The sequence below is a fragment of the Balaenoptera ricei genome, chromosome 2, assembly GCF_028023285.1.
Source record: "Balaenoptera ricei isolate mBalRic1 chromosome 2, mBalRic1.hap2, whole genome shotgun sequence".
Classification (NCBI taxonomy): domain Eukaryota; kingdom Metazoa; phylum Chordata; class Mammalia; order Artiodactyla; family Balaenopteridae; genus Balaenoptera; species Balaenoptera ricei.
The window spans coordinates 76,644,140-76,770,127 of NC_082640.1; the positions used below are offsets into that span (position 1 = coordinate 76,644,140).

The 125,988-nt window shown below is 41.9% G+C and overlaps 2 protein-coding genes and 1 pseudogene across 5 annotated transcripts; 1 reads left to right on the forward strand and 2 right to left on the reverse strand.

Moving 5' to 3' along the window:
* Positions 1-22,008: 22,008 nt before the first annotated feature.
* Positions 22,009-23,391, forward strand: LOC132360090 (NADH-ubiquinone oxidoreductase chain 5-like; annotated as a pseudogene).
* Positions 23,392-26,220: 2,829 nt separating this feature from the next.
* FAM81A (family with sequence similarity 81 member A) lies at positions 26,221-104,785 on the reverse strand. Of its 4 annotated transcripts, XM_059913159.1 has the most exons (10): positions 104,682-104,742; positions 81,024-81,189; positions 79,747-79,814; positions 77,898-78,171; positions 57,986-58,104; positions 41,975-42,104; positions 39,907-40,013; positions 33,708-33,843; positions 31,943-32,138; positions 26,221-28,518 (listed from the first exon to the last, which is right to left on the reverse strand). In XM_059913159.1, exons 3-10 carry the CDS (start codon positions 79,791-79,793, stop codon positions 28,394-28,396), a joined length of 1,134 nt encoding a protein of 377 aa, XP_059769142.1. In that variant the 5' UTR covers positions 79,794-79,814; positions 81,024-81,189; positions 104,682-104,742; the 3' UTR covers positions 26,221-28,393. The 4 variants fall into 4 exon arrangements, with proteins under 4 accessions (XP_059769142.1, XP_059769141.1, XP_059769145.1 ...); XM_059913158.1 differs by lacking the exon at positions 81,024-81,189 and having other exon boundaries at positions 104,682-104,785; XM_059913162.1 differs by lacking the exon at positions 81,024-81,189 and having other exon boundaries at positions 79,718-79,814; positions 104,682-104,724.
* A 4,890-nt stretch (positions 104,786-109,675) lies between these two features.
* LOC132360445 (vasculin-like protein 1) lies at positions 109,676-111,322 on the reverse strand. The gene is given in 3 exon segments (XM_059915524.1): positions 109,676-110,276; positions 110,278-110,834; positions 110,837-111,322. Coding segments are annotated over 3 exon segments (1,425 nt in total). The 5' UTR covers positions 111,165-111,322; the 3' UTR covers positions 109,676-109,736.
* Positions 111,323-125,988: the final 14,666 nt, after the last annotated feature.

Genomic DNA, 125,988 nt, shown 5'->3' on the forward strand with positions numbered 1-125,988 from the left:
TAAATAAATAAATAATTTAAAAACAGTTAAATGAGCTAATATGTACAAAAGGGCTTTTCAAAACATAGAATTATGATTTAGATTGTGTGGGTGGAGAAGAAGAACAAGCTTTATGCCTTAATCTCCAATGATTCAATTTAACTATATATAAACTGCCAATCTAGGAGGGTCTGGAAGCCACAGCCAGAGCAGAGCTGGAATTGGAACCCTGAACTCCAGATGCCAAGCTCAGGGCTTTTTTCCAAGCTGTCATGTTACAAGCCTTTAGCAGGTTGACAGTGAGGCTGGAGCATCACTCAGTCCCACAGCCCAGGTTTGTGTCCACACCTGCACCCATCACTAACAGTGTACCCTGGAGCAAGACCCTCACACCCTCTGGGTCTTTGTTATCTTCTCACACCAAAGAGTTGGGCTACATGCCAATCTAGCAATTACATTCTAAGGTGTGATCCCAGGGCCAACACACACACACACACACACACACACACACACACACACACACACACACACACACCACTCCTTTTATTTGGCCACAGAATGGGCTTTGCAATTGTATGAATTCCCAACCCACCCTCATCTTCTAGGATTGCTCATTGCCTTAGATCAAGTCAAGTCCAAATACCTCTTCTTAACCTCCAAAGCCCTACCATCACCAAACTGCCTTTCTAGTTCATCACTAACCCACCTGAACTTCCCAGCTCACTGTGCTCCCCACTGTCCCCACACGTTCCTGCCACTTCCCCACCTCCGTGTTTTGGTTTATGCTATTCCTGAATTGCCACCCTTTCCCCATTGTTATCAAGACCCTGCCTTTCTTTAATGTAGGAGGATGGTGGGAAGGATCCTGATTCACCTGACCCACCACATGCATGTGCCATGTCACCAGGGTGTAATGCTGTGGGGGACTAGGTCCATATTCTGTTCTTCTCAATTTCCCCAGAGTGCTCAGTGATACACCTCCACACACATAGCAAGGGCTCCATTACAAACACTTTCTGCTTTTGAGTTTGAAATTTTTTCTTGTTGTTGGTGGCAACAAGAGAAGCCACCACAATGAGAAGCCCGTGCACCACAACGAAGAGTAGCCCCCGTTCACCGCAACTAGAGAAAGCCCACATGCAGCAACAAAGACCCAATGTAGCCAAAAAATAAAATAAATTTATTTAAAAAAAAATGAAATTAGAACATTCTCTAATACCATTAAACTCAAAATGGATTAAAGACCTAAATGCAAGACTGGATACTATAAAATTCTTAGAGGAAAACATAGGCAGAACACTTTTTGACATAAATCACAGCAATATCTTTCAATTCATCTCCTAGAGTAATGGAAATAAAAGCAAAATAAACAAATGGGACCCAGTTAAACTCAAAAACTTTTGCACAGCAAAGGAAACCATAAACAAAACAAAAAAAGAACCCACAGAATGGGAGAAAATATTTGCAAACAATGCAACCGACAGGGATTAATCTCCAAAATATACAAACAGCTCATGCAGCTCAATATCAAAAAAACAACCCCATCAAAAAATGGGCAGAAGACCTAAATAGACATTTCTCCAAAGAAGGCATACAGACGGCCAAGATGCACATGAAAACATGATCAACATTGCTAATTATTAGAGAAATGCAAATCAAAACTACAATGAGGTATCACCTCACACCAGTCAGAATGGCCATCAGCAAAAAGTCTGCAAACAATAAATGCTGGAGAGGGTGTGGAGAGAAGGGAACCCTCCTACACTGTTGGTGAGAATGTATCTTGGTACAACCACTATGGAGAACAGTATTGAGGTTCCTTAAGAGACTAAAAATAGAGCTATCATATGATCCAGCAATCCTGTGCATATATCTGGAGAAAACCATGGTTTGAAAGAAAACACACACCCCAATGTTCACTGCAGCACTGTTTACAACAGCCAAGACATGGAAGCAATGGAACATTACTCAGCCATTAAAAAGAATGAAATGTCATTTGCAGCAACATGGATGGGCCTAGAGATTACCATACTAAGTGAAGTAAGTTAGACAAAGAAAGACAAATATCATATAATATCACTTATATGCAGAATCTTTAAAAATGATACAAATGAACTTATTTACAAAAGAGAAACAGACTCACAGACTTAGAACAAACTTACAGTTACTGGGGGGGAAGGGCGGGGGCAGGGATAGATTGGGAGTTTGGGATTGACATGTACGCACTGCTACGTTTAAAACGGATAACAAGCAAGGACCAACTGTATAGCACAGGGAACTCCGCTCAATATTCTGTAATAAGCTAAATGGGAGAAGAATTTGAAGGATACTTGGATATGTATATCTGAATCACTTTGGGTATACACCTGAAACTAACACAACATTGTGAATCAATGATACTCCAATATAAAATAATTTAATATAAAATGTATAAAAACAGGAGAGAACTTCTTTCACAGGCATACGTCCCACCCAGCAGAGGAAATGACACAGAGAGAAATGCAAACAGGCAAGTGGCTTAGCACTGAGACTGTGGCAATCACTCTACTAGGTGATCTCACGCCTGACAGCTTAATTGCTCCCCTGGTTTAAGAGCTTCCTTATTAAGCCCTTAGCAGCTGCGTCAAAGGATCAAAGCCATTCTTTACTGACAGGAACCTGAGGACAGGAGGAGGAGAGGGCTGCAGGAGATTTTCCTTTGTGGCTCCTGGATAGTCCAAGAGCCCCTCCCACACCATTTCTAACAGGCCAATTTGCTTTCTGTTCCTCTCACTCCTGAGGACGCTTTCTTGGTTATTGTGGGAATCACAAGGAACTGACCCAACACCTGAGGCTTAGTTCTTTCACTCATTGCAAAACAAGGGGCCAGTCACCTTCTCTCCCTGAACCAGTTTCCTGTTTTACAAAACGACTAACTCTGCTCATCTCTCAAGATTTTCCTGTCATGTTATTTAAAATAGAACTCCAAGGTTTGAACCTAACCTACGCAGACATTAAGACCGGGGATAGATCCCCTGTGTGAATGTGCAAAGGGCATGAAGATGGATTATTAAGTGAAAAAACTCAAGGCACAGAAAACGGTGCTGGGTTGATCTGGTTTGGGTGGGAGATATAAATTGCCTGCTTTTATGTGCTAGATGATTTCTCTCTAGGCTCTTGAAAAACTGAGATGGTCTGAGGGAGACAGGGCTGACATGAGCAAGGAAGCCTTTATTTTTCATTTTCATACCATTTGGCTCTGTCTGAATTTAATTTTATCTTGTACTAATTTTCTTGTAATGATTTAAATTAAAATAGACAATAGTATCTAGTTAAAAAGACGCATGAGCTAGTTAAAAAGACTAAATGAAGCTGTGTGTATAAAACTCTCTTGTAAAGTTTAAACAACTCACCAATTTTTTTTTAATAAATTTATTTTATTTATTTTTATTTTTGGCTGCATTGGGTCTTCGTTGCGGTGCGCGGGCTTCTCATTGCAGTGGCTTCTCTTATTGCGGAGCACGGCACGCGGGCTTCAGTAGTTGTGGCGCACGGGCTTAGCTGCTCCGCGGCATGTGGGATCTGCCCGGGGCCAGGGCTTGAACCCGCGTCCCCTGCATTGGCAGGCGGATTCTTAACCACTGCGCCACCACGGAAGCCCTCCAATATCACTTTTATCATTCTTAATAGAACCAAGTGTCCATTTATTGAACTCTGTTCTATGATTAAATAGGAACCACCTGATTTAGAACTTTCATCTTTAATATTTTTGATGGTTTTAGACAGGAGACCAGTCACCACCTTAGGGTGCTATGTGGGCCGCTGAGGGTTCATCCACCCCCCCAGGTCACCACCCTGAGGCCACGCTGCCATCTAACCAGGCTCCCAGCTTCCTTGACCCTTGCTCTTCTCCGCATAGCAGTTACAAGGAACAGCTAAAACTCAAGCCAGATTATGTCACGGCTCTGCTCACGACCTTTTAATGGCTCTCACATCAGCCAAAGCCAGATTCCTTACTAGGCCCTTCTAGGCCCTTCTATGTCATCCGCCTCACCCCTTTCGCTTTTCAGACCACTCCTCTGGCCACGGCTCCAGCCGTGGGTCTCTTTGCTGCTCCTGGCCCGCCAATACCTCCCTTCCTCAGGGGCTCCGTTCTTACTTGTATTCTAGTACCTGTACACTTGTCCCTGGTTACCTGGATGGCTCACTCCTGCAAGTCATGACTCAAATGCCACCTTCCGAGGAGAAGCTTCGCTGAATCCTCACTTCCAAGATACGTCCCTCCACACGGGCACACACATGTCCTGACCCCCTTTCCTGGTTTATTTACCTCCCTAACGCTTACCGTCACGTCTTTTACCTATTTCGTTTATTGCCTCTCTCCCCTCACTGCAAAGTTCGCTCCAGGAAGGAAGGAGAGTTTGTTTTGTTCACTGCTACCTCCCCGCTCCCTAGAACAGTATGTGACACGTAGAAGGTGCTTGATAAATCATGTTTTACTTAATTCTGGCCATGGGGAGATCAAATAATGAGTTGAGCTCCCTGTCAGAAGAAAAGACAAGAGGAACTTGAATAGATAGGTGGGACACCCACCTTTTCGGGTTCTTTTTAAAATTGGAAGGGTGTGTGTGTGTGATGAAAGCAGGAAGAAAACCGGCTAGAGGAGATAATAGAACCATTCTCTTAAACTGACAAGAGCTTATGGGCAGCCATGAGTCATGCAGTTGCTAAGCATCATAAAGGGCTTCCAGATATCAAGCAATATTCAGAGTACAGTCCTCCTGGAGGGAAATGAGGAAACATTCTTGCAACATATGAATCAACACAATTATTAGAATAACGATACTAATGAAAAAACAGGCAAAGTTAAACACTTACTCTGCACTCACAGTAAATGCATTAGCGGATCACAGAGGTTGGGAGATACTCGGGCATTTCGTGGATAAAGTCAGATAAGAAGCAATAAGGGGGCTTCCCTGGTGGCGCAGTGGTTGAGAATCTGCCTGCCAATGCAGGGGACACGGGTTCGAGCCCTGGTCTGGGAAGATCCCACATGCCGTGGAGCAACTGGGCTCGTGAGCCACAACTACCGAGCCTGCGCGTCTGGAACCTGTGCTCCGCAACAGGAGAGGCCGCACCGCGATGAAGAGGGGCCCCCACTCGCCGCGACTAGAGAAAGCCCTCGCACAGAAACGAAGACCCAACACAGCCATAAATAAATAAATTAATTAATTAATTAAAAAAAAAAAAAAAAAAAAACAATAAGGACCTCTCCTATGACCACGTACGTCACCGGGGTAGTATCCCTAGTGTCAGGATTGCTGTCAGTTTCATAGCTGTGCTCAGCCAGCTAGAGGCTCAGGCATGTGATTTTTATTTGTCCTGATCACAAATATGAAGTTCCTGAGAAATGAACAAAGGGAGGACCTCTAAAAGTCAATGAGTGACAGTCTTCTTGGGATGGTATAGTCAGTCACAGCCGGGTGGGACCCCCACTCTTGTGAGTCATAAGGAAACCAGAGGGGTCCAGAACCTGAATGTGAGACAAGACCATTAGATATTCCCAAACCTCCCAACAGAAGAAGCTGCACTTCCTTCAATATACCTGTGCGAAGCACCTATGGCCGGCCAGGCCACTGTGGGAATGTTCTTTGTGTTTCACGAGGTCTGATCTTGTACAGTAAGAGGGGTGATCTAATTCTTGGAGAAGAGCCATTTCATTCTGCTCCTCTCACCACTTATTTCCAACCTTCTCTGCAGCCTCTTCCATCTCCTGTCCTTCCCTCCCTCTTAGATCCTCCCTCAGTTGTATTTCTCTCCCACTTTCCAGTGACTATCACAGCACATGACACCTTTGAGTTGGAGGGTATTAGTAAGAAGAAAAAGGGAAACTGTTCTATTTATTCTGGATGTTGTTTATTCCTAGAAGCCTGAGCAAGTTAAGTATTCAGTTCATTTCTTTTCTTATTGGATTAGGATTGAGTAAGAAAGATGAGGCAAAGGCACAAAAGGGACAGGACATAATACGGAATCAGGAACGTGGCTAATACAAAATGTATGTCAGGACGTCTCACACCTTTAAGAGGGTTACAATTTCAATTCTGAATTTTCTACCTGGAAAAACAACTATCGGTAACATGAGTCCTAGGGTCTATCTGATTCAAAAATAAAATGGTTTGAGAAACACATACCTGACCTGATACCAATAGGAGAAAAAAAATTTCTTCTACAGATACAGTGTAATGAACAATCATCATTATCTTTAGAATGTTCAAAATGACAGTTTCACAGAACTACTTCTTAGAAGATCCCTCAAGGAAAACCATGGGCACCTCTCCTCAGAGCTATTTACTGATGGCAATTCTAGGGAAGTCCAGGTCTGGAAGATCAGCCCATCTGACATACCCAGTCACAAACTAGCAGCACACACATGGGCTTGGTGTAGCTGGGACTGTTTTATGATTGTTATTGCTGTTGTTTAAGTTAATGCTCTTAGCAGGGATGTGCACGTCTCAACTCTCCACCCGCCTTTGTTTTTATTCCAGTCATTTCATACTTTTAAGTTACGTAACTGGCCTCTAAAGGCATTGTGTTGGAGACGGTCATTCATCTATTCACTCAGGTATTTGAGCACCTTACTGCCTGATACTGTTCTCTGCAAGCAAGCAAGCACAAATAACATCCTGCTTCAGAAAGCTTAAATCCTAGAGTAAAGGAATGGGCAATACACAATAAAGTAAAAGTATATGGGGGCTTCCCTGGTGGCGCAGTGGTTGAGAATCTGCCTGCCAATGCAGGGGACACGGGTTCGAGCCCTGGTCTGGGAAGATCCCACATGCCGCGGAGCGACTAGGCCCGTGAGCCACAACTACTGAGCCTGCGCGTCTGGAGCCTGTGCTCCGCAACAAGAGAGGCCGCGACAGTGAGAGGCCCGCGCACCGCGATGAAGAGAGGCCCCCACTTGCCACAACCAGAGAAAGCCCTCACACAGAAACGAAGACCCAACACAGACAAAAATTAAAAAAAAAAAAAAAGTATATGGTATATCAGATGGGTGTTATGGAAACTAACAAAGAAAAGGGGAGTGCTGGAGGGAGGAAGAGTCTAGGGAGTAGTCAGGCAAGGTTTCAGTGAGAAGGTCACATTTGAGTAATGACCTGCAAGAAGTGAGGAAGCTACGTGGATACCTGGGGGAACAGCAAGTGCAAAGGCCCCGAGGTAGGGAGGAAACAGTAGGATGAACAGCACACAAGGTAATGTGACCAGAGCAAAAAGTCAGGGTGAGTCAAGAAGCCCTCAAGGGAGGGAAGAAATGGTAGGCAGGCAGGGCGAGTAACATAGGGCCTGGTAGATCCCAGTAGGTACTTCAGAAAAAGCCATTGGAGGGTTTTGAGTGGAAAAATGACATTACCTAACTTAAGTATGAGAAGGACTGCTTTGTATGCTGGAGGCAGTAGAAGATCAGACCATTGCAATCATCCCCTGAATTAGAAAAATCGAATAACTGTCTATTCAAGAAGTTCCTCGTAAGTACAGTTTCTTGCAAACTTTATGGTGGTATCCCTGGCAAAGAGCCGACATGTTGCTAGCTGAGGACAAACCACGGGATTTAATAGTCAGCAGGGCTGAGAGCATGAACTTCAGAGCCCGACCAATATGGGTACCTGAGGAGACAGCCGCTCCTCCCCTCCCAGAGGTGAGCTGACTAAGCCCACAGAAAAATCTGATTCAGCTCAAGACACAGGGGTGACTAATACCCCCCTGGAGTGGGGCTCCAACTGTTGGGGGGAAACTATTCAAGCAGCAGATGCAACAAAACTTTCATCAACTTCCTCCTAAGACAGGGTGCCCAGGGAACACTTAGCTCTGAGCAAAGGTTACTTCCTGGTGGGCCCAAACTGTAAGGTAAATGAAATCTAACGCTGGCTTCCTGGTATCATAATAATCAGTTAAAACGTGATTAAAAGCGAGGGCCCTTGAAGGTAGGATAAGGGCCTGGAGAACAATAGCCCTTTCTTCTGGTCTGAAAGGGTTTGCACGTGTCCTAGCAGTTAAGGCACCTGAGCAGGAGGAGCTCCCCCCCCCCCCCCCCCGCCTTAAGGTGGCCCAAGCCTCTGTGAACACCTGTGTGCAATGCACAAGCACCCCAGGCGTCCCAAGGCTGCACCTCGTAGTGGAGAACCTTGGGCAAGGCACGTCTCTGAGATGCAGTGTGTCATCTCCAAATGGAGAGTTTTATGAGGATTCCATGAGATTATAACCGGGAGGAACGGCACAGCTCAGCATGGGGATTCACTCAGTTCATAGGTTCCCTTTGCCTCCCGCTGATCCAGGCTGACCAAGGCGGGGTCCCAAGCAGGGCCCCCAGCACCTCTGACTGCTTTTCCGTCTGACTTGCCTTTCCCAAGTGCTGGCTAAAGAAGTCTGAAGCTCCCCCACCTGAGAGTAAGGCCCGAGAAACCCACCAGAGACTTGATGGGTTTGCTCCTAAGGAAGACCAAGCAGGTCCTCGGCACATTCCCGCCGCGACCCTGGCCTTCACCACCCCCATCACCACACACGATGCCCCCCAACCCGCCGCCCCACGCACTGCCCTTGCCCAGCACACCCGCAACCAAGGAGAAAGCCCTGAGGAAGGGCAGGAAAGCGCCACACACAGAACGCCCCGGGGCCTGCACACGTAGCACCAGTACTTCTCTGAATTTCACTCTCTACCACATACAGACAAAATGCAAGCTTGCCTAAGAGGGCTCCAGGTTTCGAGAAAGATAAAGAGGAGTTCCTCTGTGGGAAAGGAGAGTTTTCCTGGGTGTTTCACACGCAAGCAGAGTGCCCTCAAGTCTCGTCTAGGAGAGCGAAGAGCGAGGGCTCAGGCCACAAGCGCCTGGACACAGGATCCCCACCCTCTGTAGCCTCTGCCCTTTGGGGCTCTTGGCCTCTCTCCCAGCCGCCTCCCAAGGTTGTGGAAGTCACAGAGAGGCTGGGGATCCCACCAGCAGACACGAGGCACACACTGGGGCAGAGAGGGGAACTGAACTGTTGGAAAGACAGAGCCCAAGAAATAAGATCCAGAAAGCCAAGTTGCCAACACCTGTGAAGCCGCCCGGGGGCCCAGACTTCTCCTTCCCAGGTCTCCCTGGGTGGCCCCGCTCGGCTTCTCCTCCTCAATTCACAGGCACAGTGAACCCACACTGCTTGAAACAACGGGGGTCCAGTCCTTCCACCCGAGGACGTCATGGTTCCCCCTCTCCTTTCTAGAGCTGTTTCTACCTAAAGCACCAGGCCACCCCAATCCGAGCTCCTCTTCTCTGGCTGGTGCAAGACAAACACCCCGCCGCAATGTGACCCCAACTCCTGGTCCCACCTCCCATTTCTTTTTCCTCACAGCCCATGTCTTCTGGTAACACGTCATGACCTCAGAGACCAGAGCACAGCAAAACGGGGCCTCAGGACTTTGGGGTCACCCCTGCCGGATTTGGAGGTGTCCAGAGTCTCCTCCCACATACTCTAGTGTAAAATATGTCTCCCCTGTAGGGGAGCAGAATTTGCCACCCTAAAATATGTCTCTTTGGCATATTAATTGTTTTAAGATGGTCATTTTCTGAGAAAACAGCAGACATGGGAAGGGCTCTGAAAAACAAATTGGAGTTGCCCTTTGGCGAGAAACAGAGTTGTAAGGGAAATCCCCATTTTTATGGGCGACTCCCTCTTTGTATCAGGAAAAAAAGGATGATCTAACCTCTAGAAGCTTATCAGTGGAGAGGCACTGACTTAAATCCACATAGTAACCTTACCCTTGTTTACTGTGCTTTTCCTGGTCACCGCCCATAACTGAGTCTCCCCAGCTTTAACATCCTCTTGTGTCTTTAGCTGAAGATGGTATTTAAGGTGAGGGTTTCAGCCATTTTGGCGAGTTACTCAATTTTCCTGAGTCTCTCCCACATACACACGTTACTAAACTTTTGTTTGATTTTTCTCCTGTTAATCTCTCCGATGTCAATTTAATTCTTAGACCAGCCCGAAGAACCCTGGGGGGTAAAGGAAAATGTCTTCCTCCCTGACACCGCTTTGTGGGCATCTCCTCACATTAGGTTGGTTTTTATCAGTTTCACCCCAAAATACTGCATTCACCCAGACCCCAAACTCAAGTTCTGACACGTCTCACCTCACCTCCACAGGCACTAGGTCCCCAGGTGACCGGACAAAGCCCACCACTTCAACTCCACAGACACAATTTCAGAGTAGCAAGACAGCTTAGAAATCATCAAATCTTTACAACGCTTGAATTCCTTCTGCCATCATTAATCGAGTGTGACCTCCTTGACAAGAAGCGTGGCCCCCACAGCCCCAGGGGAAGCCAACCAACCAACCAACCACCCCCGCTGGACAGAATGAGTCCCCCTGACCTCCTAGGTCTTCCTCTGGATGACACATCCCTCAGTCCCCTCCTCCATCCTGAAGCAGCCTCTTGAGGGTCAAAGCACTTACCTGCCTCCTTCTGTTCTTTCTTCTCTCCTCCTGGCTACACATCCTCAATCCCGCTCACGCCTGCTCAGATGCCTCAGCTCTGAATCTCATCATAAGCCCCATCGCTCTTCTTTAAATATACCCTTGGCCCAGCCTGCTTCTCACACCTTAATGTGCATGAAAATCACCTGGGCTCTCCCTGGCATTCCTGCTTGGGTTCCATAGGTCTGGGTGGGGCCCAGGAGTCTACTTGGAATCACCTGGAGCTTGTTAGAGACATGACTCCTGGGCCCCATCCAGATCATCCAGAATCAGAATCTGCATTTTAACAAGATCCACAGGTGTACAGTATGCCTTGTAAGTTTTGAAAAAATAGAAGCTGGCAACCATGGCTGCATATTAGAATCATCTGAGAAACTGAAAAACAATCCCATGGCCCAGCAGCCCCGCAGACCAATTACATCAGAGGGTGGGATCCAGGCATCAGTGGTTTTAAACCTCCCTGGGTGGTTGTAATGGGCAGTAAGGGTTGATCATTCTGCCATCGAGTGTCTTAAAGCACAGGCCCTACCTCTGAGACCACTGCCAGGGAAAGGCAGGATGTACTCTGCCACCTTGAACTTCTCAGGTCACAGCCGGAGGTTCCATTTGCTCAGGGCAACCCTCCACAGTGAAACAGAGCAGGACCCCTATGGTCCTCCCCGCCGCCATGTCCTCTGCCTGTCTTTTGTCTACAGAAAAACTTTAGTCAAAAAATAAGTTTCATCAGAGAAGTGAGAAAATGCAGAAGCAAAGGAAAACAGTCAAACAAGACCAAATAATAATAGTTTAATCATTAAGAAAAGTCAAGCGCCTTTAGTTCTGCTTCAAGCGCTATAGATAACATTCTGAGCCATATACTTTGAGCTGTTTTGTAGATACTGAAACCCACACCAGGTGGAAGAAGTTAACTACGTGATAGCCAAACCGTAGCCATGACTTAAGCTGCCACAATTCCGAGAACTGGCTTCAAGGAAATGGGAACAAACTGACCCTGGAACTAAAGAGTAGCTGTACTTAAAACAATCAAGATGACACTGATCAGACCACTGCATGACTAATTTCAAGATGACTGTCAGAGGTGACTGTGCTGTTTCTGCATGTACCCCCTCCCTCCACCTATACACCCCTGAGACTCCCCTTTAAAAGCCCTTGCCCAGTGATTGTCAGGGGGCAGTTGGCCTTTGGACATGAGTCTGCCTTCCTCCCCATTTGCTGGCCTCCGAAATAAAGCAAACTTTTCTTTCCATCAACCCTGCCTCTCGAGTATTGGCTTCTGAGCGGCGAGCAGCCGGACCCCACTTTCGGTAACAACAATGCCGATTCCTTTTGAGGCAGTACAGAGCAGTGGTTACGAGCACTATTCTGGAGTCAGGTAGAGCTGGATTCGAATCCAAAGTCCAACATTAATCAGCTGCGTGACCTCAGCAAATGTACCTAATTTCTCTGTGCCTCATCCCCTCCTGGGTAAAACGGAGCCAAGGCAGTACCTATCAAGTAAAGTCATTGCGAGGGTTGAATTAAATGAAACGCAGGCACAGTTCTTAGCACAGTGCCAGCTCCACCAAGTGATCGATAATGGTTAATTGCAGTTATTAACATTGAAGCTAAAACTCCTGATATTGTGCATGTGCAGCTGCTATGCCACATTGATTCAATGTATCTGTTGAGGTTTCCCTTCACAAGCAACTCCAGTTTAACCAATTCTGGCTAAGCTAGGCAGAAAAGAAGTGTATCAGAAGACGTGCCCAAAACTAAGCACAGGAATGGAACCAGCCCCAGGGATCTCAGTGGGAAACTTTCAGGTGGTGTCCTGGGAAGGATTCAGTCCCAATAGCTTCCATGAGCCACTCGGCTCAGGGTTCAGATTCCCAAGCCAGAGTCTGATCTGGTTCAGCCAGGGTCACTTGCCCCCTGCGTAGCAGGTAAGGGGCCCTGTAACTTATGCTCCCAACAGGACCATTAGAAGGAAGCTAATTCTCCAGAGAAATCAGAGACTGTCACCTAAAGAAGGTAGAGGCTGGCCAGACAAAAGAAGATGTCCACTTCAGCCCCTTTAATTCTTGGACCCAAAGGCATGACCATGCGTTTATTCTTATTACGTTTTCAGATGGAAGTTTTTATTTCTTCTTTGAGTGTTTTGTTAATGACAGCTTTTTGGATCTATACCTAGAAGTAGAACTGCTGGGTCACGTGGTAACTCTATGTTTAACCTTTTGAGGAACTGCCAGACTGCTTTCCACAGCGGCTGCACCATTTTACATTCCCGCCAGCAGTATAAAAGAGTTCCAAATTTCTTCACAGCCTCACCAACACTTGTTATTGTCTGTCATTTTTATTCTAGCCATATTAGTAGGATTGAAGTATTTCATTGTGGATTTTATAAACATTTCGATGACTAATGATGTTAACCATCTTTTCATGTGCTTCTTTTCTATTGCATATTATTCTGTTAAATTCAGCCCATCATCTCAACTGATCACATATTTGGACCCTACTCCTATACTGCAATTCTTTCAGTGCCTGGTCAATTGTAAATGTCATGGGATAGCTTGTTCTCAAAAAAAAAAAAAAAAAAAAATGATTGGCCATCTTGGGACAGATGGCAGGACCCTGCAGAATGACACAGGGAATCTCTTAGGTTGGCACTGAACCTCCTTTAGCCATCTCTGAGCGAGAGTGAATTCTCTCCATAGCTCTAACCCTAACCAGCTCTCTGCTCAGGCTGTAGGGCTCTCTCATCACCCTCTGCCCTGGGGCTGCTTCTCTGCCCCTCTGCACTTTCAGCAGACGCTCCTTCAGACACCTGGGCTCCTTTTCCCCCCACATTTGCCAGCTAAGCCCCCAAACTATAAAGTCTCCACACCACATCCATGGAGAGAAAACCATGTCTGGCTTCTGGAGAAATACCCAACTCCTCTCCTGTTTGGTTGGCTTATTCCTTCCTAGGTTCGTTCTCTCCCACCTAGATGCAATGCTCAGGAAGGTGAGAAGACCCTTCCCGATCTCCATCTGGCCTTTGTGCCTTAAGTGACGGGGCTCTTAAATACACAGACTCTCCAGCACCCAGGCAGTGCGGCCATGGTCAACTGAGCAGCCAGAAAGAGGCTCACTGACTGAGATGGACTTGTCTCCTGCTTTTAGTTCCTTCATCCAGAGCAGGGCTTTTCAAGTTGTGGTCTGTGGACTGAGTCAGACACACCTGAGGGATGGGGGATAAAACTCCACAGCTACTGCGAATGTAAATTGATACAGCCACTGTGGAGAACAATATGGAGGTTCCTTAAAAAACTAAAACTAGAATTACCATATGATCCAGCAATCCCACTACTGGGCATATACCCAGAGAAAACCGTAATTCAAAAAGACACATGCACCCCAATGTTCATTGCAGCACTATTTACAATAGCCAGGTCATGGAAGCAACCTAAATGCCCATCGACAGACGAATGGATAAAGAAGATGTGGTACATATATACAATGGAATACTACTCAGCCATAAAAAGGAACGAAATTGGGTCATTTGTTGAGACGTGGATGGATCTAGAGACTGTCATACAGAGTGAAGTAAGTCAGAAAGAGAAAAACAAATATCGTATATTAACGCATGTATGTAGAACCTAGAAAAATGGTACAGATGAACCGGTTTGCAGGGCAGAAGTTGAGACACAGATTTAGAGAACAAACGTATGGACACCAAGGGGGGAAAACCACGGTGGGGTGGGGATGGTGGTGTGCTGAATTGGGCGATTGGGATTGACATGTATACACTGATGTGTATAAAATTGATGACTGATTAAAAAAAAACAAAAAAAAAAAAACCAAAAAACTCCACAGCTACTAAAGCAGATTTTCTGTGGGGTGGATCCTGAAAAAGACACATTTAGAATAAGTGCCTTAAGGATTCTTACCTACACTAAATTATGAAACCCAGACATCTAGAGGTGTTATTATTAATGTATTGTTAATCGACATACATGTATTCATAGGGCTCTTTAAAAACGTACATTTTTGTCCAAGGTCACACATCCTGTAGTCAGTAGTGAGGATGCAAACACAGACCTTCCAACTCCTTGCCTTGTGCTCCTTCCCCAGTGTATCAGCTGCCTCGCTTTTGTCTGCGGAAGCCTCTGGGCCAAAGCCTGAAGCACAGTCACCTGCTTGACACCAGAGAGCCTTGTCACTTTCCTAGAAGACGAGGGGCCTCTGTATCTCACTCCATCTCTGTAAGTCTCTCTCCCTGTCCCTTCCAAGATATAGAATGTACACTAAGCAGCTGTAGGATAAATATCCACATAACCCAGATATTAGCTAATTTATGTCAACCTTCCTTCACCACCTCATCCCCTAGCAAGCAGAAGGGATTGCATGCAAGTTTAAATAACTATAGACCCAACTCAGCTTTTTGCACCAAATCATATTAGAAGTCACTAGCTCACCTCTGATTGGCTGTCTTTGATAGGGTGTCTACCTTAGTCCAATCAGCTGTGACCAGGGGCATAAGCCATCTGGGCAAAAGATTGTATGCAGAACCATTTCATTTAAAGAGTTGTGGGCAGTCACCAAAACCGACATTTCTAGGATAATTTAGAAGGTGGCCAAGTCACAGAAGGACTCCTGAATGTAAAGTTCATGATAATGAGTGTTCCATACATTTAGTGTTATTTGGTGATGCTTCAAACAGAAACAACACCATCCACTCTTAAATTTCAATACGTGCTCAGTAATAATCATTCATTCAACAATACTTATTAACTACCTATTAGCTACTGGTCTATTTTCTAGGCATTAGAATAAATTTATATTTTAAGAGGGATTCAGGGCTGTAGTGGGGAGGGGAATCACCATGTAAAGAAAGCACTTCTTACCACCAACAAGTATTTTCAATCTGAGAATAATGAACACCCACAAGGCTTTATTCAAAGGCCCAAGGCCAAGCTACCTACAACTACCTACAACTGGCAGTAGAAAACTACTAAAAGGACGCGTTATGAAAACACCTGAGTAAGGTAGAAGGCGGTGTGAGAAAAGGGAAGAGGGATTTGTTTTTTTCAGGCTGAAACTAATGAGTTTTACACACTGATGCTATAATGGTAACTCTTTCTCATGTTCCTTTCTCCCCCTCTGCAGCTTTACAGGTCTGTGAGATGCAGGCCTAAGTGGATCTGGGCAAAAGAAGGCTCTGACATAGGAATTCCTTTCCAGAAGCTTGAAGGATCTAATAGGTGGTAGTAGGAAATGCACTAGACTTGGTATCAAAGAATGTGGGTGCTCAGCCTTGCTTCGCTGGTTATATGACCTTGACCAAACTTCCCTGAGATTTAGTTTCCCTATTCGTAAGATTTAGAAGGTAATTTCTTACTCATTGTGTTGTTGTCTAAATTAAATGAGATATACAATTTTTAAGTGTCTGGCACATAGTAGGTGTTCAATTAAAATTAGTAAGTTTGGGTTCTTTATCTAAGAATGAGAATAATAATAGTAACGCAGGGGTGTTATGAGGGCTAAGTATTTTAGGCAAAAGTGTTTTGTAAATTACAAAGTCCTATACGTGTATCAGGTCACCATTATTTAAGAAATTTGAAAGTTGGGGTGGTGGTGGTGGGGTGTCGGGTTTTTTTTGTTGCTTCTTAAAAATCTACCTTATTGCTCCATCTAATGATAGACTTCATAGCTCTATAGTTTCTATAGTTTAGAAAAAGAGCCAAAATGAGGTTAAGCTGAAATGATTTCTTCTTCTTGAGTCTTATAAAGCCAGAGAAATTTACCATCTTGCTTTCAGAATGCCTATTTAAGACAGGTCTGCCATAAAACTTATTTTTCACAGTGTCCAGAAATAACAGGTAAATGAGACAATGTGCAAAATGTTACTTTCCATAGAGCATGTGCTCAATGAATGACTAATGCAGTGGTCCCCAATGTTTTTACTTTCCTTTTGGAATTTTACCCCAAACACAGACCCTTTAGAAAGATCAGTTTTTTAAACATGCATTAATTAAACAGTTAATTCATTTTACTTTTCATTCATCAAAGACCTTAGCCCATCTGGAACTATTCGTTGGAGTTTCTAACTAGTCTGCGGCAGGAAGCTGCCCTACAAGGAGCTGTGATAATGGGAGACAACATAAGGAAACCTGAAACGGTAGTTAATCCATACATCTTTTCATGGTTAGCATCTGACTTCTCTTAGACATTTTGAGATATTTGGGGAAACGTGACCATGCCTTTAAGTAGATCACAGTCTAGGAGGAGGATATTCAGGTACATGTAATGGGATAATATTTTGAAATAAACTAATTGACTAATTGCATCATTTGCATACCTTGCCTTCCACCTGTCCCCTATTCTATGGAAGTATCTGTTTGCTGAAGAGGGAACTGGGATGGTGACAGCAGGAATGCCACGAGAAAGTAGTCCACATTCAGTTTTGAAACCCAGAATAGCTGTCTTCAACACCTCATCTCAAAAAGCCAGGCTTTGACACAAGAGAAAGAACCTTCTAAATTTCTTTTCCTAGTAGGAGCAACAGCTATGGACGTGGTCATCAACCAAACCTGCCTCCATGGTGCAGAAAGAACCCCCTTCTACCATCAGGGGCTTGGAATGAGAAGGACAAGGCAGAGTGGGAGGCCGGTCCAGACAGGAAGCAGAAATAGGACACCCAGCCTTCTCTTTCATCCAGTGGGGTACGAGGAGGAGAGAGGACAGCTGACAAACATGCCCTCCCTTTTCTCCCTCTTGGGGTGAAAGCCAGAGGTGGAAAACTGGTCCAAACGTCCAGATGGGTTTGAGGATGCTGAGAATATTGCGCAGAGAGTGGACAAGCTGAGGTCTTACTTTAGAAACTCAGTGTGTGGCCCTGTCCATCCTGATTTCGGCAGCAGCACAGCAGCTGTTGGACATATGAGTTCCTGGCCAGATTCTAGAGTGCACGGCTGAGGGTCTGGGAGCTGCTGATAGACCAGCAGGGGCCTGGGGCAGGGATAAAGGGGCTGCTCTGTCCAGACTTCTTGGCAGATACAGAGATCAGTGCCTAGCACAATGTGGGGCACACTCAAAAAAGCTTAGCTAATAGAGGTGCTGTTGGCTTATCAGCAAGCACAAACCTGGAAGTTCCAAATGTCGATGCAAATAATCAATCAACAATCTATAACAGGAACAGAAGAGAGTTGTGTTCAGCCAAACGGAGGCTTATAGCCCGGGAGCGCAGCTTTCTTTCCAAGAAAGAAAGCCCTCTGGGGAAACGTGGTTTTCAGCACAGTTCTGTATCTTGTCAGAATCAAAGAATATCAAATATGACAGAGGTACATTCCATCAAGGTTTCAAATGAGGCAGATTAGCACATACATAGCGAGTCAGCATGACCTCGGTATCTGGGAAGGGAAGCTTATCTTCGAAAGAGTACTAGCTGGGGACTATCAGGGGGTGGGGAGAGGCATTTATCCCTATCTTCACAGTGGACATACTTTACTTTTGGATAATGCATTCTTCTCTTAATGGTTAAAGCAGATGTACAATGCATGATAAACAGGCCATAAGACAGGCCATTCTCATTAACATGAATTCAAGCCAGATCATGTATAAGCCAGGATGACTTCCCCATACCTCAATACGTGAACATTTCTTCCATCACAAAGATCTACATGGCACTGGAGGAAAAGCATGTGTGTGATGGGGCAGAGCAAGTGATAATCCCGGGTGCAATTTACTCATTATGTCAGCCGGGGTCCATTCAGAAAGACAGAAACCTCCCTAGGTATTTCACACAGGGAATTTACTACAGAGAACTGGTCATCCAGGGTATGGAAACTGAGAAGCCAAATAGGGGACCATGAGGCATCCAGAGATCATAAAAGCAGGGGGAAAAAAGCTGCTGTTTAGCCAGAAGGACAACATATTAGCAGCTAGATGGATATGGAATGTCTGAACTGTAAATAGGGTTATTTTATAAAAATAAGAAGATGTAGGTAAATTCTTCCCCTAGGTAGCTGCCTGGTTCCTCCTTCATCTCCATCAGGCCTTTGCATCTCAGCAAGGCCTTCCCTGGCCATCCTCCTGCGACTGGCACCTCCCTTCCTGGAACCCCTTACCCCCAGCCCCTGCTTTATTTTCTTCCAAAGCACTTACCATCAACTGACAGGCTTGGGATTCACTTGCCTGTTGATTTTCTCTCCCTACCCCCACCTCACACTAGACTTGAAACTCTATAAAGGCAGCCAGGGGCTTCCCTGGTGGCACAGTGGATAAGAATCCGCCTGCCAATGCAGGGGACACGGGTTCGAGCCCTGGTCCGGGAAGATCCCACATGCCGGGGAGCAACTAAGCCCGTGCACCACAACTACTGAGCCTGTGCTCTAGAGCCCACGAGCCACAGCTACTGAGCCCACGTGCCACAACTACTGAAGCTCGCGCGTCTAGAGCCCCTGCTCCGCAACAAGAGAAGCCACCGCAATGAGACACCCGCGCACCGCAACAAAGAGTAGCCCCCGCTCGCCCCTACTAGGGAAAACCCGCGCTCAGCAACAAAGACCCAACGCAGCCAAAAATTATAAAGGCAGACATTTTGGTCTGTTTTGTTCATTGCCACATCCCAGCCAGTGCAGAGTTGGTGCTGAGTCACTATTATGGTTACAGCTTGTCTACCATACTGTCACGTGCCCTCACCTGCAAAGCCCACTTTTAATTTCTCTGGTTTCCTGTTCTAGAAAATGAGAGTTGAGTTCAAGGATCTCCAAGGGCTCTTCCACAGAGGCATTCCTTGGTTCTGGGTTCTTCCTATTGAAACATATTCCCTATATGTGGAATCTAAAAAATAAAACAAATTAGTGAATATAACAAAGCAGAAACAGACACACAGATATAGAGAACAAACTAGTGGTTACGGGGCTGGGGAGAGGGGGGCAGGATACGGGTGGGGGATTAAGAAGTACAAACTATTATGTATAAAATAAATAAACTACAAGGATATATTGTACAGCACAGGGAATATAGCCAATATTTTATAACTATAAATGGAGTATAATCTTTAAAAATTGTGAATTACTATATTGTACACCTGAAACTACTATAATATTGTAAATCAACTGTACCACAATTTTTTGAAAAAGATTCCCTAGAAGTTTCTATTCCCTCCACATAGGGGCAGCAAAGGACAGTGAATCCCAAGGGCTGGCCAAGTGGTGTGGCAGAGCTCTCCCTATGATGACAGCAAGTGACAAGACCGTGCAAGCATTTTCACTCCTCTCCATCCCGCTCCCATGCCATCCTCCTCTGAGTCTCAGAAAGGTCAGAGCTTTGTTTTCTTTGTGTCCCAACCTACCACCAAGAAAAACTGGGTCACAAGTTTGAAAATTAAACAAAGCATGACAATTAGGGATAAAAACAGACCAGAAACCACCTAAAGCAATCAGACATGCCTGAGATAAGCTAATAACAATAATTGAGAACTGGATTTAACTCCAAATTTCTAGATATCTGGGCAGGGCCGGGATTAGGATGAAGTGAGTGAGCTCTCATCTCAAATGCTACATATAAAGAGAAGAGCAGCCAAAACCCTCAGCCGTCAAAATAAATAGTATTTTTGTGCAATATTTCTAAAAATCTAAATTAACAACAAAAAAACTCATGATGCACAAATGTCAAAAATTTAAATAAAATTACATAAAACATGTATAGAGGGCACACATTTTTATTTTTGCCTCAGTTCCAAAAGAGCTCCCCACAGCATGGTTTGTGGAGGTTTGGTATTTTGTTCATTGTGCATTTTTTGGCATTAATTTTGATTTTTAAAAAGTATTGCATAAAAAAAAAAAGTATTGCATTGACATACTATTTATCTTAATTACAGAGTATTTGGTGTCCCTTTATGTTTTCCACTTTGGCTCACCCTAATCCAGGCCTGCTGGATCCGTCTCCCTAGGGGGCATCAGAATTACTCAAGTCATATATACACTACCAAACGTAAAATAGACAGCTAGTGGGAAGCAGCCGCTCGGTGGTTTGTGACCACCTAGAGGGGTGGGATGGGGAGGGGGGGAGGGAGGGAGATGCAAGAGGGAAGAGATATGGGAACATATGTATAACTGATTCACTTTGTTATACAGCAGAAACTAACACACCATTGTTAAGCAATTATACTCCAATAAAGATGTTAAAAAAAAAAAAAAAAAGAATCACTCAAGTCCCCTGGCTGGCAACCCCTCCTCGATGGGCATCCTCCACGCCTGGGATGTCCTGGTGAGAATCTGCAGCTGGCCCCAGCCCTTGGTTCACACACCTTGGCTCCTCCCCTTGGGTCTGGCACCAGCCTTCAGATCCTTCTCAACTCAGTCCAGGCAGCAATATCTACTGATCAGGACTGGCAGATGAGACAAAACCTTATAAGGACCTGGGAAAGCATCTCTATTAGGGACAACTGACATAACATTGTAGGGATGAGGCTGGAGGAAAGTTCCGGGTCCAAAGCTCATTCTAGGTTGACCGACGAAGGTACAGAGTTGTGGACAGAGCTGTCAGTTGAAAAGGTGAGGAAATTATTGCTGGAGATCAGAGCTGTCTAACAGAACTTTCTGTGACAAAAGAAATGTTCTACTTCTGCACAGGACAATACCGTAGCCACTAACCACATGTGGCTATTGGGCATGTGAAATATGGCTAGTGCAACTGAGCAACTGAATTTTAAAATTTATTTAATTTGGATTAATTTATATTTAAATTTAAATGGCCGATGAGACTAACGGCTATTGTATTATAGTGCAGCTCTAGCTCAGCGATTCTCAAATTCCACTTGCATTGGAATCATCTGCAGGACTTGTTTAATGTAGGTTGCTGAGCCCACCTCAGAGTTTCTGATCCAGTAGGTCTGGGGTGGGGCCCGAGACTTTATCTTTCTAACAACTTCCCAGGTGATGCCAATGTTGCTGGTCTGGGAACACGCTGAGACCACTGATCCAGACAGGATTCTGATTCCAAGCAGCTTTGGGATTATTAAACCAATCACGTTATGCCTTGGTGTTGGCTTATCTTGGAGCAAAATGCCGGCCTGGGCTTTAGAGAAGGATAGATATGGATTCACATCCCTGATCCTCCACTAATTAGCCGTATCACCTTCCATAATCTGCTCCCTCACAAAATGGAAATAACAGTACACACCAAATAGGGTAATTACAGAGATTAAACGTGATAAGGTATATACGTCATTCGATATGTTTTTAAGGTCATTTCCTGCTCAGAAAGTGTATTAAATAGGATCATATATGTGGACGATGTAATTTGTAACATAACATCAGGCATTTCCACAAAAAAATTCTGTCAAGATTCCCCAGTGCTGGTGTGTTAATTATTGTATATAACAAATTACCCCCCAAATGTAGCGACTTCAAACAACACGTATTTTATTACCTCACAGTTTCTGTGGGTCAAAAATGTGGATGTGGCTTAGCTGGGTATTTCTGGCTCACTGTCTCTCATGAGATTGTAGATAAACTGCCAGGGCTGCAGTCTCAGCTGACGTCTTGACTCGGGTGGGTGCAACTCCAAATAAAAGTAATGAACTTATTCTCCTCTTTCACGTTAGTCACACTCTTTATATTAACAATACCAATTATAATAACAAACGCCAACATTTACAAAAGCAACAAATACCCACCATACGTAAAAAAACCCTTATCTCATATGCTTTTGTTACTAGCTTAATTCCAACAATATTCATTCATACAGGCCAAGAGATAATTATCTCAAACTGACGATGAATTACCATCCAAACCCTTAAATTATCACTTAGCTTCAAAACAGACTATTTCTCAATAATATTTGTACCAGTAGCATTATTTATAAGGTGGTTTATTATAGAATTTTCAATACAATATATACACTCAGATTCTAATATTAACTGATTCTTCAAATATTTACTCCTCTTTCTCATCACAATATTAATTCTTGTCACTGTTAACAACCTTTTTCAACTTTTTATTGGATGACAAGGGGTCGGAATCATATCTTTTCTTCTTATCAGATGATGGTATGGATGAGCAGACGGAAATACAGTTGCTCTCCAAGCAATTCTATATAACCTTATCGGAGACATTGGATTTATTATAGTAATAGCATGATTTCTATTTAACTCAAACACATGAGACCTGCAACAAATCTTCATACTCGACCTAGGCCACTCAAACCTACCTCTAATAGGACTCGTATTAGCTGAAACTGGAAAATCCGCCCAATTTGGTCTTCACCCATGACTTCCCTCAGCAACAGAGGGCCCTACCCTCGTTTCAGCTTTATTCCACTCAAGCGCAATGGTTGTAGCAGGTATTTTCCTGCTTATCCGCTTTCACCCTTTAACAGAAAATAATAAATTCATCCAAACAACAGCATTATGCTTAGGGGCTATTACTACACCATTTGCAGCAATATGCGCCCTTACCCAAAATGATATTAAAAAAACTGTCGCTTTTTCCCCTTCAAGCCAGCTAGGACTTATAATGGTAACAATCGGTATTAACCAGCCTTATCTAGCATTCCTCCACATCTGCACACACGCCTTTTTTAAGACCATATTGTTTATGTGCTCTCGGGCTATTACACACAGCCTAAATGATGAACAAGACATTTGAAAAATAGAAGGCCTGTTTAAAGCACTACCTTTTACCGTAACAGCCCTCATTATTGGAAGCCTAGCACTGACAGGAATACCTTTCCTCACTGGATTTTATTCTGAAGACCTAATTATCAAAACCACTAACATGTCTTATACCAACGCCTGAGGCCTGCAAATAACTCTAATTGCCACGTCCCTCCCAGCTGTTTATAGTACTTGCATTATTTTCTTTGCATCTAGGACAACCCCGCTTTTCCACCTTAACTTTAATCAATGAAAATAACCCACTCCTAATTAATTCCACTTCTTTGGTTCTTTTTTTCTAAATTATTATTGTGGTAAGCTATATGTAAAATTTACTATTTTAACCACTTTTAAGTGTACAGTTCTGTGGCATTCAGTACATTCACATTGTTGTGCAACTGTCACCACCATCCATCTCCAGAACTTTTACACCTTCCCCACTTGAAACTCCGTATGGATTAGATATTAACTCCCTCTTCCCCACCGCACCCCTCAGCCCCTGGCAACTATCATGCTACTCTCTGTCCCTATGAATTTGACTTCTCTACGTACCTCGTACAAGTGGGATCATAGAATATTTGTCCTTTTATGACTGGCTTATTGCACTTAGCATAATGTCCATGTAGTAGCATGTGCCAGAAGTGCCTTCCTTTTTATGGCTGAATAGTATTCCACTGTATGCATACGCAACGTTTTGCGTATCTATTCAACCATCAGTGGACACTTGGGCTGCTTCCACCTTTTGACTGTTGTGAATAATGCTGCTATGAACACAGGTATACAACTGTCCAAGTTCCTGCTTTCATTTCTTTGGGGTGAGGGGATTCACTTCAGTTCACTCACATGATGGCTGGAAAGTGTCAGTTCATTTCAGGCTATTGGACTGAAGGCCTCAGTTCTTGGCTACAACACACGGCCCTGTCCACGAGGCTATGTACAACAGGACAGCTTGCCTCCACGGCACAAGTGATGAGACAGGGGGGAGGGGGGGAATCCTTTTATAACCTAATCTCAGGAGTGACAGGCCACCGCGTCTGCCATATTCTATTCATGAGAAGTGCGTTAACAAGTCCAGGCCATACTCCAGGGGAGGGGATGGCACAAGGGGTGAACACCAGCAGGTAGGGATCATTGGGAGACATGTTCCATACTGCCTACCACAGCCAGCATTCTGACTCTAATAGGTGGATCTGCAGTGCAGGTATCTATATAAAAGGATACCTAGAGAAGTCCTTTAACTCTGGATTTATATGGATGACAAAAAAAGTTTTTGACATTAACTGGACCCAAAACTCAGCATGAGAAACACAATCTTCTGCACATTATCCTACGTGTAATTCTACAGTACTGCGGCTATTCGAAGGGATACTGAATTCACCTGGCAGTTTTTCCTTAGCACAGCGCTGACGACTGTCTGCTCCTGATGCACACCTTTTGTCATCCAGCCCAGCCACACACTGAGTCTTCCAGTCTGTATACAAAAAAGCCTCAAATGCCAGCCAGCCATTTGGGTTCAGCCCCCATGGTTCTGCACCTCAATTCCCAACTTGAGCTCCGGGCTCTGCATCCTCAGCCTCCGTATCTATCTTTACCCCTCCTGATGTGGAGTCTGTCCTTCCCCTGCTCTGATCCCACCCATCACAACCCTCGCAGTGCTCCTGGGGAAGCCACACCCGCTCCACAGATAAGACCAACTAGCTTGAGGATCTCCCCAGCCCTTCCCCTCATTCAGGGATTATCCCCATGCTGGTCCCATCTGCTTATTTCTTCATACGGGCTCTACTGCTCTTCTCTGTCTCAGGCTGGGCTATCACTTTCTTCGGAGGTTAATCACTGCCCATACACAGTCCCCGCAGACAATGGGACACTTTGGACCGAAACATGGACCCCCATATATTTTCTCCCCTCCCCAGGCCCCATTTTTCACCATCTGATACCTAATACGTATTGCATAAATTACTTCAGTATTTGGAAAATGATAAACCAGCTCCCTCTTTTAAATTATTTTAATCTCTATTCTGCAGATAAGAAAAATGAGACTCAGAGAGGTTAAGAACTACCCAAGGTCACACAGCAGTGACCGAAAAACTCCACATAGTTACCACTGAGTTTCCAGGGTGTCCTGAGTGGTTTGTGATTTATTTTTTTTTCAGGCTGAAAGCCTAGTGGGATGACCACGATTCAGAGGGGGCTGTCTTTCTATTCTGCTCTGTACTCACCCAACACAACCCATCTCCCAATGCACAGAGCCACAGTCTACTACCTAGGACAGCCAAGGACAGGGGACGAAATGCCTATGATTCTACAGTCCCGAGGCATCAACTACCTCACCTTCACTGATACAACCAGAGGAAGACATCTGGCCCAAGCAGAGCTAATAAGATTGCCTCTCTTTGGTATTTGGAATCAGGGCGTTAAAATGCACAGCGACTCAGATGGCAGAACTGTAAGGTCATGCAGAGATGGGGCTGGAGTCAGTGGCCTGGCAAGTCCGAGTTATGTGGGACTTCCCTGGTGGTCTAGTGGTTAGGACTCTGTGCTCCCAATGCAGGGGACTCGGGTTTGATCCCTGGTCGGGGAACTAAGATCCCGCATGCAGCATGGCGTGGCCAAAAAAAAAAAAAAAAGTTAGGCCAGGCTGCATCTTTAGAGGTAGGGTAGGGTACAGTAGGTGCCCAGACTGTGGAAGTAAGCTGCCAGGTTTGATCATGCCTCCCACTTACCTGCTGCAGGATTTGGGGCAAGCTGCTTTACCTTTACATGACTCAGTTTTCTCATCTGTAAAATGGGGAAACAAACAGTATTTAACTCAACTCGTTGTTGTTATAATGAAATGAGTGAACATCCACCAAGGTCGTAGCGTGGGCACACAGCACACGCTAGGAACTGCCAGCTGCGGTTATTCCAGAGCCGAGAAGACACCCGTAGCTTGAGACCCAAGGATGGAGCAACTTCCCATGACTTTCCACTTACCAGCAGGTCTGCCAGGACTCAGAGCACTTTATTTCAACCACCAAAAGGTTTCCCCTGAAAAGTAAGAGGAGATTTCCTATGGTATTTTACCTAATTAAATTTCACCTCACACTAAAAGACTAAAAGTCTAAAAGTTTAAAAACCATACGCCACACTGATTTGGAAGTTTTTTTCTTTTTATTGCAAATTTCTGATAAAGGAAACTACAGGGAAGCTGATTCTCATTTAAACTTTGGTGATAAGAGGACGTTGGAGCTCGGGGTTCACAACACGTCAGTCACCCAGGGGCCTCTGACGTGTGCGGCCGCCTGCATCCCCTCCCAGAGGTTCTGACTTAGTTGGTCTTGGGGGGGCAGTCTGGGCATTGGTAGCTTTTGAACTGCCCAGGTGATTCCAACTTGCAGCCAGGGTGGAGAACCCCTGCCAGAGCTCGTGACGTGGTGGTGGCAGCATCAGAAGTATCACCCACTCACGTCACCCCTTGACCTGAGTCCAGCTGGTGTCCTCTGTCCCCCTCTTCCCAGGTGTGACACGTGCTGATTCTTCCTCCTCGGGGCCCGCAGAGGAGAGAGACGCTGGAGGGGCCGTGGCTCTCGGTGCTGTGGTTTGTGCTGAAACCAGGAGAACTGTACTAAACACGGCTACTCTGTCACAAAAAGAAACTCACTTTCTGATTGCAAAAGAGCATTAACCTTTTTGTTTTTTCATTAAGTGGACATAGTCTTCCTATATAGAGATGCAAAGATTTGTGACAAAATAAGGAAATATATGTTGGATGACATATTCCTTATATGACTTCTCAGGTCCAAATTAAAAAAAAATTTAGTCAAGCCATTGAGAGTAAACTATTATGTACTTCAGCAGCATAATTTATATGGGTAAACAGTAATACCCAGTTAGAGATTTCATTTATGATTTATTCTAAAATAGAAAATGCTTTAATTTTCCTGAGTCCTAGGCAAACAAAAAAAAAAGTTTTAAAATTTTTCAGAGTATCCCTGTTTTCCTTTTCTTGGGCATCCTCATAGTTTAGAATGGCATGTGTCTCACTATTAGCTTTTACAGACATAGGTGAACAAATAGCACTGGCGCCAATTTTCAATGACTAATCAAATATAGCGATTGAAAATAAAACACCCATCATCTACGAAGTTGCTCAAAATGAACGTTTCTTAACATTGTTATAAATGCAATATCAATTTGATTCTCTGGCCATACAAAAGTATGAATTTCTATTCCATTACTGATAGTGAATGATTAACATCTTAACAGTGATAAAATTTTTAGAGCATTTAAAAAATACATAGGATCCCATTTTTACATCATAATTCTGATGTATTATCGTGCCTTCTATTTTGTCCACAAAACTTTTATAGGGTACAGTGCACTGACGTGATAAAACCAAGGCACAAGAATATAGTTACAATAAGTGTATATAAACCTTAGCACTCTGTGCCTATTTTGGAAAAATTTAGAGAGGAGATCAAAGAGCCTGAAAAATTTTCACATCCCATTATGATTAATGAACAATTGTGTAATAAACAGGCTATTAACCACCATTCCATTATTGAATATATGGCTATCACTATACAGGTGGTGGATAATTGAAAAAAGTTTTCAATATTAAAACCTGGTATAACTATGTGGTTGATGTAGATAATTGTGCCTTGCATTATCTAGATAATTGTCTTAAGTTTCCATTTTAATTTGTAATCTATATGGCAGTTATCAATTTTTAAATTATTTTCACTGCATAAATGGTAGGAATTTTTCCAAATGTTAAATCCCCTCCCCCTACAAAAGACAGAAGATTTACAAGAAGATACCAATATAAGAAATGCACAGACAACAATAATAAAATCCAAATATGGACTCAAAGGTTGAATTCTAATCTATCAGGACGTTCTCTTAATTTAGGGTGAGGAGCAACACGTTCCTGTGATAATTCATTATCTTCTTAATTAAAAAAAATCACCACGACATTTTTCAAGAGTAAAGTCTTGGCTAGAGCATCAAGCATCGAAGGAAAATTGTTAAGTCTTTTCTCATTCATAAAACGAAAGGGATAAAAGCCTTTCAAAATCCAGGGAGGGGAGGATATTCCATTGAATTTAGAGAAGTGGAATAAAGTGGTAAAAACTGTATGTAATACTTTTAAAGAGAGTGTTTTCAAGACTCCAGGTAGACATCTAGAACCATGGAAACACATTTCTCGGCACATGCACACCATGAATAGAACAATCCTGAATGCAGGTACCGCCTGGCTACAGAGGAATCCAGTTCCCGGCCCCACTGGCAAAACCACCTTTGAGGTCCATGTCCCAAGTCCCTTCACTTTGGAGCGTCCGGCTTCTGCATCTGTTGGATTTGCTTCTGTAGCTGGTCCTTGTCCAGCTTCATCTTGGCTTCGAGAACTTGCCTGAGGGATCCTATGCTTTCATAGATGGCTGTAAACCCTTTAAGAAGAGGTAAATTTCATAGGAGTTAATATTAAAAAACAAGCCTGTATCAAATCTACAGCAGAGAGTAATAATTGATCTGGGCAAAAGATATCAATAGATACTAAAACTACTGGAATAAAAGTTTGATGGGAAACAGGATAGTTACCTAGTTTCAGAGTATCTCCCTACAGATACAAAGGGAAAAAGGAAATATTACAGTGGAGAAATCTGACAGACACCACTTTAACCAAGAGATCAAAGCTAACTTCACCAACACTGGGAGGAACCAACATCATGTATCCTCGATAAGAAAACCCTGGGAAGGACACATCACTTCTGTGGCATTTCTGTTCAAAATGCACACCCTGAATCTAATTAAAAGGAAGCAAACAGACCCAAACTGTGGGACACTCCACAAAATGCTGGCCTGTGTTCTTTAATGATGACAACATTACTGTGGAACTGATCTAGATTAAAGGAGACTAAATAAAGAAACATGATAACTAAATATGATATGTGATTCTGGATTAGAACCTGGACTGGGGAAGGTTTGCTGTAAAGGAAACAATGGTGAAACTTGAAAATTGAGTATTGAAAAATGTTTCATCAATACTACATTGTACCATAGTTACTGAAGAGAATGTCCTTGTTCTTAAGGTATATACATTGAAATAATATAGGGGTAAAAAGGTATTCTGGCTTCTGCAACTTACTCCCAAAAGATTTAGGGTAAAAAATTATATTCATACACACGCTCACACATTAAGCAAATTTCAAAAGTGTTAACAATTGGTGAATCTAAGTGAAAGATGTATAGTTTTCGGACTAGTCTTAACGGTTTTTCTAAATTTGAAATTATTTCAAAATAAAAAGCTAAAAATAGAAAAAATTCCCAATCAAAAGGTAATTTTGTATTATTCTATATTCCTATTGGGTTTTTTAAAATTAATTTATTTATTTTTGGCTGCATTGGGTCTTCGTTGCTGCACACGGGCTTTCTCTAGTTGCGGTGAGCAGGGGCTACTGTTCATTGCGGTGCACGGGCTTCTCATTGCAGTGGCTTCTCTTGTTGCAGAGCATGGGCTCTAGGCACGCGGGCTTCCGTTGTTGTGGCTCACGGGCTCAGTAGTTGTGGCTCACGGGCTCTAGAGCGCAGGCTCAGTAGTTGTGGCGCACGGGCTTAGTTGCTCCGCAGCATGTGGGATCTTCCCGGACCAGGGGTCAAACCCGTGTCCCCTGCATTGGCAGGCAGATTCTTAACCACTGCGCCACCAAGGAAGTCCCCTATTGGTTTTTAAAATAAGTGTCAAAAACATCTTGTCTTCGTTAGCATATTTAGAATTTTCTCTCAGAAAATTTTCTTTATGTAACAATTCATGAAAAAGAAGTATAAAAACTACTTATTAAAAATAATTTTGTTGGGAATTCCCTGGTGGTCCAGTGGTTAGGACTCGGTACTTTCACTGCCAAGGGCCTGGGTTCAATCCTGGTCAGGGAACTAAAGATCCCGCAAGCCACGTGGTGCAGCCAAAATAATAATAATAATAATATTGATAATAATAATAATAAATGAGTGAATTTTTAAAAAAATAATGTCCTTACTGAATGAAAAGATACAACATATTACTAAATAAAAGAGTGGGTTACAAATCAGCATGTATTGCATGAGCCTGTATTTGAAAAAGCATATATATATCCTGTATGTATAGAAAGATAATATACATAAAAAAGACCTCTGGGTAATAGGAGGTTTTTGTTTTGTTTTGTTTTGTTTTTTGTGCTTTATGATCTTCCACTAAGAAATTTGTTTTTGTAACAAGAAAAAGTAAATATTTTTAATTTTTAAAAGGCTCAGGGCTTCCCTGGTGGCGCAGTGGTTGAGAGTCTGCCTGCCAATGCAGGGGACACGGGTTCGAGCCCTGGTCTGGGAAGATCCCACATGCCGCGGAGCAGCTGGGCCCGTGAGCCGCAATTGCTGAGCCTACGTGTCTGGAGCCTGTGCTCCGCAACAAGAGTGGTCGCGATAGTGAGAGGCCCGCGCACCACGATGAAGAGTGGCCCCCGCTTGCCACAACTAGAGAAAGCCCTCGCACAGAAATGAAGACCTAACACAGCCATAAATAAATTAAAAAAAAAAAAGGCTCATATGCATTTCTTATTAGGTACTAACTATTCACAACCTCAGTGATATGTTGTATAGCTGATAATAAATCCACTCAGCAAACGATGCAAAGTTAACCATCAATAAAATATTCAAATACCATATTCTACTGGCCCAAAAGACCAAGAAAGAAAATTCATTTTTATCTTCACAAGTTCTAAGATTCATAAATTTAATGGCAGCTTCTCCTTAAATAAAATAGTAACCTTGTGGTGGTTACAACAAAATTATTCTTGGGATAACTAACTACTTTTATTTCCATGTGGCCAAAATAGAACAATTCCATGAAGAAAATTCACAGAACCAGAAAACTGGAAGGAACCAGGAGATAATTTAGTCCCCCTTCCCACACTACCCGACTGTCTTCTCTTTCCTGACCATGGTCAACAAGTCTTCACTTAAATACTTTCAGTAAAGAGCTCTCAGGCTCACAAAGCACCCGTATCTTTCTAGGACCATTAACTGTAGATACTTCTGCTTTATACTGAGTTAAAATCTGTCTTCAGGTAACTTCGAGTTATTGGTCCCAGTTCTGTATTCCTGAGTTCAGAGGATAAATCTAATCCTTCCTTTATCTGGCAGCACTTCAGAACTTAAACTCATCTCTTAACACTGTCTTCTAAACAAGTGTGGAGGAATGGGCCCTGTGGACTTTTGAGCAGAGGAGAATCATTCATTGCCACGGTGGGATACTGCCAACAGTATAAAATAAGCCTTCAAAGGCCCCTCAAAGATATATGCTTTATATATATATACATAAAAAATGCTTTTAACAGAGAAGAAAACAATGCATTTTAGTTTGAATAGTATTTAATCTTAATTCTCTTTAATTTTGTTAAGATTTCATTTTGTCTTATTCCCTATATATTCTCTAGTTCTTTGTTGCTAGATTATATAATGGATCAAATAAGCATTGGAGACAAATTTAGTAAATATAGAATAAAGAAAGTATTTAAGCCTAAAAATAAAAGATATATGCTTATTTCTGAGGCATATTGACCTTGGCTTTGATCAGAAAAAAATCTGCAGATGGCACTAAAGAAAATGTACATCAGTTGCAAGCTAAGCGATTTTAGGTTTGTTTGCCTGTCTCTCGAGGTCTATCTTCATGTCCCTGGCAATGAAGCAACATTTTCGTTCAATATACCACAGCTACTTAGAAAATCACCTAAGGACACTTCATCAGCCAGGTTTGTGGTAGTTGTAGGGTAATACTAATTCATTGGCTTTTAGATCAAATAGAAAATGACCCAGAGAACTGTTTTCTTTTTGGCCTACCCGCATCAACTTCTGCTTTCATTTCCTTCATGTCCTCGGTCATCTGTAACTCAAGCTTGCTGATTCGCCCATGCATCTTCTCCTCTTCTTGTTTTGTCCTCTGTACCTCCATATTCTTCTTTTGACTCTCTTCTATTTTGTCCAGTCTGGCTGACATCTGGCTGAGCTTCTTCTCCACGTCTCTTTCACTGGCTCCCTGAGATCCATGATAAGAATGGCACTTGGTTACTCCAAAGAGTCTGATGCATTCGCATCAGTCATAATACCATTTAAGAACAATCTGCAGGGAACAGAATTGCAAAGGTTGCTTGTTGCTCGCCCCAGTATCCATTCTCCCCTTCTTCCATAACAGATCCCTGATTTTCATCTGGCTATAAGGTCACCCAGAGTAAAGACTACCTTTTCTATTGTCTCCTGAGTTTGCTGTGGCCATATGATTAAGTTCTGGCTAATGAGATATAAGTACAAACATATGTGGCAACTTCCAGGAAAAGTTAAAAAATAGCTGAGGCGTATCCTTGCCTCTTCTTTCTTTCTTCTGTTCTTGGAATTAAGACGTAATGGCTGGAGCTCTAGTAGCCATCTTGAACTATGAGTACAAGGGTCACTCTCTAGGACTGGCAGAGAGTTAAACCAGAAAGATCATGGGTCACTGAGGACTGACAAGCTACCACATTAGCCTTGTGATCCCTACACCCAGACTTCTTTTATGTGAAAGATAGATAAGCTTCTATCATATTAAAGTCACCATTATCCTGGAGTTTAGTTATTAAGCGTCCCTAGATGTAAAAATAGTGCTCCAAAGACCTAGAAGCCTAAAAATGTATTATTATGAATCTAAATAAATCAGGAGATCTGATAAAAATATGGAGACATGTAAAGAAATATTTGAAACAGAATATTTTCTTTCCTTTCCTCTCCACTATGCTTGGTTCTTATGAGAATCTGGGTCTGCAGGCAAGCTTTAGAGGCCAAGACTACAAACATCAAGCTGTAAGTGGGCTACAGCATAACAAAACTCTCTTGATGTGTTCAGTGCACAGTCTGCAATTCAACAGCTCAGCATCAAGAGAGAGCAGAGCCAGAGATGCAATCTACACCAGTCATTTATGCTCCATCAAAGTCCAAGGGGAGGAAGCAGTGAAAGAAAAGAGAAGGGAGAGGGAGATGGTCAGGCGAGATAACCAAACCAAAAAACAACTGCTTGCCAAGTACTGATATTGAATACTATATATGCAAGGCTTTCTTGATATGATTTTTGAGTAGTTCTGCAAACCTTGGTTCTGCAGGAGAGTGGGGTAAAATGAGAAGGAACATGGAAAAGAAAACTGGACTCTGTTTAGATCTTGCACTGTGACACCTCATATTGGGTTTATAGTTTGATGGAGGGGCCTGGAGGGAGAAATCTAGTCAACGCTGTTTCTACCAGATCACGGAATTAAAACAAACTAAGATGAAGTATGTAATTGTAAATGCAGCTGGACAATTTGGTTCATTAAGGTCTTGATTTGGCTTCATCTTAGCTGAAAGTACTGAAAATTTCTACTTAGTCTTTGTTAACCAAAACAAGTCAAAGTGCTCTGTCTCTTTATAACAAACACAAAGAATCAATATGAACCACGGAAAGAGATTCTAAGGCAAGAAACAACTGTAACAGCTTAATGTGGTGCTAAATAAATGAATGATAAGTTACGAGGTGTTATTCAAACATTGCAGGTCCCACCGAATAACTTTACTATGTTTATGGCTGAACATCAACACCTACACTGTTTTCCTTAACAACCAAGGAAAGCTGATCGATTTTCTGTAAAAGTTCTTTTTCCATCCGTTCTTGTTCCTGTTGCAACCAATTCCGTGCAGATAAAATCTGGTTACTGAGTTCCTCAACTGTACCTTTGAATCTAAAATAAGAAAGTTAGCAAGTTAGTCATAAAACAGTTTTAATATGACATCAAAGAGTCTCAGTCTCTGACTATCAAATCTCTCAGAAATATATCAGCATTAAATTCAGCTCACTCAGAATTACATGCTTACCTTTTCCTTAGAATTGCAGTTAGCGCTACATTGGGAAGGGAGGAGAGAAGGAAGATATAACAGAAAAGCACCTAATAATACTCCCACCCGTGCAGAGCTGACAGTGTGGACACCAAGGTGTCACACAGTGACAGAGAGCCACGCCACGTACTAATCTTTGCAGTTCAGAGGGTCCAGGGTGCTCTTGGCTCAAAGGACACAGCAGCCTAGCTCCCCTCCAGGCTCCCCTCTTGCCCTGGACTCTTCCTCCTTCTCCCTCTTATCGCCCAGGACTGAGGCCTGGCTCCCTTTCTCTCTAATGTTCTCCAAATTGCTCTTGCCCAATACAGATATTTCTTAATTTAAACCAAACAGAAAATTAAAAAAAAAACAAACCCCAACTTCTATTCCTATATAACTCTCCCTTTCCACATACCTTAACATAACACCCCACACTTGCTGCCTCCCCTTTTAGTTTTATTATGAAAGTAATAAAAGTATACAAGAATATATGTGACTTAATAATAATAATAAAATGAACACTCCCTGTGGTAGAAGCCCCCAGTTCTCTGCAGTATCTCTTCTTCTCTATTAAGAAACCCTCAAATGTGAACTGGATCCACGGCTACCTAGTCAAAACTACACTTCTCAGCCTCCTTGGCAGCTACGTGTGGCCATATGGCTAAGCCAGGCAATGGGACACATGCGGAAGTGATAAGTAAACTTCCTGGTCATATCATCAGAAACAAAGCTTCTCAGCCTTACCTGGGCAGGAAGCCAAGCCAGCAGTCCTGCCCAACTGTGGAGCCCCACCTAACCTGGGAGACTGACCATGGAGCACAGCAGCTTTACTGAATTCATTTATTCTAACAGTTCTTTGATGGAGTCCTTAGAGTTTTCTCTAGAAGATCATATCATCTGCGAGCAGGGATAATTTTGCTTCTTTTTTTCTGATTTGAATGCCTTTCATTTCTTTTTCTTGCCTAATTGCTCTGGCCAGGAGTTCCAGCACTACGTTGAACAGAATTGGTGAGAGTGGGCATCCTTGTCTTGTTTCTGATCTTAGAGGAAAAGCTTTCAAAATTTCATCGCTGAGTATTAGATTAGCTGTGGGCTTGTCATGTGTGGACTTTATTATGTCGAGATACATTCTTTCTATACCCAAATTGTTGAGAGTCTTTATTATGATGTTGAATTTTGTCAAATGCTTTTTCTGCATCTATTGAGATGATCGTATGATTTTTACCCTTCGTTCTGTTAATGTGATGTATCACACTGATTGATTTGTGTACATTGAAACATCCTTGCATCCCAGGGATAAATCCCAGTTGATCATGGTGTATGATTCTTTTAATGTGCTGTTGAATTGGTTTCTTAGCATTTTGAGATTTTTGCATCTATGTTCATCAGGGATATTGGCCAGTAATTTTCTTTTCTTGTAATGTCTATCTGGTTTTGGTATCAGAGTAATGCTGGTCTCGTAAAACGAGTTTGGAAGGGTTCTCTCCAACTTTTTGGAAGAGTTTGAGGATGACTGGCATTAATTCTTCTTTAACTGTTTGTTAGAATTCACTCATGAAGCTATCTGGTCCTGGACTTTTCTTTGTTGAGAGGTTTTTGATTACTGATTTAATCTCCTTTCTCATCATTGGTCTGTTCAGATTTTCTATTTCTTCATGATTCAGTCTTAGTAGGTTGTTTCAGGAATTTATTCATGTCTTCTAAGTTATCCAGTTTGTTGGTATATGATTGTGCATAGTAATCTCTTATGATCCTCTGTATTTCTGTTATCAGTTATAGTATCTCCTCTTTCATTTATAATTTTATTTATTTGAGTCCTCTTTCTTTTTGTCTGGGATAGTCTAGCTAAAGTTTTGTCTATTTGGCTTATCAATCAGTTTTATTGATTTTTCCCCCAATTGTTTTTCTGTTATTTCCTATTCTTTATTTCATTTATTTCTGGCCTAATCTTTATCATTTCCTTCCTTCTGCTATCTTTGGGCTTAGTTTATTCTTCTTTTTCTAATTCCTTGAGGTATAAAGGTAGGTTGTTTATTCAAGGTCTTTCTTTTTTCTTCATGTAAGCGTTTATCACTGTAAGCTTTCCTCATAGAACTGCCTTTGTGGCATCCCATAAGTTTTGGTATGCTGTGTTTCCATTTTCATTTGTTTCAAGATTTTTCGAATTTCCCTTTTGATCTTCTTTGACCCACTGGTTGTTCAGGGGTGTGTTGCTTAATTTCCACATATCTGTGAATTTTCCAAATTTTCTCTTGTCATTAATTTTTAGTTTCATACCATTTTGGTTTGAAAAGGTACTTAACATGATTTCACTCTTCTTTAATTTGTTAAGACTTGTTTTGTCACCTAACATATGATCTATCCTGAGAATGTGCTGTGCGCACTTAAGGAGAATGTATATTCTGCAGCTGTTGGATGGAATGCTCTACATACGTCTGTTAGGTCTCTAGTTGGGCAGGGCTGAGGTGTGAGTGGTGGGGGACTGCTGGCTGGGCTCTACGGTCAGGTGATCCTACTGGCTGGGCTCCCAGGGTAGGCAGGGCTGCTGGCTGGGTCACACAGTCAAATGGAGCCACCAGCTGGACTCTGCAGGTCCCTCTGGTCCGGTGGGGTCACTGTGTTCCCTAGCATGGTGCTGGTGCTGGTTGGACTCCATGATGGGGCCTGAGGCTCCACAACTGGGCAGGCTGCTGGTTGTGCACCCCTGATGAGTAAGGTCACTGGCCGGGATCCCTGGTCAGGCAGGGCCACCAGCTGTACCCTGCAGTCAGGTGGAGCTGCAGGCTGTGCTCTGTGGTTGAGGGGGGTTGCTCTCTGGACTCCCTAGTCAGGTAAGGTCACTGGGTATGTTCTGCTTTTAGGAGGGGTTGTTGGTTGGTTTCCTTGCTTGGGCAAAGCCAAAGGCTCTGCTCGGCAATCAAGTGGGGCCATAGGTTGGGCTCCACTTCTAGGGTTATAGGCTGGACTCCAAGGCCACCTGGGTCACTGTTCAGGCTCCCTGGTCAGGTGAGGCAAGAAGTTACATTTTATTTTCAATGATCATATTTTCTAGAAGCTCAATTCGGCTGTTTGTCAATTCTGTTGGGTTTTTTTTCTGGCCACACCACGTTGTTTGTGGGGTTTTAGTTCCCCGACCAGGGATCGAACCCAGGCCCTCAGCAGTGAGAGCACAGACCCCTAACCACTGGACCGCCAGGGAATTCCCCTGACTGTTCATTTTTGGTAAGCTCTTATTCCTTAGTTGTACCTTCAAAACGTGTATGTGTGTGAATACCCACATATACACCTACATACATATACACACACACATCACTTTATCCAAGAATTCCTATACATGCAGTATTTAGAAGTCTGATTCTGCTTATTGTTGTTTCTTCTCACTCTATTACTTATGTGATGTTTTTTCCTTGTGTTGGCCTACAATTTCTGATGTGGACCATTTTTAAAGTCTTTACTGAAGTTGACAATATTGCTTCTGTTTTATGTTTTGGTTTTTTGGCCGCGAGGCGTGTGGCATCTTAGCTCCCCTGGCCTACAACTTCTGACTGTACATTCACGTTCCTTAGAATTTCATGTCTGTGGGAAGACTTGAAGACTGAGTATTCGCATTTGCTTCTGCCAGGCATCTCGGGCCACTACCAAATCAAGATCATTCTAAGATAAATTACTTATTCTGGTTTCTTCAAGGTGCTTGGGTAATGTGAATTCTAACTCTAAATCCACATAAAGGTTGTACTGTGGTCCTGAATTTTCAAGGAATACCTTTTACCCTTCTACCCAGAATCAAGATTTCAACAGGAAAGTTTCCTTATGATGTCTCTGTGGAATATTTTTTTTGCCTCCTAGTTCATCCAACCAGGGTTTTACCTTTTGGGTCTCTAATCTGTACTTCTACTTCACAGAGGCCCCAGGCTTGGTCCCCTTACCTCTGTGAACAGCCTTTGTGTCTAGACTTCTGGACTTTAAATTGTAGGAAGAAAAATAAAGATGTTCATGACTGCTGACTAATAATATCTACTAAGGAAGAAAATATACTAAGATGTTTATTTTCTTCCTGTGCGATGGAAGGAAGGGGACAGGAGATCTTTCTGTTCTTGGCAAGATTGCAGAATCTATGAGAAAGAGTGCCATAACTCAATAATGATATAAATACAGATAATTAGAGGAAAGGAAACATGGTTTTCATAAGAGAATTCCTGTTAAATCAGCAATAACCCTAAAATGGCATTAAGCATGGAGAGAATGAGATACAAGAACCAGGAGAATAATAAATTTAAAACTTCCACAAGCCTCTAACAAAGTTCCATACTGAAGTCGTCTCTAAAAAAATATAATAAGTCAAATACACACACAAACACACACATACACACACAAACACATATATGGTCACTGCTGGCTCTGCTTTGGCAGGAAAATGCCAAGCTCATGAAGATTCATGACAGGGAAAAGTGTATGGTTCTGTGATTCAGCAGATGAGCAGCAGATGAGTTTCACTGGGGGCAAGTCCAGTTTAAGGCATCACTAAAACACAATGCAAAGTATAGCACATTAGAGGGTCCTAACTAGACAGCTCAGCAGCCCCTAGGTGCAGACCTCTCTCACCTAGACGCCTGCAACAATGCCCTCCCCCAGCCGACGTCCCCATCTCTGCTTCAGCCCCTGTGATCCATCTCCCAACTGCAATCAAGGTCATTTTAAAAAAATAACATATACATCTGACTGCATCACCCTATCTGCTTAAAATCCTCCAACAGCTCCTTATTGCTCCAGGGAAAGAAACAAGATGTCCTGAACACGGCCTACAGGGCCCTGCCTGCTGGCCCACCTCCTCTCCAGCCTCACTCCCCACCAGCACGCTCTGTTCAGCCCCCTCTGCACCCTGCAGTTTCCTTCATGTCACATTCCTCCCGCGACGGGCTATTCCATCTCCTGCGTCTTCACCTCACTCTTTTCCTCGTGAATGCCATTCGTGCTTCAGCTCTCACTCCCAACATCGCCCCCTCCGGAAGGCCCCACAGCCAGGCTTCTGTTCCGCATTCTCACAGCACCACCGTATTAGCTTCCCACGGCTACTGTGACACGTCACCACACACTTGGTGGCTTAAAACAACACAGTCATTCCCTTTTGGTTCTGAAGGCCAGAAGTCTGAAATCAGTTTTCACTGGAGCAGAGGTGGTCCCTTCCGGAGGCTCTGAGGGGAGAATAGTTTCCTCGCCTTTTTAAGCCCCTAGTGGCCGCCTGTCTTCCATGGCTCACGGCCCCCTCCCCCATCTTCATAGCACATCACACTCCAATCTCCGCTTCTGTTGTCACATGGCCTTCTCTCCTGATTCTGACCCTCCTGCCTCCCTCTTACAGGGACTCTAGGGACTATTACATCGGGTTTACATAGATAACACTGTATCATCTACTCATCTTAAGATCTTTAATCACATTTGCAAAGTCCCTGTTTGCCATATAATATTCACAGGGATTAGGACGTGGCGATATTTGGAGGAACCATTATTCAGCGTACCGCAACCATGCATCTTTCATTCAAAGCACTTATCACCATTAGTGATAATATAGCATGCACCATATTTAGTGTGCTCTATTTAGGTCATTATTCGATGAATACTCATCAGCTCCCTAGACTATCAACTCCACAAGGATAAGAACAGAGCCTGTTTTTCTTCATTACTGGATCCTCAGCACCTAGGCCATATTCAAGAAATATTTGTTGGATAAACAGACGGGTTATTACCCAATCACTAAAAACAATAATTAGGAAGGTAAAGTGGCAACAGGCTACAAGGAAATTTTCCTGTGAACTTCCATTATGGTTTTCACTTTGTGCAATAAATAAAAACCAAAAGGGAAAAAATTATAGTATTGAGTAAGCTCATGAAGAACTTCAACCAAAACAGATGTTTCTAAGTTGATTACTCACTTAGTATCCAAAAGCTGAAGCTGGTGGTTACTATCTCTGTGGGACATCTTCAGTTTGGTGCTTTGCTCGGATATCGACAAGTCCACTCTGTTCAAAAGCTGAGAAATCTGGAAAAGAAACTTTGCTTGTAAATGTCATATCCAACCTTTTCAGAGGTAATTTCAGAAAACATTAGTGAGCTGTATTCTAGTCAATGGCATTAAATTCAATCTAATTTCACAAATGCATTTAGGAGTCCACCTCATCTCTCCACTACCATTTTCTTTTATACACACCCATCAAAAATCAAGACCAGAGGAGTTCCCTGGTGGCCTAGTGGTTAGGATTCTGGGCTTTCACTGCCGTGGCCCAGGTTCATTCTCTGGTCAGGGAACTGAAATCCCACAAGCTGCGTGGCACAGCCAAAAAAAAATCAGACCAGTAGCACTGCCAAAATATTAATCATGCACTGAGCAGTTAACTACAGGTCTCTGATGAGCAAGCCTAGCTTCTGCCCAGGAGCACTACTTCCCCCTGCTGGCATAAAATGTAAGTCATTTTTACCTTGGAATTTCTACCATCAGTGTGGTTGCTAATCACAGAATGGAATTCTTATCACTTACAAATTCCATCAAGGTCCCAGATTTACCTCCGTATCAAGTTACCAGAATATATAATTTTTAAACTATAACCTCTCTCACTCCTTTCTCCCACTACCTATCCATTTCCCTTGTCTTTTTACTAAAATGTATTGAATAATATAAAACTAGCTCTTTATGAAATGCCTTTATGCAAAAATTCTGATGTTCAATGTTCCTTAATTCGGTATTCACGGAATAAGTATTTATCAGATCCGAAACAAAGAAAAATTATGTCTCTTTTATGGATTTCTATATGTTTTTTACTCGGTTTGGCTACTAGAAAGCTTAGTATTTCCTTAGCATCTCTTTTCTGATCTAATAATTCTGTCCTCACATTTCTTTAGAGAAAATTATTGGACTTATTTCATTTTATTCTTTTTTTTCAAGGTTTTATAGTAACTATTTTTTACATAAGTAGCTTTAGATCCTTATCAGAGGTAGCTAGCACACAAGTATGTTTAACCCAATAAATTGACTAGATACCCCATTTTATTGACCAGTCTCTCTTTATTTTTATTTTTATTTTTTAAAATTAATTAATTAATTTATTTTTGGCTGTGTTGGGTCTTCGTTTCTGTGCGAGGGCTTTCTCTAGTTGCGGCAAGCAGGGGCCACTCTTCATCGCGGTGCGCGGGCCTCTCACTATCGCAGCCTCTCTTGTTGCGGAGCACAGGCTCCAGACGCGCAGGCTCAGTAGTTGTGGCACACGGGCTTAGTTGCTCCGCGGCATGTAGGATCTTCCCAGACCAGGGCTTGAACCCATGTCCCCTGCATTGGCAGGCAGATTCTCAACCACTGAGCCACCAGGGAAGCCCGACCAGTCTCTCTTTAAATGAAGAATAGCGAGTAAGGCAGACACTGTAGGGAAAGTCCTAGAAGATAGGCCCCATTATGGCAAAGGGGAACTTCCAAGAAGCCAAAAAACAAACTGTGAAATGCCAAGAGTTTTGCTTTGAGAAATTAATCTGTGAATTGCAAGGTGGAGTACTCTGAAATTTATTAGCCAGTCTACTCTCTAGCTTCGTTTTAATCTTTTCCCACATACAAACTATGTGATGAGGTAGTCCATAAGACTCATGAATAAAGTATCTATTTCCTGAACCCCAACTGGGACGAGTGCCCTGTAAAACAATGCTTTGATCACTTACCTGTGTAAGAGGTAGTTTTGGAGATATAATTTAGAATTTTTGGAACATGTTAATTGTTTGAAGAACGAGGGGAAAGAATCTTTAAAATTAGGGTTGTACTGAAAAATCTTGGCATTTTGGTCACATACTTACAAAGGGCCACTCCAGTGAAACAGAAGGAGGAAGAAGAAAAGGGATGCTTTTACCATGTTTGTGCTGGGTGCCCTACCTAGTTTCTCAGGCAAGAAATAATCAACACCATGTTATTCTTCGATAAGAACAAATACTCACTTTCAAAAAGGTACCTGAAACAGGTCATACCTGTCCCTCTGCATCTTTGATTTTCGTTTCCAAGATCAGCTTGGCAGCTTGTTGCTCTTTGTTCAAGTGCTGGAGCCCCTCATAGGTCGTTTTGTGCTCAGCAGAGAGTCTGGCTATGCTGGCGTCACATCTATCCGGGCAAACGACAAAGATAATTCTTATCAAAGTCTTCAAACATGCGCTAAAGCTTCCTTACACACTATAAAGTTCATGACCCCACTCGAAGAAACCGCACTATGGATCGTGCCTTTTAACAGAGTTTTGAATGAATTCGGAGAGCTGCTCTCATTATGGTTTTTAAGTTAAACCACAGGGATGTTGCTTAATAAGACTAGAGATGTAACCATCAAAGCAACAAAGTCTTTACAATGCTCACGAGTACAAAACTGAACATGCCGTGAGAGCCCAATTACAAAAAAGCTTACACAGTGAGCCGGATGTGGTCTGTCGCTCTGTAGTACCACCTCCGCCCTCTCAGGTTCGGGGCCTCTTTGGATTTTGGAGGCAACTTCTACCACATTTGAAAGTACTATTCCTAACCTTCTACCAAAGCACCCGTAAGGCTGTATGCTTTGAGTGTGGTCCAGAGCAGAACGCTCTACAGCTGGCCCCAGCTGCTCTGCCCTTGAGCCTTACAACTTGGCAGTTCCAAAGATGCCCAAAGTATCTGTGGCAGATAAGCTGGGTTATGAAGCCTCTGTCAAACCCTAACAGCAGAGTCACAGAATGACCCCCTAAGAATTGAGAGCAAAGTCATGTCCTGTTCCAACACAATCATTCCTGCTTTGAGAAGGAGCAGCCAGCTTGCTACCGGGCTCCAGTAGAGACTGCATGCCTAAGCAGGGGTCACTGAGTGACCATGCAATCTGGGCAGCCCATCATGAACACCAAGCCATAGAGGTGGGCATACGGGCAGCACTCCGTCTTGGAGGGAAAGGGATATATAGACGTCAGGCTTAACAGTCCTAAAGGCATAAGTAAATTACAGGAGCCCAGACTCCTGTGGCCTCTATTCTTACTACTGCCACTTTCCTTCAACTCACATGGGATCAGATGAGCTTAAAATACAAATGTTTAAAGTACTCAACAATCAAAGATAGATTAACATCCATCAAGAGAACTCTAAGCTATTTTTAAAAAGCAGAGATGAAGAAAGAACAAGTGGTTAAGAGGAAAAAATGAGAAATCCTAGAAATAAGCTAAACAGTTTTCTTAATAGAGCTGACAAACATGACTGGACATGACTGAAGATAAAATCAGTGAATTAGAAGATAGTAGCAAGGAGCTCACTCAGAATGCAGCAAAGACAGACAGAGATTCAAAACATGAAAAAATAGTTAAGAAAGATGGAGGACAAGTAAGTCAAAGGGAGGTTGAGAAGTCCCAAAAGAAAAAATGGAGAGAATGGCAAAAAAGCAATATTTGAGGTGTGAGTGCTGACAACTTTCTAAGACTGAAAAAAGACATGCGTTTTAAAGTATTCAATGAATACAAAGTAGCGTAAGTAAAAATAAACAGAACATGGTGAAATTCAGATAACCCATGATAAAGATAAAAATTTTAAAAGCTACCAGAGACTAAAGACAAAATGACTTTTTTGACTGACTGTAAGACTGACAGCACACAATTGATATCAGAAGACAGTAGATATCAGAAGACAATAAATATCATAAGATGTTGGAGAAACAGCTTCTAAGGATTGAGCGGAAACAACCTATCATGCAAGAATAAGTACAAAATAAAGACAGTTTTAGACATACAAAGATTAAGAAATGTATCACCCACACAGCCATACTGAAAAAGTCATTAAATAATATACTTCAGTAAGAAGAAAAGAACACCCAGAGAGAAGGAGTAGGATGTAAGAAACAACAGTGAGCAAACTGAGAAAATTTTTGGAAAATTTATTGTTTTGTAGACTCTGAAGAAAGTAAGCTACCAGTTCAATTATTCCAAACTTCTTGAGCCCTTACTTGGTATTGAATCACATTTTCTCTAAGTTGAACAACTTGTTTAGGTTAATCATTTGGCTAAAATGCTATAGTCCTTTTTGGAAGTAACAGAAAAAAAAAAAGTATTAGGATAAAAAAATGTTTAATATTGACTAAAATATTTTTTAACATTTTAAAACACAATCTGACAAACTGCATATATGCACTTTCTAAATTTCAATGTTCATAATAAAATAGACACAAGGCAACAATTATGTCACTCTCCTTCTATACTGGAAATCTTTTTTAATGTTTAATGCTCAAGGCTGGCATTTGTACAATCATGCTATAACGCACACTGTAGGTGGAAAAGTATATTTTATAAGCTTTCTTGAGGGCAATTTGGCAGTATATACCCCAAATCTTGAAACACGAATATATTTCTATGTACCTTTCAATCTAGGTATTAACCCCAAAGAAACAAAAGTGTGAGCAAAGAAAAATCAAACTAATTAAATTCTGTATAAATTCCTTAAACAGTTTCCTGTTTTAGGATAAAACAAAAATCCTTTAAAACGCTCAGAAAGAGTTGGTCCCAACCCACTTACCTCCCTGCATCATCTCCTATATTCTGTCCCCTTTTTTCCTCTGCCCTCAGCCACACTGATTACACTTCAGGGCTTTGAACTTATGTCACTCCTTCCCACTCCAAGGCCTTGACGCAGGCTGTTCTCTCCGTCTGCAGTGTTCTTCACTGACCTTTTCACCTGCTTAGTTACTATTCATCCCTCAAGCTAAGCACACAAGTCACTTCCTTATGGAAGCCTTCCTGGAGCCCACAGAGTGGATCAGGTACAGCAAGTACACACTTTCAGGATGCCCCATATTTCTCTTTTACTGAACTTCTTATAATAAACATTTATTATTATTACTATTACTATTATCATGATTATCATTAATCTCTTAATCCTTGTTTCATGGCACGTTCTCATCATTAGTCCATGCATGGCTCACTTCATTCAGTTAATTATTTTTTAATAACTGTTCCTATTCTTTTTTTTTTTTTTTAAATGTATTTACTTTTGGTTGTGTTGGGTCTTCACTGCTGCACGCGGGCTTTCTCTAGTTGCAGTGAGTGGGGGCTACTCTTCGTTGCGGTGCACAGGCTTCTCATTGCGGTGGCTTCTCTTGTTGCAGAGCACGGGCTCTAGGTGCGCGGGCTTCAGAAGTTGTGGCACACGGGCTTAGTTGCTCCGCGGCATGTGGGATCTTCCCGGACCAGGGCTCGAACCCGTGTCCCCTGCATTGGCAGGCGGATTCTTAACCACTGCGCCACCAGGGAAGTCCAATAACTGCTCCTATTCTGAATCCTGTCACCATTCCCTTGTTCTCCTTTTAAGACTGTATTGCACACATACACACACATATGCATGTGTGTGTATATATACATACATATATATATTTCTTGAAAGTATGTTATGTGTGCATTAGTTGAATTCAACTTTTACAAAAGCCATTATGTCATATGTAATATTTTGATACTTATGGTTTTCACTTATTGCTAAGATTCGACTATATTGTTATAGCCACCGTAGTTGTTCATTTTAACTACAGAAAAACATTCTACTGTTTCTTACAATTTATTTGTCCATACTCCCACTGATGGGCACTTTGGGTTATTTTGGGATTTTGCTATTGTGAACAATGCTGCTATGAACATGCCCTCCTGTGGTACAAGCACAACCGTGTATGTCAGGCAGAAATTAATGGATCACAGACTATGGTGTATGTTCAACACTGGGAGGTAATATCAGACCCCACTAATTTATCCTCCTACTAGCAATGGGTAAGAGATCCTAGGCACCTACACCCTCTCTAATGCTTGGCATTTTCAGATATTTCAGATGCCAATCAACTGGGTGTAAAAAAGCATATATTGTTATGTTTTAAAATTTTCATTTCAACATTAACCAATGATGTTGAATCTCTTCACAGGTTTATTGGCCATATGTGTTTCTTCTTTGGTAAGATGTCAGTTCATGTCTCTTACCCATTGTTATATTGGGTTGTTTGCATTATTCTTATTAACTTGTATGAGGTCTTTATATATTCTTGACACTAACCTTTTACCATCCAATATCTTCCTCAATTTGTAACTTCTTATTTTCTTCTTTAAGAATGATGAGCAACATTTTAAATTTTAAAATAATCAAATCTATCAATGCCTTTTATAGCAAGAAGAAATCCTCTACTACCTAAAGGTCTAAAACAGGGGTCCCCAACCCCCGGGCCACAAACCAGTACTGGTCCATGGCCTGTTAGGAACCGGGCCGCACAGCAGGAGGTGAGTGGCAGGCAAGCGAGCGAAGCTTCATCTGTATTTACAGCCGCTCCGCATCGCTTGCATTACCGCCTGAGCTCCGCCTCCTGTCAGATCAGCAGCAGCATTAGATTCTCATAGGAGCGCGAACCCTACTGTGAACCGCACATGCGAGGGATCTAGGCTGTGCGCTCCTTATGAGAATCTAATGCCTGATGATCTGAGGTGGAGCTGAGGTGGCGATGTTAGGGCTGGGGAGCGGCTGCAAATACAGATTATCATTAGCAGAGGGTTTGACTACACAGGGACCATAATAAATCAACTGCTTGAAGACTCATATTCAAAACCCTATCAGTGAGTGGCAAGTGACAATTAAGCTGCATGTGGTGGCAGGCTTTATAGTGGCAAGTGAGTTGATGTACTTCAATTGTACAGCTGCATCTGGTGGCAGGCTTTAAATCAGAATCCAACACTTATTTTAGTCCACGCATGGCCCGCCCATTATTTTATTTACCACTTCCACCCACGCCTCTTTCCCCGCACTGCGCACTTATCTCAGTCACAGTTTTGGTAAGCCCACAAGCTAACCCTAGCCAAAACGAGTAACAAACAAACGCTGCTGGAGAGCTTCTTTGAAAAGACCCAATGATGAGACAGCAGAAGCCTCTAAGACTGCCAACAAAAAGAAAGCTGCATTTAAAAGAAAATACCAAGAGTCCTACTTAAATTATGGGTTCATTGCAACAGGTGATTCACATTCTCCAAGCCCGCTTTGTATAATACGTGGCAACCGGCTATCCAACAAAGGCACGAAACCTTCAAAACTGCTTCTCCACATGGAGACCAAGCACCCTGCATTAAAAGACAAGCCTCTGGAGTTTTTCAAAAGAAAAAAACATGAACACGAAGAACAGAAGCAATTATTGAAGGTCACCACTTCATCAAATGTGTCTGCACTGAGAGCATGAAATGTGTCTGCATTGCTAAAGCTAAGAAGCCCTTTACTATTGGTGCAGAGTTGATCCTGCCTGCCACTAAGGACATTTGTCGTGAACTTTTAGGAGAGGCTGCAGTTCAAAAGGTGGCACGTGTTCCTCTTTCGGCTAGCACCATAACTAGATGAATTGATGAAACAGCAGAGGATACTAAGGCACAACTGTTAGAGAGGATTAATGAGTCACCATGGTACGCAATCCAGGTTGACGAGTCTACCAAAGTTGACAACAAGGCAACAATGCTTGTTTTTGTGCGATACATTTTTCAGGAGGATGTGCATGAGGATATGTTATGTGCACTTTTGTTGCCAACCAACACCACAGCTGCAGAACTACTAGAGTCTCTGAATGATTACATATCAGGAAAACTGAACTGGTCATTTTGTGTCACTATATGCACAGACAGAGCAGCTGCCATGACTGGACAGCTTTCTGGTTTCACTACTCAGGTCAAAGAGGTCGCTTCTGAATGTGAGTCTACACACTGTGTCATCCAGAGAGAAATGCTGGCTAGCCGAAAAATGTCACCTGAACTTAACAACATTTTGCAGGATGTGATTAAAATTATCAACCACATTAAAGTACATGCCCTTAACTCACGTCTGTTCGCGCAGCTCTGTGAGGAGATGGACGTAGAGCACACACGTCTTCTCTTATACACAAAAGTGAGATGGCTTTCTAAAGGTAGATCACTGGCCAGAGTTTCTGAGTTACGAGAGCCGCTCCAGAGATTTTAGAAAAACAGTCACCAGTGGCAGCACCTTTCAGTGACACAGAATGGGTCACAAAACTTGCTTACTTGTGAGAAATATTCAACCTGCTCAGCGAACTCAATCTGTCACTTCAGGGGAGAACGACAACTGTGTTCCAGTCGGCAGATAAAGTGGCTGCATTCAAAGCCAAACTGGAATTAAGGGGGCGATGAGTGAACATTGGGATTTTTGACATGTTTCAAACATTAGCAGAGATTTTGAAAGAGACTGAGCCAGGACCTTCTTTCTCCCAGCTGGTGCATGATCACCTATCTCAGCTTTCAGAAGAGTTTGAGCATTACCTCCCAACCACAAAAGACCCCCAAACTGGGAAGGAATGGATCTGCGACCCATTTGTGAATAAGCCAGGTGAATCGACTTTGTCCGTGCTAGAAGAGGATCAACTTCTTGAGACTGCAAATGACGGTGGCCTTAAAAGTATGTCTGAGACAACGTCATATGTTCTGGATTAAGGTGAAGGTGGAATAGCCTGAGATTGCCACAAAAGCACTGAAAAAGCCTGCTTCCATTTCCAACATCCTGCAGACTTTTCTGCAGTGACAGCAACCAAAACAAGATTACGGAGTAGACTAGACATAAGCAACACACTTCGGGTGTCACTGTCTCCCATCATCCCCAGATGGGACCATCTAGTTGCAGGAAAACAAACTCAGGGCTCCCACTGATTCTGCATTATGGTGAGTTGTATAATTATTTCATTATACATTACAATGTAATAATAATAGAAATAAATTGCACAATAAATGTAATGCGCTTGAATCATCCCAAAACCATCCCTCCCCCGCCCCGGTCCATGGAAAAACTGTTTTCCACAAAACTGGTCCCTGGTGCCAAAAAGGTTGGAGACTGCTGGCCTAAAAGATATCCATCTATATATTTCTATTAAAAATTTTAAGTCTTATGTTTAGCATTTAAGTCCTTTACTCATCTGGAGTGAATTTTGTATCTGGTGTGAGGCAGGAAAAAAAGGATCTTTTTTGATATGGATAATAAATTTTCTAGCTCCATTTACAGAACAATCCCTCCTTTCTCCACTGATCTGCTGTGCCATCTATCACATATACCAAAGTCCCAGACATGTGTGGTTCAATTTCTGGACTTTCTATCCTATTCTATTGTTCAGTTTCCCTATCCCTAAGCCAACAACATACCATCTTAATTACTGTAGTTTCATAACAAGTCTTGCTATCATCTGGTAGGGCAATTCTCCCCTCCTTGGTCATCTTCAGAAGTGTCCTGGATATTTTTTACTCTAAACCCTGACATATAAACATTAGGATCATCTTATCAAGTTTCTCTGTAAAACTCTGAATTCTAATTGGAATTCCACTGATTCTAAAGATTAATTTGTGAAAACTGATACTTTTAAAGATATTAAGATTTCCTACCCTTGAATATAATACCCATTTCTATTTACTAATGTTTTCTTATTTCTTTTTCTTTTATAAATTTATTTATTTTATTTATTTATTTTTGGCTGTGTTGGGTCTTTGTTGCTGCACACAGGCTTTTTCTAGTTGTGGTGCGCAGGGGCTACTCTTCATTGTGGTGTGTAAGCTTCTCACTGCGGTAGCTTCTCTTGTTGCGGAGCACGGGCTCTAGGCGTGCAGGCTTCAGTAGTTGTGGCACGCAGGTTCAGTAGCTGTGGCGCACAGGCTTAGTTGCTCTGCGGCATGTGGAATCTTCCCAGACCAGGGATCGAACCTGTGTCCCCTGCCTTGTCAGGCGGATTCTCAACCACTGTGCCACCAGGGAAGCCCCTCTTATTATTTCTTAATCAAATTTTAAAAATTTTTCAAGAAGTCTTGAATAATTTTTGTTAGATCTATGCCTAGTTATTACACATTCTCTGATTTTATTTTAAATGGTATCTTCATTTTAAGTATGTTTGCTAGTTGTTTGCTATTGGTTTACAGTAAGGAAACTGACCTTTGTACATTGATATATATAGCCACCTTGCTAAATTTACATTAACAGATTAAGAAAGAAAAATTATCTGATGATTTGAACAGATGCAAAAAACATTTGAGAAAACTCAGTGCAAATTATAAAGATTCTTAGTACATTTGGAATGTAAGAAAACATGCTGAATCTGATAAACCCATGTTTGATTATCATCCAAAAATGGAAAACCTCTGGAGGTATTCTCATTAAAGTTGAAAACCAGAGAAAGATGCCCACTACCACAATTTCTACTTAACTGTATTGAAGATTTTAGCCTGTACAAGATGACAGGAAAAAGAGACTAAGGATATGAGGAACAGAAAAAGAAGAAATTAAATTGTCATTATTTGTAGATGATATCATTTCTACAGAACCCCCCCAAAATCTACAAATCAGAATCATAAGTGAAATAAAATAATTATTTTGCAATAATTCATTTAATGTCTCTCTCTCCTGATAGAAAGAATATAAGCTGCATTTAAGAAAGAAGGACAACTGCCTTTTTCATCACTAAAACCCTAGTGCCTAGCACATTGCCTTGCATGTAGTAGGGGCTCAATAAATATTTGCAAATGAATGACTCTAAGGAATAGTACTACGTACCATGCACTGTACAAGATACATGACATATATTAGTTCATTTACTCCTCACAAATCATCCCCACTCCACAAATGATGGTTAAAAACAACACCAAATACAGACCCTTCTTTTTAATTTTGAGTTAACAATTTTTAAGCAAAACATTATTTAAATCATATTTGGGGAAATCTGAGGTTTTAACATACCATGAAATACAAAAATACTATAGAAAGGCATTATTTTCCAATCCAAATAGAAGCTTATTGGCTAGAAACTGTCCGGTATCACTACATCAGACCAGTTCACCATCTTTACAAAGCTGTTCAAGGGACAGACTATGTTTGAAGAAGTTACTTGAAAAGGTCTCAGAATGATCCCAAAGCTCATGGCTCACAGATTTGCACTAGCTATAGCTTGGCTTCCATATTTTGTCTCACTTGGAAACACAAATACTACTACATAAATTTCCATTAAAACAGGAGTGGCTAAATACGTTCAAATATGGTACATACATAGAGCAGAACACTCTCTCTCCGATTAAAAAGTATGCCAGATCTGTGTGCATACCAGGAGGAGGCCCACAGTATATTGTTATGTAGAAACAAGTGGCAGAATAGCATGTAGAATACTTTGTAAAATTAAAATCCCACTGTTAGGTAATTATTACACTGCAAATCATTACATTACTGTAATGATATGTTATCTTATAATTATGTATGAGGAAAGTCTAAAAGGACAGATACTGAACTGTTAACATTAATTACCTCTAAGAAGTAAAACAGAGCTAGGAGCTGGTGAGCCTCCACTCTTCTACTTCATGTATTTCATAGTATTTCTGACTGTTTATCACAAGCATATACCGTTTCTGTTCCTTTATAAGTACAAGGGCAGGGTAGGCAGGGGTTGCAGGGTGGCATACCAAAACCTCCCATCAGGAAATATACACAGTGAAATCAACTGTGGTCTTCTTAGGTTAGTAACAATGTATTCTCAAATGTTTCAGGAAAAAATGTATTTTTGAAAGAATAATAGAGTAAGTTACTTGTAATAATGATAGAGTAAGTAAAATGCTAACAATTGGTAAATCTTTCAAGTTTTCTATAAGTTTAAAATCATTTCAAATATATATATATATATATATACATGAAAAAAGGATAAGCAATATTACTCTCTCAGCTAGTATTGAATCAAAGACATCATTCTTCTCTTTTCGAGAAACACACTCATAAAAGGCAGCCTCGGGGCTCGAAGATAGCTGCGTGTGTGACTCAGCTGCTTTAGTTAAACAAGAATTTGCAATGAATCTGACCAGTTGTCCTGTTTCATCCTGAAGTTATATTATAGATGAACCGATAATGCACTTATTGCAAATTTTCCCTTTTCGGGTCTTTGGGCAGCTGTTATCTCCCAGGTACAGTTCTTGGTTGTGGCCATCAGGTGGCAGAATGACTCTATCACTTGGCTACCTGATCAATGATGGCAGGGAGGTGGTCAGAAGTCCAGAACAGAGTCCCGAAGGTCTAGCAACAGACATGACTTGGGCCACCACGCTTAGGCAGATCTTCTCTTACAGCTTATGAGATGGTGGCATATGGCATTGAAAAGGCAATGACACTTAACATAATGCCTACGTCCACCTTAGTTTATCTCTTCACATTGGCATTTTATAATCTCTCAACCTTACACAGGTGAATACAGTACAATAAGATATTCTGAGAGAGAGACCACATTCACATAACATTCGTTATAGTAAATTGTTATAATTTTCTATTTTATTGTTAATCTCTTATTTTGCTTACTTTATAAATTAAACTTTACCATAGGGATGTATGTATAGGAAAAACCATAGTATATATAGGGTTCAGTGCTATCCCTGGTTTCAGGCATCTATTGGTTGTCTTGGAATGTATTCTCTTGGGACTACTGTATCATAATCTAAGCCTCCAACATGGGTGTTATCCATGGCCTAACAAAATATTGGCATTATCAAGAGGTTTCATGATATAAAAACACATCTTACAACTCTATCAACTTAAATTCCTAGATGCCCATCTCTGCATAACCACTGATAGAGTGCTTTGGGTTTTGGGGCTTTCTTTGTTTTGCTTTCTGCTAGTTATTAAATTGTAGTGAATGACATTCGTATGAAATATCTCTAGTTCCAGTTTGATTCTCTTTCAATCAACAGCAATAAAGCTAACGTAAATTGAAAAAAAAAAAGGCAATGACACTTAAAATATTAAGTTGCTCATCTTCCATATTATAATAATTATTATATATATAATTATTGTATGTATACATCATTAAGCCCTTAAGTGCTGGCAATAATTTAATTGAATCAGACTACATAGAAATTTACATCCCAGGACATTGTCAAAAACAGCAGAACAGGGGCTTCCCTGGTGGCGCAGTGGTTGAGAATCTGCCTGCCAATGCAGGGGACACGGGTTCGAGCCCTGGTCTGGGAAGATCCCACATGCCACAGAGCAACTAGGTCCGCGAGCCACAACTACTGAGCCTGCGCGTCTGGAGCCTGTGCTCCGCAACAAGAGAGGCCGTGATAGTGAAGAGGCCCGTGCACCGCGATGAAGAGTGGCCCCTGCTTCCCGCAACTAGAGGAAGCCCTCGCACAGAAACGAAGACCCAACACAGCCAAAAATAAATATTAAAAAATATAAATAAATAAATAAAAGATTACTATAAAAAAAAAACAGCAGAACATGACATATACACGCTATTATATATAAAAGAGATAACCAACAAGGACCTACTATATAGCACAGGGAATTATACTGAATATTTTGTAATACCCTATAAGGAAAAAAAATCTGAAAAAGAATATATATATATATATCTCACTGTATTGTACGCCTAAAACTAGCATGATATTGTAAATCAACTATTCATCAATTTTTTAAAAAGAATTATATTGGGGATACTAGGTTGTGTAACAGTACAATAAAAATAATTAAAAAGCATATGTTTGGAAAGAAGAAAAAAAGTAAGCAAACAGAAAAAAAAAAAAAGAAACAAAACAGTAGAGCGATCTGCCAGGAATTAGTGGAACCTAAGAATTGGATGTGACACCAACATAGGCAGGCAGCTATATAAGATATGAGGGGAAGAGATGGTCACAGAGAGCTTTGGTAAAACCATTATCATCACAGGCTGACTGCAGTGTCTGAGGACCGACATCAGTCCTAACATGAGAGGCTTCATATTGCAGGAGAAACAGACATGACTAAAATAGTCCAGCTAAGTCACTAACCAAACAAACAACAAAAACAAGCCCGAGGGCATCGGTATCCAGGATTGCTACAAAATACTACCTAAAACGTCCAGTTTTTTTTTGGCCGTGCCACATGGCATGCAGGATCTTAGTTCCCCGACCAGGGATCAAACCCGTGCCCCCTGCAGTGGAAGCACGAAGTCTTAATCACTGGACTGCCAGGGAAGCCCCAAACACCCAGTTTTTCTTTTCTTTTTTTTTAAACATCTTTATTGGAGTATAATTGCTTTACAATGGTGTGTTAGTTTCTGCTGTATAACAAAGTGGATCAGTTATACATATACCTATGTTCCCGTATCTCTTCCCTCTTGCGTCTCCCTCCCTCCCACCCTCCCTATCCCACCCCTCTAGGTGGTCACAAAGCACCGAGCTGATCTCCCTGTGCTATGCAGCTGCTTCCCACTAGCTATCTGTTTTACGTTTGGTAGTATATATATGTCCATGCCACTCTCTCACTTTGTCACAGCTTACCCTTCCCCCTCCCCGTATCCTCAAGTCCATTCTCTAGGAGGTCTGTGTCTTTATTCCCGTCTTGCCCCTAGGTTCTTCATGACCTTTTTTTTTTTCTTCTTAGATTCCATATATATGTGTTAGCATACGGTATTTGTTTTTCTCTTTCTGACTTACTTCACTCTGTAGGACAGACTCTAGGTCCATCCACCTCACTACAAGTAACTCAATTTCGTTTCTTTTTGTGGCTGAGTAATATTCCATTGTATATATGTGCCACATCTTCTTTATCCATTCATCTGCTGATGGACACTTAGGTTGCTTCCATGTCCTGGCTATTGTAAATAGAGCTGCAATGAACATTTTGGTACATGACTCTTTTTGAATTATGGTTTTCTCAGGGTATATGCCCAGTAGTGGGATTGCTGGGTCATATGGTAGTTCTATTTTTAGTTTTTTAAGGAACCTCCATACTGTTCTCCATAGTGGCTGTATCAATTTACATTCCCACCAACAGTGCAAGAGGGTTCCCTTTTCTCCACACCCTCTCCAGCATTTATTGTTTGCAGATTTTTCAAACATTCAGTTTTTAACAAAAGTTGTAAGACATACAAAGAAACAGGAAAATGTGAAATAGACATAGGGGAAAAAGCAGGCAAAAGAAACTGCCTGTGAGAGAGCACAGAGGTCAAATTTAAAAGACAAAAACTTCAAGGCAGCCATTATAAATATAGATGATTAAAGAAATAAAGGAAACTTGCTTTAAAAAGTAAAGGAAGAGATAATGACAATGTCTCATCAAGCAGAGAATACCAATAAAGAGACAGAATTTTTTTTTTTAAAGAACCAAGCAGACCCAATCAAGAACATAAAAAGAAAACCCTTAGAATGGGGGAAATTTTTTTCAAATCAGATATCTGACAAGACAATTGTATCTAGCCTATATAAAGAACTACTACAACTCAATAATTTAAAAAAAAAAAACCCTCAATTTGAGAAGGGGCAAAGGATCTGAATAAACAGTTCTCCAAAGAAGATATACAGATGACCAATAAGTACATTAAATGATGTTCACCACCTTTAGTTATTAGGGAAATGCAAATCAAAACCACAGCAAGATGCCACTTCACACCCACTAGCTTGGCTATAATCAAAAAGACATATAACACGTGTGGAAGAGGATGTGTACAAACCAGAGCCTCATACGCTGCTGCTGGCAACACAAAATGGTGCAGCCACTTTGGAAAACAGTCTGGCTGTCCTGTTCCTCAAAGGGTAAAATACAGAGTTACCATATTACTCAACAACTATGCTCCTAGGTATACACATCCAAGAGAAATGAAAACATATGACCATACAAACTTGTACGTGAATGTTCAAAATAGCATTATTTATAATGGCCAAAAAATTTCAACTTGATGATATCCAATTTATCTATTTTTTTCTTTACACCGGGACTTGCTTACCCTGAGGGAACTTGCACACCTGCCTCAGTATACAGGTATTTCTCCTCTAAGGCTCTGATACCATCCAAACAGACCTCATAGAGGAAAGTGGATGAAGCCACTGAGTCTTGGACAAATGAAGATGATAAGCCAAATAATGGACCAAATGTCTCGGTAGGAACAGGAAAGCTAAACTCTGAGCTCTGCGTTAGGGAGGGGTAGGAAACTCTCTGAGACAGTCCTGTTTAGGGTGTGTTCTGCTTAGTGGGGTAGGGGTGTCTGTCCCCTCCATAGAGAATTTGCCTTTGCCCTTTCCAGCTGGATCTCCAGGGAGGAATCAGGACCTGTTTCCTATCAATTACTTCACCAATGGATCCATGAACACTATAAGATAAAACCTGAAATAATATTGCAGCCTAGTAATTTAAGACTATCACTGTAAAAGTTCATACCCTTTCAACACCATGATATAATCAATGCAAGAAAACTAAAACTTTGCCAAGGAATTTTTATTTCACATGAGTTTGTTTCAACAAAGTCTCATTAGCGTTCCAGGAAAAAGATGAATATAGCCACAAAACAAAGCAAAAATATGTGGTGCTTCCAACGCGTTTTTTTTTTTTATTGTTTCGGAGTAAAAGCATTTGTTACAGAGAAAGAACAAGCTGGGTAGAGAAGTTAGTAAGAAACTGCAGAAGAAAAATGTAAAATTCCTGAAAGTATTTCAAAATTTTGTAATTAGAACCAGTATTATGAGGATAATTTCACTGCTGCTGCTCGTGAGATAATAATAGGTCCCATTTGCTCTATAGTCACTCCATCCCATGCACACACTAAGCCTCTTACATATATCGCCTCGCTTAATCTTCATCTGCAACTCAAGTGACCAGGAAAATTTCCAAAGTTCTCCTGAAGTTCCTACTCTGCCTTGTAGCTCTGAAGCTCCTCAACTCACAGTTCTGAGAGGTGTAACAGAGCTGGGGTTTCTTTTCAGCTGATCTCCACAGAAAAGATTCAAGTGTTTTCAGTCCAATTACAGTGATTTTTCCAAATCATTAATTCATCCAAACAAACATGTATTGAGTACCTACTGTTTTCCAGAGACTGTTCTATGCACTGAGGGCACAAAAATAAAAGATGCGGTACTCCACCCCAAGACAACAGAGAGACTCAATAGAACAGAGAGTGGGGTACCTGGGAAGACTTCCTGGAGGAGGCGACACTTAAGCTGAATTTTAAAGGCTGACTAGATGTTAGAAAAGAAGGGGAAAAGGCATGCTAGGTACAAGAACAGCATGTGCAAAGGCACAGATATAGGAGAGCATGGCCCATTCAGGGAACAGCAAGCAGTGGATTACTGCTGAAAGGTACAGTGAGAGGGTAGAGAGAGGTAAGGGGGTCAACGGGGTATCTCTCACCAAGGGCCATACTGAGACTGGAGTTCACCCAGATGAGGACAGAAAATCACACAAGAGTAGCACCAGGAGCCCTCTGCTGTGAGATAGATGTTCATCCAGTGGACCCAAATACACAGGCCCAATATTCAGGGCCCTTCATGTATTGTCTGCACAAATACCCCCTAACACCCCAAAGAGGCCTTGGATCCTGTGGGTCCCCTTTTCCCCCTCCCACCCTTTGCAGGCCACCTTCATTCTCGCTTCAGGATGATTTGAATCCTGTATTATCTCCACAGCTCCTGTGTACACTCGTGCTTGACCCTGAACAGCAACAGGGGGCAGAAGAGGCCTGCAAATGCTTTAGAGATTGTGCACTTCCAGCAAGCTCCCAGGTGACAGGGACGCTACTTACTGGTCCATGGGGCACCCTTTCAGTAGTGAGTGCCTAGAACAGTACTCTTCCTCCTACCTGAGGGGAAAGATTTCTTTTTCAAAGGTACAATCTACCATGGACCAATATTTTCAGAAAATAAAATAAAAATGAATGACGAGAAAAGTGAAATTTTAAAAAGACACACAAACTATACGTCCCAACTCTGTATTACTGGGCTCAGTAAACATAACATTAACCTAGCAAATTACTCAGGTCAACTGAGCCCTCCCCTCATCGACTCCTGCACACACAGCTCCAACTACAGAAGCACAAGAAATCAGGGCTGCTCAAAACAAGGTCTAACTGCCACCGCTACATTTTATGGGCAAAGGAGAGGATGTACTAGAAGAAGCAAAGGATTTGCTTTGGGGCTCCATGAATATATTCCCCACTAAAATGCAGTTGATGAAAAATCGCTCCTGATACATAGAGGCGCGAACATCTGACCACCTACCTGGCCACTCGTCCCCGGAGATCTCCCAGGCCGGAGAGCTGCCGCAACTCCAGAGTCTTTAAGGCAGAATTTGTTCCATAGCTAATGTTGTCCCGGGCGCGGATCTGCTCCTGGAGTACCTGAGCAACACACAAAAACACTAATGGAGTCATCCGGGAATTCACATGCTGCCACAGGAGCATTTTATGCTTCTGGCAAAAACAAGAATGTTCAACTCCTTTCAGAAGAGGCTCCTTTGTAATAGTCACCTGATATACACGGAGAACCAGGGGCTTAGAAGAGAGACCTCAGAGATGACACTTGGACCAAGGCCCTGCATTTACCAGTAAAAACACTGAGACTCAGGTGTCAGGTGACTTGATGGAGGTCCCGCTGCAGGAAGAGGCAAAGCTGAGACTAGAAGCCTGGACTCGTGGAGCACAGTTCAGAGGTCTTACCCCGCTCCAGGGTGCTTTTTAATAGTCATTGTTTTAAGCAAACGATCCCTAAATCTGGGAAATAATAAATCAAGAAAAAGGTGGTGGGGGGAAGAGGGGTATCAGACAAAGAGGTCCAAATTCCAGTCCCTCCAGCTGTGTGATCCTGGGAAAGTGTCTAAAGTTTTCTGAGCTTCCTTTTCCTCATCTGTTGATAGTAATGGTGATTATACTCTTAAGGCCACTTTATGGGAACATTACATAAGATAATGCATATAAAGCACTTAGCGCAATGCCTAGTACATGGTAAATACAGCAAATGCTAATGATTCTTTCTAGTACCTATTCGTAACAACATTTATACAGTACTGGAATGGTAGAATGTGTCTCAGAGAAAAGACATTAAATGAAAGCAGAACTACTGGAAGATCGAATGACCCAACACAAAAGCATGAACTCGTGGAGCAGCCATCCTGGGAAATCTGCAAAGGAATGATGGAGATGAAGAGGGCATCCGTGGTGTTTATTGAGCATGTCCTGGGAGGGGCCCAGGGCTGCGATACACGCTGACATGCACAAATCCACACAGCACCCTGTGAGGGAGGTACTCTCAGGACCCCTGTGTTATAGACCAGGAAGTGAGGCACCAACAGCTGAACTGATACACTCAACATCACCTGGGGAGCAAGTGGCTGGCTGGGACTGACCCAGGCGGCCTGGCTCGAGAATCCAAGCTCATAATCACGCTGCAATGCTGCCTGCCAAACCAGCAAAGAATCTGAGAAAGAAGCACTAAGGACAGACAGACAGATATGAAAACCCAAGTCCTAGGTTACAGGAGACCCCTCAAAAGCAAAAGCAAAAGTTTGCATCAGACGTTTCTTTGAACATTTCCTTATCCTTTTGCTCACCGCTTCCTTTCCCCCTCCCTCCTCCTCTCCCTGTATTCTGTCCTCCACACTCCCCTCACCCCATTACCACACTCTCTCCTTCTTTTTTTTTTTTTAATAAATGTATTTATTTATTTGGCCGCATTGGGTCTTTGTTGCTGCTCACAGGCTTTCTCTAGTTGCAGCGAGCTGGGGCTACTCTTCGTTGCAGTACGCAGGCCACTGTGTGGTTGCTTCTCACCAACAGTGTGGTGGCTTCTCTTGTTGTGGAGCACAGGCTCTAGGTGCGCGGCTTTCAGTAGTTGTGGCACACAGGCTCAGTAGTTGTGGCGCACGGACTTAGTTGCTCCACGGCATGTGGGACCTTCCCAGACCAGGGCTTGAACCCATGTCCCCTGCACTGGCAGGTGGATTCTTAACCACTGTGCCACCAGGGAAGTCCCTCCTTCTTTTCAAAGAGAAAGCTTTTGATTTCTCGTATCGTTTCCCTTTCAGCCACTTTTTTAAAATTTCCAATTTGCCTGATGTCAACTTGAGTATTTATTCTCTTTTGCTTTCTTTGTTTTGTTTTTTGTTGTTGTTGTTATTTTAAAAGATGAGTACCAAGTTCCTTTATTTTAACTATTTCTTCCTTAACAATGAAGACATTTTCCTTTTAGTACAGTATTTTCTGTGTCCACGGGTTGTGTATGAAGTGTTTTCTTTTTTATTGTTTTAATTTCAGTTTTGAATTCCTCTTTGGTCTAAGGGTATCTAGGTATCTAAAGATTACTTAGAATTGTATTTCTTCATTTTCAAGGAGTTTTTTTCTATCATTTTTACTATTTATTTCTAATTGTACTGGCTTATGATCAAAAATATGATCTGTAATGTATTTAATTTTTTGAATGTATTGTGGTTTGCTTTGTGGCACATGACTGATTTTTCAAAAGTTTCATGCAAAAAACTATTCAAGGAACAAAAGGTTCAATACTGCATATTAGATTGAGTTTGCTGACTTATTTATTTATTTTTGTCTACTAGATCACTCCAACTATGAAAGAGGTGTTATGAATTCTTACACTGTAAGATACTTTCAGCAAAGTCTCCTTACATTTTTTTTTTTTTAACATTTTATTTATTTATTTATTTATGGCTGTGTTGGGTCTTCATTTCTGTACGAGGGCTTTCTCTAGTTGTGGCAAGCGGGGGCCACTCTTCATCACGGTGCGCGGGCCTCTCATTATCGCTGCCTCTCCCGTTGTAGAGCACAGGCTCCAGACGCGCAGGCTCAGTAATTGTGGCTCACGGGCCTAGTTGCTCCGCAGCATGTGGGATCTTCCCAGACCAGGGCTCGAACCCGTGACCCCTACATTGGCAGGCAGATTCTCAACCACTGCGCCACCAGGGAAGCCCCTCCTTACATTTTTAATGCTGTTTACTTTACATATTTAGCTGCCATTTTATTTGGACATACAGATTTATGTATGATCAAAGTGGCCATAGCCATTATATAATAACCTTTTTTATCTGATTTAGTGCTTGTAATATTAAGTTTCATCTTACCTAATATTAACATTGCTACTATACTTTATAAATATTAAAGCAAATATCTGCTTGGTCTAACTATATACCAGACACTGTTCTAAGTGCTATAGGTATGTTAACTGGTTTAATTCTCACAAAACGCTATGAAGGAGGGACTATTATTATCCCCATTTCACAGGTGGTGAAATCTCTAAGTGATCAAGTAACTTGTCCAAAGCCACAGTCAATACCTGAGGGAGCTGGGATTTGCACCAGGAGCTTGGCTCCACAGACTGGGTTCTCAATCATGACATTATGCTGCCTTATATTTTCATTCATCCTTCCATCTCACTTTCTTTTTTTAAAATTTTATTGAAGTGTTGTTGATTTACAATGTTGTGTTAGGGCTTCCCTGGTGGCGCAGTGGTTGAGAATCTGCCTGCCAATGAGGGGGACACAGGTTCGAGCCCTGGTCTGGGAAGATCCCACATGCCGCGGAGCAGCTGGGCCCGTGAGCCACAACTACTGAGCCTGCGCGTCTGGAGCCTGTGCTCCGCAACAGGAGGGGCCACGATGGTGAGAGGCCCGCGCACCGCGATGAAGAGTGGCCCCCGCTTGCCGCAACTAGAGAAAGCCCTCGCACAGAAACGAAGACCCAACACAGCCATAAATCAATCAATCAATCAATCAATCAATCAAATGTAGCATTTCAGTTAGCTAATCTACGAAAACACCTTTAAAAAAAAATGTTGTGTTAATTTCTTCTGTGCAGCAAAGTGACTCAGTTATACATTATATATATCTATATACGTATCTATAGATATATATATATATTCTTTATATATAGATATATATATATATTCTTTTTCATATTCTTTCCCATTATGGTTTGTCACAGAATACTGAATATAGTTCCCTGTGCTACACAGTAGGACCTTGTTGTTACATCTCACTTTAGATTTACAATTTACGGTGCTTTTTGTTGTTGTTTCCTTTCTCCTTTTCCCTATTTTGACTGGTTTAATCAGCTTACCGTTCATTGCCTTTTCTCCCCTTGTTAACTGGGGAATGTTCTGGCCATTGCTAGTCCATGAACGGCTACCCCCCCTTTCCCAACATTTATAACCATATACGCACCTACTCCAGGCTCTATCCCTGCACAGCACCCCTCTCCTCCACACGAGACACTTATTTAGCACATTCACACACACCCTCTTTCATCCTTCAACCCCAGATGACTTATGTGGAAGGATTTTTACTTTGCTCCCCCTCTTGCTTTTCCCCACACCAACTAGGCTTTGCTAAAATAACTCAATACTCCTAGTTGGGATACAATTAGAATTTTGCTTGTAGAATGGCCCTTCTTTTTCAATTATCTTTTTTTTCTTCTTCTTTTTTTAGCACTCTGTTACGCAGTCCCAGGCATTTATCGATATCCATTTACATGAAATGACAGGTCTTTTTCCAAGGATCACCGATTACCTGTGTGCTTCTCCTTTTCATTTCCCCCTATCTTAGGGTCTCTGTGCGTAGTCACTGTGTTTGGTTAGAGTCTTTCCTCTAGCATTTTCCTCGGACCAGGCACTTGGATGAAAGACTCTCTGGATCCCTGCCGTGTCTATTATCTTCCTCCCTCGCTCTGAAGGGTGGGTGATAAACTGAAAGGGTATGAAACTCTTGACCTAAAGGTCTTTCCTCCCAGTGAACTTGAAGCTGACAGGAAGTCTGATGCTTCTTCCTCTAAAAGCACCTTGGCTCCTTATGCCTAGATGCTTGTTTTCCATCTTTAGAGTTCAGGATTTTTATCAGAATGTACCTAATAGTGATTTTTTAAAAAAAATTCGATTCTACCTAGAACTCATTGAACACTTCAAACTGTAGTCTCAGATTTATCTTCAACTTGGGTAAATTTTCTTCTTCTATGTAATTATTGTTTTTTCTTTTCCCTCTGTTTCTTTGTCTCCTTCTGGAATTCCTACTATTCACATGCTGGGTGTCCTGGATCTGTCCTCTAAGTCTTGTATCTTTTCCCCCATGGTTTCTCTCTCTTTGTATCTGGCACTGATGTTTCAGCACTTCTTCTGCTTTGTCTTGTGGGTAACTAATTTAATTCATAAAAGTAACCATCCTTGCCTCTAGTTCATCTACTGACTTTTTAAAATTTAAGTTCAAGGAAGAAATTTTATGTTGTACCTGGATCTCCTTAAGCACTCTGTCTTATTACTCAGTTGGAGCTGTTGTAACAAAATACCACAGACTGAGCGACTCATAAACAAAAAACATTTCTTTCTTGCAGTTCTGAAGGCTAGGAACTCTAAGCTCCAGGTGCCAGCATGGTCGTGTCCTATGAGGGCTCTCTTCCTAGCTTGCAGACTGTTGCCTTCTCACCATGTCCTCACGTGCCAGAAAGAGGAAGCTCTGGTCTCTCTTTCTCTTCTTATAAGAGCACTAATCCCATCATAAGGGCCCACCCCCATGACCTCATCCTAAACCTAGTCACCACCCAAAGGCCCCACCTCTAAATACCATCACACGGGGGGTTAGAGCTTCAAACATATGAATTTGGGGGACGGGACACAAACATTCAGGCCATAACATACCCTAATTATTTTTCATGCAAGGGCCACCTGTTTCCTATTTCATTTGGGTCTGTTCTAAGGGCTGTGCTTATTCTTCCTCCCTCTGGCTGCCGGGCCCACTTAAGTGTGATGTTTCTTTTTGTTCTCTGCTCACTGGAGTGAGATTAAGTACGTAGTCCTAGGTGTAATGGAAGGAGCTTATGAGCTGGAGGTGCAGCCGATAACAGCACAGAGCCAGGGTCCAGGTGAGGTGCCGGAAGGAAGCATCTCTGTGTCCTTCTCTCTGCAGCCCTCCCAGCCTGGAGCCAGTGGGGACACAGCCCATCTCTACAGCCCCTCCTTGCCTGCCTAGACCTCGGTAAGGACAGGAGACCAGCTCAGACACATGGTGCACAAGGCCAGTGAGACTGGCCTTCTCTCTCTTACTCCTAAACCATGGCGTCGAGGACCTCTCTCCCAGGCTCTCCCCAGCCAGGTCTCTGCTGGCTCCTCCAGGCCTTCCTGCCTGCCCATCCCAGCTGTTCAGGAAGGTGGCACTGGAACTGGGAATAGGGAAGAAGGCACACTAAGCCACTACCTTCCTATCACCTCCTGCACCAATCTAGAGGTTTAAAGATACATTCACGTGTAGCAACTTGTTACCATTTCTAGAAGTTTGATGATTTCTGGTATGCTGTCAATTTGCAGTCCAATTTGCAAATGAATGGGGAAGCCCTATTAGACAATAGATTTATGCTTGCATAAATCATTTTTGTGCTCCCTTCTATCAACTATATTTTTAAATTTAATTTATTTATTTATTGGCCACGCCGTGCAGCATGCAGGACCTTAGTTCCCCAGCCAGGGATCGAACCCGTGCCCCCTGCAGTGGAAGCGTGGAGTCTTAACCACTGGACCGCCAGGGAAGTTCCACTATCAACTATTTTTTAAGTATAACATATATGCAGAGTAGTACACTTATATACAATTTTTTTAGGATTTTCAAACTTCCTTGTATAAAGCAGAAATGAGGGATGTGAGGATTCTGTGTTTTCCTTATTGGAAACCTGGCTGGAGTCACCATTGACGGAGTGATACTGACAGTGACAGTAAAAAAATTTCACTGGAAGGAATTTGGAACTGCTAGACCTATCTGTTATTTGCTGTAGTTTCCAGCTTTTTCTGAATGAACCTGCTCAACAGAATAGAAGAATGCAAACCAGTTACAATCACCTGTGAATGATAAAACGTTAGTCACTGGAACACACTCTGGCAAGGAAACTTGAGATCTGACTAATCTGGTTCTGACACTCTCCCACTGATGAGAAGGCAATGGGGAGCTCTTTCTCTTTTAATAGGAAATAACACTATTTATCACAGTTAATAGAAAGTAATACTTATTTTTTTGTACATAATGCTTCAAATCTTTGTTTATAATAAGGCTTAAGACCATGGGTCCTCAACCATTTTGGGGTGTGTAAGGATCCCCAAGTGGCTTGTTAAACACACAGGTTCCTGGGTCCCACTCCCAGGGAATCAAAGCGAGGGAATGGGCCCAGAGATGCAGATGGTCATGGTCCACAGACCACTCCTGGAGAAACACTGCATTAGACACTGGAGAAATGACAAAGGCTCCAACCAATCATTTCATTTGAGTTGTTTCTCAGTCAAAAAAAATCACTAAGCAAAGACCATGAAGAGCAATTCACCAAACAGGTGCTAAAAATAATTAACACATTTTTAAAAAGGTTCAGCCTTTCTGGGACTTCCCTGGCGGTTAAGACTTCGCCTTCCAATGCAGGGGCTGCAGGTTCGATCACCTGGTCGGGTTCGGCTAAGATCACACATGCCTCACGGCCAAAACACCAAAACATAAAACAGAAGCAATAGGACTTCCCTGGTGGCGCAGTGGTTAAGAATCCTCCTGCCTAAGCAGGGGACACGGGTTCGAGCCCTGGCCTGGGAAGATCCCACGTGCCGCGGAGCAACTAAGCCCGTGCACCACAACTACTGAGTCTGCGCTCTGGAGCCCTCAAGCCACAACTAATGAGCACGCGTGCCACAACTACTGAAGCCTGCACGCCTAGAGCCCGTGCTCCGCAACAAGAGAAGCCACCGCAATGAGAAGCCTGCGCACCGCAATGAAGAGTAGCCCCCGCTCGCCGCAACTAGAGAAAGCCTGCGCGCAGCAACGAAGACCCAACACAGCCAAAGATAAATAAATAAAATAAATTAATTAAAAAAAAAAATTTAGACAAAAAAACTTTTAAAATCACACCATTTCCATGTATTAAAGAAGGAAATACTTTAAATTTATAATATTAAAATGCATATCAAAAATTGAAAATGCACAGTTGGCCCTTCACAATACAACTTTTCCAGAGTATGATCCTTCAAAATATATTCATAATGTTCATAACCTTTGACCCTGTAACTCTAGTTCTTGAAATTAATCATAAAGCAAATAATAACATGAATGACAAAAATGAATGCACAAAGATGTCTTCATAATGTGATGCATATACAAAGTATTTTACAAGGTATCTGCATGGTACATTATTATGCACCAGTAAGAGAGAGGTTCATGGCGAGCTTTTAAAAACAAGAGAAAATGTGTACAATTTAATAGTAAGCAAAAAGAAAGGGTACAAAATAAATACACAGCATGATTACAGCTCTGTATAAGGTACATAAAAAATAATACTAGAATATTAATGACCTGCTTATCTCTACGGTTAGACTATGGTTGATTTCTCTTTTTTGTATTTTCCACAATGGGCTTACACTACTTTTAAAACCAGAAGAAAAAAAGTGTGTATATGTATGTGTGTTTTACCAATTAGAAATAAGAAAAGCCCATTTAACTTTCAGAATTCTTATGCAGATGAATAAGATATTATATTAGAAGTGCTTTCTTTGAGTAATACAGAAAAGAACTGTGTCTGAACTTAACACAATATTCACATTACTGAAAAGTTATGTGAAAAGAGAAGGCATTAGAGAGGTTACTATTTTTTTTTTTAATCTGAAGGATATCACTTTATTTTATTTACTTATTTTTTAACATCTTTATTGGAGTATAATTGCTTTACAATGGTGGGTTAATTTCTGCTTTATAACAAAGTGAATCAGCCACACATATACATATAGCACAGGGAGATCAGAGAGGTTACTATTTAAAGGAATTCTATGATGAAGCCTTAGAAAAACAATCCCTCTGTAAAGCCAGAAACATTTCCTAATTTGTCATTTTGGGACAATATATCATCATGATATGTTTACTTTAAAAAAGTTACAACCCGAAGTATATCATCAACTCTCCATCATTGCCAATTCAATTCAAGAAACTCTTTTCTGTAGGCCTACTATGTGCTGTGCACCAGGCCTGCCTTCAGGAAGCTCAGCTGCAGCAGGTAAGACTACAGGGTGGAAAGTGCGTGGCCTAAACCCACATGAGCAGAGAGAAGAGGCCGGCCCCCTTGAAAAAGTGATGTCCCGGGTCTTCATTTATTTTTTCTAATATAGGGCCTATCTTTAAGGAAGATTCCTTCCCAGAGGCAGTAGGAAATGGCACCACTGTGTGAGCCTCATAGCATTCTATCATGCCGTTTATGCAAAGGTGATCAGGACCCACACCCGGGGATCTCACCACCCAGACAGGCTAGGGGTGCCTAGGGATGACCAAGAAGAAACAGCCCTCTATGCTTCTCCTTCTTCAACTCTTCCTGGATTTGTGAGGATTTGAAAATGAAAGTGTGACTCCAATATCACATGCAGAAGGGCCCAATTACAGTAGGGCAGGGCCTTATAAGACAGTATCTTCTTACATAGCTTTTTAATCTTCACACTAGGACTTAAAACGCTCCAGGGTTCCAGCCTCATATATCAACTGCCTTCTTGGCATTTCCACCTGGATATTCAGTGGGTCACTAACACTTGCCAAGTCCTAAACAGAAGTCTCTCTAACGCCAACATGCAGGAAGTCCTATCAGCTTGACCTCCAAGACAGATCCAGAATCCATCCACCTCTCCCCATCTCCACCCTGACTCCCTAATCCAAGCCGCTCTGGACACCCCTAGCCTGTCTCCCTGCCTCTGTTCTTGCTTCCCTACATTCCCTTCTCCAGGCAGCAGCCAGAGTGATCTTTCTGAAACACAAGTCAGTCCACAAGCAACACGAGGGCAAGGGTTTTTAATCTGTTTTATTCACTAGTGTATCCTCAGCACCAAGCATATGAATGAATTCTCTAAATTCTTTTGCTTAAAATTAAATAATGGCTTCCCATCACCCCACCCCACCCCCAGTGACACTACAGTCCCATTGGTCGTCTTTCTGCTCCTCCAACATGCCGAGCTTCTTCCGCCTTACGGCCTTGGAACCTGCTGTGCCTTTTCTCTAGTATGTTCTCTTCTCTGTGTGTCTCCTGCCCCGACACCACCGCCTCGGCTTGGCTGGTCCTTCTGTCACCCCAGTCTCAGTTCACATGTCACCTTAGACCCCCATCACCCTTCCTAAAATAGCCCCACAATCACTCTCCATCATATTATCTCATCAGAGCCCTGGACTTAGGCTGAAATTACCTCGGCTACTTAGGGTTTACTCCTATAAGCCCCAGCAGAATGTACAGCAGGCCTAAAAGCAGGGGCCTTGCATGCCTGGGTCACTACTTTAGCCCCAGTGCCTCTAATAAGGCCTGGCTCCCAGCAGGTAGCTGAGTAATTTGTCAGTTATTTTAGCTCCATGTTCCAGGATTTGATCATCTACACTGAAGGCTCAGAGACTCTTAGCTAGCCGGTGCCTGGGAGCTGCTCAGGCCCTCAAAGATGGAGTCAGACAAGCTAAAATGTATTAGAGACAGGGCAGACACCTAAACACCAACTTGTTAATTTACTTTGGAAACGTCTATCAAATATTCAGAACTAAACAAATATTCAAACTCCATTCACTACCTTCTCCCCCTAGAGTCAAGCCACATGACAAGCCAAGTCTAGCGGGTAGAGTTAAAAAAAAAAAAAAAAAAAAAAAAAGAATTTGGATCATTATCCATAGTTCATTATATGTCAGCTTAACTGGGTCATGGGATCCCCAGACAGCTGGATAAACGTTATTTCTGGGTGTGTCTGTGAGGGTGTTTCCAGAAGAGATTAGCATTTGAATTGGTGAACTTAGTAAAGCAGAAGGCCCTCCCCAGTGTGGGGAGGCGTCATCCAATTCACTGAGTGTCATAATACAAAAAAAAAAAAAAAAAAAGGAGAAGGAAGGTGGAATTCGCTTTCTGCCTGACTAAGCTGGGACACTGATCTTCTCCTGCCCTCAGCACTCCTGGGTCTCAGGTCTTCAGACCTGGAGTGGAATCTACACTATTGGCTCTCTGGCTCTCAGGCCTTGGAATTATACCACCGGCTTTCCTGTTCTCCAGCTCGCAGATGGCAGATGGTAGAACTCCTCAGTCTCCATAATCATGTGAGCCAATACCTTACAGTAAACATATCCTATTTATTGGTTCTATTTCTTTGGCGGTCTCGGACTAATACACACGATAATCATCAAAGTCCCTCTGCTAATATACCTGTTCCAGTGGGACAAGATCATGCAGCTGCAGGCTGACATTCCTTTTTTAGGTAACTACATGAGGTCCAATGGCTAAGATTCTCTCCTCGTTGACAGTGCTAGATTCACACTGAACCAAGTTCCCGTCTGTCCGTCCAACTACACGTTAACATCATCGTCCACACCTCTGCTGTGACTTGCCAATAAGGCCCAACTCTGCACATATCGCTTGAGTTCAGCAAACTCTTCAATAGCCCATTTGCAAATTATTAAGCTAGAAAATTATGTGTAATCTAGTCAATTAGATGAGGGTTTCATACATTTTTCCCATTTCCCACCTAAGTCAAAGCCAACACCCCAAGCCAGCCGGACATCATGAAGCCTGAGTACATGGAAACAAAGAGTAGGTCTGCAGATTCTAATCAGCTGGGTAGCAGACCCTGGCCAAAGACATGCTGAAAGCCCCAAGGGGACATGGGGGTCCCAACCACTTCCCTAAGCCATCAAACTGGCATGAAAGGGAAAGCTTACCCCACAAAAGGGCCAGGGACTGCTTACCAGGATTTGGTTCCCAGGGACTGATATGAGCTTAAATCAAAGGCAGTATGGATAATCCAGACATGTATAATTCATAGTTGACTACATTACCTCTTTTGAATTTATAATGATGATGATAATTTGTGGGAAGTTTCTGAGGAATAAATAATTGATAACATACTCCACATAGCAAGGCAAACTGCCAATGGAGACAATGAGTCGGGATGTATTAAAACAATATTCTTTCATTCAACATTTATCAAGCACCTACTAGACACTAGCCCACAGAGTCATCTGTTTTGACATTGGAATCTGCTGATAGAATACGGGCAATAACTACAGGATTCTCGAAGAACCAAGGACCCCAGAGCCTTTGATTATGAAAGATTTCCTGAGCTCCTACAATGTGCTAGACACTGTATTGTGTAGGTGCTAAAAATAGAAAAATTAAGACTCAGTTCTAGTTCTTGAGGATCACATAGGCTAGTGGTTTGACAATGTATTTTACTTTTCTTCCTGTATATAACTGTGTACAGAGCCACATGATAACCATAAAGACTTATTGAGGCAAATTTACCAAGATATAGTATTAACATATCTCAATTCGACTAGCTCTATCAGGAGCCTGGACTGAGCTGTACATGTCAAGAATGGTTTCAGCTTTAGTTTTATAATACAAAACCACCTGCAGGGACAGATTTTTATAAAACAAATACCCAGTAAAGTTTTACTGAGTGAACTAAAAAACCAGTGTAAACCAGTAATGAAAATAACCTAAAAACCAGGCAATTTACAGAAGAAATTCATTAAGAATCTATAGACAAAAAAATACACCTTTCATATCATTTAAATACAATTTGAGTATCTTCACATTTCTTTGCTTTAAATATGCATATTGCCTTTGCATAACATCCACCCTCCTAATTTTATATTGCTTATATATAAAGACTTCCTTTTAGTACTTTTAATCTACAACATGATTTCATTTTAACAGAGTTTGGCTACAATGTGGCAATTCTGATGTCTCATTAAGCATCCTAATTTTGGTTATGTTTGGGTAAACATGCTTAGGCTCACAATATATACAAAACTATGTAATTAGTGTTTCATATAAAAGTCTATTAGATTTCCAAACTTTCTTCTGTTACTTTATAATGATATATAATTATTACCAGTTACAAAAAAGTAAATGCTCATATATGCAAAGTAAATTTTTTTCCAGAATTAGATTTTACTCAGACTTCCCTCTCTACAACGGAAATCATCTATTCATTTGCAAACTGCACACTCCAAAAATATATGTAAATGGAAGAGTGCTGTCTGGTTAAGGGAAGAACAATCATTACATAAAATGTGTTTCAGATGGAAAAACTCACTGCATTGTAAATTATTTAAAAATCATCTTAAATACACATTACAGAAAAATCGTGTTAAAAAGACATCTTAAAGAAAAATAATTAGCAAAGGCCTAAATGATTAATGACTTTGGATTCCTAGGTATGTTTGCTATTAACTGTAATTATCTAAGCAGTTCAATGAACTCACACCAAAGGAATGAGGGGGCAGGGGAGAACTCAGTGAGAACTAAAGCTTTAATTACCTAGTTTCATGAAGAAATTCTTCCTGAGGGAGTAGAAATACTCAGAAAGCAAAGAATGACTGAATAGCACTGCCTGTCACATTTGAGAGTTGGTTACCTAAGATTGGGGTTCTAGAGGAGCTTCCAAGAGGCAAAGTAGAAAAGGGAAAGGAGCTTATCTTTGGAGTTTAACAGTCTGGGTTTAGTCTCAGCACTGCCACTTACTGGCCTTGAGATCTCAGAGAAGTCTCTTCACTTCCCTGGGCCTAGGATGCCTCATCTGAAAAGGACGCAGTTTGCACAAATGACCTCAGAGTCCTTTCTAGTTCTTTTTGCTACCATAAGATCTGCAGTGGGCTTCAGTCTGAAATAGGCATTTATTCACTTAATAAGCATTCATGGCAATTTGCTCCAAACATTGTGCTGGACAATGTGAAGATGAGTAAGACAAAGTTCCTTTCTTTTTTTTTTTAAAAAAAATCTTTATTAGAGTATAATTGCTTTACAATGTTGTGTTAGTTTCTGCTGTATAACAAAGTGTATCAGCTACACGTATACATATATCCCCATATCCCCTCCCTCTTGCGTCTCCCTCCCACCCTCCCTATCCCACCCCTTTCTTTTTTGAAGGGCTCCCATTCTATCAGGGGATACAGACTTGCAAAGAAACAATGTCAGTCCTATTCAGTAAATACTACGGTAACAGCATCAAGTGCTGGGTGCCCAGGATACATTAAGGGAAGAAGAACTAGGGCCAGGGAGGGAACTGGTAGTGAGGGCTTCCTAGAATGAAGGAACTTTTCAACAGCACTGAGGGCTCAGCTGAGGTTGGAAATTATATATATTTCAAATGGTTCTGATGGTTGGATTAGTACAAAGGGAAAGTTATTGCCCAGATCCTACAGCTGCAGCTAAAGCACTATCACCTCTTACGGGGACAGAAAAAATTCAGTCCAGAGTTTTCTAAGGGTAGAGTTACACTCTCTGCTTTTACCTCAGGACAGTAATGTGGAATAGACTGTCTCCAGGCTCTGGTCTGTCCACCACCCACATAAACAAAGAGAACCCAGCAGAGTACCCATAGAGAAACGGGGGGGGAAGTCACACTACCTTCTAACATGTTTGCAATTTTTTGTGACACATTTCTTGCCACTGGTGGAGGGAACAGGAATCTGAGAATCATTATTTATCCCCAATCACTCTGATTTTATCTATCACCCTCTCTGGATTTGAGTGCAGCAGGGCTATCAGCCCCCTAATATATCTCTCTTTTCAAAACTGAAATGTTTAAGTTGGGGTTTTTTTAATTTTGTGAAGGTGTCAACTTGGGGTTGCCAAGTTATTCAGCTTCTGGGATAAAATTGCTTTCGCACTCAAACATAAAACTGGAAAGATCATTCTAAATATAGACACCACCTTCCAAAAACAAGTAAATTATCTACAGCAATCTCTTAAGCGTTCTATGCCCCTTGGATACCATTAGAGTTCTTCGGCTGCCGGCAATTGAACCTGACTCTGGCTAACTTAGTTGGAAAATCTGCAATATGCTGGAAGGATATAGGGGAGAAGTGCACACAATCAACAGGGTAGCTGGGGATCCAGACTGAGAAAAAGACATGAAAGGTATTTCTGGGACTTCCCTGGCGGTCCAGTGGTTAAGACTTCGCCTTCCAATGCAGGGGGTATGGGTTTGATCCCTGGTTGGGGAGCTAAGATCCCACATGCCTCATGGCCAAAAAACCAAAACATAAAATAGAAGCAATATTGTAACAAATTCAATAAAGACTCTGAAATTGGTCCACATCAAAAAAAAAAAAAAAAAGAAAAGAAATGAAAAGAAAAGGTATTTCCTAGGGTCCAGGCAGCAAGAACCACTGCCCAGCAACCTACAGGTACAGCTGCAGGGATGGCACTCCTGTCATTGGAAAACTCTGCACAGATTTCAAGCTCCAAAGGGAAATAAAATTGCTATGACCCAAAGAAATTGGAATGGATGCCATCAGTCACCAAAGCAAAAAAGATCCACGACATCCCCTTATAACAAACACATGGTCCTTTTCTTTAAACATCAAAAGAAGGATAGACCAGAAATTTTAGAACCCTAAAGACAAATGTACTTCAATTAGAGTACAACTCTGAGTAAATCTCTGTCCTTAGTAAAGTGTATGTGGTAATCTGAAAGGACAGTGAAAATTGTTAATCATGTGGTACACTAGGACCTCACTTAGGTATAAGCTGAGTGAGAATCATCAAAAAAGGAAATCAGGGGCTTCCCTGGTGGCGCAGTGGTTGAGAGTCTGCCTGCTAATGCAGGGGACACGGGTTCGAGCCCTGGTCTGGGAAGATCCCACATGCTGCGGAGCAACTAGGCCCGTGAGCCACAATTGCTGAGCCTGCACGTCTGGAGCTTGTGCTCCGCAACAAGAGAGGCCGCGATAGTGAGAGGCCCGCGCACTGCGATGAAGAGTGGCCCCCACTTGCCGCAACTAGAGAAAGCCCTAGCACAGAAACGAAGACCCAACACAGCCATAAATAAATAAATAAAATTAAAAAAAAAAAAAGGAAATCAACTATGCAAACAGTAGCCATAAAAGAGCCAGAATAGTTACATTAATATCAGACAAAATAGACTTTAAGACAAGAAATATTACTAGAGATAAAGAGAGACATCTTATAATGACAGAAGAACCACTACCTCAGGAAAATATACACATTATAAATGTATACACACGTAACAACAAAGCCCCAAAATACATGAAGTGAAACTGACAGAACTGAAAGGAGCAATAGACAATTCAACAATAAAAACTGGACATTTCAATAACTGCAAAAGAGTCTCGATAAATTTAAAAAGATTAAACATATACAAAGTATGTTCTCTGCCCATGTGAAATTAGAGATTCACAACAGAAGTAAATTTGGGGAAACCCCAAACATTTGGAAATTAAATAACACACTTCTAAGTAACACATGCGCCAAAAAAAGAAATCAAAAGGGAAACTTTAGGGCTTCCCTGGTGGCGCAGTGGTTGAGAATCTGCCTGCCAATGCAGGGGACACGGGTTCGAGCCCTGGTCTGGGAAGATCCCACATGCCACGGAGCAACTGGGCCCGTGAGCCACAATTACTGAGCCTGCGCGTCTGGAGCCTGTGCTCCGCAACAAGAGAGGCCGCGATGGTGAGAGGCCCGCGCACCGCGATGAAGAGTGGTCCCCACTTGCCGCAACTAGAGAAAGCCCTCACACAGAAACGAAGACTCAACACAGTCATAAATAAATAAATTAAAAAAAGAACGTGAATTTCTAAAAAAAAAAAGGGAAACTTTATAATATTTTGAACTGAATGAAAACAAAAACACAACATACCAAAACTCATGGAAGCAGCCAAAGCAGTGCTTAGAGGACACATTATGGCTTTAAACACCATTATCAGAAAAGAAAGATCTCAAACCAATTCCCTAAGTTTCCATGTTAAGAAACTAGAAAAAGAAAAACAAACTAAACTAAAGCAAGCACAGAAAAAGGAAACAATATAGAGTTGAAAGCAATGAAATATAAAACAAAAAAACAAATAGGAAAAGATAATAAAACCAAGAATTGATTCTTTGAAACAATCGAAGACTCAATATTAAGACAGAAATTCTCCCCAAACTGATCTCATTCAAAGCAGTCTCTGTCAAAATCTCAGCAGGCTTTTTATAGAAACTGACGAGCTAATCCTAAAGTCTATATGAAAATGCAAAGGACCTAGAATAGCTGAAACAATTTTGAAAAAAAGAACAAAGTTGGAGGACTTATACTACTACAAAATGATTTGAAATCATGATTTCTCTAAAGCTAGAAATTAAGGCAATGTGGTATTAGCATAGGAAAGCCATAAAGATCAAAGGAATTCAGAAATTAACCCTTAAATTTTATGATCCATTCTTTTTTAACAAAGGGACAAATGGGAAAATGATAAATATTTTTCATATGATATTCAAGGAAAATCTTAGATCTTTAATCTCACTTCATACATGAAAATTAACTCAAAATGGATCATAGACCTAAAGGTAAAAAATAAAATAATTTGAAGTAAACAGAGCAGAAAAGCCTTGTGACCTTGGGTTAAGCAAACAGTTCTTAAGACACAACACCAAAAATATAAACCATAAAAAACCCTGATAAGCTGGACTTCATTAAAATTTGTAAAATTTGTGCTTCAAAAGACACCATTGGAAGAATGAAAATACAAGCCATAGAATGGGAGAAAATATTTTGCAAATCACAAATCTGATAAGGGACCTGTATTTAGACTATATAAAGAAAATTTACAACTCAATAACAAGACAAATAACCTAATTTAAAAATGGATTCTGGGACTTTCCTGGTGGCACAGAGGTTAAGAATCCGCCTGCTAATGCAGGGGACACGGGTTCGAGCCCTGGTCCGGGAAGATCCCACATGCCGTGGAGCAACTAAGCCCGTGCGCCACAACTACTGAGCCTGCGCTCTAGAGCCTGTGAGCCACAACTACTGAAGCCCGTGCACCTAGAGCCCGTGCTCTGCAACAAGAGAAGCCACCACAATGAGAAGCCCGCGCACCGCAACGAAGAGTATCCCCCGCTTGCCACAACTAGAGAAACCCCGCGCCCAGCAACGAAGACCCAACGCAGCCAAAACTAAATAAATAAATTTATAAAAAATAAATAAATTAATAAATTTTTTAAAAAAATGGATTCTGACACATGCTACAACATGGATAAATCTTGAAAACATTACACTAAGTGAAATGACCCAGACACAAAAAGGACAAATACTGTGTGATTGCACTTATGTGATATACCTAGAATAGGGAAATTCATAGAGACAGAAAGTAGAACGGAGGTCACCTGGGGCTGAGGTGAGAGTGGAATGGAGAATTACTGTTTATTGGGAACAGAGTTTCTGTTTGGGATAATCAAAAAGTTTTGAAAACCGATAGTGGTGATGGTTGCATACAACACTGTGAATGTAATTAATGTCAATGAACTGCACACTTTTAAATGGTTAAAGTGATAAATATCTTACACACAATAAAAAAATAATTTTAAAAAATGGGCAGAAGGCTCGAGTAGACACTTCACCAAAGAAGACACACAAATGACTGATAAGGACATGAAAAAGTGCTCACCATCATTAGTCATTAGGGAAATGCAAACTAATAGTGCAAAGAAATACCACTACACATCCACTATAATGACTATAATCAAAAAGACAGATAATAGCAAGTGTTGGTGAGGATGTGGAGAAACTGGAACCCTCACACATTGCTGGTAGGATTGTAAAATGGTATAGCCACTTTGGAAAATTGTTTGGCTATGTTTTAAAAAGTTAAACATAAGCTTACTGCAAGACTCAGCAAGTCCACGCCTAGCAATTCACCCAAGAGAAATGAAAATATATCTCCACACAAAGACGTGTACACATGTTCACAGCAGCTTCATTCACAACAGCTAAAAACTGGAAACAACCCAAATGTCCATCAACTAATAAATGGATAAAAGGAATGCTGCATAGCCATACAATAGGCTACTACTGGGACATAAATATAAATGAAATATTGATACATGCCAGAACATGGCTTTACCTCAAAACGATTACGCTAAGTGAAAGAAGCCAGATGCAAAAGACTTCAGGTTGTAAGATTCCATTTATACAAAATGTTCAGAAAAGACAAATTATTTATAGAGACAGAAAGCAGATTAGTGGTTGCCTGGGTCTGGGGTGGAAGGAGGGATTATCGGCAAACAGGCTTATATAAATTTGAGGAGTGACTGAAAGGTTTTACAACTGAACTGTGTTGATGGTTGCACAATTCTGTTAATTTGCTACAAATCACTGAATTGTACACTTACAATGGGTGGATTTTTGTGGCTTTTAAGTTATACCTCAATAAAGCTGTTAAAATAAATAAATACAAATCTGACATTGAAAAAAAATGAGTCTTGATTTCAGGAAACATAACTTAAAAAAAAATGAGTCTTGATTTCAGGAAGCATAACTAAAATACAATATCCAGGGAATTCCCTGGTGGTCCAGTGGTTAGGACTCCACGTTTTCACTGCGGAGGGAGCGGGTTCGGTCCCTGGATGGGGAACTAACATCCCACAAGCTGCGTGGCACAGCCAAAAAAAAAAAAAAAAAAAAAAATACAATCTCCGTGATGTGAAATAAAGATTTTCCTTAATCTACCATATATCTTTTATTCATACATTTTCAAACTACACATGTAGGATACTGACATTATTCAGTGACGTTAGCCCAGGCCCTAAATGATCTTAAGCTTTCTGAATTAAATTCTGTGGTCCCTGTGACTGCTCAATAAAAAGCAGTACATTTACAAACTCTAAAAATAGACAATATTGCCTTTTTATTGGGTTCATTTTAGAGAAAAATAAAGCAATAAAAGGGAGTCTGAGAAGCAATTCACATCCCTAGATTGTCTGAGTAATAAACTGTATTATATATAATCATTATGACCCAGAAACATTTAATCTGAAGCAGCAAAGGCCAACCTAGTAATTGATTTAATAGCTGTCTTCAGCTACATGAAGGGTATTACAGGGAAACTATATGACTGGTTCTCCTCTCTTTCCCTTGAGAGCCAAACAAAACAAAAGTGATTTAGTGATCAGCAAGGTACACTGAGATTAAACACAAATAACACTGACAGTAACTGCTATCAAATACTGGAATACATTTAATATATTTGTTCAAGCTGTTTCCTTGGCAATCCTTAAGACTAGACAAGACAGACAGCTTTGGTCTTAACACAGTACTGCTTGGGAGGGAGGCATTAGACATGGAACAGGTCTGTGGAAAGGAATGCAGCCCACCTGACTTCCACACGCCTTACCTCGATATCCCGATTCAGTTGCTTCACTATGGCAGTTATGTTTCTGATGTGCTCCTCCAAGAAAAGCCTGGCCAAGCGGTCGCCTCCCCCTTTGTTTTGCATTTTCTGCAAGCTGTTGACGATGTCGTCTTTGATCCTGAAGGCATGCTCCACGAGGGCGGCCGTGGTTTTCTCATGGCAGAGGATCCTGTCTTCCAGTTGCTCCACTAGGCTTACAGATGAGTAGGGTGCCATGGTCAGGGACTGGCTGTGTCGGGGCATCGTTCTAACTCGCCTACGAAGGGAGCCCCACGTTACTAGGGTTGTCAATTGGGAAAAAGTCATTTTTAAAGCCAGATTCAAGACTTCCCAGAAAAGGAGAGGCAAATTATCTATCCCTACAAGCTAAATGGGATTTGAGGCAGGGTTTCTACCCCCAGAGAGTTTTCTTGGTGAGCCAGGCAGCAACTTTAAACAATGGTCCCCAGAGAGTTAAGTGTGCAGCTAGCAGGCTCCATGACCTCCCAAAGCAAGAGGCTGGAGGATCAAAGCTTATTAACAAAATTGCCGGACCTGCCCTTCTCCTCCCTCCCTCTAAAGCAGGGGCTACAAATTCAAATGCCTACAAGGGTCAGGCAGGGGACATAAATGAGTGAAGCACACCACAGAGAAAACACTAGGGAGTGGTGGGGACTTTGGAGAACTGACAGGGCATTCCTCAACTAAAGGGAGCCACAATTCTGCTCCACTCATGAGTGACCATCTGGGAATGCAGATCCATTTTTCCAGATCATGTGATATTTCAAGAAGAGGCAGGAAATGTAGCCTTGTATGTGAAGTCACCTGATTTTTTAAAATGTTAACAATTCATTAAAAAAGTATTTAAGATGATCCAGGCCAAACAATGTACTTCTAGGAGCCAATTTTGGCCTATGGACACCCCACTTCTGATTTAAAAGGGTTAGCTGGGACTTCCCTGGTGGTGCAGTGGTTAAGAATCCACCTGCCAATGCAGGGGACACGGGTTTGAGCCCTGGTCTGGGAAGATCCCACATGCCGCGGAGCAACTAAGCCTGTGCGCCGCAACTACTGAGCCTGCTCTCTAAAGCCCATGAGCCACAACTACTGAGCCTGCGTGCCACAGCTACTGAAGCCCGCGTGCCTAGAGCCCGTGCTCCACAACAAGAGAAGCCACCGCAATGAGAAGCCCACGCACTGCAACGAAGAGTAGCCCCCGCTCGCCGCAACTAGAGAAAGCCTGTGCACAGCAACAAAGACCCAACACAGCCAAAAATAAATAAATAAATAAATAAATTTATTTATTTTTAAAAATAATAATAAAAATAAATAAAAGGGTTAGCAGAGGGACTTCCCTGGTGGTGCAGTGGTTAAGACTCTGCGCTCCGAATGCAGGGGGCCCAAGTTCAATCCCTGGTCAGGGAACTCAATCCCACATGCATGCTGCAACTAAGTTTGTGTGCCGCAACTAAGGAGCCCACCTGCCGCAACTAAGACCCAGCACAACCAAACAAATAAATATTTTTTAAAATAAATAAATAAAAGGGTTAGCAGGGGCATCAGCCCCCAAACCTCCAGAGGTACATTTCACTGTTGACCAGAAGTGCAACTGTACTGAAGGGCTACTGTGAAATCTCCACCTGTCAGGGTCACTGAATAGTCCACAGTATCCTATAAGTCAGAAGCCAGAGAGGGGACACAACAGTACTACTCTTGCCCTTGAAAAAAGTCACTGTTGGATAAAGTAACAGCCACAAGGATTCTTTTATAATGATCACACCCACTAGCAGCCCTCATGGAATTGGTGGAAAGAAAAAGTATACCTTAGATGCATATTTTCCATATATTATACCTTTCCTCGGTGACAAGAGAAGGAAATACAGGGCTCCGTTGGGCCATTTTCTTTTTAATAATTCACATCTGTTGAAAAAATAAGCATTAAATTAATTAACGGTTTATATCTAGAACTTAAATGACCTCTAAAGCTTATTATTAATTTACTAAGGGGATCAAAAATTATGCTGCCATGCTGATCAATTATATTATTAAATACCTTATATCTTATATACAATAGAAACAGAAGATGTCTCTAAATAAGGAGAAAAGAATCAAACATCAAAATGCTTCTGATAGATAGATCAACAAGGACTGTCAAATGGAGTTTCCTTAAGTTTTCTCACCCCATATCTGCATCTCAAGCTTGAGAAACCACTTTTAAAGAAACAACATAGTTTCTTCAATAGGCTTAGTCAGTCCTGTACTTCTCCACAGGAATGTACAGGACACTACGTTAGGAAATTTGATCTCAGCAAATTTAGTAAATTCCGTAGCAAATTAAGAGCATTATTTAAAAATTAATCTTAATAAAACAATGCATGATCAATGGGATCTGATTTGGGGGAACTTATCTATCCACTAAGAGAATGAGAATGATACTCTTCATTAAAACCTTAAAACTGAAAGCAATTATACTCCAATACAGACATTTAAAAAATAAAAAATAAAAAAATAAACCTTGAAACTGTATCATAAGATATAATCATTCATCTTACATCAGGCATATATAAGGAAGAGTTGGTCATCACAATGCATTAGAAATCTGAACAAAATTGGATGGTTTTAAAAATATCTCATTACTGGAGATTGGTTCAAGATGGCGGAGTAGAAGGACGTGCGCTCACTCCCTCTTGCGAGAGCACAGGAATCACAACTAACTGCTGAACAATCATCGACAGGAAGACACTGGAACTCACCAAAAAAGATACCCCACATCCAAAGACAAAGGAGAAGCTGCAGTGAGACAGTAGGAGGGGCGCAATCACAATAAAATCAAATCCCATAACCACTGGGTGGGTGACTCACAAACTGGAGAACACTTATACCACAGAAGTCCACCCACTGGAGTGAAGGTTCTGAGCCCCACGTCAGGCTTCCCAAACTGGGGGTCCGGCAACGGGAGAAGGAATTACCAGAGAATCAGACTTTGAAGGCTACTGGGATTTGATTGCAGGGCTTTGACAGGACAGGGGGAAACAGACTCCACTCTTGAAGGTCACACACGAAGTAGTGTGCGCAACAGGACCCAGGGGGAAGGAGCAGTGACCCCATAGGAGACTGAACCAGACCTACCTGCTAGTGTTGGAGGGTCTCCTGCAGAGGCGGGGGGCGGCTGTGGCTCACCGCGGGGACAAGGACACTGGCAGCAGAAGTTCTGGGAAGTACTCCTTGGCGTGAGCCCTCCTGGAGTCCGCCATTAGCCCCACCAAAGAGCCTGCAGGCTCCAGTGCTGGGTCGCCTCAGGCCAAACAACCAACAGGGAGGGAACTCAGCCCCACCCATCATCAGACAAGTGGATTAAAGTTTTACTGATCTCTGCCCACCAGAGCAAAACCCAGCTCTACCCACCACCAGTCCCTCCCATCAGGAAGCTTGCACAGGCCTCTTAGATAGCCTCATCCACCAGAGGGCAGACAGAAGAAGCAAGAAGAACTACAGTCCTGCAGCCTGTGGAAAGAAAACCACATTCACAGAACGACAGACAAAATGAAAAGGCAGAGGACTATGTACCAGATGAAGGAGCAAGATAAAACCCCAGAAAAACAGCTAAATGAAGTGGAGGTAGGCGATCTACCAGAAAAAGAACTCAGAATAATGACAGTGAAGGTGACCCAGGACCTCGGAAAAAGAATGGAGGCAAAGATCGAGAAGATGCAAGAAATGTTTAACAAAGACCGAGAAGAATTAAAGAACAAACAAACAGAGATTAACAATACAATAACTGAAATGAAAAACACAGTAGAAGGAATCAACAGCAGAATAACTGAGGCAGAAGAACAGATAAGTGACCTGGAAGACAGAATGACAGAATTCATTGCCGCAGAACAGAATAAGAAAAAAGAATGAAAAGAAATGAAGACACCAACATTCGCATTATAGGGGTGCCAGAAGGAGAAGAGAGAGAGAAAGGACCCGAGAAAATATTTGAAGAGATTATAGTCGAAAACTTCCCTAACATGGGAAAGGAAATAGCCACCCAAGTCGAGGAAGCACAGAGAGTCCCAGGCAGGATAAACCCAAGGAGAAACACGCCGAGACACATAGTAATCAAATTGACAAAAACTAAAGACAAAGAAAAATTATTAAAAGCACCAAGGGAAAAATGACAAATAACATACAAGGGAACTCCAATAAGGTTAACAGCTGATTTCTCAGCAGAAACTCTATAAGCCAGAAGGGAGTGGCATGATATACTTAAAGTGATGAAAGGGAAGAACATATAACCAAGATTACTCTAACCGGCAAGGATGTCATTCAGATTCAGCAGAGAAATCAAAAGCTTTACAGACTAGCAAAAGCCAAGAGAATTCAGCACCACCAAACCAGCTCTACAACAAACGCTAAAGGAACTTCTCTAAGTGGGAAACATAAGAGAAGAAACGGAGCTACAAAAACAAACCCAAAACAATTAAGAAAATAGTAATAGGAACATACATATTGCTAATTACCTTAAATGTGAATGGATTAAATGCTCCAACCAAAAGACACAGGCTTGCTCAATTGATACAGAAACAAGACCCATATATATGCTGTCTACAAGAGATCCACTTCAGACCTAGGGACACATACAGACTGAAAGTGAGGGGATGGAAAAAGATATTCCATGCAAATGGAAATCAAAAGAAAGCTGGAGTAGCAATACTCATATCAGATAAAATAGACTTTAAAATAAAGAATGTTACAAGAAACAAAGAAGGACACTACATAATGATCAAGGGATCAATCCAAGAAGAAAATATAACAATTATAAATATATATGCACCCAACATAGGAGCACCTCAATACATAAGGCAAATGCTAACAGCTATAAAAGAAGAAATTGACAGTAACACAATAATAGTGGGGGATGTTAACACCTCACTTACACCAATGGACAGATCATCCAAACAGAAAATTAATAAGGAAACACAAGCTGTAAATGACACAATAAACCAGATACATTTAATTGACATTTATAGGACATTCCATCCAAAAACAGCAGATTACACTTTCTTCTCAAGTGCACACAGAACATTCTCCAGGACAGATCATATCTTGGGTCACAAATCAAGCCTTGGTAAATTTAAGAAAATTGAAATCATACCAATGATTTCCTTGATTTGATTGAAATCATATCAATCATATCTTTTCTGACCACAATGCAATGAGATTAGAAATAAATTACAGGGAAAAAATGTAAGAAACACAAACACATGGAGGATAAACAACACTTTACTAAATAACCAAGAGATCACTGAAGAAATCAAAGAGGAAATCAAAAAATACCTAGAGACAAATGACAATGAAAACACGACGATCCAAAACTGATGGGATTCAGCGAAAGCAGTTCTAAGAGGGAAGTTTGTAGCAATACAATCCTACCTCAAGAAACAAGAAAAATCTCAAATAAACAATCTAACGTTACACCTAAAGGAACTAGAGAAAGAAGAACAAACAAAACCCAAAGTTAGTAGAGGGAAAGAAATCATAAAGATCAGAGCAGAAATAAATGAAATAGAAACAAAGAAAACAATAGCAAAGACCAGTAAAACTAAAAGCTGGTTCTTTGAGAAGATAAACAAAATTGATAAACCTTTAGTCAGACTCATCAAGAAAAAGAGGGAGAGGACTCAAATCAATAAAATTAGAAATGAAAAAAGAGAAGTTACAACGGACACCGCAGAAACACAAAGCATCAAAAGAGACTACTACAAGCAATTCTATGCCAATAAAATGGACAACCTGGAAGAAATGGACAAATTCTTAGAAAGGTATAACCTTCCAAGACTGAACCAGGAAGAAATAGAAAATATGAACAGACCAATCACAAACAATGAAATTGAAATTGTGATTAAAAATCGTCCAACAAACAGAAGTCCAGGACTAGACAGCTTCACAGGTGAATTCTATCAAACATTTAGAGAAGCGCTACCACCCATCCTTCTCAAACTCTTCCCAAAAACTGCAGAGGAAGGGATAATCCCAAACTCATTCTACAAGGCCACCATCACCCTGATACCAAAACCAGACAAAGGTACTACAAAAAAAGAAAATTACAGACCAGTATCACCGAGGAATACAGACGCAAAAATCCTCAACAAAATACTAGCAAACAGAATCCAACAACACATTAAAAGGGTCATACACCATGATCAAGTGGGATTTATCCCAGGGATGCAAGGATCCTTCAATATATGCAAATCAATCAATGTGGTACACCATATTAACAAACTGAAGGATAAAAACCATATGATCATCTCAATAGATGCAGAAAAAGCTTTTGACAAAATTCAACACCCATTTATGATAAAAACTCTCCAGAAAGTGGGCATAGAGGTAACCTACCTCAACATAATAAAGGTCACAGATGACAAACCCACAGGAAACATCATTCTCAATGGTGAAAAACTGAAAGCATTTCCTCTAAGATCAGGAACGAGACAAGGATGTCCACTCTCACCACTATTATTCAACATAGTTTTGGAAGTCCTAGCCACGGCAATCAAAGAAGAAAAAGAAATAAAAAGAATACAAATTGGAAAAGAAGAAGTAAAACTGTCACTGTTTGCAGATGACATGATACTATACATAGAGAATCCTAAAGATGCCACCAGAAAACTACTAGAGTTAATCAATGAATTTGGTAAAGTTGCAGGATACAAAATTAATGCACAGAAATCTCTTGCATCCCTATACACTAACAATGAAAGATCAGAAAGAGAAATTAAGGAAACAATCCCATTCACCACTGCAACAAAAAGAATAAAATACCTAGGAATAAACATAACTAAGGAGGTAAAAGACCTGTACTCAGAAAACCATAAGACACTGATGAAAGAAATCAAAGATGACACAAAACAGATGGAAAGAAATACCATGTTCTTGGATTGCAAGAATCAATATTGTGAAAATGACTATATTACCCAAAGCAATCTTCAGATTCAATGCAATCCCTATCAAATTACCAATGGCATTTTTTACAGAACTAGAACAAAAAATCTTAAAATTTGTATGGAGACACAAAAGACCCCGAATAGCCAAAGCAATCTTGAGAGAAAAAAACAGAGTTGGAAGAATCAGACTCCCTGATTTCAGACTATACTACAAAGCTACAGTAATCAAGGCAATATGGTACTGGCACAAAAACAGAAATATAGATCAATGGAACAGTATAGAAAGTCCAGAGACAAACCCATGCACCTATGGTGAACTAATCTATGACAAAGGAGGCAAGGATATACAATGGAGAAAAGACAGTCTCTTCAATAAGTGGTGCTGGGGAAACTGGACAGCTACATGTAAAAGAATGAAATTAGAACACTCCCTAACACCATAACAAAAATAAACTCAAAATGGATTAAAATCTAAATGTAAGACGGGACACTATAAAATTCTCAGAGGAAAACATAGGAAGAACAGTCTTTGACATAAATCACAGCAAGATCTTTTTTGACCCACCTGCTAGAATAATGGAAATAAAAACAAAAATAAACAAATGGGACCTAATGAAACTTAAAAGCTTTTGCACAGCAATGGAAACCATAAACAAAAGGAAAAGACAACCCTCAGAATGGGAGAAAATATTTGCAAACGAATCAATGGACAAAGGATTATCTCCAAAATATATAAATAGCTCATGCAGCTCAATATTAAAAAAACAAACAACCCAATCCAAAAATGGGCAGAAGACCTAAACAGACATTTCTCCAAAGAAGACATACAGATGGCCAAGAAGCACATGAAAAGTTGCTCAACATCACTAATTATCAGAGAAATGCAAATCAAAACTACAATGAGATATCACCTCACACTAGTTAGAATGGGCATCATCAGAAAATCTACAAACAACAAATGCTGGAGAGGGTGTGGAGAAAAGGAAACCCTCTTGCATTGTTGGTGGGAATGTAATTGATACAGCCACTATGGAGAACAGTATGGAAGTTCCTTAAAAAACTAAAAATAGAATTACCATATGACCCAGCAATCCCACTACTGGGCATATACCCAGAGAAAACCATAATTCAAAAAGACACATGCACCCCAACATTCATTGCAGCACTATTTACAATAGCCAGGTCATGGAAGCAGCCTAAATGCCCATCAACAGACGAATGGATAAAGAAGTTGTGGTACATATATACAATGGAATATTACTCAGCCATAAAAAGAATGAAATTGGGTCATTTGTAGAGACGTGGATGGACCGAGAGACTGTCACACAGAGTGAAGTAAGTCAGAAAGAGAAAAACAAATACCATATATTTAACGCCTATATGTGGAATCTAGAAAAATGGTACAGATGAACCAATTTGCAAGGCATAAATAGAGACACAGATGTAGAGAAGAAACGTATGGACACCAAGGAGGGAAAGCGGGGGGTTGGGGGGTGGGATGAACTGGGAGACTGGGATTGACATATATACACTAATATGTATAAAATAGATAACTAATAAGAACCTGCTATATAAAAAATAAATAAAATAAAATTCAAAAAAAATTTCATTACTTAGGTTTCTCAATACTGTTGTTAATTGCCTTAAAACAATGCCTAGTAACTGTAATCTGATTCAGTAATTAGTTCTCATTTACTTGTTGGATTAAAAAAGCATTTCTGATTGAAACCATTGTTTTGGCATCATCTATCCAGTATGTTATTCTTAGAGTTTCAAAATGTGAACATTTGACTTTTCTAGACAAAGAATTTTGAATTTAAACAAAATGCATTTAAGAAAAAAAATGATTCAGGCCAAACAAGCTACAATGCCAAAGGAGTTCTTCAATATTAAAGATAATAATTTTTGCCATTTAGACTACAAAAATTAAGCCAGTGTGAAAGACGTTAATATTTAGAATCACACAATCTTTACAATTTTAAAGTTGTAAAATCCCTTAGCTGAAGTATTAATCTATAGAATAACCCAACCTGAGAGACATTTGGCATCTATTACGTAGACAACCTAAACAGGTAAGATAAAAATCCCCTCCCTCAAGGGCTTCACAGCCTACAGAGAAAGGTAGACACCCCAACCAACCAGGAAACACTGGGATAACTGGCTAACTAATCATATGAACAGAAACGCATGGGGAGAAAACACTAACTCAAAAAGTTATATTCACCCTTATGTCCACTGCAGCATTATTTAAAATAGCCAAAATATGGACACTACCTAAGTGTGATGAATAGATAATGTGAGATATATATACACACACACACACACACACATATACATACATACATGCACGGTGGAATACTATTCAGCCAGAAAAAAAGAATAAAATCTTGTCATTTGCAACTGTATGATCTTACTTTAAATCTTAAAAAACAAAACAAACACACAAAAACCCCACCAAACTTATAGATACAGAAAACGGAATGATGGTTGCCAGAGCCAGGCACTGGGAAGTAGGCAAAATGGGTGAAGGGGGTCAAAGGAACAGGCTTGCAGCTATAAAATAAATAAGCCATAGGAATGTAATGTCAGCATGAGGACTACAGTTAATAATACTGTATTGCATATTTGAAAGATCCTAAGAAAGTAAATCTTAAAAGTTCTCATCATACACACAAAAGATTTTGTAACTATGTGTGCTGACCAATATGACAACCAGACTTATTGTGGTGATCATTTTGTAATATATACAAATATAGAGCCGTTATGTTGTATACCTGAGACTAATATAAAGCTATATGTCAATTATACTTCAATGTAAAAAAAAAAAAATTTTAACATTTAAAAAAAAAAAAAAAACATGGGGAGGAAAAAGGGAGAGGGCTTTGTTTTTTTCCTGGGTAGCAACTAGCTCAGGGAAGAACTGATGAGAATGAGTAGGAGTTCCCAAAGTAGAGAACAGAGAGGTTGTGCCATACTTTCTCTCTGCCACACTCCGGGATTACCTCTACTTCCTTTACTCTCAACACACCCCAGCCTAACCCCTTCTTCAGCCTCATCCTTGGCCATTCCGTACCAGAGCCCACTTAACTCTAACCTTCCCCATAGCCACCCCACCTACCACTGTCCTTCAGCATGTCATGCACGTTGCTGCCATCATACCTTTGCCTGTGTGCTCTATCAGAAATGCCCTTCCCATCTCTGCCTGCCGAGAAAACTCGTACTAATCCTGTAAAGCCCCACCAGCCCTTCAATTCAATAAAATGGCTCCCTCGTGTGTATCCTTTAGCTCTTTATTCTGTGTGTTTTATACTACTTACTATGTCCTATTATTTTTAGCTGTTTAATAGTCTGTCTCCCCTACTAACTTATACGCTCCTTCAGGGCGTGTTTCAAATCCTAACGGACACAGAGCTGACCTACAAGAATCCACACAATGAGAGCATGATTAGCGTTCCAGTATCAGAAATTGCAGCAATAAAGGCACTAGAGAACATGGTTTAGTTAAAAGTGTAGTTCTCTACTGAGACCGAATCCCAAACATTAGCCACTCAATATAATACCTGGGAATGAATGGAGACCTTTGCAATGCCTTTTTCTGAAAGTCATTTCATCCACCTGGAATTATCCTGCCTGAGCTACAGAAGCCCAGCTACATCCCCTTTCTGAAAAAGGAGTCTACCCACCACTCATTGTCTGAGATTGCTTTTCAATAACACACCTCCCTGTGACAAACCAAGCACTATGCACTCTCTGTGAGAGAAAATGCCATTCACATGGCATGAGTCCCCAACACACACTGAGGTCTGTTCAGAATTGGTGCCCTTTTCATGAGCGTGGCGGGCAAGTGTTTATCTGTTAGGTCTCTTGGTTGGTTAGTATCATGATTCTTTGCCAGAACAAAGGGATCTATATTCCTAATGAATAAGGATTAAAAATAAATGTCACTGGATTAAGTGACTTCTCAAAAATTGTTTTCAGATCTTCCCATTAATTCTGGCTCCCTTGCCTGAGGTCATCAGCTCTTGCACGTTTATAAATCTCATCTCTAGCACCACAAGTGGGTCTGCAACACTATCAGGCAGGTCTGGGTCGTACACTGTTTTGATTGTGCCGTATTTTGCTGTTATAATATCAATCTCCAGTTTATGAGTTTCAAAACTTGGAGAAATCAGGGGAAGGGGCAGGTAGGTAAAGCAAAGACAGAAGAATTGAAAGAAATAAGAGAAAGTAAAATTACGGTGCCCCAAATATACAATAGATCAACAGAATTTGGAGGTTAAAAGAAGAGTAAAGGGAAATGCTATTATCTAAACCAAGACATTTATTTGTGATGATAAGGATTCTGAGATATTCTCAGATACATATATAGTTTTTAATGACAAAAGGAAACATGAATCCCAATAAATTGTTCTATTTTTGTAAGTAAGATGACACTGGGTAGAAATACCTACATATCATCTTAACGTAAAATGATACATGAACTTAACAAATTAAAATGACAATTTTTACGGAAACATTAAAATTTAGTTTTTCAGTTTACAATTACGATACAGCACTGATGTGTTCTGCTGAGTGTCAGAATTAAAAAAATATGCAGAGCATTTATGAATTAAGTGGTTGTAATGTGGTGGTGGGGAAAAAAAAAGCTGATTTCCTTATAGTTAAAAATAGAGTGAAAGGAGAGAGGGCGGAGAACAGTGGAAGGCGTGTCTAGGAAGACAGATGGGAGTGTTTCTTAACTGATCTCTGAGGCCAGGCTCAGGCTTGGACTCTGTCCTGGGGCAGCAAGGACTGATCAGGGATGGGAAACTCAAGGGCAGTGACCAGCCAGCGGTGAGAGCATCTCAGAACAGGGGAGGGGTTGCAGTGGCCGATGCTGGACCAGGAATCCCTCCTGGGAGGGACAGGATGGGGCCCGGGAGGGAGGAGGGGCTGAGGGTCCCCTCAGAGCCTCTTTACTCCTTTCTCTCCATTGCTATTCAGCTCCTCTCCCTCCCCTCTCACTGCCTCCTCTCGTTTGATTTTCTTTCTCTTTTCCTCCCACTCACCCCTCTCCATTCATCTTCCTTTGCTCTTTCCCTCTTCTTAACTTTCTCTTTCCACAGTCCATTTTCCTTCCCTCTACCATCTCTCCTTTCCCTCCTTTGCTCTCTCCCTTTCCACAGCTACAGTCCAACATACTTTTCCATCATGGAAGACATGGGTGGTGGGGTCAGGAAGGTCCTTATTTGAAGCCTGGCTTCCCCGGTAACTATGATCCTAGTGGGCTTGTCGCGTTGGGGACCACAGAACTAATAGCTGCTCCCTCTTTGGAGTGTTGACCCCATGTCAGGCACTCATGCAGCTTGTCTGTGGGCATTAACGGGATTCATCCTCACAATCATTCGTGAAGTGTCTGATCTTATCACCTCCATTTAACCAGAGGAAACAGAGACCTAGAAATGTTCAGCAACTGGCCCGATGTCACAGGAAGGAAGAGAGCAGGGATCTGAGCCTAGGGCCCCGGGCTTTTCATCAGCAGGCACCACCCATAGAGAGGTGGTGGGGTGTCCAGAACAGAGTCTGGCCTCGGGGCACTGGATATGCTTCCAAAAAGGGCTGATCCTTTCTCTTCCCTGCTTAATGTCCTTTCATCACACCTGACAAAATATATCTGTTTTTTAAAGTAAAACTTTATATAAAAGGTTCAGCAAATACAGTATTCATTTGTTTAAAGCCCTATTATATTGTTTATTGTGGTGGGTTAGTGGGGAAATCATTAGGTACTTGCTATCACCCTTTCATTTGGCCAAAGCTGTTCCTCCGGCACCGATGTGTGCTGAGGTTACAGCTGGACTGAAGCCATGCTACTGTCACTTGTGTTTTTGAAACCAGAGCACATACATGAAAAAAACAATTTGTGGGAATTCCCTGGCGGTCCACTGGTTAGGACTCTGCACTCTCACTGCCAAGGGCCCGAGTTTGATCCCTGGTCACAGAACTAAGGCCCCACAAGCCTCGCAGCACAAGCCACACACAAACACACACACACACACACACACACAAACTGCAACACACATAATTTGTATGAAGAAATTTGGAACATTTTAAAAAACACCTTTCCTTAAACTGAAAAATGCTTTTTGTGCTTAATAAAGTAATATAATTTAAAAATTTAGGCTCTACATAAAGGTATGAAGAATAAATTGAAAATCACCACTCAAGAGAGTGCTGATATTTACATCAATTTACCTTGTTTTAAGATCTCTCTTCAGGATACATATAATTTTCCTTTATGAAAAAAAATGAAATCTTACTCTATACTACGTGTACCCTGCATTTCCTAAATAACACTATATCCTGAACATCTTTCTGTCAATATATAAAGATACATATCACAATTTTTAATGCCTGCATAATATTCCATTAAATGGACCTATCATACTCGTTAGGCAGCCCCTGACTGATGGATATCTACACTGAAATACTATTTATGATCCGGGTTTAGTTCAACTTTTTGGTCTCTTGTTTTCCTTTTCTTTCCTTTGTTCTACAAAATGACACAGGTAGTATAAAAAGTCAGTGGGGCAGATTGCAAGCTACTTTCAAAACTGAAGTTAAGGTGAGACACTGACAAGGAAACCTAAAGAATCAAGAAGGGATGAAATCAGCAGATCTGTAAGAACAACCCAAGATACTGCCAATACTCCCAACGGAAACAAGGCAAACAGTCATCACACCTGTGCTTACTGGCTCACTGTCAGTCTTTGGCTCTATACTGTGAGCTCCATGAGGGGCTGTACTGTCCACAGCTCAATCCCAAGCACCTGGCCCATAGCTGATCAATAAGTGTTTGCTGGATGAATGAATCTCAAGGATAGATGACTACAATGAAGTCATTTCAAAATGCTGAATTTAATCTATTGAATTATATTCCAACTAGAGAATTAATGGGCAACCAGAAAGGGAGATGGGACACACAGCATGTCTAGTAAAAGCAGAGTATATGGAGAGGCAAAATTGATCAGTGTTTCCAAGAACCTAAGAAACTGGGGTAGCAGGAAGAACCCTGTTACGGAGAGGGATGCATGAAGCTGTCCGGGCTCAGTGACACTGGCCACTAAGATGATCCTCTCACTCCTCTTGCCTGAGCCCGCACTCACCCAGCACATCATTCAGCTTCCCATGTGGATGTGCATAAAAGCAGAAAACACAGGAATCAGCAAACTCGAGCCCCAGGCTAACTGCCAGCTTCTCTTCTCATCATGAATTAATACTCTGACGTGGCACCTCCGATGAGAACTGGACTTGGGTAAGTCAGTCTTCTGAAATCTGAAGGTCTCTGACTGCCCTAACAGTGCTGAACATTTAAACCATGACACTGAAACATGGTACCTATTGTGAAGGCCAGATTCCTGCATAGGTGGCCCCATGCTCCTCACCTCCGGGAATTCATACCTGTGTAAACCACTCCCCTGAGTGTGGTGGGACCTGGGACTTGCTCCTAACCAACAGAATACAGCAGAGACCAGCCAAGTGGCAGTCACCTGGACCCCGTCAGTAGGTGCAGTCAGCTGGGATTCTGACACCAAATTATATAGGGTATACTTCTGGTTACTGGGAAAAGAATATTTATTTCATAATCTAACTTTTAAGTCATTTTAATAGATATAGATTAATCTATTAATAGATTTAATAGATATCTAAATGGTTGTGTTAGAAAAATCTCAAAAGGATATTGTAGAAGGACTTCCCTGGTGGCACAGGGGTTAAGAATCTGCCTGCCAATGCAGGGCACACGGGTTCGAACCCTGGTCCGGGAAGATCCCACATGCCACAGAGCAATGAAGCCTGTGCGCCACAACTACTGAGCCTGCGCTCTAGAGCCCGCGAGCCACAACTACTGAGCCCGTGTGCCACAATTACTGAAGCCCGCACGCCTAGTGCCTGTGCTCCGCAACAAGAGAAGCCGCCACAACGAGAAGCCCGCACAATGCAATGAAGAGTAGCCCCTGCTCACCGCAATCAGAAAAAGCCCGCATGCAGCAACAAAGACCCAACGCAGCAAAAATAAATAAAATTTAAAAATAAAAAGTTTTTTAAAAAGGGTATTATAGAAAGAATAAGAACTTTAACAGTTTTTTTCCTAACATTGGCTCTGTTCTGGCCAGTGGAAGCAAATTATAAAATAAATCTAATTTGCTGCAAGAGATAAAAACACAAGAGATACCAATTTATCCCATCAGATTGGCAGACTGAGTATGGACAGGAACACATGTGGGACAATGGGAACACCAGGCGGGAATGTGAATCAGTACCACCACTTTGGAAAGTAATCTTCAATATCTAGTAAAGCTGAAGATGCACAAACCTCATGACCCAATAATTCCACTGCTAACAAATACCCAAAAAGCTTCTCACACATGTCCACAGGAGACCTTTAGAAGAGTACTTAAGGCAGCACTGTTTTCTAAGAGGAAAAAAGTGGGCAGAGGGGGAGTACTGAACACCCATCATTAGGCAAATGGATGGATAAACTGTGATATATTCATGCAGTGAAAGAACAAACAGTTGTGGATATAACTGGATTAGAATTACAAGTCCCAACACGAATGACTCTCACAAATACATTAAGTAAAAAAGCAAGCTGGGGGCTTCCCTGGTGGCGCAGTGGTTGAGAATCTGCCTGCCAATGCAGGGGACACGGGTTCGAGCCCTGGTCTGGGAAGATCCCACGTGCCGCGGAGCAACTAGGCCCGTGAGCCACAGCTACTGAGCCTGCGCGTCTGGAGCCTGTGCTCCGCAACAAGAGAGGCCACGATAGTGAGAGGCCCGCGCACCGCGATGAAGAGTGGCCCCCACTTGCCACAACTAGAGAAAGCCCTTGCACAGAAACGAAGACCCAACACAGCAAAAATAAATAAATAAATAAATTAATTAAAATCACATGGAAGCTAGCAAACAAAAAAAAAAAAAAATTAAAAAAAAGCAAGCTGAAGAAGGGTATGGACACTATGATGACATTTTCACAAAAGTTTAAAATATGCCAAATAATATGCCAAATCTATAACATCTAAAGACGAATGTAGAAATGACAAACACCAAATCAACGTCATATTCATCTCTGAGTGGGAGACAGAGGACTACAGGGGGCTTCAGCTAAATGCATAGTTTTACTTCTTCAATTTATTTTTCATTATATCATCAAAAAAGAAAGAAAATTACTTCTTCCTGCCCTCACTTAAAAAAACCCAAATCTGCAAAGACCATGAGCTTGAAGGGAGTCAAACTGTTAGTCCCTCAGGACATGCACAGAACTCAGTCTTGCCCTGTACATTCTGGGGACCACCAAATTAGAATTACAGGGCAACAGTAACTAATCTCCATCAAATCTCTACCCTTCAAGCCTTTTTCCATACTGAATATGCGATCTTATCTAGATGTCAACATTTTCTATAAATGGTTATTGGTTAAATGTCCAACAATAAAAGAGTAGTTAATTAAAACATGGCACATCCACTCAAAAGGATATCAATAGCTCTTTAAAATAATGGTTACAAAGAGTATGAAGTAACACAGAAAATATTTACTAGCTATAATGTTCCTTTTTTTTTTTTTTTAAGAACAAGATTTGAAACTGTATTTTCAGTACTATATAGAACCATAACCAGGACCTGGGAACAGAGCTTTGCCCTGTGGCACAATTTAGGTGGTGCAAACATTTTATGAGCTTAGAGGACCCTTCAAATTTTTAAGTTCTACCCCTGCCATCTTCCTCTCCAAGGTGGGGAGCTTGCCCGACCCTGGGCCAGCAGAGATGGATGAGTTACCCAGGACAAGACCCTCTGTGTGCATAGGCCACCCTCACCTGCCTTCATCCTTCTCCCATCTGACCACCAGGGGCCCCTCTCTGCAGGAACGCATGCTCCCTTGACTTGTGGCTACCTTCAATGCTATTTTCCTACCCAACCCCTGCGTCAAATCGCTAAAATTGTTCTATAGTGTGAAGAGCCAGTATCTGCGTAAATGATGTGTTTTCAGTAGTAAGAGGAGGAAGAGGGCTGTGCAACTGAGGCCAGGGATGACTAATTCAAAAGCCAAAGCATTGATACAAGGTCAAAGAAGGACCACTGGTAATAGCAGGAACTTTCCATAAATTAATAACAGGGCTCAGACTGGGGGAGTGCCTCCGAATTATGTATGAAGAAAATGAAACAGCATAAATAAACACACCCTGTCTCCTTCTTAAGAGGCAGTTCCCCTCTCCCTATATCTGGCCGGAATTTTGGAGAAGGGATGAGCCATCTTTAGGAGGCAGGAGATAGATGGGCCCCTGGGCCAGACAGCTGGTGTCTGTCAAGTGGAGTAAAACTGTAGCTTTGTTCTCACCCAGACACTCCAAGGACAAAGCTAGTGGCAGAAGCTGAGTTCTGCTAAAGTAAAGAGATAAGGTGCCCATTCCTGAGGTCAAGGAAAACTTCCCTGTCTGCACATGCACAGGAAGGCGCCTTGGGGGTCAAAAAGGGAGGGGGTGTCACCCCATCATAAATGTGGAATGCACCCACAGGCCTCTGCGGAGGGATCCATCTTAGCAAAAAGTTGCGCACACATCTTGGGGGGGGGGGGGGGGTCCTAGGACCAGTCAGGTGTGAAAAAAGAAACGAGATAATTGGCCAAATGTAAACAAAGACCCGGAAGGGCTGTCCCCTGTAAGTGATTTAAATCCCCTCTTCACTGCGCTCCATTCAGGACTCCCACATTCCTCTCCAGGTGTGTATTTCTGCCTGGCTTCTCACTTCCCGCGCTCCTCATTAGAGAGGACCTCTGTACCCTTTCTCTCTGGGTGTGTATTTCTCCCTTGCTTCTGTCTTAAATAAACAAACTGCTTCTCTGTGTGCTCTCCCATACGTTGTGCTGTGTCTTTAATAATAAACTTTGTACCTGTTTTTACAGTTTTTGCCTCCTTTAAACATTCTTGCTTTCAAACGGGGGAAAGAGCTAGGGCCAATCTGCTTCTAGCCTCTAGCCTTAGAGGCTGTGTAAGGCCTTATAACCTTCCTTCCTTAGGAAACTTACCCAGATTTCCCTCAGATCCACCTCATAACCATAATGCCATCTACATCCCAAAGTATGGGCATCTTTACACCAAAACGTCCCTCTCTGGACGCGTTAGGTCAACGGCAAATGAAGCTTACCTGACACAGCCTGATAGTTTTTTTCAATAGCACATTACCCCAGCAACCCAGAAATCCCTCAGCCATCCTGGAGAGAGTGTGGCAGGGGTTCCTGTACTAGAAATACTATTATAATAATATTTTTTTAAACAGTGGAAAGAAATAAATCAAAACAATGGCCCTGGGTACATTCCTATTCTACTTTTCCTTCTTTTCAAAATACTTCAATGAGTATGCTCTTTTCAAGACAAAAATTTAAGTGAAAACTTCTCGCATAAAAGAATGAACCAATAAGAAAAGACACACAAACAAACAGAAAATGCAGAAATTGCCCATTTCTAGCTATCAAAACCAAAGAGACACGACTGATTCTGGGTGTAAAAGACTCAATGGTTCAGTTAAAGTAAGTTTGCTGTTAAGTTTTGTTTTACCGTGGTTAAACACACATAACATAAAAGTGACCACCTTAAACATTTTTAAGTTTAGAGTATAGTATTAACTACATGCACCTTGTGGTACAACAGATCTCTAGAACTTTTTCATCTTCCACAACTGAAACTCTGTATCGACTGAACAACTCCCAGTTTGCTAATTTGTACCCATTCCCTGTGGGCACATAATGAGGCTTGAGCCCAGGACCCTCGTTAAAGCCCCCGTGGAGCCCTGGATTGCCCTTATATCAGGCCCGGGGCTGCCATCAGCGGGAGCCACAAGCACAGCATTCCAAACAGCTTTGGCTCCAGGGAGAGTGTGAGTCCTTCCCCCACCCCGCCACCAACAGGGTCCCAAGGCAGATATTTCCAATCGCTTTTGTGGAAATGGCCTTCAATCCACCTTGCAACACTTGTGTCCTTTCCGCTCCACACTAGTGCATTCACCAGGGGAATTCTGTTGATGGTAGAAAGGTGAAGGGTGGCTGTATTTCTAACCCGTAAGAAAACGAACTTCAAAATGTTCAAACCATTTACAGTGGCCTTGCAGTCAGGGCAGGGGCTGCTGCATAACTGACGGGATCCTGTAAATCTGCAACATACATGTGGCCTCCGACAGGTCCAGATGGATTCACGAGTGGGCTGAAACCATCGGGACCCCTGGAACCCAAGGAGCGGCCACCGATGTTGCTCTAATCCACTCTGCACAGCTTGGAACGATGCTAACATTTTTAGGAGAATCCCTGCAAAAACAGATTGGTTTCTGTTCCCATCTATTAATAACAGCTATTTTGAAATGCTATTTAAATCTTCTATTGTTAATTTGAACTTTTCGTGGGTTCTGTCTCCCCAGCTGAGCTGCGGTGGGGCAGCAGGGACTACACACCACGTGGATCTGTAACCCCCCTGAGACGGGCGCGGTGCCCCTGCACAGATGCTCGTAAACAGTGGTTCATTTGCTTGTTCTACTTTGGTAAGGCCCATCATTTTAATTAGTGAGTGGCTCTGCCCAAATGATATATCGCTTGCTGACTCAAGGTGCCTTCCAGCCGTGAGCTCTGCTTCAGGCTGCCCTGCAGTGAGCACGGGCGCTCACCCATGCCCGCACCCACACCAGAAGTGTGTTCGTATTACCTTTAGGGTGTTTTATTATGATCCACAGCTATATTTGGCAACTTTTCTTTCTAGCATTAGAGAAGACACATTACCAAATGGTAAAAAAGGAATCTGCCGAATGCACCAGCTAGAACAGAAAAAGTATTATTAAAAACCTGCGTAAACTCTCTCCCTCCCAAACTACCTACACCCCCCGATGCATCCAGGATAGTACAGAGGAGGGGAAGGCATGACTTTGTATACTCACGCGGACACAATGCTAGTCGTGACTTTCGGGTTCACACCCGACACCAGTCTTTGGCTGAAAAGCTAAGGATTGGGGCTGGGAAGAAAGATCCAGCCTCCTGTCTCTGCCCTTTTCCTCATACATGGCGGGAGGGGCCTGGACTTCCCTGTCGAACACAGGAGTCTGTGAGAGACTCTTTTATCTGGGGTTAACGACTTGAGTTCAGCACATTAATATTATAACTATTTTAGAGAGGGCAGGGGAGGCCTCCTGAGCTCTTCTAGAGATAATTAAAAACGGGGGGAAAAAAAGAAATCTGAAATAAACAAAAAAACAAGCTGAAGGCACCAGGGGTTTCTGAATAACATCTTCCCGGTGAAACAATTTTAAGAATTCCATAATGCAAAAGCAACCCCCCTCATTCTCTCCCACATAAACACGCTTGTTATTTCAGCCCCACTCAGCTGAGCAGCAGAATCTCTTGCCTTCACTTCGGCAGCTACTTTGTCCAGAGATGTCACTGGCACACAAGCATTCTCAGGAGAGAAAGAAGGCTGACCGTAGCCAGCAACTGCAGGCACACCTCAAGGAGGAATACTCCTGTTCCTGTAACTTCAACAACTCACTGCCCTGCGGTCGGATTGCTGACCTCAAACACCAATTTTGCCTTAACAGACTGAAAACTTCAGGCCTTTTGATGTTTATCAGCATGTTCCCAGTAACTCTCTTGCTGTAGCAGAAAGGTAATCAAATAAACCATTTTATTATCACTGATGACTACGTTTTTACAACACCAAGATCTACCGACCCTCGGCGGCAGGGAGAGGGGGGGAATCAAAAAAAGCCCACCGAGCAGTACAAAGCCACTGTTTTAACCTTTTTTCACCTGCTTTTAGGTTAAAAACCTATGGGACATGAAACCACATCCAAGAAGTCAAAAAATAAAATAATCAATCTAGGGAGAAGGAGGAAAATAGAAGAATTATTAAGAGAAAGGAACAGGCAGAAAGAGTGAAGGGAGCATGGAGGAAGGGCGGCAGTGCTGACGGGAGCAGAGAGAGAGTCGGGGGGACAATGGAGAGGAGAGGACAGGTGGCTCGAGGGCTCGAAGGGAGAATGTGAGCCTGAGAAACTGCCCCTCACACATTCAGCTGCTCACTTGGGGTGTGAAGAAATAGATGGGCCATTTTTTAATATGCTGTTAGGTTTCTCTCTCTTCTTCTTTTTTTTAAATCCAACCTGCCCTTTCTTTGTCTTGACACATATACACAAAGTTAAGATGTCATCGGGGGGAAAATCATTTATTCCACTTACAACATGGAAATACCTTTCTGAATTACCTATCGTTTTGCTAACGGGCCCTATTTTGAGCCAACACCTACCTGACCCTCAGAGTAAAGCACGGGTCTCACGCCTACCACCACGTACGGCACGCTAGCAGACAAGTCTAAGGTCAGCCTGCGCATTCGCTTAATGATTTTAATCAAGTCATTTAGTCCAGTCAACAAATATTCACTGAGCCTCTGCAGGGCTGAATAAGACACAGTTCCCGCACTCAGGAGCTTCGATTCAATAGGGAACTAGAACAGACAAGCCACCGCGCAAGAGTGAAGAGGCTGGTACGCCGCCAAGCGGTGGCACAAGCCAGGCATGGCCTCCAGGCAGGGGCAGGATCAGTTTGAACTGGGCCAGCAGGAAATGCATCTGAGAAGCAGTCATTCGAGCGGGCTATTCAAAGGGGTGGGTCAAGTAAACGCAGGACAGCTTGAGAAAGGGTGGAGGGAGGACAGAGCAGAGGAAGTACTGACCAGTGAAAACTACCGCACACACGGATTCTTGCTGGTAAGCCGTGATAAACAGTTGCCAACACCACGGGCGGAGGCCGTGAGTCCACAACAGGAGAGACAGGAGGAATGGCAAGGAAGGGACAAATTGAAGGAGACTGTGCAGGGGGCACTGCAGCACTCAACAGCCAACTGGATGCAGGGGTGTGAAGAGGAGCAAAGTCAGAATAACCCGAGAGAGCAAAAGCAGGTCACACAGAGGATGACGACAGCACGAAAATCATGACAGATGCACCGAGAGGGACATGATGTCTCTCTCCCCTGTGGGAGGCTTTCCTGATGATGGATAACCTGGACCTACCCCGAGAAAACTCCAGACAAACCCAAGTTAAAGGGTATTCTACAAAATAACCAAGCCTCGCCCTTCCAACGTGTCAAGGTCATGAAAGACAAAGAATGACTGAGGAACTGCCCAGAATAAAGGAAGTTAATGAGGCAAGACAACTAGCACAGTACAAGACCCTGGACCTGGATCCTGGACCAGGAAGAGGCTTTTTTTTTTTTTTTTTTTTTTTTTAAGATTTTTTCCTTCTTTCGCTCTAAAGAACATTATAAGGACTCTTGGTGACACCTGAATAAGGTTTGTAGATTGGAAAATAGTACAGAATCAATGTCAATGTTTTGATTTTGATGTTTGTTATGCAAGAAAATGCCCTTGTATTTTTTAGGAAATATACACTAAAGTATTTGAGGGTGGAGGTAAAGGGGCATCATGTCTATAACTTACTCTGAAGGTTCAAAAAAAAATCACAACACATGTATGTGTGTGTGCGTGCATGTGTGTGTATGTGTGTGCGTGCATGTGTATGTGTGTAGAAAAAGAGAGCGAATGTGTGAGAAAGAAAAAGCAAGTGTGGTGAATAGTTATTATTTATAGAATTTGGATGAAAAGTATATAGAAATTATTTAAATGATTCTTGCAATTTTTCTATAAATCGGAATTACTTCAAAATAAAAAGTTAACGGGAAAAAAGATTAAGGAAGCTAGGATTAAGAGCTGTTTAGAGACAAAAGAGCTGGGCTTCTGGGTATTAAATTCTGAATGGGATTCAGAAAGCTGGAAATGGAGGTTTGAAGGCGTCTGGGGGGGCTGAGTAAAACCTGGTTAAAAGCAGAGCTCGAAGGCAGATTGCCAGAGCTCCTCTCTCAGTTCGCTCCTTAACAACCAGCAGTAGTAACAATTGCTTAAGTTATTCTCATTTCTCTCTGCTTCAATTTCTTCACTCCATAACAGCAATGATAAGGCTATCTGCCTCACAGATATGGAGCGAGGATTGAAGGACATGATACAAGCGAACCACGGTGCCCCGTGAGGCCCAAGGTAACTGTCCATTAGCGACTAATGTTGGCCCTGAAATGGGGTTGATGCTGGGAGAAGGGAGGAGGCCAGGAAAGAAAAAGGCCCAGGACAGGATCTCACTGAATCTCCCATTCAGAAGTCAGGAAGAGAAAGGAGATAAGTGAGGTCTGAGTTGCCCCTGAAGAGCCAGTGACAAGGAGATGCGGAAAGAGAGGCTGGGGAGAAGGGTGACCGCCGGCAGCAGATGCGGGGCAGAGACCAAGGAGCAGGGGGACAGAGTACGGGCCTCAGCTCTGCAACCTGGACACCTCTGCTGGAGCCCTACGCGACAGCAGTTTCAACAGAAAGGTGGGGCTGAGGCCAGAAGGAGTAAGTGGGCAGTCCGAGGCGGGAAACCTGAGGACAGTTCAACAGAGGAGCAGGGTGCAGAACTGCACTGCCCAATCCAGCAGCCATCAGCCCCAGGTGACTATTTCAATTGAATTTAAATTAATTGAAATTTTACAAAAATCAGAAAATTTAGTTGCTCGGTCACACTTGCCACATTTCACGCTCTCAGCAGTCACATCTGACGACTGGTGACTATATGGCTACTAGTGACAATACGGCTAGTGACCACCACGTGGAACAGCACAGATACAAAACATTTCCATCACTGCAGACAGTTCTCTTGGATGGAGCTGGGACTCTAGCACAATTTCTTTTACTATGAGAAGATGACTTGAATATAGGGTGGAGTGAGGGCTGGGGCAGAGTAGGGAGGGACCAAAGAAATTAGAAAAAGGGAATAACAAATGGAGCAAGTTCCCAAAAGAGGCAAGGAGGAAGGGGAAAAGTCCAGACAGAGTGTGCAACACATGTGAGTTAATCTTGGGTAAGGGACTGATAGACATTTCCTTCCTCAGAGGAAGGAAATAAAGAAGGACAAAGATGGGTAAAAAAGAATGCTTGGGGTGGTGAGGAGGGTACAGTGGGAACTTACATTAAAGCAGAAGGCAGTAAACTCCAATGTAAACATCCTTAATCTCGTGAATGAAAAAAGGCTGTCTCCAGAAAGGAAACTGACTGGAAGTTTAAGGAATGGAAAAGTCTGCCATAACCTCTAATGGAATGCAGCTGGGAGTTCATAAAAGATGGATTTTTTTTTTTTTTTCATAGAAAAGTAAGACCTAGGTGAAATTAGAGCTAGCATAAGTTTACAGTGGAACCAGTGCAAAGGTCTTTGTGATAACTTGGCAGACTGGGAGAAGGAAAAGCAGATGATGAGGGTGATTTTGGATTGAGGACTGGAATATGAGAAGTCCAACATGTTAAGACAAAGGATTCTGGGATTCTGGACAAAACCGAAATGGCTGGAACGTATACACTCCAAGTAAATAAACAGAGACATAAAGGGATTGGAACAGTAAGTGATTAAGGGACCAGAGTCTTCAGTGACAGTTAGTCTGGTGCAGTAAGTGGAAAGAATCGGCGAAGCAAACTGACATCCAAGTTCCAGATCTTGAAGGTGGAAAAAATTCCCATGACTAAACAAGTTCAAGAAGTGAGTGGCTGAAGTAAAGTAGAAACCAAGGCCATAGAAGTTGATGTTGAGGACCTTGATGAACTTCAAGATCAGTGAATTAATAGAGCCTCAACAGTGATGCCAAAATCACCAGCAAGAGACAAGGTAGAGAACAGAACCAAGTTAGTTGTTGATGTTTGTTTCTTTGTTTGTTAATTTTTTGGTAGCATCAAGTGAAGTGATTCCCAAACCTGGGAGTACATCAGAATTACCTGGTGAACTCTCTTTTCCCTCCCCTTCTGTTTCCTTCTTTTTGGGTTTGTTTTTAAAATAAAAATGTTTAGGTCTTGCCCACCTGATGATTCTAATGTGGTATGTTTAGGAGAGGCTAAAGAGCTGCATTTTTCAAAGTGCTCCAGGTGACTCAGAGGAGCCACCAGGTTTGGCAAGCACTGATTCAGAAGATAAGAAGGAGGGTATGGGGCATAAGCAGACAGCATGACGTGTAGTGAGAAGACTCTGTTAGGGATGGGTTAATGGTCTGGAAGCAGCACTGAGAAGCAAGGGGAAGCCCAGTCCCTGCACCGGTTGAGATGGGAGAGGGCTGTTCTGAGGGAAGTTGTTCACTCAGGCTCTGGAGCTAGGGGAGGGACAGGTGATGGACTCAGCTGCAGCAAAATGAAAACAAAGGCATGTGGCTGCAGGATGTAAGAAACAAGAGACTGCAAGGCAGGTTGGAGACACACAGGTTAGCAGCCTGCAGGACAGGAGGCTGAACAGTTTGTTATTGAGGGATCCAAGTGTAATGAGGTGTGATTCATTAAAGGGTTTGTAGGGCTTAGTGGCTGGATTCTTGGGCAGTAAGGATTTTTCTATCTGAACGCTATCAGATTTCTAATATGTAAACCATTAAAGATTATTAAACCTTCGGGTAAACAAGCTTGCAGAAGAAGCTTATTCATTAACAGTGAAAAATCTGTCTTCCCAACCCACATTTTTATACAGATGAAATCAGACTGGAAAGAATATCAAGGTTTGCTTTGGAGCAGAAAGACAGATGGGGCAACCCCAAACCCGTGAGAGGGAAAGGGCATTCCCTCCCTTCCCTCTCCCAGAATGAGGGAAATTTATGAACTGAGAATACAGAAAGGGGCCCCAGCCAATGTTAAGAACAGAAGAGGTGACACAGATGACCGAGTCTCAGGAGCACTGTTACCCTCACCCGCCCCCCCACATCCCCCAATGGGTAAATGCTAGGGATGTTTCTCAGTAAAGAACATATTTACTTTCACAAACCCAACTTATTTAAAGAGCAAGCTGCAAATGTTCGCCCCTACTTCTGAGAGAGCTGCACTTCTGTAGGTTCAAATCTGCTTACTCCTATTAAATAATTTCTAACACTGACATACACAGACTTTAAGACGAGGGCGTGAGCGCAGCCAGGCACACACGCACGCGCGCGCACACACACAACCTCGTGCATATTGAAGAAATGACTCACTTCATTTGCTGCTGCCTGCCACTATTCGGTTTTGATTCTACCTGTTCAAATACAAAGTTTCCTATTAGATTAACTACAGGAAAGAACTCAGGAGTCTTAACCCTGATTTTGTGCATGACTTTAGAGCACTCAAGAGGCTTTAACCTGGGCATCAGGAGAAGCCACTCTCTAATCAGCCACTGCTTTCTCTCCATAATCTTTCACAAAACGATAACATATCTTACCACTTTGAGAGCCAATTAATGGAAACCCCTGGTAGAATAAACAAGGCTAAGCCTCGTATGTCCTGTTACCTGCAGTACTTGGGGGCCCCTTCTCAGCTCACCGTAAGACGGCACAACAGCACCCTGGAACTTCAAAGAACCCGAGCCCCTCCTTTTAAAGATGAGAAAGGGGTGGGGAGGGGGCAGAGAGGTGAACCCCCCCAAGGTCACTCTGCTCTGAGTAACGGGACGGCTGACTTGGCACTGCCCCCTGGTAATCTGTGCTCCACCCCAGCTCCCCCAAACAGTCCCTCGGGGCTTCTGCTGGCTTGCTAGCATGCAACCTCCCCCGGCCCCCGCAAAAATGCAACGCCAGTCGCGCTCGGTGCCCAACTTCATCCCTTCGCGTCAGCATGCAGTTAACCCTCCGGCCGGCAGCAGGTCACATGGGCCACGCTCAGCTCTCTCTCCCCCGAGCCCGGCCCCCCGGCGGCCGCCCCAAGGTCACCGGCTGGCCCGGGGAGCTCCCGCCTCGGGCGACGGGAGACGGCAGGGCGGGGGCCAGGGGCGCGGCACTCACCGGCGCGGGGGGCGGGCGCGCCGCGGCTGCCCATGTCCTCGCCGGCGCGGCTGGGTGCGGCGGCCGCTGCCGCTGGCTGTGCTGGGCGCCCGGCTGCGGGCCCGCGCCGCGGGGAGCGCCGTCCAATCAGCGCGTGCCTGCCGCCTGGCCCGGCGCGCGGCCCGGCCGGGTTCGCGGCTCCCGGGGGGCGCGAGCCGCCGCGCGCCGCCCGAGCGGCTTCCGGGCGCGTTGCCTGGACGCGGTTGCCGTGGCAGCCCGAGCTGGAGGCTTTCCCCGCGCCCGCGCCCAGCCCCGCGGCACCGCCCCTCCTCCCTCCGCGTTCCCACACCCAAAATAGCCTCTCCTCCCGCTGCTGTTTCCCACCCAGCTCGCAGCCCAGCGGCTCGGAGTCGGCGGGCGGGGATTTCGCTTATTGGAAAATAAGTCCTGTTGTAGGGCTGGTTGACTTGAAGAGAGGGGTGTTGAAATGGTGCCTGATTAAGATGATAGCCATGGTGCCTGCCCTGTAATTCTCTTCAGAGCCCTAGCATCCGTTATTTACCAAACCTCTTTCCCACAGAAAGCGTTATTATCTACCCCCACCGCCTTCCAAATCGAGGAGAAGTTATTTTATGAGGCCACCGTCTGGGAAACAGCTTGCGCGTTGACGCCCCACCTGTGCAGCGGAACTAACTAACCCTCGAGGCGGCCAAGTGTCATCTAATGAATCACCTTGACACCGGCCACTGGGACCAAGGATCCGGTCTCATGGCAGCAGGCACGACGCAAGAAAGAAAGAACTGCTACCACCCCTCTTCTTCACATGCCTTCCTCCTCCCTTCTGCCTCACCCGCCTCCTAGGGCGTCCTAACTCTTTGCACCTTCCTCTCAACGTGCATTCTGAGCAGGCTGCACACGCCGATCCACTCAGAAATTTGCTTCCTCTCTGTGGGCGGGATGTAAGCAGAGTTGGGGACCCCCACCTACGCCCACCTCCGGTTCATACCTCTTTCCTGTCGCTAGTATTTACCCAGGAAGGGTGTTCCTATCCGTCTCCTCCACCAGCCATAGCCTCTCCAACCCAGGGAAAGGGAGGACTTGGTAGAAAGACTCTGGGCTGTGGAGTTAGGCTGAGTTGTTCTGGAATCCTCTCTCCAACAGTTACTTCTATGTGGTCTTGGATATTCTGTTTCCATACCTATAAAACGGGAAAATATCCCCACCAAGGGCTAATGCATCCATAACATTCAGTGAACAATGCTTATTGGATGCTTGTCAAATTCTAGAAACTGTGCATACACAATGGTGAAAAAGAAAAAGAGACACGAATCTCTGCTCTCATAGAGCTTACAGCCGGAAACACATCAATCAAATAACCACAGACAGCATGAAACTGACATTGTGATAAGGAGAGTGCATGACCTTGTGAATTATGTTGTGGAGATCTGACCTAGGAGGATCCCTTTAGCTCAGTGATTATTCTTTCCCTTCTTCCCTTTGATTCCCACTGCCTGGCACATGGTACGCACTCAGTAAATGTATATGGAATTGAATCCTATGTCATCCTGATAACAGTATCACTCAGTTTCCCACTGACTTTCTCCCACTGAAAATATATTTGAAACATACATAACTCTCTGCTATGTCTGGAAAGACGTGCAGGTCTTACGGGAAAGTACTCATTCAAACCCAGAGCCCACCATCAAGAGTCCCAAGAAAGGTTCAAAATGTTTCTGGCCTGTCCCCATTGGGTTGCCTTCCAGAGTGTAAGGTGTGCATCTCAGATGGGCACATGAAAGTCCCCTCTGCCTCATTTCTTCCACCACCACCCCCCCCCCGCCCTTACTATTCCACTCCCTCCCCTGGTCCCAGCTCCATTCTGCCACTCCCCCTTGATTCAGAGCTGCAGGGCACCATTCCTGGCTTCCTAGGAGAATGGCAGCAATCCTTATAACCCTCAGAGTAGAGCATATGTAAAACAGAGGAAACTCCCTCCTGTACTTCTGCTGGCCTTCAAAGCATAACTTTATGCTGTAATTGCCACAAGACTCCATCACTCTCAAGGGTAGAGAAGAAGAGGACCTGGTAAATGAGGGCCCTTGCTACGTATATATACCATTTCATTCTGGCTGACTTTAATTTCCTTTAAAAAAAATCATATCAATTAGCATAAATAGAATCCAAAATTTTAAAAGATTCATTAGTAAGAAGACAAATAATTGTAGCTCTTGCAAACTCTGAATTCCTCAATAGGAATCCTGAAGTTTCATAGTATAGTAGAGCCACGACTTCCCACTTCTGACCTTTTCTTCCCCCTTGTTCAGGTGACATGTTTTGAATCCTGAGGAGACACAGTGCACAATGATTTAAGCCTACCTTAATTTTTTTCCAACTCAAACTATTTCTGTAGGATAAATTTCAAAGAACTATCTGTTTTTCCAGAATTGTTTGATTGTGACTCATTACAGGAAATGGATTTTTTTTTTTTGCATTACTTTAATTTAAAAGCTATGATGTATCACAAATTATTTAATACTGGCACAGATTAACAAAAATAGTTTCATCAAAGAGAGCAATTTTATAAACTTGATGGTTGTCATACTATTCAGCAACCAGTTATTAAATACAAATAACTAGTGCAGTGTATTTTGCTAGACGCTGTGGAAAATTTTTTTAAGTGATTTATGGCACAGCTGAGGGGTTTTGTTTGTTTGTTTGTTTTTTGCTGTTGCTGTTTGGCTGCACCGCACTGCTCATGGGATCTTATTTTCTTGACCATGGATTGAACCGGTGCCCCCTGCAATGGAAGCGTGCACTGGACTGCCAGGGAATTCCCACAGCTGAGTTCTGGTCCTACCTGTGTCTCAGCACCACCAAAAGTCACGAAGATACAATATGCGGGGCTTCTATGAGGCCAGTGAGCTGGCTCATCTAGGGGAAGGTCAAGGGACTGTATAGGTCAAAAGTGGTATTTGTAAAAAGGCTGGAAAGCAGGTGGACCAAGAATGTGGTGAGCCCTGCAGGGTGGTTAGCACTTTATCTCTAACTAAGGCTTGTTACTCAGTGGGGTGTCAAGATCCATTGTGAGGTGTGTCACACAGTGTCACACAGTGTTCTTCACCAATAATAAGGTGCTAAAAGATTGACCCACAAGCAATGGTCATATATAGGAACCAGAAAGAGGAAGAGGGTTCCCACAAAGGGAACAACGAGGAAGAACCAGAGGTTAGGGACGTCAGAGAAGCTCCAGGTGGAAAGTTTGGTGACAAGTGCCACAGAAGTCAAGAAAATTTAGTGAATAGAAGGTCACTGGTGACCTTCATGGGTATTTTTGAGTGATTGGACTGCTGTGGGTTAAGAAAAGACTGGCTGCCAGAGAAATGCAGGAGGAGGTGTGGGTCACTCTTTAGAGAAGTTTGGTAGTGCAGGGAAGGTGAGAAATAAGGTCAAGAGAGAGGTTTTTAGTGCTAAGTGAACATTTTCAAGATAGAAGAAAATACGTTTTGCATTTATATGTGCTGTTGGAGTCATGAAGAAACGGAGAGCACAATACCTCATTTTGCACTGACTAACTCAATCTAAATTCTGCCACTAATTTCATCATCACCATATCCATTTCCTTTTAAAAAATCTTTCATCAAATAAGAGAAATCTTACATTGAACAAAGGTGGGGTTCAGACCTTGGGACATTATTCTCTTAATAATCAGTTAATAAAATATGTGTTATTCTTTATGGCTTTTCTTTGGTGGTTTTCTTTGTTGATAATAGTAACATCTTAGAATTAAGGAAATCCCTTGTTTTCCTCTTTTATATATAAAAATAATGGATTTTTCACATGTTTTGAGTAAACTGTAATTGACTTATCTGTTTTTGCTAACAGCTTCCCTTCATGTGTTGGCTAATTCTCTCAAATATTATGTTTTGCTTATGAATTTGTTGGTATCTATCCATCTCACAAGGGTTTTTTAAGTAATTATAATTAGGGCACAACCAGCAGGGACGCATAAAGTATTGGAAGACTCTTCCTAGTAGTGCAGTAGTGTTAACTTAGGAGGTGTTATCTATGTCTTAACTTAGGTAATTGCTGGTGTACATAGCAGGGCAAAGGCAGCCTGGGTTGTGTTGAAACAGCAAACAACTGAGCCTTAACATAATACTACTCACTAGAGAGTGAAATCTGGAATAAAGGAGGATTTATCCAAAGAGTTTATGGCCAGAAGTTCTAGAATAACCTTATAATTAAACTGATTCATCCAAAACCCATTTCATTGGCAAGGGGAGGGAGCACTGTAGAAAATTCCGTTGCACATTGATTTTTTTTTCCAAACTGATGCAAAATATTTATTCCAAGTTAGTTATTTTATGCAGTAGTTTCCCCCCTCAACAGACTCGTGATAACCATATCTTTTAAATCTGTAAATAATGTTATCAAAATAATCTTAATCTTTGAGATCTCACAAAAATGTATATTTTACAATCCACCCTGAATATCAAGGCTGCAAGAATAACACAACATTTCCTATATCCAAATATTTTACAGCTGTACCCAGAAAGAAAAAAAAAAAAGTGAAAAAACCATATATGCTGGGTTAAGGGCTAACGTTACCTGAGCAGCCGGAAACAAAATAAAATATCCAAATTATTAGCATTCATTTAATACAATTATAACTTCAATAGTCACTTTGTCATTGACAATGACTGCTTGAGCACAGGGGTGAGTGCCCCAAGGGCTGGTAGTAGAAGCTGCTGCTGCAAACCTGTGTCTCCTCCTCTCTGCCCTGCCAGATCCCACTTGTGCATCGCGCCCCATATATACTGTGTGTATGTGTGTGTGTTTTAAAAATCTTTCCCACCACACAAAGTTCTCTTAAGCAGATAACAGGGAAGAACAACAACAAAAGCTAAACAAGCCAATCCCTCGCTCTCTCTTTGGGATATGATTATTTCCCTTGTGCATGAAGTATTCAACAACAACATAAGAAAAAGAAAAGGAAAAGAACGATTTCTTCTGTATAACCCCTAAACACACAAGCTGAGTTTACTGGGTCAGATTTAACAGTAAGCATTGATATGCCTACTTCCAGGCATCGTCATCAGATGTTTCACTGCTACTGGTTTCCGTGTCATCTGAGTCCTCAAACTCTGCTTTACAAGTGTTTCTCCAAGGGGAGAACAGGCTAGAACTTTGGCTCTGCAAGAAGCCATTCTTCCCAAAGCCATTTCTTCTCAGCTCCTCTGTCTTCATGTGGAACTCTTTGAGCTCATCCTCTGTGAGGGGAAGGCAATTCTCATCATTTTCAGGATACTCCTGCCATCCCATTGCTTTCAATAACCTGTGCTCTGCTTCCAAAGAGTGAGAGAGGACCTCCCCTTCGTCTTCTCCGGGGAGAGCAAGACCATTCTGATGACAGCCTTCCTGTCCATTTTCTTTTGCTTCAGGTGTGCTGTTGTCCTCTGATTCCTCCAGCTTCTCACAGTCTCTGCTCTCTGAGAAGTCTCCATTCCGGTCATCCTTCAGAGTCTTCAGGAACTCGCTCTTCCTGTCAGGAGTTCGGCGGGTCAACTTGTTCAGACGAGAGGAGCTGATCTCAATTGGAGGAGTGGTGCTGGCGGGGACTCTCTTTGGGAGAGCTTAAAACTATACCCCCAGCCAGTACTACTGGTTTGGTAACAGAGATTGGATTGGTAAAAGCAGACTCCTGGCTAGAGGAAAGGGATCCTGATTTGTGTTCCATTCTGTTAGCTTTCCACGCACTGGGCTTGGATGGAGGTGGTACAGGCTGAGGAACCAGGTTCTTATAGACACTTGGAACCATGGTTGACAATTTGTTTCCATTTGCATGGTGAGATCCTGGTGAGGTGAATGCAGCAGAGAAAGCAGCAGCAGGTTCTTCTTTGGAAACTTTTTTGATGACTAGCATTTTGGAGGGCTGCTTGGCACTAGGTGGGTTTTCCCACACTCCAGAAGGGGTCCCAATGGGTCTGCATGGTTGATTCTGTTTGCAAGCTTCTGGATTCAAAGAAGGAAAGTCGTCTTCTTCAAACTGCAACTTTTCCACCTTATCATCTTTCTTCTCTTCCCTAATCTCTGTAGGTGGCTCTTCCTGAAAGGCACAGCCTTTCCGGGAGTGGAAGCTGCCATTCCAGTGGCGATGGTTCCCTGTGCCACCCCACTATGCTGGCTCATGCCGTCGTGACCTCAGGAAGAGCCGTGCCAACCGGATAGGTTCCCTGTGATTCCAGCATATGCTCCCTTAGAGACACCAGCGTCCACGGAATCGTGGCGGAATAGGGAGGGCTGGTGCCAGGAATCTCTTGTCGTTCGTAGAGGTCCATTGTTAAAAAAGCCATCAGAGGAATTATGTTGACGACGGCTTACTCCAAGTCTACCATCTCCTCGGGGTAGGTGCTCTCCGTGTTTTTCGAAGGTGGCCGTAGGTGACTTAGCTGACTGTGGTGTTGAGAAATTTAGCCAAGCAGGAACAAAGTCATGCTGCACCATTTAGGTCCAGTGTCTCTTTTCAACAAGGTGAGGCATCCAACCTCATGGCCAGGATCCCAGAGTGTAACCTCTGTGGTCCTGTTTCCTGACCTCCTTGAGTCTGCCAGCTGGATTTCCACGAGGTTCTCTTGTTAAAATGGTACTTAAAATTAGGCTGGCCAGGAGCAGCACACCTTATGATGAAGCACAAAGAAGCCAGACTCTGTGTGGATCAATTTCTCAGTCCCCTCAATTGCTCACCTTAAACTATCTAGATCCTGACACATTTCCAAAAGGGGAAAGGGGAAGGAGGAACATAAAAAGTATTTGTTACATTTAAAAAATGGAAAGGGGAAAGAGCTATATCAATGTTCACCTCATTCAGCTTCCTTGAGTGATGGCCCTATGATGTTGCTTAAATAGATAATACATGGACATTTGCACATTGAATGCAAACACTGTTCACAGAAAGGTCATAGCTTAGAAAGACAGATGGAGTTCTGTTTGGGCAAATAATGTCACTGAAATGATAGATCAACAATAAAACACTGAAGAGCTATAAAAGATCTTCTGAGCAGTCAACTCTAGTAGCAAAACATCCACATTACAAAGCCCTTAATTTACAAATCTCATTATTCTTACACAGCTGCTAAAACTAGTGTGCAGGTATGTATTTATATTTGACTTATCCTTCAAAATCTAAGAACATAAGAAAGCTTGTTTAAAAAAAAAAAAAAATCAGACAGGAACTTGATATGCTTTTCCCTCCGAAGAATAGCAGTTCTCAAGGCAAATTTCTTGGTATAAAGCTCTCAAATGTTTCTTCTATTTCTTTGGTCTTCACTATTTATAAATTCACAGCAAAATCAAAACAAGTAGAAAGATAGGGCTTAAGGAACAGTCATGGAGAAAGTTCCAAAGTGAGTTTTTCCTCTCTTCAGTTTTCTGTATTTCACTCGCTCTGCCCCTTCCTGAAGACTAAACCGAGTTAATGGAAGGTAATAAGAATCTTCTGCTTCAGTAGAGAAGTCACTTTGCATCCATTTCCAACGTTATTCAATCATTTTAAAGGCCACAGGAATCTATCACTTCGGCTCCCTCCTTCCTTCATGTGCATGCGCCGTTAAGACTCCTGCACATTGATTCTGGAAAAAATTTTCCTTCCAGCAATTTTCAGAAAATAGGCCAAAAAAAAAAAAATATATATATATATATATATACTGTATAGTCTTTAAGCTCTTCTGAAGTTTCATGCCACAATAGCTCAGTTCAGTATAGCTGAGCAAACAATCATGTTTATTTACCATGTATTAAGCAGTCAGGACACCACAGTTTAGAAAATGGATCCCCACATAAGCTGACACTCTTGTTTCAGCTTCTCTGCCAAGTAGTACATTATTGGACAGTGAACCTTACAGGTACGAGAATTAAGAGACAACTTTCACTTCTGTTCAACAACAAAAAAGAAATGACGGGCTTCCCTGGTGGCGCAGTGGTTGAGAATCTGCCTGCCAGTGCAGAGGACACGGGTTTGAGCCCTGGTCTGGGAAGATCCCACATGCCGCGGAGCAACTGGGCCCGTGAGCCACAATTACTGAGCCTGCGCGTCTGGAGCCTGTGCTCCGCAATGAGAGGCCACGATAGTGAGAGGCCCACGCACCGTGATGAAGAGTGGTCCCCGCTTGCCACAACTAAAGAAAGCCCTCACACAGAAACGAAGACCCAACACAGCCATAAATAAATAATAAATTAATGAATTAATTAAAAAAAAAAAAAGAAATGACAATACCCACTAAATAACAATACACACAACATACATGATACATTATACTCTGTCATGCCAAGCCACACTGAAGTGAAGCAAAGGAAAAATCAGGACTATCAATACTGTCCTTATTGAAATTTTTGATATTTTGGTCTTCATGGATTTTTGGCACTAATTTCAATTTTTAAAGTATTGCATTAAAATATTATTCATCTTCATTACTGAGTTTTTTGGGCACCCCCTTAAATTTTGTACATACATGCCTTACCTCACCTGGGCCCTGGCCCTGATGCTATAATAGCCAGTGTTTATGTGTCAAGCCCTGGGCTAAATGCTTTACCTATAGTATTTAATTTATCCCTTGCAAAAATCCGTGAGTAAAACTGAGGCTTAGAGACATTGCTATGGCTTGTCCAGGTCCCAAAGCTTTATGGCACTAGAAAGGATGAATACACAGATAAAGAATATGGAGGCTTTGTTTGCATGTAAGTTTCAGATAATTTATCTGTAGCTCACACCTTGGCAGATATGAGTCACAGATGAAGAGGCAGTTATTGTGTCTGATGTACAGTGTATAGCTAGAAAGCCTCCTGCTGGGATTTGCAATATTAAGCAGATTTCTAATAGGGAGTGGAAATTTCATTATGATACTTGATAGGGCTGGTAGATCAATAAATGAATTGCTGATAATCTTGATTAGTGGGTGGGATTTTCAGATGTTGGTATTTGATATTCTTGTATTTGAAATACAACATCGATCTTTCATGTTATTGGCCATAGTTAGATTTCATGTAAGAATGATAATGACATATATTGTATAAATTTTTTTTTAAGTTTTTTTTTTTTTTAATTATTATTTATTTATTTATTTATTTATTTTTGGCTGCGTTGGGTCTTCGTTTCTGTGCGAGGGCTTCCTCTAGCTGCGGCAAGTGGGGGCCACTCTTCATTGCAGTGCGCGGGCCTCACTATCGTTGCCTTTCGTTGCGGAGCACAGGCTCCAGACGCGCAGGCTCAGTAGTTGTGGCTCACGGGCCTAGTTGCTCTGCGGCATGTGGGATCTTCCCAGACCAGGGCTCGAACCCATGTCTCCTGCATTAGCAGGCAGATTCTCAACCACTGCGCCACCAGGGAAGCCCTATATTGTATAAATTTTAAGTGCTATTCTTGTGGTATGGTGGAATTTGAACCTGGGCACTTCTGATGCCACTGCCTGTGTTTTAACCAGATGCTGGATGGCCTCCCGATGATCACATCAGACTAGGAAGGAAAAATGCATCATAAACTTCAGTACATAAAGTGTGTGGCATAGTGAGACGTGAATAAATGTTGCTTCAGTTCCCCTTTTGTTCCCCCAAGGATTGCACACATCAAAGAATATGAAGAGTAACATACAAAAAATTTTATTTTGGGGAGAGCAAATTAATTTTAACACTCTATCTGATTTCTTACACCTTCACCCAGGTCTACATTGGCAAAGAATGAAGATTTAGTGTAATTTTCCAAATGAACCTGATAAAAGAATCTTTAGTTTGAAGTACTCAGAGCCAAAAATATTTTGGGATTTGAGCATCTTCTTAAATAATGAAACTGAAGCAAGTGCTTTATGTGTGCATGCTTGCTAGCAAAAGGTATACAGAGTGCTATTTTTTAAAGTCCTGATTAATAGACAACACATATTCTGCACTTAAAATTAATATTATGCAGTTGTTCTTACAGGAGAAATACCAAGTGAAACCCTCTTTGTTTCCTCCATTTGGATACACTTTAATTGTTTTCATGTACATATAGCAGATTTCCCAAGGTAATGTGAATGAGCTTTAGGACTTTCTACCAGGAGCTGTAGCTGCCTCCCACCCCCCATAGTCATGTAATAGGTTTTCATCACCATAGACTCAGGAAGTAACTTTCTCTTCCCCTTAGAATCATAAATTGTAAATTTGACACATTCTTTTTTTTTTTTAAGGAGGATTCACACTCTGAAGTTCCTAAACACTACTGGTATGTGTTTAGGCTAGTTACTTAACGTCTCTGACTCAGTTTCATCATCTGTAAAATGGCAGTAATGTAGAGCCTACTTCACTGGATTCTAATGGAGATCAAAGGCACTAACTCATGTAAAAAAAACTTTAGGGCAACACTTCAGTTACTATTTTAATGTTATTTATTATATCTAATATCATATAAATTTTATTATTACTATTTTCTCCCAGGACCCAATCAGAAGAGTGAAGGTCTAATTAATATTGGCTCAACTATTTTATCTTACATATGCAGACAGAAGTTGGTAATTAATCTGGTTGGCTCACTCCTCACACAATTACTGATGTTGCTTGTCTTGGAACAATTCTGAGTATCCTTTTGGTGTCAGCCGCACCCCAAACCATCTCTTTCCGTTGCACGAAGTTATCAATGTCCTAGTCAAACGGATGTACAGTGCCTAATATCCCGATCATTTTTGGCTGCACCTAACACAAATTCCAAGTTCTCCTCTAAGAACAATGAGTGAGATTGTCACACTACTGCTTCTGCCTTATTTATCTGAATCCTTCCTGCTCCACCAATATGATTCAACCAAATTAAGCACCCACCCAGGCCCTTGAAAAGGGAAAGAGGCCTATGCATAATACTTGGTGCTGTGGGAAAGGTACAGATGGCATCACTAGCCCATCGTCCTTCCTCCCACTGCCAGTTGAAGTTATTCTGCTCACCATGGACATCTCTGAGGATAAATATAGCCAGCGATGGCTGAGGAGTCAATGATTACCACTGCCACCACCAACACCAGACAGTTATCTGGCCCCTGCTTTCAGCTGTTTGGTTTATTCTCCTGAACTATAAAGTAGGATTTCAAAGCATCACCAGAACAAGGAAGACTTTTACTTCCCTATGCCTGCCACCACCTGACCTGGGTTCTGCCCTCTAAGATTCTTTTCTCCACCTGCCTACCCTGTTCTTAGCACCAGGAGTAGATGTGGCCCATTCCTGACTAGTATCTCTGCCCAAGTCTCTTACATCAGAAGTCAGGGCTGAGCTTTTCCCGGCTTATTTTCTCCCAAATCCAGTCAGAAGAGTGAGCAAATAATTAATATTGGTTTGACTATTTTGTTTTATTTCCATAATTTCAGTACTCAAAAGTTGGAGCATCTTTTTTGGATAGGTCTTAGTGACAAATACAAAAGTCTTGCTAATTCATTATAAGTTTAAAACACAAGGGGCTTCCCTGGTGGCGCAATGGTTAAGAATCCGCCTGCCAATGCACGGCACAGGGAATCGAGCCCTGGTCTGGGAAGATCCCACATGCTGCGGAGCAACTAAGCCCGTGAGCCACAATTACTGAAGCCCATGCGCCTAGAGCCTGTGCTCTGCAACAAGAGAAGCCACCGCAGTGAGAAGCCTGCGCACCACAACGAAGAGTAGCCCCCATTCGCCGCGACTAAAGAAAGCCCTCGCACAGCAACGAAGACCCAATGCAGCCAAAAATAAATAAATAAATAACTAAACAAACAATAAATTTATTTAAAAAAATAAAACACAAGCATACACAGTATCTAATCTTAATATAATAAGTTTGACATTTCTTTTTCCAAGGAAGAGTCTACTCTTTTTCCAAGGGGAGAAAATAAAAATGATATCTATAGAAAATTTTTCACAAGAGATATCAGCTCGCCTTTTGTTAAACTGAAAGAGAGAAAATTATAAATCAAGCTTTAAAAAAACTTCAACACAAGTATTTTTATGAGCAATATTGGATGACACGCCAACTAATAAGACTGCCCATAGTAAGCCCTCTAAAGTTGCAGAAATTACACAAGAAAATTTCTTGTAACTGTAGGACATGATCATCTAGATTGAATAGAACCACCAAGTACCTGGCACAGTGAATAAAAAAAAACTCATACCAAGGCAATTCATTTTGAAATTTCTGAACACTAAAGATAAAGAGAAGATCCTAAAATCTTCCAGACTGTAAGTATATCACAGACAAAGAATCAGGAGTCAGAATGACATCAGACTTCTCAATAGTAATACTGGAAGCAAGATCAGTACCTGTAAAATTCTGAGAGAAACTTATTTCTATTCTAGAATTCTACATCCAGCTAAACTACCCATTGAGTCTGAGGGCAAAATAAAGACATGTTCATATATGCTACTTCCCAAAAATGTACACTTTCTCAGGATTTTACTGAGAAATGTAAACTGCATAAGAAAGTAAGCTAAAAAGAAAGAGACATGGGCCCAGGAAGTGGAAGATCTACTCCAAGATAATAGTAAAGAGAATTCTTAAGAATATGATAAAAGTAATACCAGGACTGATGTCCTGGAGAGCAACCAGTATAGACTAAAGCAAGAAGTAGAGCACCACAGGGAGGATACTTCCAAGAAAATGAGAGAGAAAAAAAGAGAGAGAGAGAAACAGATTATCTAATATGTTTGCACCACAGTGAAAGGAGTTATAGTTCTATCAAAAAGTCTGTAGGGGCTTCCCTGGTGGTGCAGTGGTTGAGAATCTGCCTGCCAATGCAGGGGACATGGGTTCGAGCCCTGGTCTGGGAAGATCCCACATGCCGCGGAGCAACTAGGCCCGTGAGCCACAACTACTGAGCCTGCAAGTCTGGAGCTTGTGCTCCGCAACAAGAGAGGCTGCGACAGTGAGAGGCCCGTGCACCGCGATGAAGAGTGGCCCCTGCTTGCCGCAACTAGAGGAAGCCCTCGCACAGAAACGAAGACCCAACACAGCCAAATAAAAAAAAAAAAAAAAAAAAAAAGTTTGTAGATGGGACTTCCCTGGTGTCACAGTGGTTAAGAATCCGCCTGCCAATGCAGGGGACACGGGTTCGAGCCCTGGTCCGGGAAGATCCCACATGCTGCGGAGCAACTAAGCCCATGTGCCACAATTACTGAGCCTGCGCTCTAGAGCCTGCAAGCCACAACTACTGAGCCCCCGCTCGCCGCAACTAGAGAAAGCCCGCGCGCAGCAACGAATACCCAACGCAGCCAAAAATTAATTATTTTGAAAGTGTTTTTTTAAAAAAAAAGTCTGTAGATGAATTAGTGAGAGGTACAAAAAGAACTAAACCAATGGCCAAAAAAGGCAATCGTTAATACTAAGAAAAGAAAAAAGTTGTGTGCAATCATACATAGCTCAGCTGTGAACAATAGACATAATGTAAACATTGATAATCAGTTTAATCAAAAATTGTTACCTCACCATATTGGGGAGATTGGAGGAAAAGTGTATGTGGCAGAGGGTAGACTGAGGCATTTAAGAAAGCTAAATCCTCATCTTCCATAGTAGAAAGTCAATAGATAATAATTAACAGTGAAAGATCAAGAAACATCAGTATAAACATCTTTGACTTTATATACTAAGTATTGATACATGTATTTCTCTGATGCAAAAAAAATTAAAAGAAAACTCCAGAGTTATGAGGAGAAAATCATAGAGTATTTTAAAAATATATGTACCTATTATTTTGAAAATCCTCAGGTTATTTACTTAAGAGTCTTATTACTGCCTTTCTTCCTAGGACGTAATTTCTTTATTTCTATTTCAGGCACTTTCAAGATGTGTAGTTAGCAAACCACAATTCTTCCCTTTGAGAATGGCATTATGAAACCTTTTATAGAAGTTGTAAGACACTAATTTAAAAACCAATTTTGTTCAAAAGAACATAAACCCATTGACTGTATAGCAAATTGTTCCAATTTTAATAATTTTCTGACAAAAAAATCAGTCTATGGCTTTTCCTATCAGTTTTAGCCCATTAAAAATAGAATAGTCAAGATAAGGCCTATTTGATAAATACAAAAACATTTTCCAGATACATAGAATATTCATTTAAGGTATGGTGTGTGTGTGTGTGTGTGTGTGTGTGTGTGTGTGTGTGTGTAAATATAATAATGTTTCAAAGCAAGGAAAAAGAAAAAAATTATTTTAGTTAGCTTTTTATAAGCTTTACGAATAACAAAAAGCCAGGGAACTTTTTTCCATTACTTGGATAATGAAAATAATTGCCTGCTGAACATATATTACATGCATTATCATGTAACAGAAGGACTCCATGATTCAGAGTGAAATTTTCAGACTTGGGTTCAAATTTTGGCTTCATCTCTTACTAACAGGATGATTTTGGACACATCATTTAATTTTTTTCAGCCTCCATTTCCTCATCTATTGGGAACCTAGACTGTGATAGGCACTATTTGGGGCATAGGGGATACAGTAGTCATGCATAGTCTATGCCCTCATGAAGCTTATATTTTTTTTAACTTTTTTTTTTTTTTTGGCCGTGCCACACGGCATGCTGGATCTTAGTTCCAGACCAGGGATCGAACCTGCGCCCCGTGCAGTGGAAGCATGGAGTCCTAACCACTGGACGGCCAGGGAATTCCCGAAGCTTATATTTTAAGTGGGGAGATGATAAGCAAGCAAAGCAATTTTAGATAGTGATGATCCTCATGGAGAAAATAAAAAGAGCCATAGGATAGTGACCAACGTGGAGCATGTTGGCTAGTTTAGAAAGGATGGCTAGCATGGACTTCTATAAGAAGGTGGTATTTGACTGACACCTAGATGATCTAAAGTCAGCTATGTAAAGATCTAGGGGAAGAGAATTTCAGGCAGAAGAAACAGCCAGTCAAGAAGGGGCTTGGCATACTTGGGGCTAAGAGGAGGCTGGTGTGGCTTAAGCTCAGAAAGAGAGGAAGAGAGGAGGGTACTAGATGGATTCAGAGGGCAGTGTGCCTATGAGCTTGAAAACTGCAGTAAAGAGCTTGGGTTTTATTTGAGATGAGAATCAAAAGACAGTTTTAAGCAGGGGAATAACCTGATCTGATTTGCTCTGGTGGCTGTCCTGAAAATGAATTACAGGAGGGCATAAGAGAAAGCAGAGAAACTAGTTTTAAGCTATTGGGTGTATTGTAATGATGATGTAATTGGTATGATTATGGCTTGGATTACAATGGTTGCAGGGGAGATAGGGATAGAACTGGACTGATTTTGGATATAATGTAAAGGTAGAGTTAAGCAAACTTGTCATGAATTAGTTAGGGATGGAGGAGAGAAAAATCAAGGTGGTTTCTGTTTTTTCAACCTGAGCAACTGGGTAAATTATGATGCCATTTATAAGATGGAGAATCCTTCGGGAGGATCAAGTTTAGGGGCAGAAATCAAGAGTTCAGTTTTAGACATGTTAAGTATGAGATGTCTATTAGACCTCTAAGAAGAACTATCAAGCTGGCAGCTGGAACTATGAGTTTGGACTCTGGGGGAGAGTTTGAGCAGAAGATATTGTCTGATTAGCATTAGCATATAGGAGGTACTTAAAGTCAAGGGACTGGATGAGATCATCTAGGGAAGACCCTGGGGCAGAGAAAAAGGAACCAGATTCCGGAATCAAGAATCAAGAACCCAGAAAGGAAATTGAGAAGAAGGAACCTATGTAGGTGAACGAGAGTCAGGAGAGTATGGCGAGGCAGCAGGCAAAGAAGAGTTTCAAGGAGGTCAGTGGGGTCAAAGGCTGCTGAAAAGTTTCAGAAGTTAAGGCCCCAAAAGAGAGAGATGGATTTGGCAACATGGAGGCCACTGGTGACCTTGATGAGGGCTGTTTCAGTGGAGTGGTGGGGATGGAATCTGTTTGAGCAGGTTGACGAAAAGATGGGAAATGAACGAAGAAGTAATGACCATAGACAATGCTTTCAAGGAGTCCTGCAATGAAGAGGAGCAGAAAAATGGGAAGGTAACCAGAAAGGTTTTTTTAGTTTGCTTTTTGAAATAGAAGACGTTGGAACAAGTTTTCTTTCTGATGTAGTGATCCAGTAAAGGGAGAGAAACCAGTGATGCAAGAGAATCATGATTTTAAAATCCTGACAGTTGAATAATGAAACACAAGTCACTTAAACTATATGAAAAACTTCCAGCAAAAACTCCCTAATTCTGAACAGTTCTATGAAGATTTCTGGTGTTTTGTTAGCTTTTTCTCAGTCCTTGTTTCCAAGCATTTAATCTTGAGTTTACATGTATCTAGTTTTTTGCTTGCTGAGACTTTAACTTTCTTCATAATCCACACTTGTCGTAGATAATAAGTCTGTGTCCACATGAGGTATCATTTCACTGTGATTAAGAGATCAAGTCCTTGAGTCGGACTGGCTTGGATTAAGCCTCAGCCCTGCCACTTGGTAGCTGTATGGCCTTGGGCAAGTTAATTAAAATCTCTGAGCTTTAGTGTTCTTTTCAATCAATATTATTAATAATAATACCTATTTCATTAGGTTGTTCTGAGGCTTAAATAAGAAAATATATGTAGTAGGCATTCCATAAATAATAGCTGACCGTGAGCCACAATTACTGAGCCTGCGCGTCTGGAGCCTGTGCTCCGCAACAAGAGAGGCCGCGATAGTGAGAGGCCCGCGCACCGCGACGAAGAGTGGCCCCCGCTCGCTGCAACTAGAGAAAGCCCTCGCACGGAAACGAAGACCCAACACAGCCATAAATAAATAAAATCAAAAAAAAAAAAAAGCTGATATTATCATTACCACATAGACAAATAAAAAACAAAATGAAAAAAATATTAATGCAGTTAAGATATTCACAATTTTGAGTCAATAAATTGCCTAATGAATTCAATAAATGACAGAAGTTTCTTCTGAATCACCCAAGTAATCTTTGCTTTCATACAGCTTTCAAAAGGTGTGCATTAAATGTTCTGGGCACTAGATACAGGTGGTGTTTGCACAAAGCATGAATGTAGATGTATATTGTATACTTTAATACATGAATTGTATACTTGAAAATGCTTAATTTTATTTTCATGAATTTTACATGCATAAAAAGTATGCATTGAACACCTGCTATGTGCCAGGCATATACTGTGTGCCTCTACCTTATTTTGTTTATGAAAATATAAGCCACAATGAACTTTCTTTTCCTTTCTTGGTCAAGAACATCAAATTTAAGCAGAGATAGATGACAGATCGATGGATGGATGGATAGATAGATAGGAGATAGATAATCAGGGTTTGGTGGTTTAGAAAATCTGTCTTCAAGGAAAGAGCTTAAAGACCTCAATACTTTTTCCTAGGCAGGCCCAAAGGCTCCAGGTATTGGCCAGAAATAAATATGAGGGATAGTCAAGCATCAAAGTCCAAGAAGGGCACATTTTCAAACAAGGATTTAGATTGATATTTTAGACAAAAGAGCTAAAATTCAGAAGGAGATCCTGTGAGGAAAGGAGACTTGGGAGAAGTCTCAAGCAGCACCAGGGAGAGCTCCCAGCCAGTAGCCGTTTCCTACTATACCCTAAGAAGAAGCTACCCATTTTCTTTTTTTTTTTTTAAAGATCTTTTTTTGATCTGGACCATTTGTTAAAGTCTTTATTGAACTTGTTACAATATTGTTTCTGTTTTATGTTTTGGTTTTTTGGCCGCAAGGCATGTGGGATCTTAGTTCCCTGACCAGGGATGGAACCTGCACCCTCTGCATTGGAAGGCAAAGGCTTAACCACTGGACCCCCAGGGAAGTTCTGAATTTAACAATTTTCCTTCAGAAACTCGGGTTTTCCTCAGCTTGTTCTTCTTTCAAAGTAGGATCACCTAAAACTTAAGGACTTTTCTGACCTCCAGTGATAGGGACCACATCTGCTTCCACACAAGAACCTTTGGTCAAGTTTTCAAGAGACCCAATTCTACCTAGAACATTGCTACCCAAAGTGTGGTCTGTCCTTGAGACTGTCATACTGAGTGAAGTAAGTCAGACAGAGAAATAGAAATATCATATGACATCACTTATATGCGGAATCTAAAAAAAAAAATAATACAAATGAACTTACTTACAAAACAAAAACAGACTCACTGACTTAGAGAACAAACTTATAGTTACTGGGGGGTAGGTGGTGGGGGTGGGATAGTTAGGGAGTTTGGGATTGACATGTACCTACTGCTATATTTAAAATGGATAATCAACAGGAACTACTATATAGCACAGGGAAGCTCAATATTATGTAACAACCTAAATGGGAGAAGAATTTGAAAAAGAACAGATACATGTATATGTATAACTGAATCACTTTGTTGAACACCTGAAACTAACATAACATTGTTAATCAGCTATACTCCAATATAAAATAAAAAGTGAAAACAGAAACAAACAAACAAACAAAACCAAAGTGTGGTCTGTCAACCAGGAGCACCAGCATCGCTTCTGTGTTAGAATGCAGATTCACGGGTCTCACAGCAGATCTACACAACTGAATCTGCATTTTAACAAGATTTCCAGTTGATTCATATGAACCGTAAGTACCGAGAAGCATTTGCCTGGTGAACATGACCCCACCAGAATCCGGTAGACTCTTCAAGAGCCTTGTTTTTTCACTGGATAAGAAACTGGTTCAGGAGGTAGGAAGGCTGGTCATTAGAACCATTGGGAAAAATCTGGAATTTTGTGTTCTAAAAGAACCCTAGTCATGTCTTGCCATTTGGAATTTATAAGGAATATCTATTTGATTATATAATGACTCATAAACAGGAAGACGTGATAAAAAGGAACAAACAAATGGGAAAATTCTCTCTAGGCTGATATTCAGCATGCAACAATATGCAACAGATATTCAGTATGACACTTGTTTATTTTTCCATTAAACTCAGCTGTCCTAATTTGAGAGTCTCCAAAAATATCAGCTGCTATTTAGCTTCCCTCAGTTAAGAGTTGTTTAATTTTTTTAATAGACAATGAAGTTGATTCTCATCACCGCAGAAGGGAGAACAGAGTGTCATAAAGTCACAGAAGGATGACCCCCACCTACACATGGTCACAGTGCCATGACTGGGGGACACTGTGACTAAAGGCACGTTCTGGTCATATAAACTTACAGGGATATGATGGGGATTGCTAGAATCAGCACTAGAAGCTGCATAGAAGTGATGTGTTTCCTGCATGTGCTTGCTTTTTGCATTTCAATTTCCCAGCAGAAACATTTTTGTCCTGCTTCTTAGATGGCAGTCCCCAAGGAGTGATTCTCCATTTTTCTCTTGCAATGGATTTTCTAGGTCATCATTTCAGGAAAACTCTCTGTGAATCAATCAAGTATACACCAGGCACTTTCTCTGAGTCCAGCTCTGGGCTGGGGAGTGTGAAGGGGAAAGGGAACTAGGGAGTGAGACCCAAAGTATATATATATATATATTTTTTTTTTTAATTAATTTATTTATTTATTTTATTTTTGGCTGTGTTGGGTCTTCGTTTTTTCTGTGCGAGGGCTTTCTCCAGTTGTGGCAAGCGGGGGCCACTCTTCATCGCGGTGCGCGGGCCTCTCACTGTCGTGGCCTCTCTTGTTGCGGAGCACAGGCTCCAGACGCGCAGGCTCAGTAGTTGTGGCTCACGGGCCCAGTTGCTCCGCGGCATGTGGGATCTTCCCAGACCAGGGCTCGAACCCGTGTGCCCTGCATTAGCAGGCAGATTCTCAACCACTGCGCCACCAGGGAAACCCCAAAGTATATTTAAGTTGCATGATTCCTAGCCTTGAGAGGTTTCTTGTCTTGCTGGCCAGAGTTAAAATAAAAAAGACATACCAAAACAAACAAACAAACAAACCTACACACACACAAACAAACAAAAAAACCCAAGAAACCATTGGGAAGAAATGAAAGAGTATTATAGTGCTAAATTATATAGTTCACACTCTGAGTGCTAGAGAAGGTCAGGAAAGAATGAGTTCTTTTCCTCTGAAAAGAGGAAAGGAAAGCTTAAAATGGGCTCTGATGAATGTGTGGCATTTTAATATATATAAGTGGGATGAGAGTAGTTCCTAGAGAGGAAAAAAGGAGAGTAAAGGTGAGTTATTTAATATCTCTTAATCTGACTTTTTACTTCCCTAAATGGGAAAAAGAATAATAGTATTTGTTTTGGTTGACTCATAGGTTTTTATGCAAATTACATGAGATGGTGTTTGTAGATGTTTTACATCCAAATAGTTAATCCAATGGATGAAATGATTCAGTAACCAAAACTATCAGTAGTGATTTAAAATCAGAATATCAATTTCTGATTTTATAACTAACTGAAGAAAAAAATAGCCAAAAGGGTTGTATCAGTCTTCTACGTAAGGTTTTTTCCTGCAGTCAGTCTATCCAGAAACCAAATTACAAATCAAAAGGAGAGTGATGATCCCGATAATACTGGCCACCGTTTATTGTATACCAGTGTCTTGGGCTCCTTGCCCATATGGCCTTGCTGATTCCTTGCCCCAGTCCTGTGAGGAGGAAACATCACTGCCACTCTGCACTAGCCAAGCTTCACAACCAATAAGTGATGGAGCCCAAATGTAAACTCATGCTCATCTGGCTTCAAAGCCCAAGCTCTTACCCCTATGTTACCAGGTTTAAAAAAGGAATCAGAGTAAGAAGTTCTTCATTAAAGTTTTTCCTACCATGCCTATTGTTAGCACGAACAAGATTGAGAGGAAAAATAGCTGAAAAAGTGAACTGAAGTGGTTGTTATACTGGTCTTGAGAAGCACTTTTGAGTTATTGATCAGACTAAATTCTAACAACCTTTCTAAGCTTTCTTAACTCACTCTTGGAGAGACTAGATTCCAGAGAGACCACAGAACTACCGTGCTTATCCCTGTGAATTAGAGAATATTGTTTTCTGAAAGGGGAAACATTGAGTTACAGCTGATGAATTTGATTGGTTGTGAGAATCAGTTTGGGTAAGTTACAAGGCATCTCTTTCCTACATCAGGTAGGTTTTCTGTTGCCACTGTTCATTGCCTCACCTCTGCAGCTAATCCATAAGCCCAGTCTTAGAACTACCTCCCAGCTCGTGTTGTATCTTCAATGTACCATGAAGTTTATACTAGAATATTCATTTGGTTCCTAGAATAGAAAGGCTTAATGCCTTCCTGGTAAAGCAGAATGAGTCTTTTTTTTTTTTTTTTCCTATTGCTATGTTGATCATAGAGTAAATTTAACACTTAGAACTTGAGGAGGTGACATTAAGAAAATCAAATCAATATGCAAGGGGAGATGACAGGTTGGGATGGCATTGGAGCCACTGACTCAGTATCCACAGACTCTGGGAGGG

Coding starts and splice junctions, on each gene's coding strand:
- FAM81A (XM_059913158.1), bottom strand. CDS start 79,793: ATGGCCCAACGGAGCCCTGTATTTCCTTCTCTTGTCACCGAGGAAAG. Junction 33,844..39,906: donor CTTCAGCTTTTGGATACTAA/GTGAGTAATCAA, acceptor TTCTTATTTTAG/ATTCAAAGGTACAGTTGAGG. Junction 32,139..33,707: donor TGGTTGTTAAGGAAAACAGT/GTAGGTGTTGAT, acceptor CATGGATCTCAG/GGAGCCAGTGAAAGAGACGT.